At 38.7% G+C, this 144,179-nt stretch overlaps 2 protein-coding genes across 3 annotated transcripts; one reads left to right on the top strand and one right to left on the bottom strand.

The window, feature by feature from the left end:
* Positions 1-32,884: 32,884 nt before the first annotated feature.
* On the top strand, positions 32,885-100,267 carry Clec14a (C-type lectin domain containing 14A). 2 transcript variants are annotated; one of them, XM_037211031.1, is made up of 5 exons: positions 32,885-33,942; positions 70,613-70,730; positions 82,050-82,092; positions 84,409-84,480; positions 99,458-100,267. In XM_037211031.1, exons 1-5 carry the CDS (start codon positions 33,310-33,312, stop codon positions 99,492-99,494), a joined length of 903 nt encoding a protein of 300 aa, XP_037066926.1. In that variant the 5' UTR covers positions 32,885-33,309; the 3' UTR covers positions 99,495-100,267. The 2 variants fall into 2 exon arrangements, with proteins under 2 accessions (XP_037066926.1, XP_028740940.1); XM_028885107.2 differs by lacking the exons at positions 70,613-70,730; positions 82,050-82,092; positions 84,409-84,480; positions 99,458-100,267 and having other exon boundaries at positions 32,907-38,984.
* On the bottom strand, positions 87,071-91,816 carry LOC114704047 (somatostatin receptor type 1). Its single transcript, XM_028885106.2, has 2 exons — positions 91,312-91,816; positions 87,071-90,964 (listed from the first exon to the last, which is right to left on the bottom strand). The coding sequence occupies exon 2, from the start codon at positions 90,614-90,616 to the stop codon at positions 89,441-89,443; it is 1,176 nt and encodes a 391-aa protein (XP_028740939.1). The 5' UTR covers positions 90,617-90,964; positions 91,312-91,816; the 3' UTR covers positions 87,071-89,440.
* Positions 100,268-144,179: the final 43,912 nt, after the last annotated feature.

The raw sequence follows: 144,179 nt of genomic DNA, 5'->3' as shown, positions 1-144,179 counted from the left end.
GCGAGAATTGTTGAAACCAAGGTTGGATAAAGCACAGGGACAAATAACAAATGAATGGAAACACATGAACTATGAACCAAAGGCTGAGGGCCCCAACTGGATCAGGCCCTCTGAATAGTAGACAGTTGATTGGCTTGATCTGTTGGGAGCATCTAGGCAGTGTACCAGGTCCTGGCTCATTGCATGAGTTAAGCTGTTTGAAACCTGGGACTTATGCAGGACGCTTGGCTCAATCTGGGAGGAGAGGACTGGACCTGACTGAGTCTATCAGGTCGATCCCAGTCCTGGGGGAGGCCTTGATCTGGAGGAGTGGGAATGGGGGTGGGCTGGGGGAAGGGAGGGGGCAGGAAGGGAGAGAACAAGGAATCTGTGGCTATTATGTAGAACTGAATAGTGTTGTAAAATAAAATTAAATTAAATTAAAAAAGAAACATATATAAAAAAAGAATATTGCAGTTCTTAACATCTATGCCCCAAACACAAGATCATTCACATATATAGGAGAAACTACTACAGCTTAAATTCCATATTGACCCTCACATACTGATAGCAGAAGACTTCAATACCCTGCACTCGCCAACAGACAAGTTATCTAGGTAAAAACTAAACAGAAAAAACCCTGGATCTAACTGATGTTATAAATCAAATGGACCTAACAGATATTTACATAACATTTCACCCAAACACAAAAGAATATACCTCCTTCTTAGCACTTAATGGAACATTCTCCAAAAATACCACATTCTTGGTCACAAAGTAAATTCAACAGATACAAGAAAATTGAAACCCTACATTGTATCTAACCACCACAGATTAAAGTTGTCTATAAACAATAACAGAAAACTTAGTAACTCATAGAAAGGAACAACTCTTTAGTGAATGAAAAATGGTCAAGACAGATATTAAGAAAGAAACCAGCAGGGCCGTGGTAGTGAATGCTTTTAATACCAGCACTCAGAGGCAAGAAGCAAGTGGATCTCTGAGTTTAAAGGTCAGCCTGTTCTACAGATCAAGTTGTAGGAGTAAATTCCAGACAGCCAGGCTACACAGAGAAACCTTGTTTAAAAAATAAAGGAAAGAAAGAAATCAAAGACTTTCTAGGACTGAATGAAATAATACACACATACCCAAAATTTATGGAGCAAAATGAGGTTGGTTCTAAGAAGCAAGTTCATAGCACTAAGTGCTACATAAAAGAAAAAAATTGGAGCGATCTCATACTGGTAACTTAACAGTCACATCTGAAATCTCTAGAACAAAAAAGAAAATCATACCCCAAAAGAGTGACAAGAAATAATCAAATTGAGGGTTGAAATCAATTAAAATAGAAACAAACAAGCAATACGAACAAAAATACAATACAAAAAGTCAAAGAAAAAAGAGTTGGTTCTTGAAAAATGTAATAAGATTGACAACCTTCTATCTAAATTAACTTAAAGGTGGAAGGAGAAGATCCAAATTAACAATGTTAGAAACAAAAAGGAGGACATAACAGCAGACAAACAGGGAAATACAGAGAATCATAAAGACATACTTTAAAAACCTGTATTCCACCAAATTAGAAAACATAAAAGAAATGGATAATTTTCTTGATGCATATTGCTTACCAAAGTAAATCAAGATCAGATAAGCAATTTAAACAGTCTTTAGTCCTAATGAAATAGAAGCAAATCATTAAAAATCTCCCAACCAAATAAAGCCCAGGCCAGATGGTTTTAGCACAGAATTCTACCAGATGTTCAAAAAAAGTATTAATGCCAACACTCCCCACATTATTTCACAATATAGAACAGAAGGAACACTGCCCAGTTTATTTTATGAGGCAGCAGTTACCCTGGTATCCAATCCACAAAGACCAACAATGAAAGAGAATCACAGACCAATTTCCCTTATGAACATATATGCAAAATATTACCTTACAAGTAGTACACCATTGTAGGTAAAAGGTTTGTGCTGGCTTAGTGTTGATGTTTCTATATTGATAGCTGGATAGCTTTGATTCCTTCTTGTAAAAGAGTGCTGGAATGTAAAGGTGAATGCTCAACATAGAGCCAATTTGACATCTCCATGCCCAATGCATTGTATGCATGTTGTCTTCAGTAAAGAGCCTTGCTGACTGTGTGCTGAGAGAAACCTATAGCTTAGCACAGCCTGTGTTGTTTGGGAATCCTATGAGACTCCTTTGGCCAACAACTCAATTAGAAGTAAACTAACCCCAGTACTGGCATCTTCATTTGGTCACAAGAGATAGCCAGTGGTCTTTGTCTCCTCCATTATTTGTAGATTCCACTTAGGTCACCTTCATATGTGTATATATTTTAGATTTCCATACTGCCTTTCTAATGGCCCTCATTTTAGCTCTTTCTCCCCATATTTCCTCCCACAATGCCCTGTTCTGTTTCCTCCCTTTTATCTATCTACCATTACAGCCCCACCTCCACCCATATCCATCCTATTTCCCTTCCTTATGAGATCTATCTGCCCGACTCTAGTCCCTTAGCTATAACTACTATCTCAGTAACATACTTGCAAATCCAAGAATACCTCACAAAAGATAATTCACCATGATCAAGTAGGCTTCACCAGAGGATGGTTCCGCATACACAAGTCAATAAATGTAATCCACTGTATAAACAAACTGAGAGAAAAAAAAAAACACATAACGATCTCATTGATAGAGAAAATACCTTTTACAAAAATCCAACACCCTTTCATGATAAGAGTCCTGGAGAGATTAGGGACATACCCTGAAAACAATAAAGCAATTTATAGTAAGCCCATAGCCAACATAAATTTAAATGGAAAGAAACTCAAAGTAATTCCACTAAAATCCGAAAAGGCAAGGTTGTCTACTTTCTCCATGCTTATTCAATATAGTGCTTGAAGTCTGAGCTTTAAAGCAATAAGAAAACTGAAGGAGATCAAGTGTATACAAATTGAAAAGGAGAAATAAAAGTATCTCTATTTGCAGATGATATAATCGTTATACATAAGTGATCCTAAAAATTGTGCAGGAAACTCCTACAGATGATAAAAACTTTCAGCAAGTATCTGGATACAAAATTAACTCACAGAAATCAGTGCCTCCTACTTGCAAATGACAAATAGACTGAGAAAGAAATCTGCTCAAGAAGACTGCATATCAATGAAGGTAACTCATTTATACAGAATTCCTGTCCTTGGACTTCTGTCAATATAGTATCAGAATGAAAATACAGAAAATCATTGAAAATTTTATTCCTAGAATTTGCTTTCTTTTCTCCTAATTATGTACCACCACAAATTAGTAATGTGTAAACATTATTAAAATGTGAGATTATACCTTGTTATGTCTTGACATTTTGAAACCAGTCATTTTCAAGGTATCTGGTGTTGGGTTAACTATTAGACAAAACAAAGAATTAGGATTGTTTTATCATGCAAATGCAGTATTATTGCATAATAGAAAAAGATTAGAGATCTTGAAAAGTAGAACCTAGGTTTATTTTCCTCTCCTTAGGGCCTAGCAAATTCAGTTATGATTAATTCACTTATTCAATAAAATTGACCCAAATTATTGTTAATCTGTGAGTCTTCCTGAGTCTATCCTTTCTTATTCCACTCTTCTGCTCAAGTGGGTTTAATTTGTGTTGTTTTCTAGTATATGGCTTACTCACTTTAGATTCATCTTCTCTTTATTATGAACACATTCCATGCACTAAATTTCCCATTCTACACTGCTTTCACTTTGGTCCAAATATTTCGGTAAATTCTGTTCTCATTCTTGTTGAGTTCCAAGTATTTCAATTTCTCTGGAGACTTCTTTGACTCATGCATTGTTTAGAAGTGTTTGCTTTCATGTCCAAATAGTTTACAAGTTCCCTAGCTATCTTCTGTTACTTGTTTATAAACTGAATTTTGTTATAATATTCTTTTAATTGGTTAAGACATATTTTCGACCCAGAATATGATCCATCACTTACTGTGGTGACACTCTTGGAGATCTCAGACACCCTTATCTGGCTCCCAGACAAAAGACAAGTGGTGTAGCATTTAGTTGCTAACTGTGAAATTGCTGTAGGCTTTGATTTAACAGGTTTGTATAGGAAGTTTTCAAGTTCTTCTTTTTTGATTAATCTCAGCCTCGATTAAGTATTAAACTTTATACAAAACCTCTCTGAGTTAAAGTATGTTTGGTAAATTACATCAATAAATTTCTCAAATTTTGAATTCATTCTTGAGTTAACCTTAATAGTAAGTGTTATTTTAATATCTTCTTAATGTTAGCTAGTGTTTAAAAATCCCCCATGTATATTAGCAACTGAAACAGGCTTTAAAGGTTTTGGTTTTTTCCCTCTTATACTTCCATGCTTAATACTTAGCTTGGAGGTCAACCTTACATTGGCCTCATAAATTGTTTTAAATATTCTTTCTCAGAAGATGATTTTAAAAGACACGCAAAACATGGGATTATCTATCCCTTGAATGTTTGGTATAAATCCTATACACAGTGTTCTTGACTTGGCTTATCTTTTTTTCTTTCCTTTCTATACTTCAATAATGTGTTGGCAGAGTTTTTGAATATTATGTAATACCTTATTGATAAACAGTGTGTTTCATGTTTATATTTTTCTCTTGCTTGTTTTGGCATTTTACACTATTGAAACTATTTGCTTTGTCATATTTACTGAATATCACAGTGCATTATGTTTTTCTCCTTTACTTCAATTTTTAGTTTTTTAGTTAATCTTGCCTATAAACATGTTTTATTTAAGCCTAGGTTACTTTCTTTCCGATTACAACATGAACAAAAGTACTTGTGATTGAGTACTTGTTAGTCTCTCTTACTCCATCAGTTGGGTGGTTTTTGATCTAGATACTGTCTCAGAAGGTAGACTGTATTTTTCAAAGACTAGGGAGCACTTTACATCTCATATGCTCTTCAAGAAGCAAGGTCCATCTCATAAGGATTATTTAAGTGCTGCAGAAGGAATATTTTACAACTTTCTCAGCCAGATAAAAATACACAAAGTAACATCAGCCATACTTGCTGGAACAGAGTTAGAGCTGCTCCAGGCGACAATAACAAGGATGTCACTCTGGCTGCTCTTATGCAAGCAATTGCTGCAAACTTGGAATTTTTAAACAATGATTTTTATCGTGGTCACAAGAGAACATGTCTTTCTCCGGCATCTGTTGGGAAAATTCAGTGAGCAGGAAATATCCGGATGTTTCTTCCAAGGATTTCCTTTAATAGAAGATACCCTGAAGTTTGGCAGTTGTCTGCTTTGTATTGAGGGCCCTCGCTCCATGTCCAATCTCTGTGACAATGCAAAATTTCTCTTCCTGCCACTGAAAATCAGATCATAACAACTCTACATACCGTACAATCTCAGTGGCTGTTTACAGCTAGAGTCACAAAGAACTCAAGATGACCCACTGAGAGGTTCCTACACTAATGTCATCTTCAGGGCAGCATGCTCCTGAATTCTTCCTCCTAAACCAGCTTATCTTTTGACTTCCAAGAAAAGATCCTTAATCTAACATTTGTCATAAACATTATTCATATTACTCTTCCTCCACCCCACTTTAACTTCTTATCTATTGAAGAATGTCAAAAGGCAGATAGGCAATTCAGAAGTTACAAAGAGAAACACAAGTTCATTTCAGAGAATTCTGATCTCATATTCCTGTAACAAGAAGTGCAGTCTCTTATGTAGGATGCATTTTAGGATCTTATGTAGGATGCATTTTAGGATAGTTCTTATTTGAGGTTAGGATATATATATATATATATATATATATATATATATATATATATATATATAATACATGCTATGGAAACTCATAAAATTCTACTCTCATAAAGCTGCTTCAACTTCAATTCTCACTTATACCTCTAAGTTTCCCAGGAGTGGATGTTTACAGTACAGCATAATTATTTAAGAAAGAACACACTTACACATTTTTAGGAATAATAAAATTACCTTATGAAGAACATTCTTCCATTCAGAAATTGTAAACTACTTTCATTCACCACTTTATTATGCATTATTCTGATTTCAAAAACATTCAAAAGGAATACTCTAGACATTGCAGGTCTTCATCCAAGAGTCTATTTGGGCTTGGCCTTATAAATAAGCATGTACTTTAATAATGCTGTTACATGGCCATTGAAAAATCCCAGAATATTTATTCAAGAGACAATTGTCTGTTAGAGTTGAAATTCTGCAGTTCACCACAGCCCATGTTTATATCAACAAGTGATGATTCACATATCCATGTAGTGAAAATGTTTATTTTCTTAGAAAATTCTTGATTCTTCTTAATTCATTCAATATATGTATTTTCCTTAATGTTTTATCAGGATCTTTGTCATCACCAACTGTTATATTTATTTAGCCATTGTAAGAAAGGCTTTGATCTGAATGCCCCAAGATAAGCTTCCTGCATGCTTATCCTTTTCTCCTTATGGAAAAAATATTTTTCCAGCACACATTCAAAGTTGTTTTGGAGAACGATGCAACTGCTTTCCTGTCTTTGGTTTAATGACTCATAATGCTGAAATAAGCTGGAACTCAAACAGTTGGGAAAGGTTTGCTGATTTAGAATTGACCACTTGGACATAGCCTAGGTCACACTAGAACAGAAAGTCATTAAAAACTATGCATATGTTCTCTTTTATTATAGTTTTAGAATTGCCTACTTAGAGGTCATATCTAAATTTAAGATCATAGACATTTTACTGTTCTTCCTAATTCCTGCCAATTTTTTCCCTCCAAATAAGAAGAAATATCTATTAATGTGTAATTTCCCCCCTTTTCTCATACATTTGTTCTAGCTAGGTTAACAACAGGGCTACATTTATTAAAATGATGGGTTGAATATTTGCAAGAGCTTCCACTTCTTGTCTAAATGTGAATAAATCAACAATAAGTATTTTAGCTAATGTAACAAGAACAAAAATGTCTAATAATAAAGATTTCTGGAAACTGGAAATCACATGAACTAGAAAGCGAATCCCAAATTGATAGTAAGAATTGTCATAGGACCAAAATGAATGCCACCACTAAGCACTGCAGAATAGGTGGATGGGGACTATGGGTTGAAACTTGAATGAAAGTTTTGTGAGAAAGGAGTTGGGTCCTCTGATTCTCTGTATCTTCCCGTGCTGTTAGAGAACAGTTTCTTCATCACTTCAGCAGTTTTAATCTCTGCAGAATCTAAAACACCCTGTCACTAGACTGAAGGGGCCACAGTGGCTTAGTAGACTGGCTTTTGCCCTTCGGTAGGAGGGTAGATGTAGCTTTTTTGAGTGTCATCAATAGCCCAACTAGTCAGAGGAAAGAGAACTAAAGACTGTGCTCTGTTTTAGAGAGCACGCTACAGGAATGTGCTGAGACAACAATCACACAGAGACTTCAACAGTTGACTACTCTTAGATCCAAGACAGAGGAGACAAGCTTCCTCTAATGTTCATACAATAGGGCAGAAATTTCAAAAATTAAAACTAGGATTTTTTTAAAGAAATAATTAGTAAGTCAGTAGAGATTGGGAGATAGTGACCACTGAACCAAAAAGATAGAAACAGTTTTCATAGAATGGATCAAAAAGACTAGCTTTTAAATGAAGCAGAATAAAAGGTATATGACAAGGACACATGAAATATAGAAAACAGCTCTCAGGTGCCTCATAATTCCAAAGGAAAATTATTTTCTTTCTAAAGTTCCATATATAATAAATGCATGTTAAATTCTAGGCACCTTCAAAAAAATGTGAGTTCTCCCTGGAAGACATGCTCCACAACACTGTAGAATTAAATAAGAGAGAGTGAGGAATGAGGAAGAGAGAAGAGAAGAGAAGAGAAGATGAGAGAGAGAGAGAGAGAGAGAGAGAGAGAGAGAGAGAGAGAGAGAGAGAGAGAGAGAGAATATAACAGAGAGCGAAATCCAAATACAGATCCCAATAATACAAGATCTACCAGTCTCCGAGATGAAATCAGTTACAGGATTCTAAGTGACCCCCTGTCCAAAAAGGACTCCAGTGCAGTTAACTGAGAACAGATTGGACAATATGAAAACTGGGTTTGGAGAACACTTGAGGAACTATTTTTGTGACAGAGTTAAGGTCAGAGCCTCGGCCCTGACAGCCTGAGCAAGCTTGTCCTTCAACAGGCCAACTAAAGAGTCAAGTAGCAGTGAAAAGCAGAGAAAGATTTATTCATGAGGTCACATTGGGAAGAAAAACAAATAAAGATGTTCACTGACATGCTCACTCAATTATATCTTAGGGTCTTGACATGGAGTTTAGGTTTGAGGGTTAGAGGTAAGCAGTTCTGGTCAAGATGTGGTCCTAACATAATTTATTGGTACATCATTGTCTGAGATGCAGTCTCTCCACTGAGGTACTCTGAGACGTTATCTCAATGCTGTGGAATCTTTTCCTGGGAGACCAGTTCCTCTTTGGCTTGTAGTAGGCTTCAGTCTTTTCCTTTTTCAAGGATGGGATTCCTGGGTAATTCTCAGCCTCTGTAGTCAAGGGGAGAATTATGAGTATCTCTCTTTAGAAGATTTTCATTAGTGCCATGATGGTTACATTCTGGAAATGTTTCTGTCACTCTAATATAACCCTAAGTTTATTTAAACTTAAATAAACTCTATAGGTTTATATAAAATTCTTTTGAGAGATGAGACAGGTGCAAATATTAATGAAAGAGTATTGGCTGAAAAACAGCCCAGAATTTTATTTAATAAATTTTGGAGAAATAAAGGGGTTAAAATATAAACATGTCAATTAAAAACATGGGGGTTAATATAAAATCACAAAGATGAGGAAAAGTGGGGAGTAGGGAATGTGTACTAATGTTCAGTAGAATACTGGCTTTGTAACAAGCCTTGTTATCCCTTTTGACTAAATTCTGTATGTGTATAACTCAATGAAATAGACAACTTTAATAGGAGAAGATGGGAGCCCATTCTTCATCCAGCCTTTGATTTTAAAATTGTGGAAAATTTTAATGTCAAACAGTATTTCCTTCTGGCCTTCTTGCACTCCATCTTACCTTGCTAGGACATATCAGTGTTGTTTCAACAAATAATTTGTTCAGACAAATTCAACCACCCTAGAAAGAGCAAACTCTCAGTTTCAGATCTATGTGGCTTGCATATTAGAATTGGCTTGGTATAAATGACAGTTTTTAAATTTTATCTGGAAATATTTTTCTCCATTCATATGTTAAAGAAAATTTTCTTTACAGAATATTTACTTTCATTTTTCTAGAGGAACATGCTTCACTACTTCCCATTTTATAAAAGCAAGGTAAATTGAACCTTCAAGAGTTTTCATATGTAATATTTACTTAAACTGATATTTCCATGTGCAGGACATACTTGTGTTTATGTTTCCCAAAGACTTTTAAATACAAAGATTCTGAAAATTCTTGAAAATAGTTACAGGAAACACTGTGAGAAAGTAAACTGTGTCTCTCTGCTCACCTTTGACTATCACCAAATCATACACATATTGGTGAAAGTGGAGATACATAGCATTTCTTTCATGTAAACAGCAGAACATACAGTTAAATTATTCATGTTAATCACTTAACCTATGATGCAGCTGGGAAAGCATACACTTGTGTATATGAATTGCACTTCAACATTTTGTTAGTTGGCATAGCTTCCTGTATCTTTACCACTTTTCTTCCAGGAAACAATGTCCTTATGGAAGCAGCACCCATCTACATCAATAGGTCCCTTGGCTCATACTCTCTCTCTGCTTTACAATACACTCATTTCTTACATTGATTCAGTGATGTTTCAGTAACTGAACCCCAGGATTCCTTTTATTATCTCAAACATGCCTGTTCTCCTTCAGTTCACACCACACTGTGCCTCCCTCGCTGTCCTGCTGGCTCCTATCCTCTTCACATGATTTCACAAGGACTGAATTACCATGAGTGCATCAAGGCCTGGTGGGAGACTTTGGATATGAATGTTCAATCAAGGTCAGATGTCACCCTGTATTTCCAAAGGAATCAAGGGCTTTATGGCTTTGAGATTTTTGCACATTCTTGCTTTCAGATAAACTTTATATAACATGAATCTGTTATGTTGTCTTTGAATAGTCAACTTTTCTATAAAGAACTATAAGGCCTATTTTGAGGAAATACATAAGAAGTATCAAGTATAGCTAATCTATCCTGAGGCATAGTATGAACAGGATGTCTTATAAACAGTAGAAAGAATTTTTCTTTTACAATCCTAGAGGCTGAGAGTTCCAGATCAAAGTACTGGCAGATTTAGTATCTTATGAGGGTCATGTCTTGGTTTAAATATGATGCCTTCTTGCTGTGTTCACACATAATGGAAGGCTCTAGCTGGTTCTCTGAGACCACGCTTAAAAGGACAGAGTCCTTATGATTTAATCACTTTCCAATGATCTTACCTTCTAATGTTACCATCGCATTGGGTATTGAGTTTCAACACATGAACTTTAGAAGAAAATTCAGACCATTCCAAACACAAAAGCAAAGCACTTGGCAAGTGTTGAATATGTGTAGTGAATTAAACAAGCACTTCCTGAGACATAGGCAGAAGGTAGTGAATAAGCTATAACACATATTAACAATGGATCATTAGCTAAATATGTAGTGTAACAAGTAAGATTACTGCTTAAGACCATGAGGCTATGGACATGTCCCAACTCTAGTGCCCCCAAAGGTGTGTACATCCCTTTGAAGATTTTCAGTATTTTATGTGAATGTCTTATTTGCTTCCCTTTCCAACCTAAGTACAGATCAAATACTTCCATCTACACTGAAAGCTCCCAGGAAATAGATATCCTGAGACCTGCAGTCTTTCTTCCCAGGAGCATTGGACATCCCTAGGTGATAGACATATATTTGAATAGCTGATGGTGTAACTTGGGCATCATAGTTAGAAGTCTATTGCTTCTATTTTATTATTGCTTTCATAAAATTGTTTATCTGTGAAAAAGCTGTCATTAAAATTTAGGCTTTTTTTTTTATCAATTTAATGTCTTCTGATTTTATTTATGCTTAGACATACACAAAGAGAGAGAGACACACACACCACTCAGATGTAACTACTTTTACCTAAAACAAACAAGAAATAAAATGACTTCACACTTGTATACTAATGCATTGTATCCATACATTTGATATACTAATGTGTAGTATGGAGTTAGGACAGTATTACAGTTTAAAATATTGCTTGTTGAGTTCAATACCTGCTTTCAGAATGAGGTTTATAATTTACTAGCTTCATGGCCTTGGGAAAGTTTATTTTATATCAGCCTTCTCCCAGTCCTCATCTATAAATGTTGGGAAAAGAAACATGGGGTTCTTGTGTAGAATAAATGGGTTAAAGCGGGGGAAAGTGCTTATGGCATTGCCTGATGTGCAGGAAGCTGTCAGTGCAGGTTAGCTCTTATTATGATCCTACAAATCTGTTTTAAACAGATTTCTTTCTGTATACTCTGTCAAAATAACATTCCGGATAGGACTGCTTGTTTTTTGAAGACAGACTTCTGCCTCACATCCTCCCTGGATAAGCAAATGCGTACACACTCATTACCAAGGCCAGGGAAAGCTGAGAACGATGTTGCTGATCATTAACTCTAATAATCCTCCTTTATGTTTGTTTGGTCCTATTGAGCCTATGAACCATTTTCACGGTAATTGCATCATTTGATTTTCATACACCTCTGCAAGAGAGGCAGCCAGCTATTTTCCTTATTGCAAGATATAAAGACCAAACCACAGAGGGGTTAAAATTGCCCTAGCCACCTAAGAGACACGTGGGAACTCAGAAGTTTGTAACTCTTGGCCATAGACTTCCGGCTGCCACTGGTAAGGCAAGTTCTATTGACAGATCATTTGAGAATCTTATATAAACTATTTTAATCATATTCACTTTCCCTCTGTTTTTGCCAGATCAGCTCCCCCTTCAATAGCCACCCAAACTTCTATCAATTTTATTTTTAACCCACCAATACATGCTGTCAAATATACTCTCCAATATGTGCCCTTGTATTAGAGCGTGGCCAGGCCACCAGAGGCCACACCTTTAATTAGAGAAAACTGACTCTCTTCCAGCAGCTATCAGTCTTCCATAGCTCTTTGGCTATGGTTGGGACGTTGTATCCATCTTCCCTCTCCATGCTAGGGATTTGTCTCGCTTGAGCTTGTGCAAGTCTTGCCAGGCTGTCTCAACTGCCATGAATTTACATGTGCAAGTTCCCTGTTGGGTCTGGAACACGATTTGCTTGTACTCATTCACCATCTCTGGTTCTAATAATCTCCTTGCCCCCTCTTCCACAACGATCTCTGAGCCTTGGGAGGAGGAGGTATGATATATATGTCCCATTATGGCTGGGCATTCCACAGTTTCTTATTCTCTGCCTCTGGACTAGTTGTGGGTCTCCGTGTTAATCCCCATCTACTGCAAAAGGAAACTCCTCTTTTTGAGGGCTGAGAGAGGCACTTATCTATGGAGATGATGATAAGTCAGTTCAATAATATGTTCATTTAGCAAATAATAGTAGTGCTTTCTCCCCTATAGCTTATGACCCATCTAGCCACAGATTCTTGGCCCTGTTATCAGTGGGTTGCAACTCATGGAATGATCCTTAAAACAGATCATAACATGACTGATTACTCACGTGACATTTATGCCATTATTCCACTAGTGGGACATAGCTTGCCAGGCAGGTCATTGTTGTAGCTGTCAGGATTCACAGCTGGGTAAGATTGGTGATTAATTTTGCCCTCTATTATCATGCATAACACCTTTGACCACTTTGAAAACTGGTCAGTAGGAATGAAGCTCCCATAGCTTGCTTTCTATGTTGTAGGCATGTGGTGTTTTCAGCAATGGAGTCTCACTGTCAAGTTGTGAGTGGTAATCAAGAGCACTATAGCAGCCTATAATGTTGGGGGATGTCTATGGGACTTCACTTGCACAAAAACTCCAAAAGAGGTAACCCATTTCTGGCACTGATCTTTTCATTTGCTAGTCTATATTATCAAGCAGAGTTATTGCCACCCTGTCATTTAACTCTTTTTATGTATGTATGTATGTATGTATGTATATATGTATGTTTGTATGTATGTATGTATGTTTGTATGTATGTATGTATGTATGTATGTATGTATGTATGTATGTATATATTTTAGGAAGCATCAACAGTAGCAGGTCTCCATTTGACTTTTTCCAAAATGTCTTTAATGTTAATTATCCCTCTTGGTACTTCTTCCTCTATCCTGGCCTCTCATTACCCACCTTATTTAACCCTTCCTGTTCCATTATTCCCATTTAAAACGTTATACTACTGCATTCTCTCTGCCCTCCCTTGAAATCCCTTCCCCATAATCCCTTACTAATTTTCTGAACTTACTCACTGCTGGTGGGAATGCAAATGTGTGTAGTATAGGGGGTGGGGATGGGAACAGGAGGAATGAAGTGGGGGAAGGATGGAGGGAGAGAATACTGGGAGAGACAACTGGAATAAGGGGGTGCATCTCTGAGAAGAGCTAGAAACCTAGTACAATGGAAACTCCCAAGAACCTATTAGGGTGACCCTAGCTAAGACTCCAAGCAATGGGGGATATGAAGCCTGAACCAGCCACATCCTATAACCAGGAAAGCCCTCCAGTGGAGGGGTGGGGATACCAACCCAGCTACAAAACCTTGGATCTACAATTTGTCCTTCCTGCAAGATATGCTGGGGTAAAGATTGCACAGAAATTGTAGGAGTGGCCAACCAATGACTGGTCCAGTTTGAGACCCATACCATGAAAGGAAGCTCACCTTCGACATTGCCTGGAGAGCCAGCACCCAGAGGCAGGATAGTTCAGAGAGACCTAGGATATAACCAAATATGACTGGGAAAAAAAAAGTCAGTGAAATGATTCCTAATGATATTCTTCTGTACTCATAGTTTGGTGCCTCACCCAATGGTCATTAGAGAGGCTTCACCAGCAATTGATGGAAAAGATGAAGAGACGTGCAACCAACCTTAGGCAGAGCTTGGAGAATCCTGTGGAAGAGGGGGGAGGAAGGATTGTAGGAGACAGAGGGATCAAGGACACCACAAGAAAACCCACAGAATCAACTTAGGCTCATAGAGACTGAACTGACAACCAGTGAGGCTGTCTTAAAAGCGGAGGTGCCTAGTCTCACTGCAACTTGATATACCATGACTGGTGGATATCCATGGGAGGCCTGCCCTTTTCTGAAGAGAAACAGAGGAGTGGCTGTAGAAGTGGTGGGAAGGGACTGAGAGGAGAGGAAGGAGGAGAAAAACAAACAAATAAGCAAACAAACACAAAAAGGAAGAAAGAAATCAGTGTGGAGGTTCTCTAACAAACTAGAAATAGTTCTACCACATGATTTGGCTCTACCAATCTTGGGCATATACCCAAAGAACTCTAAACCCTACTACAGAGTATCTGCACATCCATGTTCATTGATGCTGTATTCACACTAATCAGGAAATGGAAACAGCCTAGACTTCCAACAACTGGTAAATACATAATGAAAATAGTTTATTTACACAACAGAATATAACTCATCTATTAAACAAAATGAACTATAAAATTTGCAGATAAATGGATGGAGCTATAAAGAACCATTCTGAGTGAGGTAACCTAGACCCAGAAAGACAAGCATCATATATTTCATCTCATGTGAGGATGTTAGCTTTGAATCTTCAGATATATGTATTCCATTTGGAATACCTACTGCACTCAGGAAACTATTGACAGACCTTAAGACATGGTATAACTTTAAACCAGAATTCCCTATCTTGTCTTCCCACATTTTTTTATAATAAAAATTCCCAATACCAATCCCCTTCTGCAAAACAGAGACATGATTACTTATCTCAGATAATTTTCTTACTATTTCAAGAAGTAATTTGTGTAAAATATTAAAAATCATTGTCTAGTGACATAGATGTGAGTTATCATGTTATAATATATATATGAAAATGATCTAATTTTTTTTTTTTACTTTGGGTGGTGGTGTGCAGATGCACCATGCTGATTTATCAAATTTATTGCTGTGTGAAGGAAAATGGCCAAACCTCACTAGGATCAAATGCTTAACCAAAGCACCATGTTGCTATTTCTCACTTGAGCCCTTTGACCTCCTGAAGTAGTTCTTCCTTGAGTGCATTAAGGGAAAATATTCATTATCCCATATTGCCTAAAAATACATCTTGACAAGCTTGTTTTCTGACTTTTACCCTTATCACCATGATCATCCTCCAGTTTTGCCTAAGGAATAGGTTGCTATGGCAACATCCACCACCCACAGTCAACAGTCAAATTTCATTTCCCTGATTCAACTATTAGAAAATAAATGGTCCATGTAACATTCTCTGCATATGCTTCCCTGTTTATTTGCAAAATCTTCTACCTGTTTAAAGTATCCATAAATGTAATAAAAATGTCATTTTAAACAATAATTTGTTAATTCAAACAGAACCACTATTCAGATTCTCAGTTTTTCTGAAGAGGCTTCCTGTCATTAACAGGGCTGGAGAAGCACAATCGTAAGCTACTTCACTGTAGGATGTTGTTCAGACAAACGGCTTCTTGTGTTGTAATAGGAATATGAAATGTATCGCAGCATAGTATGTCAAGAATGACTTAACCATTTGTGAGCCAAGAAGGAAGGTGAATTTACTTCTCTTTACAGCCCTCCCACCAGATCTGTCATTATTTCATGAAGAAAATGGCATGTGCATCCTGGCCATCACCAGAGAGTCATGTTTCCAGGATACTCTTAAAGGTAGATGGCCAAAAAAAAAAAAAAAAAAAAAAAAAAAAAAAAAAACCCTGGTTAAATTGACTGGTGATTGATAGTTACAATCAAGACAGCACTTAATAAGAACTTAAATGGTGGGCGGGCAGTGGTGGCACATGCCTTTAATCCCAGCACTTGGGAGACAGAACCAGGTGGATCTCTATGAATTTGAGGCCAGCCTGGTCTACAGAGTGAGATCCAGGACAGGAACCCAAAAAAAAAAAAAAAAAAGAAAAGAAAAAAAATGTTATGATGGCATTTAATTAATTAATTAAAAAAAAAAAAAACACATCCATGAAAGATTTGGACAGTGCTCTCATAAGAACTTTCCAGAATAAAACTCTTAGGAATTTTGGCCTCATGTTATTTAAAATAGTGGCTTTCAACTCTCAGAATTAATAGGCCTCCTTTCATATTTTGGTTTTGCTAGGGAACCTTAGTTAGTTTGTTGAAACAATGAAGACTTGTTTATATCTGGGCAAAGGAGACATGTAGAGGTTACAGAAGCACTGAAATCGGGAGGCATTTAAAATCTTTGGCCTTATGAGGTTATAAACATAGCAGCCAATAATAATTGTATTGATTTAGCCTTGCTTTGTGTTAAATAACAGCTGTAACCTGAAATTTCAAAGGAATATGCTATTTTTTTAATTCAGAGGAATGACTAGGGATTCTTACAAAATTCTAAATATCAAACAAATCCTTCCTGCCATTCTGACATTTTCTATTAAAAGTGAGTAAATATTACAGCTGAAAATCAATGAGGTAATTGCTTTTGGAGAGGTAATGTGGGCGTGTAGCAGCAGAGTTAAGGCTGGATATTAGGAAGCTGACTCTCCATGAAGAGTCTAGTAATCCAGTCATGGATTTTAGTAAATGGCCTCACTTTAAATGTAAAGAAACATAATGCTTTATCTTACTAAATTTTTTTTCCCAAGTAAATCTTTAAGATAGTAGGTAAATATAATTTCCAGTCTGTACTAGTCATTCCTATTTCTTGGTACCCAAGGCATTACACACCCTGGTAATTGCAAGTTTAAGTAAATTAAGAAATAGCTAAATGAGGCAAAAATTTAAACATAATGCAAAGAAAAAATATTAATTCCTGTGGTAGTCTGAATGTAATTACCCCACATAATCTCATAGGGAATGGCACTATTAGGAAGTGTAGCTTTGTTGGAGAGGGTATGGCTTGTTGGAGGAAGTGTGTCGATGTGGGGGCAGGCTTTGAGTTTCCTGTGCTCAGGATATTCACTCAGTGTCTCACTCGATTTACTGTTGCATGCAAGATGTAGGATTCTCAGCTACTATCTGTGTGCATGCCACCACGTTCCCACCATAATGATAATGGACTGAACTTCTGAAACTGTAAGGGAGCAACCCCAATTAAATGTTTTTCCTTTATATGAGTTGCCGTGGTCATGGTGTTTCTTCAAAGAAATAAAACCCTAACTAAGAAAATTCCTTACCTTCCAGATGGGAGAAATTCATGAAATTTCTTTCTTTCTTTCTTTCTTTCTTTTCTTTTCTTTTCTTTTGGCTTTTTTTTTTTTTTTTTTTTTTTTTTTTTTGGTTTTTCGAGACAGGGTTTTTCTGTGTAGCTTTGCACCTTTCCTGGAACTCGCTTTGGAGACCAGGCTGGCCTCGAACTCATAGAGATCTGCCTGCCTCTGCCTCCCGAGTGCTGGGATTAAAGGCGTGCACCACCACCACCCGGCCACGAAATTTCTTGAGATGAGGTTGAATAACAGCAAGTCAATTGTTAATTTTACATGGTGAAATTATGACTCTCCCAAAACTTTGTCTTGGATGCTATCTTAATGGGTCTCAAGTGGAGTTGATTGATACAAATAATTGGTGCCAATAAATACTAGTATCTATTTATTTAAGGCAATACTATATTTTCAATCAATAAAAGGTATTGTGTCATATACCCCCAGGTTATTATTCAGGATACAACATGAAAATTTGTCATGAACTTTATAGCCATAGTATTATGCCCATTGTGATTACTATAGAAAGAAAATGAATGACTATCTTTCATGAATTAAAGAAGAGTATACTCCAGATTTTTCTTTTGTCTAGAACTAGGAAGAAGTGACTTGATTTGAGTTCCTTTAACAGCATACATGATTTAAATCAGACAGCATGTTTGTTTACTTTACACCCAAAGAACTAAAAGACTTTTCATTGTAAGGCTAATTTGTTGTTGTTGTTGTTGCTCAACTGCTTTGAAAGAAAAATATTCCAGTAGCTGACCGCTGTGAGCTGTATAAATTATAACTTAGTGAATAGTCATTTTGGAGTTAATGCTCACCTTCACAAAAATAACCTCCAGTGTGTAGTGACCTAGGAAAGTTAGCTACCACAAGCTGTGGTTGGTCAAGTAAAGCAGATGTTTAATTACTTTAATCATGAAAAGGCAAATTAGGACTCTAAGGAACTTCTAGCAGTAAAGCAAGACTCTGATGAGCCTAATTTAATAGGTGTTGATATTAATCACACAATATGCTCATTGTTTTCTAGTTGCTCTGGAGAGTACATATATTGCCCCATTGAAAATATTAATGATGTCAAGAAATATAGTTATAGAGTCAAGATGGACACACAGGAAACAATAACAAAAAAGGCAAGGCAATAAGTTCACAGAGCAGAAAACTATAGTTCCATAGAGGGAAACAGAAAGCTATGTAGCATTTTTAAGAAGATGTGGGAGATGGGGCAGGCTGATCTAAGTGTAAGTGTGCTTTATGACAGCTCTGGAGGTAGTGTGGTACACCTGTGCTCTTGGGGTACAAGGAGCAGAAAAGGGCTGCCGGAGTAGACATGAGGAACCTAATGTGGAGGTAATTACAAGTCTAGGTAACTTGAGACTGAGGTTTTGAAAACAAGAAGATCACAATGGGTAGATCTGAGACATGTCAAAGATAGGGTATCAGTATAGGGTGAGGAAAAAACTTTGTAAGAGAGGAGAAAAGACACAGACTAACAGAATGGATATGAAACAGGATCCATCCATGTGATGCATCCAAGAAACTAACTTCAACATAAGGGACAAACATTACCTCAGGGTAAACGGTTGAAAAGAAATATTCCAAGAAAATGGACCTATGAAGCAAACTGATGTAGCCATTTTAATATCTAACAAGACAGACAGAACCAACACTAGTCAAAAGACATGGGAAAGAAACTATATACTCATCAAAAGAAAAATCCTTCAAGCTGACATTTCAGTTCTTAACATCTATGTCCCAAACACAAGGGCACCCAAGTTTATAAAAGAAACACCACTACAGCTTAAATCACATACTGACCCTCACACACCGATAGTGGGAGACTTAAGTACCCCACTCTCACTGGTGGATACACCATACAGACAAAAACTAAACAGAGAAATACTGGAGCTCACAGATGTTATCAACCCACTTGGTCATGCGGCTCTGGCAGGCCTTGCTCTTCTCTCCCATTCCCTCTGACTTTCTAAAAACTGTTAGATACATTCCTAAAGCTAACCGCCAAGGTCTATTCCCTTATTTGGCTACTTCCTCCTCCTAAGGCTGGCCACCAAAGTCCAGCAACCAAAAGCCCCCTTTGGGCAAGGTGACCTGTAGAGGCCAGGGCAGCGTAATGGAGCCAACCCTGTTGGCACAGGTGTGGGTGAGCCATCCACAAAGTAGTGAGCAAGGGAGAGCTGCCTCCATCACCCGCCTGTTTTGTGGTTTCATAGGCAATGGAGAGGTGTCCTCTCCCTCCCCCCTCATCAATGCCCGAGGCAGATGTGAAAACTGGCCCTGAGGTCACAAAAGCAGGAGAGCTGTTTCTGTCCCCCACAAGCTACAACACTTGGGAGAGCAGGGCCTGTCCCTCACCTGGGTAACACAATAGAGCCAACCTTGTTGAGGTGAGGATATAGGTGAGCCAGCCCGGAAGTTGTAAGCATGGGAGAGCTATCCCTACTACTTATCTGTCATGTGGCAATATGGGAAGGTGAGAGATGCCCCCTTTACCCTCATACCTTACCACCTGCAACAGAGGAGAGAGATGACCCTCCCCACTCAGGAAACAGGCCCTGTCCCTTACCTAGGCAGCACAGCAGAGCTACCCCGTGATAGAAAGTGAGGGTGACCTAGCCCCAATGTTATGAACAAAAGGAGCTACTCCCATTGCTCATCTGACACATGGTAGCATGGGCATAGGCAGAGGAGAGATGCCCTCCCCTCAATCTCCCATCAACACCTTAGACAGGTGGGGGAGGTAACCTTGGGGTCACAAGAACAAGAACAAGAGAGCTATTCCTACCCTTCACCAGCTGCAGTACTCAGGAGAGTGGCCCCTGTACCTACCCTGGGCAACATAATAGAGCTGGCCCTAATGGTCAGGTGTGGGAGAGCTGACCCTAAGGGCATGAAATCAGGCAATATGACCCCACCCATCACTCACTCATTGTTGTAAGAGGTGAACTAGGAGGGCCAATGCTGGAGAGCTCATCCTGGCAGTGAGGACAGGGGAGAACTAGGGGGCAGACCAACCCTACAGCTGCCCAGGCCCAGATCCAAGGTTATGACTTGGGCGGCCTCAATATCCACCCCATCAGTGATCTGCTGGAGCACGTGAAGGGACCTGACCCGGAGACCCAAAGCTGCAGGATTTCCACAACACAGGGCAAAAACAGGATATCCAGGAAGGGTCCTGATGAAGGTCCAGCATTGATAGTGTAGAAGAAACCAGAGACCTGGAACCAGAACAATGACTCTTTGCAACACTTTCAAGTAAAGATATGTGGACAAAGGGATTTACAGTGTGATTCACTGTGTTACATTGTAGCTTCCATGACAAGGTTTTTAATTGCCTCCCTGTTTTTTAAATTTTTGTCCTTTTTTTTTTTTTCTCTTAATTTTGTTTTATTGGGGGTGTGTGTACAGGGGCGGAGGGTGGATGTGAAGTAACAGGGAAATGGATGGGATCAAGATACAAGATGTAAAAGACACACAGAATAAATAGAAAGAGAAAAAAGTCCCTTTTAGTTCATCTAATTAACATGCCCAATTAAAATTAAACACCTCTTTCTAACACCAGGCCTCCCCTTTACCTTTATAAATAGCTGTTTGCCTATGTGCCACATCTGCCTCCCTTCTGTCATGAGGCAATCCTTTGTCCCTCTCTCCAGGACCCCTTCCCCATATCCCTTGTCTGCTTCCCCTTATCCCTCATCCCCTATCTCCTTTTCTACCACATCTTATCATCCTAGCCCATTCTAACACAGACCTCCCCTTTTCCTCCTCTTAAAAATTACACCTGCAAGGTCATTTGCTGCTGTTTTCTGCCTGAGTCAGAAAGCAGCTTCTTTAACTTTTCTTCCTCAACTAATAAAGGATCTCTCTGTGAAAACAGGTGTTTGGGTGTGGCTTCTACCTAATCCAGGGTCTGGGAGAAAGCCCCACTGTTTGGGGCTTCAAGAGACACAATGAAAGCAGTGCTCAGAGGACAGTTCATAGCTCTCAGTGCCTACATTAAAACATTGGAGAGATCTCGTACTAACAACTTAACAACACACTTTTAAGTTCAAGAACAAAAAGAAGTAAGCACACCCAAGAGAAGTATAAGGCAAGAAATAATCAAACAGAGGGCTGAAATCAATAAAATAGAAACAAAGAGAACAATACAAAAAAATCAATGAAAGGAAGAGTTGGTTCCTTAAGAAAATCAATAAAATAGACAAACCCTTATCCAAACTAACTAAAAAATGGAGAGAGAATATCCAAATTAACAAAAGCAGAAATGAAAAGAAGTATACAACAACAGACACAGTGGCAATCCAGAGAATCATAAGGACATACTTTAAAAAGTATAATCCACCAAATTGGAAAATCTAAAAGAAATGAATAATTTTCATGATAGGTACCACTTATCAATTTAAATAGACTTATAACCCCTAAGAAAGTAGAAGCAGTCATTAAGTCTCCCAACCAAAAAAAAGCCCAGGGTCAGATGACTTTAGTGCAGAATTCTGTCAGACTTTTAAAGAAGAGTTAATGCCAATACTCTTTAAATTATCCCACAATATAGAAACATGAGGATCCTTGCCAAATTCATTTTATGAGGCCACAATTACCCTGATGTCTTAGTAAGGGTTTTTATTGCTGTGAAGAGACACCATGACTATGGCATCTTCTCATTTTTGAAGAAAGAAACAGAGGAACATATCAGAAGATAGAAAGATCTCCCATGCTCATGGATCAGTAGGACTAACATAGTAAAAATGTCCAGCCTTCCAAAAGCAATTTACAGATTTAATGTAATCCTCATTGAAATTCCAACACAAATCCATATAGACCTTCAAAGGATAATTTTCAGCTTCATATGGAAAAACAAAAAACCAGGCATAGCTAAAACAATCCTCAACAATAAAAGTTGTAGCTGGAGAGTTCCTGGTCCTTCCTGGCCCATGGTCAGGACAAATCTCTCTCACCCACCAGTCCCACAGCTGCTCAAATCCAACCCAGTAAACACACAGAGACTTATATTACTTATAAACTGTGTGGCCGTGGCAAGCTTCTTGCTAACTGTTCTTATATCTTAAATCAACCCATTTCTATTGATCTATAAGTTGCCATGTGGCTCATGGCTTACTGGTATCTTAACATCTGCTTCTCATCATGGCGGCTGGCAGCGTCTCTCTCTGAGCCATCCTCCTCCCAGAATTCTCCTCTCTCCTTGTCCCGCCTATACTTCTTGCCTAGCTGCTGGCCAATCAGTGTTTTATTTATTAACCAATCAGAGCAACACATTTAACATACAGAACATCCCACAGCAAAAAGTACTGCTAGAGGTATCACCATTCCTGACTTCAAGTTACACTACAAAACTATAATAATAAAAACTGCATGGTATTGGCATAAAAATAGACACATTGATCAATGGAATTGAATTGAAGACTCAGACATAAATCCACACTCCTATGGATGGATACCTGACTTTTTTTTATAAAGAGGCCAGAAATAAACACTAGGAATGAAAGACAGCATCTTTAACAAATTCTGCTAGTCAAAATGGATGCCTGCATGTAGAAGAATTCAAATAGATCCATATTTATCACCCTGCACAAAACTCAACTCCAAATGGATCTAAGACTACAACCTAAAATCAGATACACTGACCCTCATGAAACAGAAATTGGAGAATAGCCTTGAACACATTGGCACAGAAGACTTTCTGACTAGAACACTGTTTAATGTAGGCTCTAAGATCAACAATTAATAAATGGAGCCTCGTGAAATTGAAAATCTTCTGTAAGGCAAAGGACACTGTCAATCAAAGTGGCAGACTGTATACAGAGTGGGAAAATTTTTTGCCAAGTCCGAAAAAGAAACGTGAACACCAACCCAGCCACAAAACCTTAGATCTACAATCTGTTCTGCCCGAAAGATATGCTAGGGCAATGTGGCAAAACTTGTGGGAGTAGCCAACCAATGTCTGACTTGACTTGTGGCCCACTCCATAAGAAGGAACCCATACCTGACACTGCTTGAGTAACCAAGAACCAGAGACTAGACAGCCCAGAGACCTAGGGGCAAACAAACAAACAGAAAACAATGAAATGATTCCTAATGATATTCTGCTATCCTCATAGATCAGTGTCTTGTCCAGTCATCATCAGAGAGGCTTCCCCCAGCAGCAGATGAGAACAGATACAGAGAGATCCATAGCCAGAAACTGTGGGGAGGGAGGGAGGGATGGAGGGAGGGAGGGAGGAGAGAGAGAGAGAGAGAGAGAGAGAGAGAGAGAGAGAGAGAGAGAGAGAGAGAGAGAAGAGAGAGAGAGAGAGAGAGTTTAATGGAGGTCTTCATCAAATCCCTCACCTTAGAGCTCAGGGAATCCCATGGAAGAGGAAGCAGAAAGACCGTAAGAGCCAGAGGGGGTGCAAGGCACCAGGTGAGCATGGCCCTCTGAATCAACTAAGGAAGGAACTTATGAGTTCACAAAGACTGAAGCAGCAAGCACAGGGAGTATCATGGGTTTACACCAGGTCCTCTGTGTAATTAGCTTAGCATTTTTTAGCTTAGTATTTTTATGGGACTCCTAACTATAAGAACAAGTGTGCCTCTGACCCTTTTGCCTGATCTTAGGAATCTTTTCCTCTTGTTGGGTTGCCTTGTCCAAATTTGATATAATAGTTTTTGCTTCATCTTATTATATTTTATTTTGTCATGTTTGGTTGTTATCTCTTAGAAGCATGTTCTTTTCTAATGAGAGACAGAAGGGGAATGGATCTAGGGGAAGAAAAGGTGGGGAGGAGCTGGGAGGAATAGAGGGAGGGGACCTTTATTGTATGAGAAAAGAATCTATTTTAAATAAAAGAATAAATTAAAATATGAAGAGGCTGAAGTGCCTTTCAAAAAAACTATTGCTCCAGGATACCACCAAAATGACCCACCCCCACTTCTACCCCCACCCAGTATCTTTATATCAAATGATCAAAGCAGCGAAGGGAGAGTAGGAGAAGAATGAGCTGTCTCCTTTCCTGCTGAGTTCAGAGTCCTGTTCTTCTGCTAAAGTGCAGCAAAATTACACTCTGTCAGCACCCAGCAAGAGGATGCAACAAAGCTCAGAATTTCCTGAATTGCAAAGAGGGAAAAGGATCTCCTGATGCACTGGTGAAGCCTCTGTGCTAACTTCTACATCCTTCACTGCTCTCCTCAGCCACACACCAGAATGAGTGAGAGTTCTTGGTAGACAACCCAAAGCATATAAGAGACCATCAGATACTCTGCCAGTTCTGCCCCCAACCCTGAATGCACATTTGGAAGTCATTCCAAGGATGTTGCAGTCATAGGTCGAATTCCTAAAACCTCTACTTGCTTTCTGCCTTGATCTCCTGTGGCTCAGGGTCACTTTGTTAAATCAGGAAGAGGAAACCTAAGATGCTTGAGACAACTCTTCAGTCAACTCCCCATTAGCACTTGTCAAGTCACATAAAGAATAGTCATAGAATGGCCGCTACCAAATCATAACTTATTCACAATACATTTAATTGTAAAATACTGTGAGGCAATGAAAGAAAATCTGTTAAAAATATTCCAATTTAACAACGATTCAAATCCTCAGTAGAACCACTCACAAACAGTATAATTCCATACAATTATGATAAAAAGACCTTTGGTTTCTATTAAATAGAAGTCTATGTACCATAACTACAATATATTTTAGAGACAGTTTTTTCCCATTTCCTCCGTTGCTATAAATCATATCATTTTATGTGACTTCAGTGCCAAAAAAGGTGGTAGCAAAACAAAAAGATATATGGCCTCCAATTTGATTGGCTACTTTGCCTAAATCACTTCTGTTGGATAAACAAAACTTCTTGAAGTTAAATGTGAAGGTCAAACAGAAATCCCTTGACTGTATCAGATTTGTAATGCTTTATAATCATGAGAATAAATCACACTTCAGGAAGAGAAAGCCAATATAGAATCTGTTGTGCAGGATATGTCGAATTTTTCAGATGCATAAGCCTTAAAAGGAACCACCTATTAAGTCTAGCTAATAGTAATTGCCATGTTCCACTGTCTCTACAAGGCAAATGCTAAGGTAACTGCTGATTATCCCTGGTACTTACAAAGTGATAGCAGATAAGCCTAATAGGATTTCTAATAAGTAGTTGTGATTTTTTTTCTCTCTCCCTTCTCCAGCTCTGTGAAGTGGAAATTGTGCAGGCACCAATAAAAAAAAAAAAAAAAAAAAAAAAAAAAAAAAGCTTGCTTTGGGTCCTAAGGCGTGCTTTGATTATCAAGCATAGTTACCACATAAAGCCTCCTAGAATAAATCATATCAAAGGTACCGCTGGATGGGGAATGGTGAACTGCCCCGAAACCTAAATAAAAAAATCCTGCCGGCTGTGTTATGAAGAAAGTTTGTCATTAAAATCCCAAAGCAGCACTTGCAATCAATTTATTAGGAGAAGTCTTGGCCAAAGGACCTGGAAGACTGCTGCTCCTGTGGAATTGTGACCTGATTCTTGACACAAAACTAAAAAATTTCTGATGTCCAGTTGCCAACATACACCATTTTCCCAAATCACTTACACTTTGCCATATTGTGTGTACTGTGTAGGCGTGTGTCTGCCCTTAGGTATATTCCATGTGTGTCTGCCTATCTGTATGTGAACTGTGTTGTGTGTTGGTTGACATGTGCGCTGTGTGTGTACCTGCCCATGTATGCACTGTATGTGCATCTGCCTGAATGTCCATTCTGTTTGTGTGCTTGCTTACAAAGTCCTCTGCTCACATGTGTATTGACCTGTGCCAGCCTATATGCACACTGTGTATACCTGGCCATATGTACACAGGGCATGCATTTTTTAAACTTATTGCTTGAGTTGTTAACTATGTCCCCACTTCATTGTTTGTGAGCTAAAGTAAGACAACCTCTGCAATTCACAAAAATATTGTCTGGTGTAGCTGTGCTTCACGAACTATTAAAGGGGATACAGACCACATGAGGAAGTGGTCTATATGGGAATTCTGACCTAGTGTGTCAGGGGTGGGGCAAAGCTTCTACTTTTCTAATGTGTGATCTTTACTGTTAATATTGTTAGCACTTGAATAGAAAGATATTGAGGAAAATGTATTGAACCACACCAATAACTATATGCCTATGTGTGTCACAATGTAATGAAGAAAACACCAAGGAATGAACAGGTCAAAGAAACAACAGTCCTAATATCTACCTCGGGGATAAGACAAAGGGTGTTGAAGCAAAAACTTGAAGGATGATTCTACGTGAAGAATAATATTTTATAATTTATTTATTTTATAATTTATTTATAATTTTATTTATTTATTTTATAATTTATCTAATTATTCTTTATCAATAAAAAAATCAGGAGTCAGATATGGGGGCTAGAACCTGAATGATCAGAAAAGAGAAGCCAGCAGTGACCTCCTCTTTCTTCCATTCCTCAATCCAAAAAGACTAAGATCCTCTCTCAGGCCTGCCTTACTGCTTCCTGTCTTCTCCTATCTATCCTTAGGCCTTCAAGACCTCTATGGTTAATTTTGGTCAGCTAGAGGCTACCTCTGCTCTCTAAGGAAACTTTATTGTCAGAATGTGGTCAAAATATCACACAAAATGATGGAAAGTTACAGGATACTTCAAATGTCATTGAAACTTTTCAAAGTGAATGCTACTTACAGTCCTTTGTCCACAGATGTCTTCAGGACCCCTACTCAGGTGTACCCATGCCTACAGATGTCTTCAGGACACCCACTCAGATATACCCATGACCATAGATGTCTTCAGGACACCCACTCAGGTGTACCCAGGCCCACAGATGTCTTTAGGACACCCACTCAGGTATATCCAGGCCTCCAGATGTCTTAAGGATACTCACTCAGCTGTACCCATGCCCACAGATGTCTTCAGAATAACCTCTCAGATGTATTGTGCCCAAAGGTATCTTCAGAATACTTTCTCAGGTCACCTTCACCCACAAATGTTCTATGACACCAATGTTTTCTTGAATTGAACTCAGGGATTGCTGAAAATATTTATGACTCTCAAACCCTTGACTTATCAGTTGAAGCATAGTAAATTGTCAATATCCCAGCTTTCTCCTAGGACATGCTGAGTTGAGTTTCATCTCCCAAAAGGTTCCCAGTGGGGTAAAGCCTATTCACTACAGTTATACTCCTTATATTGACTTGAGCTTTCCTTTTTCTATCTCACATCAAAGTGTAAACATAAATAGGTAAAAGACATATTATGAAAATAAGGTATATATATATATATGTGTGGACATCATTAGCATGGTGATGATATCACACCCATGACACAGCACTACAGGAGGTTGCCTGGGGGAAAAGAATGTCAAGTAAAGTAGAAGAAGACCTAGGATCAGGCCCTGAAGAACACCAAAATTTATGGACCTGAATTTTAAAAGAGCTATAAAAACAGAGAACATCTGCAACCTGTTGAGTGAAAAGGAGCATTTTATTTAGGTCCCATCCAATTCCAAAGGCTATGAGTATATTGGTGGTGGTCTGAATGGGATTGGCCTTCATGGGCTCATATGTTTTGATACTTGGTCCCCAATTGATAGAACTGTTTGAGAAGGGTTAGGAGGTGTGGCCTTGTTAGAAGAGGTTTGTGTCACTGGGGTGGGCTTTGAGGTTTCAAAAGTGCATGCCACACCCAGTTTCTTTCTTCCTCTCCCTCCTCCCCTTCTAGATGTCCCTGAACTGAAGAATGGATAAAGAAAATGTTACACATTTACACAATGAAGTATTACTCAGCTGCTAAAAATGAAATGGCATCATGAAATGTGCAAGCAAATTGATAGAACTAGAAAAAAAAATAAATTCTGAGTGAGGTAGCCCAGACCCAGAAAATGCAAACATGGTATGTTCTCACTGATAAGCAGATATTAGCTGTAAAGTACACAATAACCATGAAATAGAGAAAAGAACCATCCACAGAGCCAGAGAAGCTAAGTAACAAGTAGGGCTCAAGGTGAGGTGGGCCATGAATCTTCCTGGGAAGGGAAATGGAATAGACATCCCCCACCGCAGGGAGGGGTGGGGAAGAGTGGGGAGGAGCAGGAACAGGAGGGATCATGCTGGGGTAGGACAGAGGGAAACAGTACTGGGAGAGACAACTGGAGTTAGGGGGTATCTCTGTGACAAGCTAGAAAACTAGTGCAATGGAAACTCCCAGAAATCTATGAGGGTGACCCTAGCTAAGACTCCTAGTAATGGGGAGATACGGATCCTGAAATGGCCATCTTTTGTAACCAGGCAAGACTTCCAGTCACAAAACCTTCGACCTATAATTTGTCCTGCCTACAAGATGTCCTGGGGTAAAGGTGGAACAGAAATTAGGGAAGAGGCTAAACAATGACTGGCATAGCTTGAGATTCAGGCCATGAGAGGGAGCCCACTCCTGAAACTATCTGAAGGGCCAGCAACCAGAGGTAGGATAGCCCAGAGAACCAAACATGAGCAGAAAAATAAGTTAATGACTCCTAATGATATTCTGCTATACTTTTAGACAAGAGCCTGGCATAATTGTCATCAGAAAGGTTACTTCCAGCAGCTGATGGAAACAGATGCAGAAATCCACAGCCAAATATTAGGCAGAGCTCAGGAATCCTGTGGAAGAGAGGAAGGAACGATTATAGGAACCAGAGGGGTCAAGGATACCACAAGATGGCTCACAATCAACTAAGCAGGGTTCATAGGGGCTCACAGAGACTGAACTGACAACCAGGGAGCCTGTATGGGACTGACCTAGGCCCTCTAATGTGTTACTGTAGCTTGAATTGCTAAATGGTCTTATTAATAAAAAACCCGGTACCAGATATTGGGGTAAATCTTGAAAGACCAGAAAGGGAAAGGAACAAGCCACAGCCACCACCTCTTACCTCACAAACTCCTCAGCCTGAAAAGGCTTTCTAGCTGAAAGTCCTCTAGCCAAAAGGTACGCTTCTGCCGAAAAGCCTTTAGTTCCTGTCTCCTCATGCTTTATATACCTTCTCTGCCCAGCCACCACTTCCTGGGATTAAAGACGTGTGTGCTTCCCAGTACTTGGATTAAAGGTGTGTGCCACCACCACCTGACTCTGTTTGCTGTCCTAGACTGAGTCAATCTCATATCGTTCAGGGTGCCTTTGTTACAGTTGTGTGGCTTGGTCTTCTTGTGGGAGCAGGAGCTGTCTCTGACTCTGTTACCTGTTTTGGGGACCCTTTCCTCCTACTGGGTTGCCTTGTCCAGCCTTAATAAGAGAGGAGGTGCCCAGTCTTACTGCAATTTAATATGCTGTTTGATTGGTATCCATGGGAGGCCTGCCATTTTCTGAAGAGAAAAGGAGTGGATGGGGGAGGAGGGGGAGGAGGGGAAGGAGGGGAAGGAGGGGGGACTTTGAGGGAGGGGGGAGAGGAATCTGCAGTTGAGATGTAATATATGAAAGAATAAATTAAAATCTTAATTTTTTCTTAATAATTAAAGATAATAAATAAATAGAAGAAAGAAAATATTTTAATTATTATGCCTTTCAGATTCAATTTTGAAGAGCTGTAAACTATGGAGTTAAAAGACAGTATGTTGAAAATATTTTTTGAAGACATAGCCAACAATTTTATTTTATCTTTATAATTTGAGACTCTGACACTCTTGATCATGTCCTTCTTCCATAACTTGCTCAAATACAGCCACTTTTGTTTAGTTGGTCATTGCTTAGTTTTAAGAACCAAGTGGTCATCCACAAAGCCACTATCTAAAACAACAATTAAGACTCTAATAATATGGAGCCCCCATAAGACTAGACTAGGCCCTCTGGATATGGGAGATAGTTGGTTAGCTCGAACTGTTTGGGGGGCCCCCAGGCAAGGGGATCAGGATCTGTCCCTGCTATATGGGCGGGCTTTTTGGTGCAGGGGGAAGGGGCTTGGACCTGCCTCAGCTGAGTGTGCTGGGCTCTGCTGATTCCCCATGGGAGACCTTGATTTGGAAAATGTGGGGTTGGGGGGTGGGTTGGTGGGAAGACTAGGGGGTGGGAAGAGGGAAGAGGAGGGATCTGTGGTTGGTATGTAAAGTGAATAGAAAATTTCTTAAGAAAAAAATGAAAAAAAAAAAAATGACTCTAATAATACACCCTGTTAAAACACCAGGTTCTTTGGCTGATCCATCCTCTTACTTCCAACCAATGGATCAATTGCCCAGCATACTATAGTTGCCTCATCTTCTTCCTTTTGTTTTGTTGAACTGTAACTATTTTCCTAAAAAGTTTATGTATATTTAAAACATACACTCCGTACCTTTGAAGCTATAAAAAGTTATCTATGTATAATATTTTGTACTTTTTATCACTTAACATTGTGTTACTAAGATTAAGTCATAACATTCCATAAATTTGAAGATAAAATATACCATATTTATAGAATGAATATACTGCAATCTACTTATCATCTGCTTCTGGGCATTTTGATGGATTCTGATTTTTGTTGATATGAACAATACCACAATAAACATCTTTTCCAAATATTCTGTTATATGTGCAGGAATTCCTCTTGACTACACATATGTGCACACAAACACAGACACACAGACATAGACAGACACACACACACACTATACCTATGTACGCATACACAGAGGAATGCAATTTACTCTTGTCAAGTATTTGAAATTTGGTGGGGGTACAATGATATCTAGTAATCATATGGCTAAAAATAAAAGCCTTCTTTCTATCTATTATTTCAGGTTTATTATATATTTTGAATCATGTTAGTTGTGTGTAAGATAATAAGTAGTTAATTAAAAATTAGACAAGTCTTCCTTTGGGGTGATTTTTCCCTCTAATTCTTTCACATGCTTTCAAGCACGGTCAGAGCTATGATATACAATCATCTTGGCCAGTTTGTTCCTCTCTTTCAATACCCCACTACACAGAATGCCAGAAAGTAAGAGCATGCATTTATAAAGCTCCCAGTTATCCACTCTTGCTTACTCTAGAACAGTTCTCACGCCAAGTGACTTTTGAAATATCTAAGAACTTCCATTGACTACTTAGCTCTGAAAAAGATTTTGTCAAAATACACCACAGTACATGGGCACTGTCATGAGATTCCAAAAACATACAGAACTGATCTAAGAGATTATGCATTGTAGAAATTCACTGAATTCGATTTTCAGATTTTTTTCAAATTTCTTTCTTATAAAACACTGTTACTTAATGTAAATGCAAAGTCGTGTTTGTATGTCTCAGGCATTAGAAAGGAAGAACAAAGGAATGTCCTTTTAATGTGAGAAACAGAAGAGTAGGAGAAAAGCCTGTGTCAAACTTGTCAGGCTAGTTTGGTGAGGATTCCTCCTGTCACTGTCTCCTCTTAGGATATGTGGACTTCTCAGAAGAGTGACAGCAATGACAAAAAATGAGAGGGGAGCACACAGATGCTACCGTGACATCTCCTTGCATCTTGCTAACCTCAACAGCTCCATCCAGCAAAGCCATCTTCAGGATGCATTAGAGATGCATCAAAAAGTGCATCTGGATGCAACAGAGATGGCAACGTTCACTCTGACTACAGACAATGTAGAAGTGTGGTGCACCTTTAAAGGGGTTAAGCTGAAAGTCTATCTGTTTCTAAGTACATGATATTTGCCACTGTGAGTCAAGACAGATAAATGACACACTTTATAAGACTCTATAAAATTCTCTAAGTTGCCACACAAACATTAAAGAGCATCCATAATGCTGACTTTAACCTTCCTTTCAAACCTTTCTCTTCAGCTCTGCCCCACTTCAACTGAACCGGTTGAACACAGGAGAACACAACAGCCATCGGAACCTGGAGCGGCTGATTCCATCATCTCTCAGATTACAGAGTATTATTTTCCAGTGTAGAGTGTGTAATGTAACAGAATAAATAGTTTAATTTTCAAAAAAAAGGTGTTTTGAACTTTTATGTTCCTTTTATACTTTCTGCTATAAATACCGGCAGACAATTATGGGAGCAAAGATATTTACATAGTTCAAGGAGAAAGTCACACACAGTTGTTCTTGGCCTTAATAAGACGTGAACTCATTTGTGTATGACCTATTAGCTTGAAAAATTTTTGCACCCATGTAGTGATGAGGAAGCTTAACAAGCTAACAGTTAGGACCTGTAGCTATGTGTCACCTTGGTGTAGATCTCATCCCACCCCCTTCAAGGAACATAGGTATTTTAAAGATGAACAAGTAGAAGTAAAAAGTAAACTTTTAAGGCAAGTGCTGACTAGAGGAGCGGTTTCCCATGGAAAATCCCAAAGGAATTTTAGATTCTCTGACTGGCAGCTAGCATGACTGGATTTCCTTTGAGAGCCCCTGGAAATCAGTGGTTTAACAGCAAGACTTCAGGCTTAGAAAGACACAAGAACAATTCTCACAAGATTCCTTTCCTTGCTCAGGAAACCTCCCCAAGCCTGGAACAGTCTACAAATCATACTGACGCCAACTCCACAGTCCCGGACACAAACACAATGGGGGGATGTGGGCTTATGGTCACAGGCAAGTTCCTCTCTCTGCTCGGGTCCTTCCTGCCCACGATCATCACTGCATTCTGAGATCCCAAGTCCAGATAAGTCGTGAGCAAGGAAAGAGACTCACTTGATCTCAGTGGCAACTTTCTTTTCTCCTGCTTATCTACGTGGGGCATTGGACTCGGTTGGCCCAGTGTGTTTCCAGCGCTGAGACGCCAGCTGTGTTCCTGACCCCTGAATAAATCAGGGCCACAGGGAGCCTGGCAGAGCTCTGGACACATTTCCTGTCACGGCCTAGGGGAAGCAGTTGGCCAAGTGAGTCTGGTGGGGAGTTTTGGCTGCTGGAGGATGAGGGTTCAGGAGAGGGGAGGGGAGGGCACACATGATGGTAGAAAGGGCTGTAGAGGGCGGTGACTGCACAGGCAGATTGGTTCCCTCGGACAAGCCAGGGACTTGGGAGCAGTTGTGCACCCTGAGTCTCCAGGATGAGGCCAGCTCTTGCCCTGTGCCTCCTCTGTCCTGCGTTCTGGCCCAGGCCAGGGAGTAGTGAGCACCCCACCGCAGATCGCGCTGCCTGTTCAGCCTCGGGGGCTTGCTACAGCTTGCACCACGCTACCATCAAGAGGCGGGCAGCCGAGGAGGCCTGCAGCCTGCGCGGCGGGACTCTCAGCACCGTGCACTCGGGCTCCGAGCTGCCAGCAGTGCTGGCTCTCCTGCGTGCGGGTCCCGGGCCTGGCGGAGGCTCCAAGGACCTTCTGTTCTGGGTGGCTCTGGAGCGTGGCCGTTCCCAGTGTACGCTAGAGAGAGAGCCACTGAGGGGTTTCTCCTGGCTGTCCTCGGACACAGATGACTCGGAGGACGACACACTGCCGTGGGTGGAGGAACCACAACTTTCCTGCACCGTGCGAAAGTGCGCGGGACTCCAGGTCACCGGGGGAGTGGAGCCTGCAGGCTGGAAGGAGATGCGCTGTCACCTGCGCGCCGATGGCTACTTATGCAAGTATCAGTTTGAGGCCCTGTGTCCCATGCCGCGTCCCGGAGCTGCCTCTAACTTGAGTTTCCGAGCGCCTTTCCGGCTGAGCAGCTCCGCGCTGGACTTCAGCCCTCCTGGGACTGAGGTGAGTGTGATATGTCCCGGGGACCTCTCTGTCTCCGCCACCTGCATCCAGGAAGAGACAAGAGCGCGCTGGGACGGGCTTTTCCCTGGGGCCGTGCTCTGCCCTTGCTCTGGGAGGTACCTTCGCGCTGGCAAGTGTGTGGAGCTCCCTGACTGCCTAGACCACTTGGGAGGCTTCGCCTGCGAATGTACTGCAGGCTTTGAGCTGGGGAAGGACAGACGCTCTTGTGAGGCCAAACGGGAAGGACAGCCAACCATTCCTGGAACCGAGCTGCCCACCAGGCACGTATCAGTCACTCCAGCCAGCCCAGTGACAAACAGAACGTTGCCAGGCAAGCTAGGAGAGAAGCCCCAGATCACTGGACAAGACAGTTTTGCCACATCTATTCCTGAGATTCTTCAGTGGGGAACACAGAGTACCTTACCTACTGTTCAAAAATCCCCACAAGCCAAGCCAAAAGTCACCGTCACACCATCAGGAAGCATGATCCCCACATTGAACTACACATCCCCCTCTGTTTCCCCGACTTTTGACTCCTCCACCGTGGTCTTCATACTTGTGAGCATAGCAGTAATAGTGTTGGTGATTTTGACCATGACAGTGCTGGGACTTTTCAAACTCTGTTTCCACAAGAGCCCTTCCTCCAGGACAAGGAAGGAAGCTTTGGACTCACGGGGTGTGGAAAGCAATGCTGAGGCCACTGCTTTGAGCCCCAATTCTACACATTGTACTGACAATGGGGTAAAGGTTGGGGACTGTGGTCTGCGGGGCCCAGCTGAGGGTGCCTCACTGGCTGGGTCCTCTCTTGGCTCAGGGGACACCTAGGTAAACAACCCAATGGGCGCGTCTTGTGCAGACTTTCAATTCCAATAAACGGGGAAAAAGAGATTTCCGCCATGATGGTTCCTACAGAAGTTGCCCTTCCCATAAATTCTCTTTACTCCACCAAGGAGCTAAATCTGAAAAGCACATTCATTCCCTGAAAGTGGAAGAGGTGGTAGTGGGCCTTAGGCTGGTACTGGAAGATGGGGTGGATAATGGAAGGAGGCGTTTTCCTGTGTTCTAGGGAATTTGGAGAAGTTCTTGAATATTTCCAGTATATATACTGGAAGCAAATAAATAACAACGTAATTTTTAGAACATTCATTCCATCAAAATGAGAAAGAAATGTCTATATTATTCAGGCTAGGAATACATTGACTTGAAATATTGAGGGAAATAATAAAACATGGCTTAGACTAGACTAAGCCTAGACTAAAATGTGTTAGACTTTTGCAGAGGGGGTTTATTTAGGAATATAACATGCTGAAGGCAACAACTGGCTGGAGGGGTATGCTGGGAAGAGACAGCAGTACATTCTGTGCTTTGGGGGAAAAATCCTTATACCCCAGCTCTTTCAGAACTAATGAAGTTTCCCTTTATTCTGTTATCCTTTGCTTTCAAAGTCACTGGGACAGTGTGCTCTGCTATAAATCCTAAGTGCAATGTTGCCGGTTTCTGACTCTAGAAGCAAATTACAGTTGACCACCAATCCAAGTGTTTACTGTGTGTCCTTGCCCAAGGAAACAAATGATTTGTATCTTCCTGTTCCAATGTTTGCGCTTGCTGTGTAATAACCTTCTTCTCCAAACCACCTTGTGGACATCAGGATGCTGATCCTCACTTCCAATTACGATGATGTTAATTCTCAATTAAAACGTTAATGCTAAGTATTGATCTGAGATCTTCTGGGTGCATTAAAGCGAAAGAAGGTTGGCTTTTTCCAAAGCTGCTGGATTCTTGTGCCCTATTTGATCTATGGGGGGAAAAAACCCTGAATGTCAAGCCATTTCTGTTTCTTCTCAATAGAGTGTGTCTACAATGACAGTGCGTGTGCATCAGGGGACTGTTAAAACTGAACAAGAATCTTCACAGACAAAGCTATGGGAAATAGCTTTCCACAGAATTAATAGTGTAAGAAAAATGATAAATAAAAATGTAGCATCTTGTTATGACTTGAGGTATTAATAAATAATAAAAACCTCACATTTTGGTGGTAAATAATTAAAGTATAATAACAGTAACAATTTTGTGGAATCCAAAGGCCTTGGAGAATATTTCAGTTAATATGCTAAGATTTTTTTTTTAAGTGTTGAAAAGGTTGGTGTGTGAAAAGATACAGTGAAATAAGCTTACCCACAGGAGGAAATTAAATTAGGATAAAAATTGGGCTATATTTTTCTAGAATCACTTTTTATACTCTTCATTGTACTGTGCATATTAAGGAAAGTTAATTTAAAGTTAACAAATAGACAATTATAAAGTAATCCAGAAAATTAAGAGAGCTCAATATATGAATCTATGTTCTAAATATAATTCTTTGTGTTTAATATTATATCACTGAAGGAATAAATTGATAGATTGTTTCATATGTTGGATTATATTTTAAATAGTTACAGTTAAATAAAATAAAAAATAATGTGAATTATCAACTGTTAAGGCTCTTCAATTCTAAATGGAAGCTAACAATTTCATGGCTAAATGGCTCATCTAAAATTCCTCAACTTGTCAGCTATGTATTTCAGTTTTACTTGCTCTTAGCATTATAGTTGTTCTCTCCACTGTATAATCTCTCAGTAGTGGTGAAACCTATTCTAGTAGAATATATCCTGTTTGATTTTTATAATTCGAAAAATAGCCTCATCTGTAAATGGACTGAACACACACACTCACACACCTTTCTGCATATATATAGATATATGCACTTATATAATACATGCAGAGCTAAGTGCATGTGTATGTGTGTAAATGCATAAACATAAAAATTTTGTATTAAAGAAAGATGCCCTTATATTATTCTTTCAACAAAACAGGGCATGCATAATTAACTTATCACACAACATGCAACAGATGACAGTGTGGATCTATGGCTCTAAATACCCTATGTGAAGAAAAAATCATGACAACCCAATTGCTTGGCCATTGTCCCCTGTTATTCTCCTTTATGGATCAAAGAAAAAATTAAAGAACATTATTTGTTTACATCTTAAATTTCTTGACAGACCAGACAACAAAGACCTTCCTTTGATTTCTGAGTATGGTGATGGCCTCCCAGAAATGTTAATACAATGGGAGAATAAGGCCAGTCAAACACACGATCTCTCGAGTCTATTTGTAGCTAGCAGTAATGTTCTTACTACTATTTCTCTACTATCTCTTACTTTCTCAACATCTTTGAGGTTAATTCCCTTGTCAGTTAAAACCTTCTGCTCTCACATTCATCGTTCAGTTTCTTGCTCACCCATTTTATTACAATTAAATGTGTTATCTCTCCTGCAGTCTTTCTTTCTACTCTAAACCCATCCAAATCTTATATAATAACATCAATTTTTGTATAAAATGTGACTTTCCATGCACTTCAGTTCTTCTATTCTTTATACCCAGAGTGACTTCCTCTTCATTTGAGTCATCCATTCCATAGCCACACAAAAGAAGGTGATTCTAAAGCTCTTCCCCATCCTAGACCTCAAGGTCAGACTTTCATGTGCAAGTCTTAGAAATTGTGCTTTAATGAATTTTACTGGGATTAGAGGCAGTTGGTTGTTGGCTGAACTTTGACAGTCTTTTTTTCTTTCTTTTTTTTAATTAGTGAGCCTTGCAAAGAATAGTAGCCTGAGATGGAAACAATTTTCTATTTTTCTTTCTTTTTAAAATGTTATACATAGTGAGATGGCAAATTCACTAAAAACAGCTGTTTTGCATGAATGTTAAAGGGATAACAAACAACTCACAGGTTCACAATTGACTTAAGGCTTGCTCCACAGGAAGAAACTCATATGACTAAGAATCATGGCTGGGGAGCTCGTAGGCCCTAGGCATGAACCAAGTATCATTATTTTGCTAAACAGATATAGTATCAAACCTCTTTCCAAAAACTTATTGTTATAACCATAGATCTATGCAGCACCCACCACCTCATTAGGGAAGCTTTTTTTTTTTTTCTCAAAGCATTGTAGTTAACAAAGAGACTCACAACTGAGCAAAATACAGAGAATGAGTGCCCAGCTGCCAAGTGGGCATCTGTGAGCTTTAAATCATGGAAGAGGGAACAGAAAGATAGCCAGAACCAAAGGTCATGGGGGATGATGTAAAACTGTCTTTGGGACATGACAGAGCCATTGTGCTCATATACTCACAGCGGTTATGGTTGCCTGCACAACACCTGCACAAAATCAAGCCACACAGCATTCTACATTGGACAAAGGATGGGTCCAGAAGGCCCTACCTGCCACTGAAGAGTTATCGGCAGTTGGTAGTTCTGAGAGAGGGAGAATCAGTCTTCTTCACAGGTATGGCTCATTTTCCCAATGGATAGTCCTACATGCTTCCAATTAGAGTTTGGTGGATTAAAAAGAAAAGAGGATATGAAGTTGGGAGGAAGATGTGGTGGTGTGTGGTATGAGAGGAGATGGAGGGGAATGTGAGCAGTGGAGAGGATTTTAATTCCATGTATACATGCAAGAAATTACCAAAGAATAAGAAAGTTCTGAAAACATAAAAAAATGAATAAAATTATGTCTTTTTCTCTAACATAAGAGACATTGTATGAGAAAAGAATCCGTTTTCAATAAGAGAGAAAAGAAGAAAATAATATATATCCAATAATCATTGAAATACAGTTGTTTTACATAACTGTTAATGAGTAAGTTGCCAGATAATGCTATACTTTACCTCTGAACATGTTTCTGCTTACTTATTATCCAACTTGCTGTCATTAAATTACTAATAGTATTTGTACTTAGTAACATCCCCTTTTCCATTTGTGTGTTATTCCTTTGTTTCTGTTTGTTTGAACCATGAATTAAAAGTTAGTTAATTTAGCTAATGATTAATTAGTTTAGATGTTCTCTTGTTCTTGATGTTTATCTGTCATTTGTTAACAATTTTAATAAAGCATGTTTAGCCTATCATATTATCCTCCTATTGGAAACATAATAAAAATGTAATAGACTTACAAAATTGTTCAGCCATCATTGTAAATAAAAGAACATTTTCATCACCAATATTTCTTCAAGCACAACTGCTATGGGATAATGCTTTTGTACACTGGTTTAATAAAACACTGATTGGCCAATAGCCAGGCAGGAAGTATAGGCAGGATAATCAGAAAAGGAGAATTCTGGGAAGAGGAAGGCTGAGTCAGGAGATGCCAGCCCACTGTGCAGGGAGCAGCATGTAATGGCACACAGGTAAAGCTATGGAAACATGGCGACATATAGATGAACAGAAATGGGCTGAGTTTACGTGTAAAAGCTAGTCAGTAGTAAGCCTGAGCTAATGGCCAAGCAGTTTGAATTAATATAAGCCTCTGTGTGTTTACTTGCCTCTGAGTAGCTGTGGACCATGAGGGACACAGGTAAACTTCCAACTACACACAAGTTTTATTGACATACATTAATTTGTGGAAATTAATAGGGTTCAGAGTTAAATTTTCAAACATGTTGTGTATGGATCACATCTGTTGTCAATCTGCTTCATGAATTATTTATCCATTCATCTGTTCATAGACCCTTAGGTTATATCCTGGCTATTGAGAACAATGCTGCAATAAGCCCAGGATTGTAGGTACCTTTTTTGTATATTGATTTTATTTCCTTTGGATATATATCCAACGGTGAGATAGTTGGATTGTATGACATTTCTATTTTCAGTTATGCAGTTTCCACAGTGGCTGTACTAGTTTACATTTACACCAAAGTGTGCATGGATTTCTTCTTCATGCCTTCAACTCCTTTTGTTATCTTGTTTTACTATTAATATTGTTATTCTTTTTCTTCTTATTATTATTATCAGTATTTTACCAACACTCATAGTTATTCTAACTGGAGTAAGATGGTATCTCACTATAAATTTGACTTCTGATGCTTAATGATATTGAGTAGTTTTTCATAAATTAATAACCATTTCTATTTCTTCTCCAGAAAAGTGTCTATTCAGATCTTCTATGCAGTGTGAATTGGATTCCCTGTTTGCCATTGTTTATATGTTCTGGATGTTTGTCCTTTTTCATATAGATGGCACACATTTTCTCCCATTGGAGAAATCTGCTGCTGAAGTGCAGAAGTTTCATCCTACAAAAAGATTTTTTTTTGTTTGTTATAATAGTCTTTGTAAATATTTAAAAATTTTCCTGTGTTTTTTGCAGACTTACACATAAAATCATCGCATACACCAATATCTTACTGTTTAGATATGCCTTTCTCTAGTAGTTGTAGAATGCAACGTTTTTGATAGATTTAAAATTGATTTTTGTACAAAGTGATAGATAGGTGTCAAGATTTAATCTTTTTCCTAGAGATATACAGTTTCCCTAGGACTATTTATAAAGGAGGCCAACACTTCTTCAGTGTGCAGTTTTGGCATGTTTGCCTAAAATCAGGAGACTGAGAACTCATTGTATGTGTCCTTTGTCTTCTATTCTATTTCATTAGTCTATGTGCCTTGTTCGTGGGCCAATACAATGCTTTATTGTTACTATGGTTTTGTACTGTCTTAAAAGAAAATGCTATGATACATCCAGGTTTGTTCCTTTTACTCAAGATTGCTTTGCTTATTCAGAAACGTTTGGAATTCCTTATGAATTTTAGGATTGTTTTCTTAGTCATGTAAGGAATATCATTGGTATTTCAATGGATGTTGTATTCAATACATAAATCATTTTGAGTAGTATGGATATTTTAACAATATTAATTCTTCTAGTCCATGAACATAGTTGGCCTTTCTACCTTCTAGTGTCTTAAGTTTATTCATTGTTACATAATTTTCATTGTAAAGGTCTTTGACTTCCTTGTTAAGTTTATCTCTACGCTGTTTTGCATGTGTGTATATGTCTCCTTTAAACTGGATTTTCTTTATGATTTATTTCTCAGCAAACTCATTATTGCTGTGTAGCTGTTTACTGAATTCACTTTTCCGTGGTGATGAAATCCTTAGCTTTTACTATGTATACAATCATATCATCTACTAACAGTGGCTTATTGATCTCTTTCCCTACTAAGTCTATGCCTTTTATTTCTTTCTCTTGACTGATCCCTTGTCTAATGCTTGTAGTAATAGATTGGATAAAAGAAGTGGGTGTTGATGCTAATGCTATAGGCCATGCCATCCATTCTTATCTCCAATATGGTGTTGGCTATAGGCTTGCCATGTATAATCTTTATTATGTTCTGACATATGACCTTTCTATGTCTAATTTTTCATGAATTTTTATCACTAGTCGATATCTAATTTTATTAAATTATTTTTCTGTGATAAATTATTTTATCACATATTTTTAATTTTCAGTCTTTTTTATGAAAAATTAGTGTATGATTAACAGTATTTGCATCTCAAGAATGTAACCATCATCATCTTTTCAGTACGCTATTGAATTCTATTTTATAGTACCTTGAAGATCTTTGAATCTATGTTTATTGGTAGCACTGAACTGTAGTTTAATTTTATGTGTGTTATTTTTAGGTGTGGGCAACAAAGCAGTGCTAACCTCTTATAAAGCGTCCCCATCCTTTTATTTTTTTGGGATAGTTTGAGAGATATGTCTGTTGACTCTTCTTTAGAAATCAGGTCAAATTTAACAGTGAAGCCATCTAAGTCATGGGCTTCTATTCATTGGTGAACTATTTGTAGCTGATTAAATCTTATTAGCTATCTTCTAGTTATATTTCATGGTCTTTTGATTCAATAAGATAGATTATTTGTGTCCAAAAGTTCATCCATTTCTTCCAGGTTTTTCAAGTTAATTAGCATGTGGTTTTCCAAAGTAACCCCTAATGATCTGAATTTCTGTAATGTTACTTGCAGCATCTCCCTTTTATCTTTAAGTTTATTAGTAGTTTTTCTCTGAATAAAATTTTGGACAATTTTGCTTTTTTTTCCCAAAAGGCCAACTGTTTATCTCATTGGTCATTGTACTGTATATTCAGACTCTATTTCTTCCACATGCTCTGATTATACTTAATACTTTCCTCTAGTAATTTTAAATATAGTAACCTTGGTTGGCAGTTATTTTTCTTTAGGACTTGAAATATATCGTTCCATACTCACCTACCCTGTACTGCTTTGCTTAGAAATATACTGTTAGTCTTAGGTATTTCCCTTAAGTATGACCTATATCTATCTATTCTCTTTCAGATTTTTAAATTCTTTCTTGCCTTATACCTTTGACAATTTGACAATTTAGCATAATGTTTCATGTCCAAGATTGATTGTCTGCATCTATCTATATTTATATCTAATCTAAATCTATATCTGTATCTATCATCATCTATACATCTCTCTATATATGTGTGTATGTCACTATATTAATACATAAACATATATATATATTTCTTTTTCAATAACTCATTTGAAGTCTTTATCAATCATTTTATCCATTTTTTATCTTTGAATAAATTACAGTAGAAATATGATCTTTATCAAGTATCATATCCCCCCTTTCATATTTATTGTGTTTCTGTTGAGATCAGAACATCTGGTAAAATGGATACCACTATGACTTCTATGTGTTGTATTCTTTATTAACCGGCTCTGGTTTGTAGCTGTGACTCAGTGTATCAGTTTTTAATGAAATGTTGAGTTTATTTCCAGCTGGTGCAGTGGTGCCATCTCCCTGTACTATTTTTGGCTGTAGTGTCTGTCTCTGAGCAAATGTATATCATAGTATGAAAGAAATCTGTGGTCTCTAAAGGTCATGAAAAAGTGGGAACATTCTAGCTATGCAGACAGGTATGATTCAGCAGCATATGTGATGTACTCTGTATAGTTACTCCTATATTGAGAGATATAGCCCCATCTGGTAGTGGGAGTTTCTTAAGCACTGTATACAAACTTCTAACTTTTAAAAATATATTTTCAATGACACAAATTTGGGGGTCAATTGTTTCCCCTATTTTTTTTCTATTCTGTATTTTATTTATTTCTCATTCATCATTGTTATTTCTTCCCTTTTTCTTGTTTGGCCTTTATTTTGTCCTTTTTCTAGTTTCTTATAATAGGAAGTTAGGTTATTGATTTTATTCCTATATAATATATGAATTTACAGAATAAGTCTACCCACAGGTAATTCTTTAGAGAAATCTTAAAATTTGGTCATATTGTGGCATCAGCTTGATTTATCTCCAGGATGGTTTTGAATTTTCTTAGTGACTTTTTCCTTTTAATACAACAGTTATGTAGGATGGTAATGTTTAATTTCTGCATATTTTGAAACTTACTGAAATTCTTTCCTGTGGTATTTTACTATCATTTCCTCGTGCTGGAAAGTGTATTTTATAGTTGCAGTCTTTTACACGAACTGAGTTTTGTATTGTGGTTTATCCTGGAGCCTGAGAAGCCCTTTATGGCTGCTGGGGACAACAGTGTATTCAGCAGTTGTTTGGTAATGTGCTTCAGAAGTCTGTTAGGTCAGTTTGTTCACAGTGTTCAAATTTTTATTCCAGATGACCTCTCTTTTGCTGTGTTAGCTGTTATTTAGATGGTATCTACCATCGCCCATTTTCTCCTTCAGTTCTGCCAGGCTGTTTACTTGGGAGTTCTGTTAGTTACATGTGTATTCATAATGTATTTCTTGATAGATGAGCCCTTTCATTATTAGCAGGTGCTGTCCTTTAACTTTAGTGAGAGTTTTTTGTGTATGTGTGTTTGTTTTAAAGCCCATTTTTTCCTGATATTAACATTGTAATGCTAACTGTCTTATGGCCATTTCTTGACTGATGTATCTTTATATATCCTTTGGTTTCTGACCATCTTGTGCTTTGACATGAATTCATCTCTCTTTAGAAAACATGTGTGACTAGCCTCATGGTACAATGGCAGCATGACTGACTCTAAATTAGAAAGTATGTATTTGGACCATTTCATGCACACATTTTATAATCTTCATCTTCTGAATTGAGTGTTTCATGTAATTAACTATAAAACAGGATTTACACAAACTGTCTTCTTTTGCTTTCTGCCTTGTGTCTTTTTTAACCTTCTAGCTCTCTCTTACTTTATTATTTTATTTTAAATATTTTTTAGAATATCAGTTTAATTCTTTTGTTGTTCTTTACCTTTTGTAAAAATTTTAAAAATGTATGACATGAGAATAATATTTTAACTTAAAAGCTATATAATGAGGATTAATACAATTTTAATAGTATATAAAAATTCCTCTCCCGTATTGCTGTATTCCTTTTCATCTTCATGCTATTATAGTCAGGTTATAAATTTATAAAACATCATAATTTTATAATTACTTCATTATACAGTTTGTTTAAAATTAGGGAGAAGACAAACATGGCAGGGGAAAAGAAATTCACATTTGTATATATGTACTTGTACACCTGAAAATAAATTTTAAATTTATTTATATATTCATTCATTCATTCATTCATTCATTCATTCATTCATTCATTCATTCAACTTATTAGAGTCAGTTATCTGCTTCTGCCATGCAAGTCTAGGCCCTAGACTCTAGGGGATTAAACTCGAGCCATCAGATTTGATGTCAAGCTCCCTTACCCAATGAGCTATCTTGCTATCCCTGCTTCTACTTTTTACAAGTATTCTTTTTCTTTCTAGTACTTATACACACTTCAGTTTTAAAGCATTGTTAGAATAACGTCTTCCCTCCAAAAGAACGTAATGATTAATAAACAATCTTCTTTAGTTCCTACATCTCAAAACATTCTCCTGCATTTCTCTACTGTGGTGTGTGTTTGCGTGTGCATGTGTGTGTGTTTGTACGTACATGAAAGTAGTATAAGATATATTTACACAAAATCAATTCAAATTTCAAAATGTATTACCTCAAGCTTACGTTGATGGCTGAGAATCAGATTTACTGTGACATACCAGCATGGCTTATGAGACACCATGGCAGTCATTTAGTAGAATTGATAGTATTTTCAATATCCTTAGAGATTTCTGTGTTGGACTTTAATATACACAGCTAGGCATCTCATCTTATTTTCATGCATTCTTCTTCATAGAAAACTGATGGCAATGGAGTTTTTTCAAAACCATATAGCTATTTAAAATACCATTGTAAATATTAGAAGCAACACGTGGTGTCATGGATGAAAAGATCTCAGAGTTTGTTTGCTAAAGTTATCTATAGCTTTGCCTTGACACTCATGCTGTTATCAATAAGTGACTTTAGTTACTAGTTAGAAACTATCACGAAGCAAGAGTTTTCAGGTTTAGTAGAAGAAAGATTATGAATACATAATCAAGTTATCAAATTGGAGGGGGGACCAGAAATTACCAACAATTTAATACATGGAATTTGGTCCTTCTGAAAAAAAAATTGGTGCTGAGACTTTTATCTGCTAGAAATAGAGATTTCCAGCCTACTAAGAAAACTTTATAACCACATAGAAAGATCATTTTGTTTCAACATGGGTTTTTTTTATATAAATTTGTCTTAAATGTTTGTGGCAATGTCAACATGGCCTTCTGAAATACTTTCTTCCTGCTTTTAAGTCCAGATAGTGTGACGCTAGTGATGACAATACCCTAGCATTGCAGAACAGGACTGTATGCGTTTGCTTCCGTATTTTGCTGTGCAGCATGTATTTTTATTTTTATTTTTATTTTTGTTTTTTTCTAGACAGAGTTTCTCTGTATAGCTTTGTGCCTTTCCTGGAACTCACTCTGTAGTCCAGGATGGCCTCAAACTCACAGAAATCCACCTGCCTCTGTCTCCTGAGTGCTGGGATTAAAGGCATGTGCCACCACTGCCCGGCCAGCATGTATTCTTAACTGGATTGTCATATGCTCACTGTTGTGGTTTTAGACCCAGTAGATACAAACTATATATAAAACAACTGAATTGCTAAATGAATTTAATTGGCTAATGAATGACTTTAACAAATTATATTGACTGGAATATCATCATCTTGTTTATGTTATTATATATAAATATAAATATTATATATATTTAACTTTACAAAATACAAAGTTTCATCAAAACTTTAGCATAATTATTTTACAATAAGATCTAATCCTAATTATACTTTGGAGCCACTTTTAAGATTATTTTCTCTTGGAGCAAATCTGTAATAGATCATCAATAGTTTTCTCATTACAATATTTAAATTAAGTTAGCATATGCACAATGAGCTTCATAATGACGTTTTCATATACATAGATCATTATAGTTAGTTCATATTCGCTCGTTATCCTGTTTCCTTTGCCTACCACCTACCATGAGGCCTCTTACTGCTTCCATGGAATACCCACATAAGAGACAGAGAGAAAATGGGAGAGAGAGAGAAGGAGGGGGTGGAGAGAGATTAATTCTTCATGAGAGAAAAAACGTACTACTTTTTTCCTACCCCATTACATTCGCTTATTCATCCCTCCCTTTAAATTGTCCTTTCCCCTCAAGCAATCTCCCTTCTTGTCATATCTGTGTGTGATATAGATATATGACAGGCATTTTAAATAACTATATATGACAAGAAAATATTTATGTTTAAATCCAGAGTTCACATATGAGAGAAAACAGTGTGATATCTGCCATTATGAGTCTCAATTATTTCACTAAACATGTTGATCCCCAGTGTTATCCATTTTTCTGTAAATGACACAATTTCGTGCTTCTTTACAGCTCCTTCAGAGTTTGCATCCTGAAGATGTGCTGATTCTGTCAAAGGTCCTTCTGATCTGTGGGGACGATCATGCAACTGCTACCACCAAGTGTTCATGACATACATTGATCTGATTGTATTAAATCAGCCTTCCATCCCTGTAATGAAAACAATTTGATTATGCTACATGATCTTTTAAATACACTGTTGAATTCTATTTGCAAATAATTTATTGTGAAGGTCTGTCATCAGTGTTCTTCAGGGAAACTTTCTCCTTGGTGCTGTGACCATATTTGTCTGGATATCATCAGGGTAATAAGTTTTGGCTTCATAGAATGAGTTTCCTACTGTTTTTTTTTTTTTTTTCTAATGGAAGAGTTTGAGGAGAATTGGTGCTAATTTTTCCTTCCTTTCTTTTTTCCCCTCAATACTGGACAGTTAACCTAAGCCCATTCCCATACAAGTAAGTGTTCTGTCCATGAGCTACATCCACAGCTACTCTTTTTATTTTGAAGCAGGGTAATGTTAGGTTAGCAGGCTGGTCCAATCCTCATGTCTAAGCCTTTTGAATATCTGGGATCATGTGCATACACCATCATGTATACAAAAATCTTTTTTAAAGAGCTCATGAATCTATCTAGTGAATGCCAATAATTCTGAGATTTTCATTGCTGAGAGATCTTTTTCATTACTATCTGAATTGCATTGCTTGTTATGAACATATTTGTTTATATCCTCTTGTTTTAATTTTAGTGGGTCATATGTGTCTAGTAATTTATTTATTTATTCTGTATTTTTTTGAATATAGCTTTTCTATGTTTCCCCTAATCCTCTGTATTTTGTTAAGATCTGTGATAATGCCTCCTTATTTATATACAATTTTATTAATTTGGTTTTCTCTACTTTCTTTCAGTTGATTTGTGTATGGATTTATAACTCTTGATTTTTTTTAAACACCTATCTTTATGGTTGATTGTCCCTAGGTATTACTCTCTTAATTTTCATTCATTATTTTCTGCCCTGATTTTTATTATTTCTTGCATACTATTTTTGGATCGGTTCTTGTCTCTCTAAGACCTTGAAGTATACTGTTATTTGAAGTCTCTTGATTTTTTTAAATACTAGTCCTCTTAGTTATAAATATTCCTTTTATTACTCCTTTTGTTTTATTCCAGATGTTGACAGTGCTTAAAACTTTATTTGATTCTAACAATTAAAAAAAATTTCACCATCTTTTCTTCAATGGCTCAATGTCATTCAGGTGAATTGTTTATTCTCAATGTGGTTCTATATGTCCTGTAGTTTCCTTTGCTACATATTTCTACTTTGTTTGTTTTGTTCTTTTAAAATATTTTTATTAATTCTCTGAGAATTTAGTAGAATATATTTTTAATATATCAACCTCCAATTCCTTTCATACCCATCCTCTCCACCTGTCTATTCCTTCCTGTAGCATGAGTCTTAAAACTTCTTATTAATAAAATCAAACCTGAGGCAAATTATTGCGGTGAACACTGGATGGTCAGATAGACAGAACAAGCCACAACTAACCTCACCTGGCCAACTTTTCAGCTGATCTTGTCTCCTCAGACTGGAAGCCTCTGTGTCCTCATATCCGAATCGCTCTCAGATGAACTGTGCTGCTCAAAACCTAAAAGCTTAACCAGCCAAATGCTTAACCAGCCAAATGCTTCTAGTTTCTGGTCTTCACACCTTATATGTCTTTCCTTTCTATCATCACTCCCTGGGATTAAAGGCTTGCTTTCTGGGATTAAAGGTGTGAGTCACCATGCTTGGCTGTATCCTCGAACACATGGATTTCTGCCTCTGGAATGCTAGGATTAAAGGTGTGAGTGCCACCATTTTCTGGCCTTTGTATCTAGTGGCTGTTCTGTCTCTGACTCCAGATAAGTTTATTAGGGTGCACAATGTTTTGGGGAACACAATACCACCACACCTTCCCACCCAACTTTGAGATTTCTTCTTCTTCTTTTCTTTCCCTATGGAGTCTGTTTGTATTATTCAGCTAGTCTTAAGAGGAGGGTCTCCCTGGCATGGTTTGTAGTTCTAATCCACAACGATCTGATAAGATTAAAATATCATTTTTTTATTTAGTAAGACTAGCTTTATGGACCAAAATATTATCTATTTTTAAGAATATTTCTTGCCCACTGAGAAGAATTTGTTTTCAGCAGCTGTTGGATGGAATTCTCTGCATATATCTGTTAAGACCACTTGACCTAGAATACAACTTAACTCTGAAGTTTCTTTGGTGATCTTTTTTTTCTGTTCTGGGTAACCTGTCTATTGGTGAGAATGAGGTATTGATGTCTCTTACTATCAGGACCTATCTGCCCTTTTACCTATACTATTATTTGTTTTATGATATTGAAGGCCTCAACATTTTTTTTTAAATTAGTATTCTTATTTCTTTGCGTAGAGTTGCCAGTAGTGCAGAAGAATTCCTTTTGGTATTTTTGAATACCATATCTTCTAATTCCAGACTTGGTTTCCTTAAACCTGAAAATGTGTTAATTTCTTCTCTGTCTTAGAAACATGGTTTTGCTAGATACAGAACTCCTGAGCAATAGTCTTAATTTTGATATTGTCTATGTGTACAATTGTCTTCTGATCATCATAGTTTCTAATACTAATAATCTGCTGTTAATTTAATTAGTGATTTTTTTTCTTGCTGTTTTAAGTGAGTTCCCTATGTTTATGTTTTGTTCCTTAAAAGAGTTCAGACCTTTTTGTTGAAAGCTGGATGTTTCAAGTAAAATACACGGTAGCTCTCTAAATCTGTGTCCTGACAGTTGTAGCTCTTGTATGCTGTTCATTTTCTTGCTCAATTATTTTTCTTGGTTTATTATAAAACATTTGAATTTCATGCCATATGTGGTCCCTGGACTCTCTCTTAGCTGTGTCTGGCTAGCTTAGTGGCTATCTATTAATTGAATAGAACTGTCTTAAAACGATTAAAGTCCCCATTTTTTTTTGTAAAATAGTTCAGTATTTATCTGTTTTATATATACAGAGTGGGCCTTTAATTCTCATGAAATCTACAAATGCCCTGGGCTTACCATGGTGCTCTGGCAGGGCCTTGACATCATTCAGGCCAATTTTTCCTGGGCAGTTTACAATCTTGTGTGCATACCCTTCCTAGTTCCAGTAGATTATAGTGGAGATTTTTAAATACCCTGTGGATGTTTATTTAGCTAGACCTTTCTTTTCAGTTTTTGTTCAGTATCTTGCTTGCTAAAATTGACATCACCATTTGTATTAGTATCCTGTGGCAACTTTAACAAATTGTCACAAGCTATTGTCTTAACACTACTTATGACAATGAAAATTAATTCTGTGACACTTTTGGAAGATAGAGGTCCTACATTAAGGTCTTGGGGGCCTATGCTTCTCCTGAAGCCTTTTGGAAACAATTATTGTTTTGTCCTAATATCTCAGGGCTAGTGGTAGTCACTGGCGTTCCTCTGTTTACATAGCTTCCAACCTCTGCTTCTATTGTCATTCAGCCTTCCTACAAAAACAGACATAACAAATTTAAGGTTTTTCCTAATCTAGTACGATCACACTTTAACTTCATTGCATCTGCGAAGATCCCAGTTTCAAATAAACGCACAGTCATTGGTACTGGGTGCTATAATTTCAACATATGGTCGGGATATATGCAATGCAAGTCGCGAAAAGTATTCTATCCTATTTTTCTCACCGTGTTGTGCTTGTCCGACACATTTCACATTTCAGGCTATTTACTATGCCTCTCCTTCCTTTGGTAAGCTGCCATATTAATCAACTGTCATTTAGCTACAGCATCTACGATAGCTTTTCCCAAGCTGGAGCCTGCAGAATTATTGAGAGTTATCAAATGCAGGACTGCAAAGCCTCTCATTTTAACAAAAGATGCTCCCCTCCTTGGAATGGCAAGGGAGTCAGTAGTTTCACAGGCAGTAAAATGTCCATGATCCTGCGGATCAGCCACATCTGATTGAACTTTTCAGGTTTCTGTGAAAGTTAAGTCAGAACTAAGTTTCCCTTCTTATTTATGTTCCCTTTGGTGGGTGATTTGGAAAATGTAGGCTGATGCCAGGAGATTCTTGGTCTCAGGTATTAAGACCTTCATTTGAACTTTGTCACATTACTTTTAAAAAATCTTTATCAATTCATTTTATTCCTGATTGATAAATAATTGTATGTATAATATATAATTTTGTTTCTAAAATGTTCATGTAATGTAGAAATACAGAATTAAACTAGCTCAGTTATTTCTAAGTTTTTGTGTGTTCAGAATATTAAAAATCTACTTTTAAAGAAAATTTCAAATAGAGTTTAAGCTTGTATTTCTCAGAGTGGATATGGGCGAGTTGGCTAACTCTTCCATTTACGGGCTAAATATTTTCCTTGATCATTTGAGACACTTCTATTTTTACCTTTGCTCTTTTCCCCACGTCCCTTTTGATTATCTATCTATGAAGTCTGCCCTGTTCTGAACTACCAGCACAAGGAGAAATCTCATTATTCAGCTTCTTCTATTTATTCTCTGCCTCTCTTCTCCAGCCTGTTATCAGAGCCTTCTTAATGTACTGCTCTAACTTTAAACTGTGGTGCTCAAAGGGGTCCCAGACCTTCACAGGCCATGAAGTCAGACTACTTAGCCCACTGTAAGTCTGCACACTTTGACAGATGGAATGACCAGTGATTTGATTTTGAGATGCATCCAAATTTAACAACATGTATCTCTGCATCTTGGAATGCCAGTCATTACCAGCTGACATGCTAAAATAATTTCACATGAAAACTCCACTTCAAACGTTCCTTCCTTCAAGGACTTTTGCCCAGTTGCCTTAACCCCAAACCAATTTTCTGAAATCCGTATGACTTCTGGGGGGGAGTCTTTCTATAGTACTGCATGCTGTTGAAATCAAGGGCAATACCTTACACAATAGAAGAATAAATTGCTTCCACATCAGAAGTCATTGCTAGAGTTTTCCAACTAAGTTATAATTAGGCAGAGAGGATAAGTGGGTTGAAATTACTGTTGACTTTGATTCTTAAAATAAATTTAAGTCCTTAAAATAATTTAGTAGCTACATTATGCATTATTGCTCAAAGGTCTCTTGGATACCTTAGGTTTTTCTCTTTATGATATTTACATAATAACTCAAGTGTGGAACAAAGGTATTTTTTTTGTCTGTATTCTTCAGTGCTTTTCTATGAACTCAAACATTCTCTCTCAAGTAATTAAAACTTGAAGTACTCTCTTTTCTCAAGCTTTCTTGTCTTCTTGCAAACACACTATAACTAATTCACTCAGATGGATTCTGTTTCTCTAAATATCCTTCCTCCACCTCTCCACTTACACACCCTCCTCTCTGAAGACCACTGTCAGACCCTTACAGCACAAGTATCAGGAGTCTTGGGATTTAAAATTACATTTGCTGAGGTGCCATTGTCTGAGGGAGTAAGAGTGGGTGCAGATATGAATAATTCTGGCAGTTCCAGACCCCAAGATAAGCCCATGGCAAAGGACTCAGTTTTCAATAATAACAGGATGGTCTCAACTATATTTTGAGTACGGGGATCTGTAGGCACTCTAGTCACTTTACTTCAAAGCCTATGGAACTAGAGTTTACAATAACAATCCCAACTCTGCTACCCAATAAATCGTTGAACCAATGAATAAATAAATGGGAAAAAAAAAAACAGAAACGGAGTCAAAACCAATTTATTGTGTGTAGTGCTTTGGCTCTTATCCAAAAATGTCACCACTGTCTTTCCTGTCCCAACATCCATATAACCTTTCTGCCACCCAAACTTGACTATTTCTTAAGCTTAAAGGAAGACTTACAGGCTAAAGTTGGAAGCAAAGGGGGAAAGTGTTGATTAGATGATAGACAGATAGATAGATAAATATTAAATAGATGATAGGTATAGATGAAGGTACAGATAGATAATTCCAGGTCTCCAGAGCTCACCGAACTTGTCTTTTGAACAAAGCGTTTGGATTATGGACAGAAGATGTGGTGGAAATGATTCTAAACATTCATCATTTGTGGTCTGTGCATCAAGCTAGTACTACCCAAATGAGCTATATTCAAAGTCCCAACTGATTAAAGTTGATTTTTGCTCCTGCTGAGGTCTACCTAAACTTTTTTACCTTGAGGAGGGAAAAATCAATAGAAATAAAGCAGTTAGTATAGTGGTTAGCCGTTCCAGCTTTGATCTGGAGTACTACCCCCATTGAGGCTTCGCTAACTGTCACGCCTACAAGGCGCAGCCGAGGGAGGACCCCTGAAGACCTGAGATTCGCATGGGCTGGCTCTCTTGGTTCCTGGACCCTGGATGCTGGAGGTAGTAGACCCAAGCAGAGTTCTCCAGAGAACACCACCAGACTGCACCACGCCTTTCCCAGACTGTGTTACCTATCCCTTCATTTGTAAGTTACCCCACAAAATAAACCTCCGTTTTAACTATGTGGAGTGGCCTTAATAATTTCACCAATAAGTTAGTTTTGTCCTTTACATTAAACTATAGTTTTGTTGAATTAGTTATTGTGTGTCTTCTTTAATTAAAGTATCCCATGAAGCAGGGATCGTGGTCTGCCTGGGTTTTTTCCAGCAGTGCTGGATGCCCCAATGTTGCAGAGGAACCTGTCCAGGCAGCCAGGTTTTTCTGTCATTTCTTTTAGTTTTGGAAATTGCTTGTTCTTCACATCCTGTTTACTAAGGTAATATTATATCCGTCTGGGGTCTTTGATGGAGTTAAAGACTAGATCATTACAGTTATAGTTTTCCTTAATTACGTTAGAAGATAAATTAGGTACAGAACTTTAGACTCAGCAAGATGGGATACATACTGGAGTATTTTCTCCAAAACTACAAAACAAAAATGGATTGGACATTGTGAATGTAATTCTTACCTAATAATTGTTATTATTATATATAGTTTTACTGTGTTCTAGTTGAACCCTTTCCTTTTTATTTAGACAAAAGGGGGAAATGGTGAGGAATAATCTTTTTGTACACTGTGAAGTGCTGTGGGATGGTCTGTATGTCAAATTGCTCTGATTGGTCAATAAATAAAACACTGATTGGCCAGTGGCCAGGCAGGAAGTAGGTGGGACAAGGAGAGAGGAGAATTCTGGGAAGCGGAAGGCTGAGGCAGAGAGACACTGCCAGCCACCGCCATGACCATCAGCATGTGAAGACACTGGTAAGCCACCAGCCACGTGGCAAGGTATAGATTTATGGAAATGGATTAATTTAAGCTATAAGAACAGTTAGCAAGAAGCCTGCCACAGCCATACATTTTGTAAGCAATATAAGTCTCTGTGTTTACTTGGCTGGGTCTGAGCGGCTGTGGGACTGGTGGGTGACAAAGAGTTGTCCTGACTGTGGGCAAGGCAGGAAAACTCTAGCTACAGTGAAGATATATCTTTGACAAGGCACCCTCTTGTTGGTGTAATAAAAAGCTAAACAGCCCTTAGCTAGGCAGGAGGTATAGACTGGACAGCCAGACACAGAGGACACTGGGAAGGAAAAAGGTGGAGTTTCTGGGTAGATGGAAAGGAAGCAGCATGGGGAGTACACAGCAAAGGTAACTGAGCCACATACAACAATGTAGATTAAAAGGTATGGGTTAATTTAAGTTAAAAGAACTACTTAAGAGCAAACCTAAGCTATTGGTTGAGCTTTTATAATTAATAATATGTCCCCACTGGCACAGCCATATCTGAATGGAATGGCAGAAGTCATAAAGCCAGAACAGCTGCTTGACAAAGATCCAGCAGAGCTGAGCTGCATGATGGCTGCCCTGCCACCTTTGGTTTTCATCTCCACCTGTTGCATATTTGGGTCACTTTTAATATTTGTATGCAAAATTGAATCATTTATGCCTTCTCCCAGGAATGCTGCTTCTAAGCTTCCCCAGAACAGTCCTAAACATACTATTCCCTCTGCTTTTAGGGAGATATCCTTATCTACTTGAAGGTCTTCCTTACACCTTGGAGGTTGTGACAATATAAAGAATCCAGAGGTCCCTTCATGAGGCTATGAAGCATTCCTTGTTTGTTTGTTTCTTGTATTTTGAGACAGGGTTTCTCTGTGTAGTTTTGGTGCCTGTCCTGGATCTCGCTCTGTAGACCAGGCTAGTCTTGAACTTACAGAGATCCACCTGGCTCTGCCTCTCAAGTATTGGGATTAAAGGCATACACCACCACCATCACCCAACATGACATTCTTGAAACATCTGTCCCTGTGCTTACTCAGGAACAAGATAATCACAATAAAGTAAACTCAAAAAGATCAACAAGATTTGGTAGGTTAGAAGAGTTGTCCACAGTTCAGATTACAAGCCTCTTTCAACTATACACTCAGACAATTATGTGGCATACAATTCTGCCCTACAGAAAGACATATTGATGAACAAAGTATAGAGTGGAAAGATGATAAAATATGAGGTGTCAGGATCTCCTTCTCTTAGAATAGTTAGCTCATGCAGAGCCACTCTAATGTCGTATGACCGAGGAACAACAGAATGCCAGGATCAGACATACAGACAAATCCTATAAAGATATAAATGTGAACATTGATTTATTATGCCAGAATATGAATAATAACTACATCAGCTTTGGCCTGAGGTTTTTCCTGGGCACTCTGACCACTAAGAGTTAATAATACACTGCTTGGAACATGGCAAAATGCCCAGAGTGGTTGAAGATTTTGTTGTGGTCTAGTGTCCTTGAAGCAACCAAAGCTACCAGCCTGAGAACAGGCTGTCACATGCCTCTAGATTCTCAAAATTTGGGTTATGGGGCTGATGAGTAAGAATGATAACTCTGTTTATTAATGATATCAAAACTTGAGGAGAAATGACTGGAGATGATAATTCTGTTCTGTCATAGTTTATTAATGATGACTAAAAGATGAGCAAAAAGGAAGTGAAACATATGTCCAAAACCAAAAATGATATGATCTATGTTTTGGAGCATCATGAGTGTGTCCCTGCTTACTATATTCTGTATAAATAAACACTCTGGCTGCTAGTCAGTCAGGATGCAAGACTCTCCCAACCACCATGGCCTGGCTCACTTCCTTCCCCTGCCAACTCCTTACATCCTTTGCTGGGACCTGGCCCATTGGGGATGTCTCCTGTATGCTTCCTCTCTGTCCATCTCTCCTAAAAAGAAACTAAAACATGTCCCATATTTGATTCCTTCATCGCCGCTCTTGCATCCACCCATCTTCAGACCCTGCCCTCATCCGGAGCTGGACTCTGGCACTCCATGTCATTACTGGGGAGCTGGTGGTCCCAATGAAAGTTTCGACTGTGTGGTGCCTTGCAGATAAGGGACACTGTAAACCTCTTATTGAATAAATGGAGACACTGGCAAGTGATTTGAACAAGCATCGAGGGGAAGACAGATTTTCTGCCCCTGAGTCCATGTGCTTTGGTTTGTATAGACACTTATACATGTACAATGGTAAATACACAACGTTTATAGCTTTAGTCCTGTAGAAGTTGCCTGTGTATCTCTGTTTAGTGTCTTTTGCCTCTGATATACGCCACCTTCTTTCCTGGAATGTGTTCTTGCCGGTACTCTCCATCTTTCCAGTCTTCACCTCCCCATTTCGTCTCAAGAACCTGACATGAACAGTGTGTGTGTGTGGGGGGGGGGGTTCTCCCAAGAAGGGGAGACTCTGTGCTAAAGAAAGACACTTGGCAATTGTGACAAGGACTCATGTTTAATCTCACACATGCTGGAAGTCATTAGAGTTGAGCAGATGTCTGTATGGCCCTTACATGTCCACAGAATGTGGCTTCCGAGACTACATCCATATTAGTAAAACCTCCTGCTTCCCAGGCCTCGGCTGCCTGCCTTGCATCCCCACGCAGACCTCCTCCTGCCGGGGCAGAGCAGCACATCACGGATTAAACTCTTCACACGTCCTCATGTAAAGTTCATCTGCCTCTTTAGTTGTGCAGCACTGATTCCAGAATTGCAGCCTGCACAGGGAAGTGTTTCTTTGCAGCCCCTCTCCCCATTTAGCCTCTACACTCTGTGCCACCAACCCTATTGACTCTATTTCTAAAACATCTATTTGATTTAAATGTTCTGTGCAGGTCTACTATTACTATCCCTTAGAGGCTTTTGTTAGCAAAGTGTCTGACAAATTATCTGCTTTACTCCAATATCTAAACCTGAATTTATTTGGCAAATCAACTTAGTTTCTCTATGTTAGTAAGTTACTCTAGCTAGTCCATTTTTTAATTTTTTTTAATTTTTATTTTATGTGTATTAGTGTTTTGCCATGGGTGTTGGGTCCCCTGGAACTAGAGTTACAGAAAACTGTGAGCTGCCATGTGGGTGCTGGGATTTGAACCTGGGTCCTCAAGAAAACAGTCAATGCTCTTAACCACTGAGCTATCTCTTCGGGACCTAGTTAGTCCATTTTTTTAAGAATAGCCTATACTTCCCATTTTATCATACATGAAGATCCAAAAATCTGTGACTGACTTCTCAGAATATAGTCTTATTCTGTGTGCTTATTCAAATTTATACCTTAGGATTTTTCAAGGCTAGTGCATCTCACCTCTCTTATGTCCTCCTAACTCAGAGTTCTCCACCCTAGAGGTATCCATCTTTTCTTCACATTCTAACTCCTCCCTTAGGACATCCTGGAGAATATGAACTTCCCATAGTTGAACAACAAATGCAGGGTAGGTGTTACCTGTGCATCCTGTCACCAGCGATCAGCATGGGAGGTAAGGTCAGAAGCAGACATGATTGTTGACCTCATGTAGCCACAATCTACCTTCACGTTTTCTCCCTGTTTGTGTATGCCAACAATGTTCTGTCATTTAGCATTCAGTTGCTTACTGACATATGGTTGACTTATTTGTATGTTCAACCAAGAATTATTTATTGATTATGTAACTTGGGTAGGGCATTGTATCAGGCATGAGGAAGCTGTAAACTCTGAAAATTGATATTATGTTTCAGCTTCAGTATCTAAGAGCACAATACCCAGCTATGGGCAGGTAGTTCATAACCCTTTTGAATGAATTGCACAATAAAAATTTATAAATATTGGACAATCAAAACTTAGGAGACAGAGAAATCAGAGTCAAGGAGTTTTCACAAGGATGTGCTCTGACGGCTAAGTAGGATGCTCACAGACTGAGAAGCAGGGAGGGGCATGCCCAGCAAGCACAACTCTGAGCAAGGAAGCAAAGCAGATGGCTAATTTCCCACTCCACAGTCTGATTTCCTCAGTTTCCTTTGTGATGGGACATAGGCAGGCCAGCTAGCTCTTAAACCATGGGGCTGTCCTCAGGAATAGAATGTGGATGGAAATGTTATGCACAATTTCCTCATCATGTGCAGTAGAGTAGAATGTGTATTGCTGTGAAATAAATGGAGTCTGTTTCTAGAAAAAAAGAAAACAAAACTCTGCTGCAAGTGCAGATGACCCTCTGGGGTAGCTGCTTTATATGTTGCTTGAAATTCCTACAGGTCTCCCATCTGCAGCTCCTCATCAGCGTGTGCTTTGTAGTCACTGTGGCTAAGGAGGTGAGGGCTAGAGAATCATGCACTAGCCACCGAAACTTCAGCACAGAAGGGATTCATGCCATGCTCACTCAAAACTTGCCACATGGCCACCCATGGCTAACCACAGGCACGTAGAAATATAATCAGCTATGTGCTCATGAGCAAAAAATTGATATTTTATTATGTTTATTATTTTCAAACAAAAAGAAATTGCATGCCAGAGAGTTAATCTCTACTTTCCAAAGACCAAAAACATACAAGTGGCCTTGACAAATCTTGAACAGTAAAAGGCTTAGGACATCGTAGGGGACAGTCGGAGCAAAATTTGAAAAGAATTAGAGTCCTTAAATGGGAAGTAGAGCTACTGCTAGATCATTGCATATGGGAGAATAAACGCTTCTTGGGTTTAAGTCCGTGGGTTTTGGAGTCTCTCTCAGTAGCTCAGTCTATATCCACCAACAAAGGAAAACGTGCAAGAGCCAGTGCCTCTCTTGGGTGGAGACAGCGGTACATTGGCATAAGCATTGTCAAGGCAACCCTGTTTGTCTCCCTCCATCCAATGAAAAGCTTTGTGATGGTAGTAAGTAAAAGGAAAATGTAATTTCTTCAAGTGCTAGCACATTTTTACACCCAAAGAGTATTTTATGCATACTGTGGATTTATTGATAATGATAAACAAAGAACTAAGAAATCAAAGCTATACATCTAGCTATTCCAGAAGGTGTGTACCATCTTGACACCAAAAAAAAAAAAAAAAAAAAAAAAAAAAAGCATTTTATATGTCTCCAAGAAGAAAAGGAGATGATACTTGGATAAGGGATCCATTTGTCTGTGTTCTTCCAAGTACACAATGTGGAATCACCTCCTATTTTTCAATGCTACAAGACAAAAAAGCACTACCACTTGGGAGATACTCTTGTTTGTTTTCTTTTTAAAATGGTTTTGTTTATATTTGTTCTCTTTCCCAAGTTATACCCAGAGGGTAAGGTTATGGATAAAGAAATGTGTTTGTTATACATTTTTATTTTAAGTGACATTTTCTTCTTCCTGTTTCTGTAATAATCAAGGAAAGAATTGGTGTCAACACACAAAGTCATGATTTAATTTTTAATATCAATATCCACTTTCAAACAAAGAAAACCCACTTTGTGGTCAGTTGCAGATATATATTCTAAGTATAAGTTACAACATTGACTAACAATTGAAATATGTGTCTACCGTGTAGGAGATGCTTCCTAGGGAGATGTCACACAAGGCTCTTTCTCCCCAGGAAGAAAATCGATGACAGATCAAAGTATTGATTGCACCAAAGTTCAACTTAGTAAATCTTTGTTGGGCTTACTAATAAGAGTATGGGCGAGGGGTTTCTTCCAGGAGTAGCGATGTTACAAACAACCTACCCCCAAATGTGTGAAACTCATGAAAGCTCCATCCTTGGAGCTTCCTGGACAACCTTCAGGCAGCTCAGTTGGAGGCTGATATCTTGCCTGGACAGTCCAGCTGGAAGGCATCTTCTCCTGCTGTAATTGTTCATTCCTTTTATGAATCTGCGGATTCATAAAACTTCAGAAATCTCCTACCTCCATTTTCTCAGATAAGTAATTTTCGTTTACTTCTGGAGTCTCAAGAGCTCTTTTCTCCCTCCAGGAGAAAATGTTTCAGTTTGGAGGAAAATACCAAACAATTTCCTCCAGCAGTTGATATTCTGTCCTGCGCTCAGATTATTATCAAATTAAATTATAGCTTTAAAGAAGTCACATAAATCAGTGTAAAGTAAACCTTTCATGAAATAGAGCCCTGAAGATGGGGTGATAGCTATGCATGGATTCCTAGATTCTCCATGGGATAAACTGGCAATCAGTGGAGTGCAGTCATCCTACAAGATGGGTGATGGTAGGAAAACATTAATTTTATTAGCTAAGACAGAAGGAAAAGTGTAAGACAGTATGTAGAGAGTCCAGGATACATTTTAGAGGGGCTCAGCTCCAATTTCAGAGTGTCTTGCCAGAGCATCAAGTAAGCTGCAGAGTGTCAGCCAAGTCTTACGACACACAGAGATACAGAGACACAGAGACACTCAGAAAATTCCAAGTGTACTTTTTTGTTTGTTTGTTTTTAATGTCTTTCTCAAAGAACATAGGCTGGCTTCAGCCTCCAAAGTGCTAGGATTTTGTTGTTGTTGTTCTCCAATTATATTCCTTTATCTCTTTCTCTTTTTATTCTAACTTTAGTTGAGTTGCCTTATTTCCTCCATCATCTTTATTATCTCCCCCCTTTGTTTACTTTACTTTCTTCTCTTCTTGTGTCTGTTATTTAAATGATATCAGTAGTCTTGCTCTTCTGATTTTTATTCCTACACTCAGTAACTGACAACTTAGTATACAGGGTACTGTCCTTATTCCTTACTCCCTCAAGTTATCACATTGAAGAGGAAATTATTTTTAATAACATATTACCATATTTCTATAGAAACTATTTCAATCAGTTGGAGTTACTTCTTCAGTTGGTCACTTACTTTCAGAATAGAGCTAGATATCAAGCCCAGGGCCTTGGGTATGTGGGCTTGGGAATTAGCTACAAAGCTATATCTCATCCTACCCCTAGTCCAGGGAGGAGAGATAATGTTTCAGCCCTAATACAGCCTAGCCCTACCTGAACATCACAAACACTTATAGGGAAAGGATATGAAGATTATTAAAAATCAACAAGCAATCTAATCTTAGATATACAAGTCCCAGGACAGTAATACAGGAAACATAAAAAATTAATATGGTATGACTCCTCTGAAAATTACTAATCCCATAGAAGTAAACAACAATGAAAATGAAGTGGATGAAACACCAGACAAGAAATTCAAAAGAATATTCAATTATAAAATCAAATAAAATATAAATAAAATCAAAGAGAAGACAAATAACTGAGGGAAATAAGGAAGTAAAGAGAAATATTGAAAACACTGAAACTGAAATTTTAGAAGTGAAAATTTCAATACGTCAAATATAAAGCTTAGTGGAAATCCTGGTCAGTAGAATGGATCAAGTATAAGACAGACTAAAAGGTCTTGAATACAAGACAGATAAATTAGAACACCCAAATAATGACAAGAATAAAATACATAATACCTATAGGAAGCCATTAAAATACCAGCCCTGCAAATAATGGGCATAGAAGGAAAAGAAATTCACACTAAAGGTGTAGAGAACATTGTTTTAGTTTGTGTTCTATTTGTGTTATAAAGATCATAACCAAAACCAACTTGGGGAAGAAAGGTTTATTTGGCTTACATATCCTGGATCACAATCCATTAAAAGAAACCAAGGCAAGAACTGGAGCAGAAGCCATGGAGCAAGGCTGCTTACTGGCTTGTTCTCCATGGCTGGCTCAGTTGGCTTTCACATATACCCCAGGACCACCTGCTCAGGGGTGTCATTGCCAATAGTGTTGGTCCCTCCCATATCATTTATTAAGCAAGAAAATGCCCCACACAGACTTGCCTACAAACAAATATCATGGAGGCATTTTCTCAGTTGAGGTTCCCTCTTCCAAGACGACCCTAGCTTATGTCAAGTTGACCGAAACCAAAACAAAACAAAGCAAAAAAAAAAAAGGTGGAAAGCATTGGGTTCTTGGGATCTGAAGTTGAAGTTCCATAAGACCTTGGGTCCAGGCCATCATTGACCTTGACAAGTATGCACCTGGTTTTAGACAAGGAACTGAGCTCCTCCATACACCAGGAACTCAGGAAAACTCCCAGACTGGCTTGACTCCCAATAGAGCAGCACTATAGAAGATACTTGGATGAATCTTACACATATAAGAGAAAGAGAAACACACACATGAGCCACAGATATATACTAGTACACCAGAGAACAAATTAGAACAGTAAATAAGCAAATGTGTATTAGAAAAATACCAAACATTATAAAATAACAGAGAAACAGGAGTAAATACACACCTTATAATATTAAATATGAATGTTAGTGGTTGACTACACAATCACAATATAAAAACTAGAATATTGGGTTCAAAATCAAGATGCGCTTATTTATTGTCTCTGAGAAATGAACTTCACTGGCAAAGAAAACTGTGACCATAAAGTGAAAAGGTATTCCAAGTAAATAGAACTGGAAAGCAATAGCATAGCATACCAATACCTAAAAGTAAGCATCAGTCACACTAATTAAGGGAATAATGTATCAAGAGGCTATTACAATTTTAACCATATATACATTGAACATTTGTGTACTCAATTTCATACAATAAATAGTACTGGATGTAAGCCGTAGACGGACCTTAACATAATAATAATAGTGGGTGACTTTAATACTATTCTCTTTGTTTGTATAGACATGCCATGCAAATAAAAAAGTCAAGAAAAAACTCAGAGTTATTATCATTTAATATTAAAAAATGGACTTAACAAACACAAAGCATTCTACTAGCAGAAGACTCTCAGCAGTCCATGACACTTTCTCTATAATTAGCCACATTTTAGGACAAAAAAACAAGCCTTAACAAATGTAAAATACTGAAATAATAATTTATTGTATTCTATTTGATCACAATACAATAAAACTAGAATCTAACAGCAAGGGAAAATACACAAACTCATACAGATTGTACAATACACTCAAAGTTGTCATCAAAGAAGTCAGAAGATAAATTTTTAAATTCCTAGATTTAAATGAAAATGGGAATATTGCTCACCAAAACCTGTATGATTCAATGAAGGCAGCTCTAAAAGGAAATTTTATAATTATAAATGCCTGGGCTTAAAAAAAATCAGAGAAAGCACACATAAATAATGGTGCATTCCAAGGTCTTAGAAAAACAAGACCAATGCAAACCTTGCATCAGTAGACAAAAAGAAATAGCAAGGAGGAGGGCAGAAATTAATGAAATAGAAACAAAAATTGTAGTAGAATTAATGAAAAAAAAAGAGCTGGTTTATTGAAAAGGTAAATGTCTTAGTTAGGGATTCTATTGCTATGAAGAGACACCATGACCAAGAAAATCTTATAAAGGAAAAGATTTAATTGGGGCTGGTTTACAGTTTCAGAAGTTTAGTCCATTATCCTCATGGCGGGAAGGATGTGGCATGCAGGCAGACATGATGGTAGAGAAGGAGATGAGAGTTCTACATTTTGAACTGCAGGTAGCAGAAACAGATCATATGCCACACTAGGGTAGCTTGAGCATATGGGGACTTAAAGCCCATCTCCACAGTGACACACTTCCTCCAGTAAGGCCACATTTCCTAATAGTACCACTCCCTATGGGCCAACCATTCAAACACATGAGTCTATGGGGGCCATACCTATTCAAGCCACAGTAAACAAGATTAACAGTCCTTATCCTAACTAACCAAAAGAAAGAAAGAGAAGACCCAGATTAACAAAACTAGAAGTTAGAAGGGAGACATTAAACTAGATGCCAATGGACTTCAAAGGATCATAAGGGTGAACTTTAAAAACCTATATAATAATTCTGAAAATCTATAAGAAAATGATATCTATCTAGACATATATAATCTACTAAAATTAAATCACTAGAATATAAAAAAAATTGTACTAGATATGTAACAAGGAATGAAATTGAAGCAATAATAAACCTTTTCAAATTAAGTTTCCAGATTCGCTTGGATTCACAGATGAATTTCTACAGATCTTTAAAGATGAACTAACATTAATGATCCTCAATCTATACTATAAAATAGAAAGAATGGAACGCCATTGAGCTTATTCTACAGAGCCAGCAATGCACTTAAATCCAAATATAACCATGACACTAAAAGAAAAGTATAGGCTAATCTCTCCGATGAACATGAATGCAAAAATTCTCAGTAAAATATTTCAAACCTGGGATTGGAAAATTGTCTTCATCAGTAAGATGCTTGTTTCACAAACAAAAGGACATAAATCCAGATTCCTGGCACTCACATAAAAAGGCAAGCACAGTGAAGCAATCTGTACCTCCAGTGCTGTGAGGACAGAGAGCAGAGGATCCCTGGAGCCCACTGGTTAGCCAGTCTACCAGACAATGAGCTCCAGTTTTGTTTTGTTTTTTAACAGACCTTTTTCTTCTAAAATGTAAGGAAGAAAGCAGTTGAGAAAAACACCCACTGGCCTACACACACACACACACACACACACACACACACACACACCACAACACACCACAAATATTTCAAACAAAATCCAAGTATATATCAAAAACATCATTTCCCATGAGCAAGTAGGCTTAGCATGCATGACCTACAAAAATTAAGCTAAAGAGGTTAAAAACTAGACTAAATGCAAGGGTAGTTCAGCATAGGCCAATCAATGAATGTAAAATATTATGTTAATCAACTCAAGGAAGGAATCATGCAGTCATCTCAATTGATGCAGCAAGGCTTTGACAAAGCCCAAAACTGTTTCATTATAACCTGAAAAAAAAATAGAAAAAGAAGGAAAACAACTGAATAGAGTAATAGTTATATAATACAAACTGATAGCCAACATTGTACAAAATGGTGGGGGGCACTGAAGACATTGTCACTAAAATGTAAAAGAAGAGAAGGATTCTCATTATTTGCACTCATTCAATATAGGGTTCAATGTCTTTTTTAAAGGTATAAGAAAAGAGAAAGAAATAAAAAGAATACAGATTAGAAATGAAAAAAAGACAGACTATCTTATTTTCAAATGAAATGATTCTATTCTTAAAAGACCTTGATAACTCCACCAGACTCTTAGGACTCACAAACATTTTCAACAAAATATAAGTCAGCATACATATACCAATAATGAAAATGTTGAAAAAAAAATCAGAAAAACAATCCTGTTTACAATAGCTTAAAAGAATCTAAGAATAAACCTAACCAAGGTTGTGAAAAACTTCTACAATGAAAATTTTAAAATATTGAAGGGAAAAATTGAAGAAGACACTAAGAAATAGGAAGAATTCCCATGGTCATGAATTAATATTGTGAAAATGGATACATTACTAAAAATGTACAAATTCAGTGCAAGTGCCTTAAAAGCAAGCCTCAATGGCATTCTTCACAGAAATAGGAAAAAATAAAACTAAACATATATGGAAGCACAAAAGATCTAAATTAGCCAAAGCAAATCTGAGCAAATAGAATAATCCTGGAAGTTATACCACAGGGCCATGCTAACTAAAACAGCACAATACTGGCACAAAACAGACAAATGGGACAGAATAGAACACCCAGAATTAAGTGCACACAGCTACAGCCAGCCACCCTATTTCAACAAAAGTTTCAAAAATATTCATTGAAGAAAAGTCATCTCCTTTAACAAATGGTAGTGTGCAAATAAGATCCATACTCTCACTTTGTATAAAACTCTATCCCTTTGTACATATTTAAGGACCCCTAAGTCCTGTTTATCATTGGGCTGTTCACATACCACAGTTATAGATCAGACTAGGTACCTATTAACATTTGAAGAGACAAAGAAAAAACGTGGTATATACAGACACACAATGGGGTTTTATTCAAACACAAAGAAGAATAAAATTATATTGTTTGTTGACAAGTGTATGCAAATGGAGATCATTGTATTATGTGAAATAAGCCAGACTCAAAAGACCAATGTAAGTTTTCTCTCATTTTTGGATTCTAAGGTTTTCATGAATATGAAGAAATTGAACACACACACACACACACACACACACACACACACACACACGCCATGAAACATGAAAGCATGCAAGAGGCTTGGGAAGGAAAGAAACTAATGAGAGAGGGAAGGTGGAGACAGAAGACAGAAATGAAGAAGCAAAGCGTAGAGGCTAAACATGGCGACGGATATGGTACACTTGAAACGAATTGTCTTTATCAAACTCAGCACTATGTCAGTGAATGTAAACCAAGAAAAAGTAAAAGGAAATACACAGAACTGACGGAAGAATTGGGGAAATAATGATGATAATATATACTTTCATAACCCAACTTATGATAAGGTCTTTGCATTTATCTCATCCGATGGCAACTGCCCAAGTCTCCTATTAAGTTTGCTTATTTATTGCATTAGCCCCAAGACACGTTCACAGTGAAATCATCGTAATTATGCCTTAGCCAAAGTCAGATTGGGGAAGTCAATTCAGGGGATACTGAGAAGGTGTATGGGGTTGCCTGAAGTACATGCATTGCTCATTGACATCATTGTAGGAGCCTGGGGAGACTTGGATTCTAGTCCTCAACAATTCTAGTCGTCAGTTGTGGAGCTTTGGTGTTGGGCCAGTGGGACTAATTTCATCAGGTTCTGAAGCAGCTGAAACAGTTAAAAGAATCGATTTTTTAAAAAAAAAAAAAAATTTATTCTATGTAAATGAAATTTCAGGAAAGAGTTATAATCTAGGTAATTAAATGTTAGAAAGTTACTCAGCTATATGGATACTGTCACTTTATACATTAATGTTAATACCACTTAATGCTTGGTTCACAGAAACACAAGAAGTGAATTTGCATCCAGCCGCCACAAATACAATTACTTCATAGGCTGGCTGTATCAAAATTGAATTCTTTATGTTTATCACCCTTACTGGCCCCAAAAGACTACACCTAGAGTCTGGATTCCTTTTTTTTTTTTTTTATTAAGAAAAATTTTCATTCATTCTACACACCAATCAAAGGTCTCTCTCTCTTCCCTCCTCTCGCCTCCCCAGCCTCTCCTCCCAACCCACCCCCTATTCCCTCCTACAAGAAGGCAAGGCATTTGGAGTCTAGATTCTTAAGCCAAGGTTATCCAGGCAGGTTCATCTCAGTTCTTCCTGAGAATGTTGAAAGGGTTGGTAGACAATTTGCAACCAATTTATGTTCACTGTGGTGCTAAGCTTCCCCTGCCGGCAGGGGTAGTTAGCATAACAGTTACAACACCCATCTCTTTCCTATAAAAGTATTTCATAAGCCAGAATGTTTCTGATCTCTAAAACACTTCCTCTTTTTGCATAACTTTATCTAGACCTCCAAAATGGAATCTGAGAGCACTGGTTTGGAAATGAGTTAGACCAAACTAGCAGTAAGGCGCATTTATCTGTGTAACCTTCAAGTAGTTAAAGTTGAAGTCTTTTTGTCTTAGTAAAAGAAAGGAAAGGAAAGCAGACAGAAAAGGTGATTTATGTCCAGATGGTGTGTTTCACACCTCCAATTATTTCTGTAAGCATCAGCTGGAAGTAGCACCTCCTATCACCTTGCCAGTTGTCCAGAAATGACTACCAACTCACTAATGACAGCAGTACCCATAAAAGAGAAAAATGCAGGAGCAACAGAAAAGGTGGCCTGTTCCAACTCGCCCAGTGTCTTCACTGAAGTAAATCACTGTTAGGCAGAGCAGACTGAAGATAACTTGGAGAATGGGCTGCGGAGAGAGGGACAAAAGGGGAGCAACCTCCACCATCCATATTCCTGAGAACTCAGAAGCAGAGCAACCACTTGCTCCAGTTGCTCAACTTGCTTTGATGTTCGCCCAGTGCCTCCTGCAGTCCAAGACTCATTGATGAGGAAATTAATGTTTACTTGCAGAGAAACAAAAAATATCTCAACCTGGCTTCAGCAAAAAAAGGAATTTGCCAGTGCACAAAATTTAACAGTGCAGTTTTTGTTATTGTTAAGACTCGGGTAGAGGGAGATTTTTCTTGAAGCTCTTGCTCTCTCTCTCTCTCTCTCTCTCTCTCTCTCTCTCTCTCTCTCTCTCTCTCTGTGTGTGTGTGTGTGTGTGTGTGTGTGTGTGTGTGTGTGTAGCTGTTTGCATATGTGTGGGTATATTTGCATTTGTACACATGTATGCATTTATGTGGGGCCAGAGATTAATGATCTAAGGTCTCTTGAATCACTCTCCACTGTTGTGGGATATTTGATTATACTGTGAACCCTGAAATTGCATTATTTAAATAAAATCAATCATAGGTCAAGAGGCAGAGCAAGTAACCAGTTGACTGGAAGTATCCATAAAGAGTGAGGGGAAGTCAGGAGATCAGAGAGAGAGATACACAGGAAGCAGCAGTGAGGGACATACGGTTAGAGGAGTTTTTGTTTCAGATGGTGTAGGAGAGGGCTCTCTTTTGGGGATGACAGTGGAGAAGGAAGGCCAGCCGGCTGCTTTCTCTGCCTCTCTGAGCCAACAGGTTTTCACCCCAGCATCTGGCTCCCGAGTTTTCACTGGTAAAATAAAAAGATAGAAACTTAGTTAAAAACACCGTTTGCCTCCCTAAGGCGAGGCAGCTGAGGCAGTGGCAGAGGCAGAGTCAAGACCCCCTCCATCCCCAGCTGTGGCCTCAGCAGCAAGATGGTGGCGGTTTCAGAGGCATCGTCAGCAGCTGAGACAGCGGTGGGTTCTGGTGCAGCTGCTGTGCCACAGATAAAAACAACACTCCACCTTAGATATTAAAGCAGGAATCTCTCACTTGAACTCAGAGCTTGCCCACCATTTCAACTAATCAACTGTAGCTATCCAGTTTGTCCAGTGAGTCCCCTCTCCACATTTTGAATGCTGGACCACCATACCGACAGAGCCTTTATTCATTCTAGAGATGGGGTGGGTGGGTCTAAAGTCCTGCCCACATGCAAGCACTTTACTTGATGAGCCATTTTCACAGCACGTAAATCCACACCTTGACCCTGGTTAGTTTTTTTGTTCTCATTTTTGATTTTGTTATTTTAACATTGGCTGCATTTTCCTAGATATCACTCCTCCGAGGTAAGTGGTTCCCCTAGAAGTTCCAACCTCACAATAAGCCCAAGTGTAAATGGGGTCTTTCTTCTCCATTGTGAGAATGAAATCCACAAGATTTGTTTTAACTCTACCAATGTATGCAACTGCCCAGGAGCTAGGTAGCAACTTGTGCTTTAAACAGTTAAATGTGGGTGGGTGGTGTGCCTGTCAGATGAGGGAAAGTGAGTGGGGTTAGCTCTGTCTAAACCACAGGGGCAGTGATCAGAAATAAACAAAGTAGAGGTCCCTAAAGAAACCTCTACCAGTGTGAGACCAAAAGCTCCTCCATTTTTACAGAATAACAAGTCAGTCATGTGATGGTGACTGTGTGACCATGGAATGTCCCAATCCTGGTCTCCATGGTGATTGTTTAACCACAGAATGCCCCCACCTGAGGGCAGCCAATGAGAAACGGTGATGGGCAACCACCCACCTACCAGTAAGATAAAGATAAGGTTTCTGGAAAGTCCCTAGAAGTGAGCCAATCAGAATTGTACCCATACTGTAACCTTGTGGGTTTTGCCTTTAAAAACTGAGCTTGGGGGGGGGGCACTTCCTCCAGCCTCCATGGCATTGGATGTGTTGGACAAAGTCCCTTCCTAGGCTTGTATTGCTCTTGGATATCCCTAATTAAAGCCTTGCTTTTGCATTCTGGTATGTTTGTCTTCGGTGGTCTCTCCAGGGGGTTCGATCTGGGCACAACACCAGATGAGAGAGAGAGGGGGAGGGGGTTATTCTTAACCATCACTGACCAACTCAAGAGGTTGAACAACTGAGTCTTGTCCTTTCATCTTGATGGCAGAAGGATGGTTCTGCAGTTAGTGCTGTGCCTACAGTGATTTCACACTTTGGCTAAACAAAGAGAATCACTGTTTATGAGTAATGCCCTAGAATAATTATTAACACTACACCTCCTTGCTTTTAAAGGAGCCATGGTTTGGACAATATGTTCCAAGGTCCACTTTACCTAACATTAATTGTTATACATTCAAGTAAACAGAAAAGGAGGGAAGGAAAAGGAAAGTTTATTAGTTATTTTCCATTACTGTGACAAAACACCATGACCAAGGCAATTTATAGAGGAGTTCCTTTGGGCTTATGGATCTAGGGGGTCTCCATGATGGTAGAATAGAAGGGCAGCTGTCATTACCAGATGTGAAGGCTAGAGTTGCAGATGAGAGCTCACATCTTAAACTAAAAATACAAATCAGAGAGAGTGTACACTGGGAATGGTACAAGTCTTTTAAAATCTCCAGACCTCTGGTGACATACTTCTTCCAACAAGGTCACACCCCTTAAGACTCCCAGACATTATAACCAACTGGGGACCAAGTATTCTAACATCTGAGCTTCTGGAGGACATTCTCATTCGAACCATCACAGAAAGAAAAGGAAAGGGGAATGGATACCTGTGGGAGAGAATAAGAGTACAAAGGTAATACTTTGCTCTGTCTTGAAGGAGGCATTGAAAGGGTCCAGATGGGTGAAGTCAACTGTGTTTCAATAAGCAGGAATATTATGGAAATACAAGTAATAGGTGCAAAGTAATTACTCCCATACTGCTGGGATCTAACAGAGTCAAAGGTGTGCAAAGAAAGCAGATAGAAGCAAGGATGAGAGCTAAATGCTGTGGGACTCAGCTCTGTTGAAAAGAAGCACCACATTAAAATGTTGTAACCAAACTTTGAAAGTCTAAGAGAAAACTAAATGCATGTGATCTAGAGACATTTTACAAAATAGAAAAGTGAAACTGCCCTCTTCATTTCTGTTCATAGCAAACACAGAGCCGCCTGAGCAGTGACCTCGGGAACTTGTTTCTCTTTGTGGAGATTGACAGCACCTGCTGCTGGAGCTGTAACACAGACTTACCAAATGAAAAACGCCCTCCATCAGGTAGGACACACATTACTGGTTTAGACCATATGTCTTTTGTGACTCAAGTAATCAAGAATTGGAAATGAAAAAAAAAGATAATTGTACTGTAGAATGTGTTTTGTTTATCATCCTTATCAGATACATTGTAAAAAACAAAGCAGATGGAAATGGATTTGTCATGGGATATCAACAGAACCAACACATTTGTCAAAAGAACTAGAATAAGTATGTCTTAGGAGTTGTTCCTGCAGAATGTACTTCTGATATGCTGGTTATTTTGCATTACTGTTTTATCTTGGCCAAAAGAAAAGATCTGTCCTTTCACATTAAATTGTTATGATGTAGCTTGAGAAGGAGAAGGAGATGTGTGAGCATGCATTCTTATTACCTGTGAGAATATACTGTGGTTTCCTCCTAGTCTTATCTTATATCTTATATCACAATTCTCTATCCTCAGTGCAATGCTCCAAGACATCAAAGTTTGCTCCATACAAGCAAATATTAAAATGGATAATGGAACAGCCAGGCTATGGTGGTTCACGCCTTTAATCCCAGCACTCAGGAGGCAGAGGCAGGTGGATCTCTGTGAGTCTGAGGCCAGCCTGCTCTACAGAGTGAAATCCAGGACAGGTACCAAAACAACACAGAAAAACCTTGTCTCTAAAAAAATGGATAATGGAGTTGAATATATAATAATTTCAAATATTTTATGTATAAGATCTAAATTTTTGTCCAGATCACCTCTGTGAGTGAGGTTAAATATCTTTATGTAATTGAATAAAAATGAGAAGGAATAAAACTCATAAGTATACATCCCTTTTCTAGCTATGACAGTTGGATTAAATTGTGGGTGTCCACATGACACTGATTATTTAGATGTAAAGAAAATAATTTGATCACTAATGCAGATGATTCTTAGAGATTGGTAGCAAAGTTGGAGTCTTTTTTTTTCAATCTCTATTACATTCTCCTCCTCCATCCATGAAATGTTCAGGTTTCTTGGAATTTCATACCAGATGATACACTGCTTTTCTTGGAGCTGACCTCCATTAATCTAATGGTTCTTTTTTTGCAATTCATAAAAGATTTCACTATGAAAAGCCCGGCATAGCACTTGTACATCATTATCTCTCACTGGTGATTCCAATATTCTTATGAGAAACTCCTCCAACATCCTTAGGGTCCTTAACCTCCATATCTTTCATACTCATCTCCCCATCACACAACAACAATATACTCTAATAGATAGATCTTGACTTGGTTATTGACAACTGTGCTGCATCCCACAGCTATTTGTATTTGATTCTCCACCCTCACTGACCAAATTTCTCTCTCATCCCCACAGCATCTCTGCCTTGACCCCATCCATTACTACAAATCATCAGTCTTTATTCAAGTTCGTAACTCACGGTCTCTCACTTTTTCTTTTATCTCTGGTTACTTGGTACAGAATATTTTTATCTGCTCCATATTGCCCCCCCCCAAAAAAAACCCCTCAATTGTTCCACTATCTCCTGTTCTACATAGGCTACTGAAGTAGCTTTGGAGAAAAGCATAAACATCTCCTGGACAAGCTATAGTGAAACACAAGATCACAAATCCTGATTATTCAATATTTACCATTATTTTTAGTTTATCACTTTTCTTTAGTAAAGGGTTATTCACTATTTCCCAAAGAGTCACATTTTTCATATCTCTTCAAAGTGCCAAGGTCGAAGTTGCTCACATTTTCCCATTCTTTCATCACAGAAAACAAGGCACTAGCACCTAGGTGTGTACCTGCTAGGATCAGACACTAATCCTGGAATAATCCTTCAATGTGTCCCTTTTATCCTGTGTACTGAGTCATTTCCACCAATATAGATAGATCACCTTCATTCCTTTTCCAAATTCCTGCTGTTTTGTTAGTTCCTCTTTGGAGAAAAAAAAAAAATTTCAGAAGTGTTGCCTCTGTGATATCTCCATTTCCTTTCTAAGATCATTGTTTCTTTAGATCACACTGACTGGCCTTTACCCTCTATTCTTCTGAAATATTGAGGTTAGGCCAATAGTAGCCTATATTCTATCAAATTTATTAATCATGTCCATCACTATCCTTCTTACCAAAGTTCTTATGGACCTTCACCACTGTGGACCACGCTTCTTAGAAATACTGCTTTTCCTTGGTGGGCATTTCTGTTTTCCTGGCCTCTCTTCCTCTGTTCAACCTATGGTTGTTTCTGGAATCTATCATATCACCTTAATTTCTCATCCAGACAATCCCTTTTCCTCTGATCTTCTCAGGGCAGTCTCCTACACCATTCAGGTATTACCCATTTCATATTACCTTGTTTTATCTCCATTATAGTTCACAATATATCTAATTATTTGTTCATTGTCTGTCTCAACACACTAGAAAATAAATTCAGTAGAATTAAGAATTTCTCTGTCTTCTTCTGGACTACAGACATATTGAAATATTTATATGAATGAGAATATTAGTGTTGAGTTATACATTGACAAGCACTATTTGTTCACTTAAAATGTATCTTCATATGTATATGATATATGTGTGTATTTTATATTATATATATATATATATATATATATATATATATATATATATATACACATTTGTACAAATAGGCTTTAAATGGAGTTATCCTATTACTCCATAATGGGGAAGACAATGCCTCCTCCAGACACCACTGACTATCAAATAAACTGCCCAGTACTGGGTATGGATTGCCTTCTCATGTTGTTTGGTCACTGGGGTCCTATAGAAAAACTTTAACAGCTATTGTTGTTTCTCCTGGTTACTTTCCTAAACTTGATGGTAAGCCCCTATTGCTGAAAACACTACCTAAGTCATAGAACTTAGGGAAATCAAGCTGGTACCAATCTGTATGCTTCATCCCTACTGGCTAGCTTTCATAGTGCTAGAAGATACTATGCATGCTACTGGGGGTAGGAAGTAATCAACAGTTTTATTTAGCTGTGAATCTTTCATGTTTGATACAATAGCTACTGACCTGGCAAAATGTGCCCCCTATCCCTGGTACAATACTGGCACTCGTGTTATAGAAATAACCAACCACTTTCTGAGTGAATTGAAAGCTCATTCCATAAGATGTGTGGGTATCCTTAACCAGGCCAAATGCTCATGGCGAATCAGGCCATAGGGCCTATGGCAGACCTAGTACTATTATTCTGCTAGACAGCCTAGTGATAAACTGACCCCATGTTCTTATCTTTATACACATAGATTAGTGCTATGGATGATTGATTGATAAATAAAGTGCTGATTGGCCAGTAGCCAGGCAGGAAGTATAGGCGGGACAAGGAGAGAGGAGAATTCTGGGAAGTGGAAGGCTCAGGCAGAAGGAGACACTGCCAACCACCACCATGAGAGCAGGATGTAAAGTACTGGTAAGCCATGAGCCACATGGCAAGGTATAGATTTATAGAAATGGGTTAATTTAAGATATAAGAACTAGATAGCAAGAAGCCTGAGCCACACAGCCATACAGTTTATAAATAATATAAGCATCTGTGTGTTTATTTGAGTCTGAGTGGCTGCCAGCCCAGGTGGGACTGGAGATAACTCCAGCTACAGATTAGTGTTTCTCTCAACCCTCATTAGAGAAGCTTATTTTTGCAGTAGACGATGATTAATACAGAGATCAACAACCAAGCTGTATACAAAGATTAAGAGACTGTAACATGCTTACCTCTACATGGGACATCTAGATCACCCTTCCCAAAAGGCTCAGAGATCACTGTGAAAAAAGGAGCAGAAAGATTGTAGGACCCACAGGGAGGGCTTGTCTGTGATGAAACAGTATTTGCTGAACCCGACAGTACACTTGTACACAGGAGCTCTGGATAGCTGAGATTACAGGCTTAAGAATTATACATGGCCTAACACTTCTCAGCATGGGTGGAGGAGGCCCTCATGACACCCCCACAGCTGTCTGAGGAGCTACTAGGAGGAGAATCTTTTTGTTCTATGGGACGTGAGCCCTGAGAGCTTTCCCATGCTCCAATAGATGGTCCCATACCCATGTGTACACATGCAGTGCTAAATGGACTCAGCGGGTATTAAATCTAAAATAAGAGAAGGAGAGCACATGAGGTTGAGAGCAAAAGGTATGTGAGTTGGGGAGGAACAGAGGAGGATTTGGAGAAGTGGGAATGGGGTCATTAAATCCAAAGTGATTTTATCCAAATATAAATATTAAATAAAATGTTTAATAAATACAACCTCTATCTTCATTGTCTTTCCATGTTTATCAAAACAGTCAATGTTATATGGTTACATTTTCTATGGCCATTCGCAAAATAAGCTTGCCTTTCTTTTAAACATTAGCTCAAAGAATATCTAGAATTTCATAAAGTTCTAGAAATTACTGCATTTATTTCAATAATTTTAAATACTGACCTTGGAACTATAGGTCTTAACTTTCATAGGTCAAGCTCAATTATTGAACAAAGTAGTCCTTGCTCAAAACTAATTTTAAATGGGAGAGGAAGTAATATCTGATTAAATGGTGTACAAATATCCCCACAAGAATGGCTTTTCCTACCTCTGGTTTAAACTTATATTTAAAATTTATATGTAAGTAGTTGAAATGTAAATGCAGCTCAAGGTTGCTTTTTATGACATTGCCAGTCACAGCCAGAACTGCTGCATTTTCCATAAATTATGCCAGAAACAGGAGCCTTCACCTCTACAATCTAGTATAAATAAATTATAAGAAAAGCTTTGATTAATTTTTCCCTTAGCTCTGAATAGTGATACCAAAAATGAATTCCACAAATTGGTATCTAGGAAACTAAGATGTATATATAAAAGTAGAAGTTAAATTGTCTGTGGGAACAAAGAATGCCAATGAGTAGGGGAGGCAGGAGAAAGAGGATGGTGATATACTTAAAGGACGTGAGGTACAGATGAAAATGTGCTTGTGGGAACTAGTACTCTGTACACTGACTATATTCTACCAAAGGTAAAAGAACAGACACAAAACATAAACATCTTAAAAATTATAAACTGCAAGTGATTTGTTTAAGAATTATAACACTGCTCAGGGCTGCCAAATATCTCTCCACATGTAGAAAAAATATTGTTTCTTAATGTCATCTTATTTTCATGAGAAAATTTACCATGAGGTTATTTATATAGCTAAATAAATAGGATTTATAACTAAAATAGGAACATATGATCAGCTACTGAGAGCAGAGGGTGACATTTCCTGAGTGATTGACGTGATGACTCTTGCTAGACTCCCTAAAGGACAAGTCTTCAGGTCTAAGGGGAGATCCATTTCTAAGAATCATTTCCTGACAGCACTCCAATGTGAAAACCTTCTTGGTCCACCATTTCTTGTCTAAAGCTAATCCACAAATGTGGAGCATCCCCATGATGAAAGAACACATATTTAGTCATTTCAAGCAAAAATATTAAAAATTTGCTGTTGCAAACTTGCAACCTTACATTTAGGAGTTTTGTAAAATAAAGTGTTGCTAGAGGGAAGTAAGTGACACATGTAGGGAGAACCAAGATGAGCCTCAATGTTAAGAATATTATTATGACTGGATGAAGTCCTGGGATGGTGTAAAACTTGGAAGTAATGAACAACCGTGATTAAAAAATGATAGCAAGGAACAGTACAAAATTATGTATAAAGTAATGAGGAGGAGGGAAAGAAGGAGGTGGTAGTGATATAGATCTCATAAGCTTTTTCTAGCACATTTGATAAAAAGGAGTTTTCTTATTCCCAAAGAATTCTTTGCAAGCTGTCCGGTGTCTCACATTATTGGTACATGTTTATTTTTCTAGTTTTATGGATCTTATGGGAAACAAATGAAACATTACAGCTATTTGAGCTAATCTTTGCTATTGTGCTAATATGCTTTTATACCTAGGCTAAATATTCTCCTGATAGATTAAACACAGGACCCACAATCTCCCTTTATAGGAATATCTGCCATTTGATTTTTTTTCCAAGTCATTAGTCCTCCAATTCATTCTTTTTATCTTAGTCTCAAATATCCAGAGAGACTCTATGGTTTTTCATCTGGATGCTAATGAACCACTCCTGAAGGTGCTTCAGCTGCAGCTGTGCAGCCGAGAGGTCATAATAAGGATGATGGAGGTAATAATAGTCCCTGTCATTGCCACCACCCGAGTCCCACCGGTCACAACCACAGCATGTCTCGGGTCTCAAAATGGTTATGAAATAATATGGCCAAGAAACAAAGCTTCTTATTGCTGGGGAATATCAAATCACTTTGCAAATTTAACTTTTAAATTGCTGATCCTGATCACATGAGATTACTCGGAAAAAAAAAGGAAACAGAAGGATGATTAAGGATAAGTACATTATATTGTCTTTGTCTGGAGTAATGGATTGTGCTTATGCATCAAGGCAAAGTACCGAACATGCTGGAAAGAAAGCTGCAAGGTTTTGTCCATTTTCCTGATTCCTCTGAAGAGCAGTATCTGCGGGAAGAATATGAAAGAAGAAGCAGCTCAGGATGAATGCCACATTTGAAAATTGTACTGCTAAGGGGCTTGGAAACAATATTCCTGTCCTAAAGAACAATCGCTGGTGAAGACTGTATGATATAAACTGCAGGGCCGAGGGAGAGCTAATTAAAATGGATCCACTAATGCTTTATGAAACAGGCAGCCAAATTCCTTTATAAAGCATGGAAACTTTCTTTATGAAGCCCAAGTCAGCTATGGTCGAGATTCACTAAGCACTCAGAAGAGGAAATGCAGTTCGGAATCTTGCAAAAACTTTTTGAGATATGGATGCTTGGGCCTCATTTTCAAGAGTTTCTGAAATATGTGTTAAGCACCTATGTTTTTAGAAAGACTCTCCAAGCAATTGTGGTATGAATCAGGTTATCTCATGTTGGGGGAACCTTGCTGGCTGGTCAGAGGTTTCACTCTATCATGGCCTTGAAGCTTTCCCCAAAGCTTGGCAACATGAGGACTCCCCCACTCCCACCCCCACCTCTGCCCCAACAAGACTTCCTGCTCTCCACCTGCCCTTAACTAGAGATTGTCTCTGGGCCTGGAGGACTGACCTTATCTGAAAGCTATCTCTAAGCCTGGATGCTTGATTATTCTCTAGGGTGATCTTTGGCACAGTCCCCTGGTAGAAGCCTTTCTCCTGCTACACATATGGTAACTAAGTCTTGTACTAAGAGCTTTGCTGTAGGACCCTACTGCCACATACAAAGCCTTTATGTGGAGAGTGCCACTTAATGCAAATTAGGGTTTGTCCATAGGCTCCTAATCCTGTATTTCCTGTACTCTGGAGTAAAGCTGAGTTGATTCACCAAAGTCATCTCCTGGACGGCTGTCTCCGTTCTGTTCATGGGGTCATCCAGAGTTCTCTGTCATCACATCTGTCCCTTTGTTCTCATGGACTGGTGGCCACACAGACCTCAAAAATAAAGGGGACTTCACAATCTCACATTTTAAAAGTCAACTCACTGACCTAGTGGTTCAGTGCTTAAGAGCACTCGCTCTTCTATAGGACCCAGGTTCTGTTCCCAGCACCTACACCCAGCAGCTCAAACCATTTGTAACTCCACCTTCATGAGTCCTGATGCCCTCTTCTGGTCTCTTTGGACACCTACACACACTTGTATGTACACACACACATATATAAATAAGAGTAAAAAGAAATATTTTTAAATATCAACTCACTGAGGATTATCAAATCAATAATTTAATTTTACAATAACTTGATAACTTGAACTTTAGAAAAATCAATGTAAGATTATAAACCATGGGGAGGGGGAAAACTCCAGAGGGCCCAAATCTGACTTAGAGGCACTTGAGAGTTCCCAAGACCAACATCAGTGACTACAAGGCCTTGTTTGTACTAATAAATCCATACGATTTGTGTATGTACACCTGGATGAGGAGCTAGAACATTTACCATGTGCCAAACATGGCTTTGGAACTTTACAAGTGTTGACATGTTTAATCGGAACAGCTCCGTTGGATAAGCACAGCTGCTTCCCTGGTTCAAAGATGAGAAAACTGAACATAAGGTGTTAAAATAGGGTCACATAGCAATTAGAGGGCACTGTTTTACAGTCCCTGCTCCTGAATACAGCCTATTACTCTTCAGAGACTTTAGAAGAGTGTCTAGACACTGAGGCAATAGCGCTTGGAAAAGTTACAAATTGGAAAGCAATTGGAAAATCAGCATCTTGAATCTGTGCTTTAGGTAGAAAACTGAGTCCTGCCCACGTAAACCCTGGTTGACTTGTCATCATCCTGTGGCTACCCATCTTAGCAAAAGCCTAGCCCTTGGTTTGCCTTGATGTCTTCTATGGGTGTCTGAGGGAAAAGGAAAGGAAGGTTTGGGTATGTGTTCAGTTTGGAGCCGAGTGGTTTAATTTCATTTTGAATGGAGCAGAGCAGGATGTTGGTTGTGATGATTTTAGACGCTTTCATTTTGAGGAACATCATGGTATAGGAGAAGGATTAAAACTTTTAGAGGAATCAATGCAGTCATCAATTTTATTCTCATAGATACATCCTCGTATTGCAAACGAGATGAGCGATGCAGCTGCAGGTGAGACAACACTCGTTTAAGTGAAGTGCTTGGCAAACTCGACGTCTTGAAAGAATCCACAGCTGTTTGAAATTTGCTCTTCATTTTACATTCTCCTCCTTCTGCTTGCATATTCAATATGATAATTTGCAAGAGACATTTACAAGAAGATACGGTTTCTCCCAATTTGCAATATCAGTTTTCAAACTTGGAGTATTTTTTTTTCCCTGAGATTCTTCTCTTTCCCTCAGCAGACTCTATTTGCTTGAATAATTCAGTGGGTGCTATTTAATTGGCATCTGATAAATGGTGTGACCTCTTAATTGGAAAGAGAGCCAGATAAAAAGATTGAGTTTAATGCTTTTCAATTACTCTACGCTATTGTTAGGACCGAATGAACAATTTACTGGTTTAAATACAGGAAGAAAAAGTTCTAATCTGTTACTCATATTCTAACATCTTTCTAGTTTATAGGATTGACTTAACTGTGCTCATATAGGATTATGGTATTTTAACTCTACAGTTTCATGTTTTCCAAATGTCCACCATAGTTTTAATATCTGGTAATCCTTTTAATGTTTTAATCATTTAATTACTGATAAATAGAACGTAGCTACTGTTTTAAGTGAAAAGTGAACTATTTTTCTAGATTTCAGTGTTTCTGAACTCTCTCTGCAAATGGAAATGGAAAGGACTATTGAGTACATAAAAGTTCTAAAAAGACTTGTGTTCTATTGCTAATATTATGAGATTAAATTTTATGTTTGTTCTCATGTCTTTCAGTTAAAAGTTATGATATGTAAATGGAAAAATAACCTGCCTACAGTAATCTACCTGGTGATTTCCAAGTCTAGGATTCTAAAGTACACATTCTGATTCCTGAAACCATCTGTCAATCATTGCACTATGACATCACTCATACTGGAAGATGCTGCCACTTGGATGGAACCTATATAGTTCTTTAGAAAATGACACATTAGACCTAATGGTATTCTCAATAGAAACTGATTTTCTCATAGACAATCTTATTCGTCTCTATTGGAGATTTTACAGTTTTGTGATTATTTACCAATTATTCTCTTCTAGATAGAGACCAAAGTAAGGTGGTTTGTTTTGGTTTTGTAAGCCTTCAAATAGTGGTACATACAAATCTTTCCGTTTTTATGTACTTATACAATGAAGTAAGTGCCCTTTAAAGGCTTAAGTGATGAAAGGGAAGGATTGTGCTTCTTGGGTCAAGCTGCTGCTGTTCTTTCCAGTTATTCGTTCTCTACCTCTCTCTTTCTCTCTTCCTTCCTTCCTCTCTCTCTCCTCACTCTCCTTTCTTGAAAGACAAATTAGGATTTGGTAGTTTGTAGGAATCTTAGGGGAAACTGAATGGGATGGTTTATAAAGCACCTAGCAACTGTGTTACTTACAAAGTTGATGCTGATAAATATTAATTCTCTGGCCTTCCCTTTCTTCCCTGTTGCTGTATTTGAACCTGGTTTTTGACAGTTTTGTGTAACTGCTATGAAGTCTGAAGGGAACTGAAACTGTCAGTCTAATTAATGGGTCTGGGTTATCGCCACAATGCTATCACAAGCTCCAAATATATAACACAGATAATCATGCACATGTATACATATATTACTGAATAAATATCAGCAAAACATAACTAATATTATTATTTAAATACATTAATAATTAGTACTTATCTCTAGTATAGTAGGCTACATTATTTCGGTTATTTAGAATGCACTTAAGTAAAGTTTCCCCTTAATTACTGATGGTCAGACCTGACCAAAACTTTGCATATAACTTCCTGCTTTTCTTCAATGTGTTTCTGATTTCAGTGTCATCTTCTATATGCTTTACAATTTGTACCACACTGTGTAACATTAAAAAGCCTTTATTGCCTTATTTTAAATGTACTTAAATGATGACATTCTTATAGGCATGCAATGAATTGTTACTAATCTAGATAGATGTTTAATTATTCTATGTTTATTTTAACACAGAGACACTCATCTATGGTGTGATTGATTTTCTTAAGTTCAGATGGCATTTTCAATCTCTGGATCAAATAGTGTAATACACTTTTAAAATATATGTATTGTTGTTGAGGGCAGGTGTATGTTCATGGTGTGAGTGTGTCAGGATGTGTGCCAAGGCATGTATATGGAGATGGCTGAACAACTTTATGGAATTGGTTCTCTCCTTCAACCTTTACATGAGTTCCAGGAATGAAAACTCCGTTCATCAGGATTGTACAGTAAGAGTCTTTGCCTCTGAACCATCTCATCTCACTAGCCCGTTTGTGATACATTTTATGTTTCTGAAATAATTAACATCCTAGAATATTTTATTATACAAAATATATTACGCAAATATATTTGTTCAATAGTCAGATAAGCTTCACATAAAGAAATAAAGTTCATTTTTGTTTAAAGTGACCCAAGTTGATTATATGACCGGGTTAAGGAGAACCACTTCAAAATCCGAAGTCTCAACTCTGTACTTCCTTTTATATACTACAAATAATTACTGACAAACAACAACAACCATTTTAACCATTTCAATTTTTTATCACATAATAGGAACTTTTTGCTAAATGTATCTCACTTTTCCTTTAGGAACCGACCCTGCCCCCTTCCCACTTCTGGTGAATTGACACTCCCCACAGGTGGATTAAATAGTCCAGACCTAACTCACTGCTTTCTGCAAGTCCTGTTAATCAGTTCAGTGGTGGATAATGTGAGAGTCTTTAATATGATTTATTCTTCTTTCCAACCAGAGAATTGCTGCTTCACATATGGTGGAAGACCCAGGATTCCCAGGTCAGTGATCCAGGAATTCGCTGCTAATGATATAACAATAGAGCAAACTAATGGGGTAGTCTTTGTCTTCACTCCTCATATTGATGATACGTATTAGCCTGAGTGGCTGCTATGTCCCAGTGGGTTTGTGTCATATCTGAGTCAGGCTGACTTTGGGGACATCACTATTTCATGACAAAGAGTGGCCAAGGTTTATCTTTGTCATTGAAGGAGACATAATTGTTTGGAATTGCTTGCAAACAAAAACAAACAAAAAACCTTGAAAAATAATCCAGGGAAATAACAGCAGTTAGCCAGAACTTCATATTCTTAGCATATTCAGTAAAAATGAATAGAGGGTCAGAGGCTCACGAAGCTGATTCTGTCAGAAAATGAAATCAGTCAGTATAGCTAGAGAGAATTACATTTGAATCTCTGTGGGGGGGGGGATTATGCTACCCACTCATATAAAAGGACAAACGAATGCTGAGTCTGAAAATGAATCAATATAGCAGGTCAGAGATCAAAGTGGAGCCCGGAAAAAAAAAATTAGTGTATTGGGAATCAAGTCACCCTGAGGCCAGATCTTCTCAAGAATGTTTGCTCTTGTGAGCTAATTGCGTTTTCACTCATTAACAACCCAAAGACCTTTGACAGATTTGTCATTTGACGTGCATTGTCTCCTCACAGCAGCCTACAGAAGAGGATGTCATCATGTTGACCTTATAGAGGAGGCTAATAAGCATCATGCAGATTAGCTTGCCTGTATTATACAACCAAGCAGAGTCTCCTATGCTGATGGCAAGCTCCATGCCCTCGGAATCTCAGCTACTTGCCCTCACACTGTAGTGTGCTTTTAGAAAACAGCCAGATTCACCCCGGGTCTCCAGCACCAACATTTTTATGATGGAGCATAGAAACTATCTTTTTAAAAGTCTTTAAGTGATCCTTATATGTGGGGATTATGAGTCACTTGTGAGGAAATAGTCGTATTGGAAGATAGGGTTTCAGAGAGACTGATGCCTAACATTTTGATAGAATGTGCTTATTGAAAAGCCTTGTTTCTGACAGACTAACACTTAAACTTTTCCCGTTATGTAAACTGTGAACCAGGCGAAAGAGCTTTCTGAGAAGAGTTTCTTTGAAGGACTGGGGAAGGGGAGAACAGAGCTAAGGGGGAGGATGTAGAAATGGAACAACTGTGAAGGAGAAAGACAGAAGACAAGCTTTGAAATACTATTTTACCAATGATTTCTTACGATGTTACTCTTTTAATGATTATGTGCGTGTGTGTGTGTGCGCGCACACACACACACGCATGTGGTGTGCAGGTGCACAAGCATACATGCATAATTTAATTTAAACTTCAGGTACTATAGTTTATTTACAAGGCAATTTGAGATTCTGTTGTAAAAGACATGCATACCTCTGCCTGGCTCAGTAGTAACAGTGGCTCGTTAGACGTAAAGAGAAATGTTTGATTTTATTATTGACATTGAATAGACACATTGTGACTGCTAATACTATTAGCTCAGTAGATTAGTGGATTGTTCAAGGATTATAGAAACATAAAGAATGCAGTTCAAACTATTACCCATCCTTTCCCAGAACAGCCCTGTGAGCCACAGATGATATCTAATTTACAATAGGATTCTGTTTACCTATCATGCCCTGGACTGCCTGCCCCCCACCTCAAGTAACTAAGTGGATTAGAAATTGTTTTTGGGAATATACATTATTTTTGTAAAAGTCAGGCCAGTGTTTATATATTACCCTGCAGCTTCCTCCTCTGCACAACCTGTGGTCTCTAAGTGGAATTATAACACACAGTCTTTCTTAAATTTCCTAATGCTGGGAGGACCCGAGTCTTCCTCAATAATAGTTCCAGCCATGCGATCACAGTTCTAAAGAGGTAATATGCTAGGTGGATACTACTTCCAACTTGTCATTTCTTTTTTATACTGTGTCTGCTCACAATTGATTTGGATTGATCTGGGTTAAAGAGATTTATTTTTAAAGTGCTAAGTTTATCATTACTCAGCAAGAATATGGGTAACATCTTGAGGTTTCACTATTACATAGATATAAAATTTCCAGCTTTGGGATAAGACTGAGTTTTATATAGTATTTGACAATCACTCAGTTTCTTATGAAAGTGAACATTTAACAGAAGATTTTGACCTAAAACCCTATCTCCCTTTTAGACAATGCTTCCCTCACCCTAGCAGCAGTTTGGCCATCAGGGATTTTGCTATATTAGTTTGAGCTACCTGCTTCAGTTCACAGGGCTCCTCCACCTTGTCATTATCGTAGAGATATCTTCATTTTTCTTTATAGCTGTCATCATGAGCTGAAACCACCGATAACACAGTCCTTTCTCAGGTGCTTACTACTGTATGCAGTCTCCAGGTAGGTCATAAAATAATAAACTATCATTCATGACTTTATCTCTGCACCTGTTTTCCCCTAGGGAAACCATGTCACAGTGTTGAACCTGTTGACATCTTCTAAAGCCAACAAACGGAGATCTATCAGATGAGAAGCAAAGTACCCATCTGTGTATGAGGAAGGGGGTGTCATTAGCTCCAGGTGCACAGTGCTGGAAGAGAATGCCAGCTTAGCAATGTCCTGTGCTGTGAGCACTCACCACCATAATAGCAAATTCTGAGCATCTGTCTTTAGCATCGTTGGAGTTCCTCACCTCTGATGCACTCACTACCTTGGAACAAAGAAGGGACTGGGCCTGATTTACAAAACATACTATACCACCAACTAGTTTTTCCTAGAAGATTGCATTAGTGTCTTTATTATTTGCCTAATAATACTGTTAGAAATATATTTAAAATGATACATCTCTATGCTAAGAGAACCACTTTTTCCTCATATGTAAACTGCATGTTTAACATGGGGTACAGTGGTTGTGATAAAAATAGATTAGGCATCGAAACTTTTTAATATGACAATTTTACATGGTTGATGTGTGAGAAGATAGCCTGGGAAATGCCACTCTGGGAGTTTAGAGGTCACTTGGAAGTGAGATAATCATTGTCAGACATTAAACCTACATGTTTTAACTTCCTCTATAAATGACCAGTCTTTTCTCTCTCTCTCTCTCTCTCTCTCTCTCTCTCTCTCTCTCTCTCTCTCTCTCTCTCTCTCTCTTTCAGGGAAGTCTCATAACTTGAGGATTTTTCAGTATCACTCTTTGAGGGGAGGTTCATCACCTGAGGATAGGAGACTGATTTCTTGGAAATCAAGTGTGAATATGATTGGGTTGGGAGTGGGAATTGGTTTAACACGTTCATGCTCTACGAGACACAGGGCTATGATGGAGGACTCCACTTCTATGGTTTTCCTCTAAGTACAAGCCAGATATAGAGAGCATGAAATGTTTTAGTAGTAAGGTGGACAAAAGCAAAGACGAATGCAAGAGATCTGGGACAGCCATCAGCAGAGGGAGATGAGGACAGACCAAGGTGAGCCTGGGGATATAACGTGCCAGCTCCCTAGGTCTCCTATAGCCTTTGACCCAGGGACCACAGTGGCAGAGTGACAGACTCTGAAGCACACATGAGGCATCCACCCGACAGGTGATGAGTGTGAGGGCCGCGGGTTCTCAGGGAGCTTCAGCTCACAGGAGATGCCGCTCCTGATGATGAGATGTAGGATCCCAGGCTCTAGAGCTACAAATGTTGCCTATCTGCAGCCAGGAATCGTCCCCAGTAACACAGGATCCCAGGCAGAAGGTGAAAGGCCCAGAAGGCTGCTTTCCCAAGGGCTCACCCAGTCACACTCCCCACTAGGAGGTGTAAAGTCTCCCTGCAGACTTTAGAGCCAGTTTAGCAATAATAAGAGAGAAAGGGCGGTCTAGCTGTGAAACTGTACAAACTTAAACAAACGGTTGCAATAAAAAAAAATATAGCAAATTAAATTATTAGCTCAATTGGCTCGTTTCTCTCAGCTAACCAGTTTGAAGGAGTTTGGAGCAATGTTTACAGTAGTTAAAACTGAAATAAGAAATTGTGTATGCTGTGGCTGAGCCCAAAGATCCCAGCTCCGAGAAAACGATATTCCAAATCTAAGTTGTAAACCCAACTTCACGTTTGCTACCTTGCTGTGACTTTGAAAAATAATCGACATCTGTAAGTGTCGCTATCCTTAGTCGTTTTGTGATAATGTTATAACTACATGAAGCTGGAGTTACAGGGCATTTGAACTACTATCATACTCAATTACTGCTCTGGAATGTTCGAAGAATACTGCTTTCAACCATTTTGCTGTGGAAACAAAGCCGCTGTAAAACATAGAACCTGTTTTGCTTTTCTTTTCTTTCTTTCTTCTTCTTTTTTTTTTTTTTTTTAAATCCCCACCAAGCCTTGTTAAAGCCTCCAGCAGGGAAATAGCCCAGACTGAGCAAGGCATACAATAGGTCCTCCTTCAAACCTGGCTTTTCTATTATTTCTTTTCTACACCACCTTTCCAATACTTTTAAGAGATGCTTCTTCCCCTCTCCCCCATTATCATTCCCTGATGTTAAGCAGCAATTATTTACTTTACAACAAAACCTGGGGTCCAATGAGGGCAGGCTGTAATTTAATCTGTGAAAACCAGGGGCATTGTCCTTGAGTGTGGTGACAGCAGAGTGTAGCCCAGGTCATTGTTTCCTGTTCACACTCACTGGACAAACGTTATTGCTTCCTTCTTTTGCTCTTCCTCCCCTCCTACTCCTCCTCCCCCTCCTCAGTCTCCTCCTTATACACCTCCCTTTTCTGTCTAGGCCACACACACACACACACACACACACACACAAAACCACCACCACAACCACAACAACAACCATACCAGGATCCCCATTTTAAAGAAAATAATTCAAAGGATAAATACAATCTTGAAAATTTTCAAAGTTAATCTGAAATTTTCCTAAAAGCTAAGTGTGTCAATTAGACTTGGGTGTTCAAATAACCCCTGGAAACAGTAAGGTTCAAATGGAAGCAACTACTTGTGACAGCATAATACATCTGTTTATTCGGTTTACTATTACAATGGTGACAGGTTAAGAGCACTACATTTCTATCCTGCTGAGATGATAACAATGGAGATTTCAGTTTGTAAAGTTCACTGTTGTTAATGATTAAAAATTTTTATTTTAACAGAAGAGTAATTGTATATATATACCGTTCTTAGGAAAAGATCTAAACTTTCTGGCTTATGATCAAAAGCATATTTGTTCATTTGTTTAAACATAAGAGACAGTTTAACTCTTGGTTACTGCTTTTAGAAATGCATGGTATCCTCGAAGCAAATGTGAACAAAACATCTTTTTCAATAGTGCATTCAATTGTTGTATGTCATGTCAGTGGGAATCTGAGAATCCCAGGTTCAGTATTCCAGGACCACTGATACACACTGGCTTACTTAAACAACCAGTCATGACAGGCTTTCAGTGCCTCCTATGTACAGACCAGGAAATCAAAGAATACAGGAAACACGAATGAGTGAAATGCAATCATTTTTGCTTTGATTTTGCTTTTGTCTTTGCTCAGATTTCCGATGAAGTTAGTAAATGCAGACATAACTGTTGTTCCACTCCATTCCTCAACAGAAGTGACTATGTTAACTGGGTGTATGTAAGAATCACCTCTGCTGGGACCTCGAAAAAGGAAGCAATATCTTCTGCAGTGATTCAAGTCTCTGACTGACATTTCTCAGTTCCAAGTTTGAGTGCTACTTGAACCTGAAACTGAAAAGGTCCCAGCTGGAGTCACACTTGTCACTTTGTGGCTGTCCTTTTAATTGCTTCATGGACTTGAGACAGTCGGTCAAGATAGACAAATCTAGCTTTCTCTATATATGTATATACATGTGATTTGTACATAGCAGCACATATACATACATACATACACACATCAAGACAGTGTCGCTTCCCCTGTGTTACCTGGAACACCAGGAAATCAAGTCTTTCACTCTGCACCAACAGATGTTAACCCCAAATTACCATTCATTTATTTTAATAAGACAAAAGCTACAATAAAAAAGTATAAAAAATTTCAAACTTCACTGGGCACAAGCAAAAATAGGAAGGGTTGAGAAAAGGCTAAGAGAATCCAAGAGAGGGAAACTTTTGAGGGGTCCTTAGGGTGAGGAGGGAGCTTTTCTCCACTCCTGCTCAGTGTTTTCACACCCTCAAACCCCCAGAATTCCCAAGAACAGCCTCGTTAGGCGAATAGAGAAAAAGAAAGCAGACACACACGACTTCCAACACCACAAATAAATAAATAAATATGTTAAAACAAGACATAACTCATTAGGCACCGCTTGAAAGGCAGGACCGCTCAGGGACCAGACAGGCTGCAGCAACGACCCAGCTTAGGCAATGGCAGCTGTCACAGGAGGAGCCGGAGCTGAGCCTACAACTTACACCAGAGCAGAAACCGAATCTTTTGTTATTCCAGGGAGGAAACCAAGCGGAGCTGCCCTGCGATTCAGGTGCACCCTCCAGGGTGCCTACGTCATTCACCAGCTGGAAGCGCCCCTCACTGGGACTTTGGAACCCAGTGCTCAAGTTCTGAGCTCGAAGGGGGGCGGGGGAGGACGGGTTTCCTATGGTACCCATATCCACAACCCAGGAATATTACAAAGTTGTCCTTCGGCTTGCTCTCAGCGCCTCCCCCCCCCCCCCTTTTGTGTCCTCCAAAGGAGGACATGGGTGGAGCTATACCGAGTCTGGGGTTCTGCGTGCACGATCTTTTCTTAAGCACCTAGCTCTGCTCTAGGTGGGGTGGAGCGGAGGGAGGGAGGACCCAGGGAAAGGTGAGCCTTCTTTGAAAAGTTGCCTGGTCATCCTCAAGCTGGCCTTCCTTAACAGTAAGGCTGTGCAAAGGGAGAGCAGTGTTTGGGGACAGTCTGATACTTATTCTGAGCAGAGTCCGGCCCGCTGACCTGCGCAGCGATCAGGGTTGAGCGCCAGCTGGGAACTCAGCCCCAAGGAAACACATGGCGGTAACCGCGGCTCAGCTTAAAGAAACAGAAATATCGACTTGCGAGGGTAAGGGTCAAACTGAGTTGACGACATTAAGTTTGTGGTTTGAACTAGCAGAACTGGGGGGGAGCATCGAAGTTACTGGGCTTGGCGAATGGAGTTGTTCAAAGTAGCAAGCGCTGTGTGGGAAAAAGGAAGGGCTGAGAAGATGGCCCGAAAGCCTTCCCAATTGACCCAAAAATCTCTCCATTTTACCTTGGTCACATGGCTTTCCTAGGTCCGGCTAACCAGGCGCTCTACTACAGCGCTTGGTGTCCTGTTATCATTCGCTCACGACTGCTCCCCCCTCCCCCTTTCCGGCCACTCTCCCCCTCCCGGCAGTGCCCGGCCTCAAAGCGTGCTGATCCTGGAAGCGCAGGTGCCATTACGGAAAACGCCTCCGGATTCCAGGTTCTCCGGCTGGAAGTCCTCCACACTGTAAGCGCGACTCTTCAAGGCGGTGGCGTAGTAGTCGACTGGTTCTTCCGCAGCGTTGTCCATCCAGCTGAGGCACAGGATGCGCTGGAAAGAGCGCTTGAAGTTGTCCGACAGGAAGCCGTAGAGGATGGGGTTGGCACAGCTGTTGGCGTAGCCGAGGATGACAGACAACTGGCTCACGGTGGCGTCGTCTTGCTCAGCGAACACATTGACCAGCTGTACCACGTAGAAAGGCATCCAGCAGATGACAAACACCATCACCACCATCATCACCATTAAAGTGATCTTGCGCTCCGAGCGCTTGCGCTGCTGCCAGCCGGCCTTGAGGGCCACCATGCGCATCTTGGCAATGATGAGCACGTAGCACAGGCAGATGGCCCCGACAGGCAGCAGGAAGCCCATGAGAAATGTGTATAAGACGAAGCCCACCAGCCAGCGCTGGGCGGGCTCGGGCATGAGCATGTTGCAGGCCACGGTGCCGTCGCTGTTGGCGGCTGTGCGTGAGAAGACCACGATGGGCAAGATAACCAGTAGAGACAGCACCCACACGCCCAGGTTCACCACCTTGGCTACTGTGGGCCGACGGTAGCGCGCTGCCTTGATCGGGTGCACCACAGCGACATAGCGATCCACACTAAGCACAGTCAGACAGTAAATGCTGGTGAACATGTTGACCGCGTCCACGCTGAGCACAAGGCGGCAAAGTAGCGCGCCAAAGGGCCAGTGGCGCAACAGCGTGGAAGTGACCAGAAAGGGCACGCTGAGCATGAGCAGCTCATCAGCAATGGCCAGGTTTAGAATGTAGATGTTGGTGGCGGTCTTCATTTTGGCATAACGCAGGATCACGTAGATGACCATGGAGTTCCCACACAGTCCCACCAAGCATACCACGGAGTAGATGAAAGAGATGAGAATGGCGCTACCCTGGCCCTCGCTTAAGGTCCCGTTCTGGGAAGCGTTTCGTCCCGGTTCCTCCATGCCGTCCGCAGCGCCGGCCCCGGGGCCCCTGCTGCAGGCGCCTTCCCCGCAGCTGCCTGGACTGGGGCTAGGAGAAGAGGAGGGAGAGGAGGCGGTGCCATTGGGGAACATCCCGGCTGAAAGGGGCCGGTGCGGCTGCGGGCTAGGGCGCTCACCTTGCGCCCTTGCTGTCTGCGCCCTCCCCGAGCTCAAGGCTCCCAGCTCGCAGCTCACCGCCTCCTGGCGCCGCCTGGCAGAGCGCAGCAGCTGCGGCGAGCGCGGCTCCTACCGAGGCCGGCGGGGCGCATCGCCCAGCGGCTGCTTGCGCGCTGTCTCTTGCAGCAGCTCTGTCGGTCCCGGGCACTCCCGAGCGTGGAGAGGAGAGGCCAAGAGGCTAGAGCCGCCGCGCGCGGTACAGCCATTAAGTGGAGTGGCTCTGGACTGGTGAATGATTAATAAGCAGCACCATCGCGTCAGCAGCTACGAAAGGAGGGGGGGGGCACATAGGTGGTTTATTTCCCCCCTCCCAGCTCCCCCTCCCATTTCCAGTCCCCTCTAGGCTCAACTCAAAGATTGCTTCAGATTTCTCTCACAGCATCTTCAGGCACTCCTAGGATGGACCTGAGGAGTTTCTCTACCTTTCTAAAGGGTAGGTACCCGCCAAGAATGTAGATTCTGTCCCATTCCACCCCATAGTAAAAACTAAAGCAAAACCCCAGACATATATGTCTGGAGTTCATCTTCGTTTCTCTCAGTTGCTGCTCTCTTCTGGTGATGGGAGGGACCCCACGTTTCCCTAGCTGCTCTCCGGGACCCTAAACACCCACCTCCTTTCCGGCTTGGCCAGTCCTTCAAACCTGAAGCTGAAGATTTCAGGCCTTCGGATCCCAAAGTCGATGTCTCCAGATGGCCCTTGCAAAGTGCTTGTGAGGTCTGGCGGTGCGCTGACGTTCTTTGCGAGGTCCAACTCCCTTTGGGGCTGGCCACTGCACAAGTGCCCACGCAAACACTGAGTGGTGGAAACCAGACCTAAGCCAATGGCATTATGAACACGAAGGACCACAAAGATGTGTTAGGGGTGCTGATTTAACACATCCATCGCCCTCTTCTCTACAGCAGGGAGTGTTCAGGGAAACTGAATGAACCACTGAATCTCTAACGAAGCTTTTAAGAAGCTTCTAGTGCCTAAAGCCCCCCCCCCCCCCTTTATCTCCCCCAGGAACATCGACTGCAGAAACCAGGACGAGGGGCAGAGAGCTCAAGAGGAGGCTGGCACTCCCTCCGGAACCTGCCAGACTCGGTATTGGAAATCCATGTAGGTGTTCACAAGGGAAAGATTAGGCTGCGCTTTGTAGCTGCTGCGCCCGCGCGAGCGCGCGCGTCCCTGCTGTACTTTGTACCCTGGAGAGTTGGCGGGGAGGAGGATGGAGGTGGAGAGCACCAAGACCTGAACAGGCAGGCATGCCAGCTTTAAATCTACCATGACTGGCTGCGCAGATAATCGAACTGTCATCAAGCCCGGGATCAGTGACGAGGCATTTAGACTTTCCCCGGTGGAATACTAAGAGATACAAGGGCCTTGAGGTATGACCCCTCTCTGGTCCAAGTGCCAAAACCATTAAGACGTGGATATCAAGGCCGGCGGGCAGGCCCAAAGCTCACTGACTTCTAGGAACTGTAGGCTTCTGCTTGGGAAAGGATGTTGATATTTTTTATTTTTATTTTTTTAGGGACCCTGATATTTCCCAGAATTCTGAACCTAGTGTCTCTTTGGCCTTGCAGTCTCTCCCTGTCAAAAGATTCAGTCTCCTCTTCCTTTTTCATGGATGCTGCTATATTCCACAAAATCCCTCTGAAGCGTGCCAAGCTTCCCCGCCCCCCTTCACTCCCGGAAATACTGGCCTGCCTTAGTCCAAGGCTCACTCTGAGCTTTGCTGCCTGCAATTTTTGCTCCATAGTTATCTTCTTCTCCCTCACTCCTCTCACATCTACTTCAAGAGGTGGAAAATTTGGAATTAAACTCATGGAAGCTGTTTCTACCAGACAGCCTAGAATGCAAAACTGGACACCGCATTAAAAGTAAAACATTTATACTCCATGTCCAGTTGTTTGTTCCCAGCAATCACTTTTACATAGGTGCTTCGGTTTCCAAAACTAAGTGTGCCGCCGGAAGGGAAAGAATCACGTGTTGTGTCCAGGATGGCAGTCAGATTAAAATCAATGACCACAGACTCCCTAGGAGTATGTGCGACAGACGATGAATTATTCATGAGAAAAGTGTTGGAATGGAATTCAAAATTTGGGAGGATTGGGGCTGTTTAAGACATTGCTTTACCTAAACAAACCACCTTGCCTGAATGTGACTCGGAAGTTAGTTATGTTTCTAAAACAGAACATACAAAACAACATGTATGGGGGGGAGGGTGATGTCCATTGGGTTTAAAAAACAAAACTGAGATTTGTCCTAGAGGAGTATTTTCCTTGCCAACCCCGGACATAGTTCCGATGTCTTTGCCAGCCACTGACCAAAGTGCCCGGCTGTATTTCTGGGATGCTTTTTCAAAGGTCACCATTTAGAGGCATTGGCTTTGATCATAGTGACTGAGGCAGGGGTGGGAGTTTATGAAAGGCAGTTTTGTCATCAGAGTTTCATTAAATCCACTTTGCAACTCATCATAGAAAAAGAAGCTCCATTCAATTAAGTTATGGCTTCACATACAAATGAAGAAAACTGGACAAGTACATCTCTTTCTGGTTGTGGAGGGTTTTTGATGATGTACTACTTATTCATAAAGGGGTTTGACAATAGGTTGGCTATAATTTTTAAAAGAAAAAAATAAATGTGAACAAAGAGATGGAAAAATTTGATCACTCATATATGCTAGTAGAAATAAAATCAGGAGGCACATCTTTGCAAACAAGTTTAATGATCTTTCAAAAACATTATGAACCAGCATTTCAGCCTCTGTCCTTTATCCCTCAAAATTGAAGCTAAGTATTGGAGCAATAACAAAAAAAGATAAAGAAAAGAAACAACCCAAATATCACCAACTGATGTATGTGTGAACAAAAATATGGTACATTAATCGGTAAAATATTACTCTTCCTTTAAATGGAATAAAGTGCTGATTAGATACTGTACTGATGAACTTCAAAGACACTTTAATAATAAAAGAAACCAGTCTCAAAAGGCAATAATTACTTGTTTCAGTTCATACAAACTAGTCTAGACTACAGAGACAGGAAGTAGATTAATGATTGTCAAGGGCTGGAGGAAGAAGTAACTGGCTCAGGTATAAAGTTTCTTTGGGGGCAAGGAAAGTATTTTAGAATTTAACAATGGTAGTGGCTTCGGAACAGTGTGCCTATACCAAACCCCCTTGAATGACACACTTTAATGGCCAAAATTATGGATTTTATGTGAATTTTATTTCATTAAAAAGCATTTGAGATGGATATAGGTCATGCTTCTTTTATTAAACCTCTTCAGTCATGTATGTCTCATCATTGTGTCTGTGACTCTCTGCCCCAGGAGCAGATAAAGCAAAAGGCACTTCTAGACTAAGCAATGTGTAGTTGGGACCCAAGAGCCCTGTCTACTGTTTGAACTGATATCTCTAAGGCCTTGAAAAGTTGCCCATCCTCAAGCTCTCATGTCTTCGGTGACCATCTTTTCCTGTGCCTCTTCCAAGCTACAAACATCTGTAGAGAGGAAAAAGTTGTTGTTGTTGTTTTTCTTAAAAAGACAAGAATGAAAAGGCCCACATAAGAATTGTAGGTCCTCAAGCAGACTCTTCCTTCCATCATTATAAAACTAAACTCCCCTGTGCAGTCTTGAACCTGGTGTACAGTTGTTTATTAAATCCATCACACTGTACTGTTGGTGCATATCTGTTTGTGTATACCCTGATGTAGAAGCTTTTTGAGAAGAAAAACTGTTTTATTGAGGTTTCTGTTCCCAGAAGCTAGCAAAATACTCGAGAAACTACCCTAAATCGCCTTGTTCTTTATTTTAAAGATACTTCCTTTTTCTGTACTAGCCCATGAATTGTAGATATAAAGATGTAAATATGGGTCTTTAGAAGAACTTGGATGTCTGGGTGATATCATCATAATTAATAATTCCTCATACATCTAAATCATTCTGAAAATTTTCCATTTGCATGTCCTGTATCAACAATTATAGTGCTGACCATTCATTGATCATTCTTGGTCTTAAATTTCTTGGCAGGGAAAGGGATCTGGGAAAGGAGTAGTACATGCTTTAGTAGCTAATGATGGCTATTTAATAGTATCATGCAGTGTGAAAGCCATTATACATGGAAGATCATTTCTTTTTAATTGTAGTCCCGAGTCTCAGTTGGTTTGGTGAAATAGTAATTATCACAAGCTCAAACTCTTTGTCTGTCAAAAAAAATTGCTAATGTGGTTTTTCCAGTTGGAACCTATGTTCTAATGCATTTCAGGGGCAAAAGCACTTCCTGGAACATACTCTGTACTCAGCAGCCTCAGTCATGTTTGAAAACACCTGTCTGGGCAGATGGGAGCAAGCTGAGTGTAAGGGGTGAGCACCACTCAGCAATATGGCCCAAAGTAGAGTATGTGGTACTTGGGGACCATCTGGCATGAAGCAGTTAATGAGATGACAGTCTAATAAGAAAGTTACTAGGGTACAAAGTGGCTATCTGGCTAAACAGCAGCCTTAGACTCCATCTCCCAGGGATGCCCAATCACTTCACAGCAGCCCAGGCAGCCTGTGGTGAAGTTCATCACCAATCTTAGCAAACCCACTGGCCTGCTGATTTTCCTATTGCCTCTTCTGTGAAACAGCGTGGTAGAGTCTCTTTTGTGCTTTCAGAAAAGACACATACGGTGTAACAGCTCATTCTTCCCTATGGATTCTCTGCTGCTGAATAATGCTTCTAAGAACACACACATTCAACACATATACAAAAGTATTCATTATTATTAATGGATAAATAATGGAATAGAAATGGCCACCTGCCACCTGTATTACTTTGAATAGTTCTTAGCAAGAATACATTTTTTTTCTGTAATAAAGCTTTTGTTATTTAAGGACTTTAAGATGGGTAGCATTAGTTTCAACAATTTTATTCAAACCTTTCTTTTACTATTATTTGTCCCCCCCACCCACCCAGTGGCAATCACAAAAGAAAAATGCTTTCAAAGTAACAAAGCCACATTTTTATTTCTTTTGATACCTCAAATGATGTTTGGTTCTGCTCAGAGCACTTAAATACTTACAGCAACTTACCCATTCCTTAAGAAATGGCTGCTCTTTCAGAGCAGGCCACAGGTGTCAGTCAGATTCACCAGCCATAGAAAAGAACACAAAGTCAGGCAAAGGGCTGAGTGTAGTAGAGAAGACAGTTTTGCAGAAGGAAGCTTAAACTGGCAGTACTCTTTTGGTACTGCCACTTTAACATATCTTAAATATGTTAAAACAGGAGTCTGGGCCAGGTTATCCCAGCCAAATTACTGTTATATTCAGGTGTCCTAAAGCACTGAGGTGCCTCTGCCCTCCTTTCCCATGCAGCATAGGAAGACAGGCGGAAGCAGTTCCCGTGACAGTCTGCTTTTGCCCCTATCCAGAGGGAGGTCAGAACACATGAAAGCCCAGTGGAGTCACCTGACTAGTTAGGAAAACAGCTTTTGGGTACTGTCTAGATCAGTCAAGTTTTCATGGCTTCTGCCCTTGGTCTAGGACCTTGTTTCTTATATTAACTTACTTTTATGTTTTGATATTATTATTGGTACAAAAAAGACACTAGAGCAGAATAGACTTAATTTCATAGTTGCATGGGGGTATGTTCATATTTTTGTCCTTATTTCTTTATTAGAAGTAACTGGAAATTAATTTCTAAATTCCATTATGTATGAATAATGCAGTTGTAAATATAACTTGGCAATTAATTCATTAACGCAATAAAAAAAATTCATTGAATGCCCTCTTAGGTGACAGGCACTGTTTTGAGTTACTTTTTGAGTGGCAAAAAGGTTAACCAAATTCTTATTCCCGTGAAGAAGAAAGAGGAAACAGGTAGAAAACCAGGTATTGTAGCTGTGTTTAGTAATATATCTAAGAAGGAAAAGGATATGAGTGCTGCAGAGTGGTGTAGGTGTGGGCATATTTGACAGGGTTAGACCAAAAGGAAAAAAAAGTTAGTGCTCGACTGCCCCTCAAAGATGTGAAGATAAAGGAACACACATTTGGGGTCAGGGTTGCTCCAGCTGGAAGTACAGCACATGTGTAGCTACTGTGTAGATACCTGCAGGTAGAGTGTGGTTTTTGTCAAGTTGGCACACCTGGAAAGAAAGTCCCTCTGTTAAGGAATTGCCTGCATCATACTGACCTGTGGGTATGTCTGTGGGGGTATTTTCTTGATTGCTAATTGATGTAGAAGGGCTCACTTCACTTTGGACCTTAGGCAGGTGGACCTGGGCTGTATGAGAAAAGGAGCTGAATGTCACCCTAACAGTCAGTAAGCAGCACCCCTCAACAGTCTCTGTTTCAGTTCCTGCTCCAAGTTCCTGCCTTGGTTTCCCTGAATTGTAGAGTCTAACCTCTAAGCCAAATGACTTCCTTCCTCCCCAAGCTGTTTTTGGTCAGTGTTTATCACAGCAACAGAAAGCAACGGAGACATGTAGGTCCAGGCACACTGAGGTGATGCCCCATTGCCCCTCTTGCATCTGTGTTTATTTTGTCTCACTACAATCAGAAGTTAGAACACATCTGGGAGTCTGGAGAGGTAGCTTAGCAGTGAAGAGTATCTGTTGCTCTTGTAGAAGGCTAGTATTTAATTCTCAGCACTCACATTGTGCTCATAACCATCAGGAACTCCAGGAGATCTGCCCTCTTCTAGCCTCCATGGGCACCAGGCACACACATGGTACGCAGACATACAGGAAGGAAACACTCATACAATGAAATAATAATATATATTTTTAAACATTCTGGGTACAAATTGTGGCTGGTTCCTTTTAATCGTTGTCTCCTACAGAGGGTTCATGAAGCTCGTGATCTATCTGCTCAGAACAACAGAAGTTCCCAGGTACAACTACCAATTTCCAGTAGGAACCTGGAAGCCCCCATCTGAACTAGATTCAAAATGGCATTCTTAATGATCCCAGGATTCCTTACCTGGAGAACTCAAGCTCTTTTCCAAGGCCAGAGTGGGCTGGCCACATGGTAGGTCCAGAACTTCTATGCCTAAATCAAGTGGTAACTGTTCAGGAAAGGATGATGCATTGGAGATGTGAGTGTGACAATGAGGCCAAGATATCTATGTTAGTGTACATGGTGTTGCTTACTGTGAAGGGCGGAGTCTAGGGTGGAAATCCAAGTCAAAAGGTTACAGGTGGTAACCTGAAGAGGCTACTTTGGACTTTGTCCTCCTAGGTCTTAATGAATATGATTGACATATATGTTTTATTTAACAGATTATAAAGTTGATTTTATAACTTGAAGGGGAATCAAACAGACAAAAACAAACAAAAGAACTTTAATCACCGATGCTTACCCAGACCAGTGAGGAGCTGGAGAGAGGAAGCCACATCAGTCACTTTGGCTTTTCCTGATCATCTTGATGCTTCTTATTCCAAAACAGGATATTGCACTTCATTCAGATAGGAGTAATAGACACATAACAATGGGTGCAAACAGCCCCCACCACGGTATATAGAGGCCTGGAAGGACAGTGACAAAGATATCCATAGTAGTTCCCATCAGGTAGTTGGATCATGAGTCCTTTTTTTCCTTTCTGTAGAGATTTTCTATTTGTTCAGATATGACTATGTATTGCCTTTTAAGATAAAGGTAATGAAATATTTTTAAAAATAGTTTTAAAAAAGCAACTCTGGGCCATAAGTCTCTTCCCTATTTAACAAAACATTTGCTCACTCATTTCCTCCTTAATTATTTTGACTGTCAGTAAAAATAACACTAATAATTATAAGTGTTATTCTAATTCTAAAAATTAACATATTACGATGCAAATTGATTAACCAACAAAATGTACGGAGCTGAAAGTGTAGACAGAACAGAAGCAAGGACTGAAGGGTTCACTCAGCTCGATGACCAACTGACTCCTTGTCAGTCTGTAGCTCCCACCTCACAAGACAGCTGTGGTGATGTGCATCACATGAAGGGATTTAAGAAAGCAATCACTGTGTTACAGTACTGGGCTACTTGTCTTATCTATTCATCCTGTGCAGGCGGTTGATCTCTTTGTGCTCCAGCTTCTTCATTCATAAACTAGAGATAGTTGTGCAACTGCTTGGTAGAGTACTTAAGCAGAATAAACATATGGCCTGTTTAGAATATTGATACATACTGGGCATCATAAAAGCATTTAGATATCACAAACTAATGTCTATAAAGTATAGATTGCAGTGTAACATTATTGTTGAGCTACCAAAAATATTTAAGATGTCGATTTTCCCCTAAGGCTCAAAAATTTAATAACAGGAAATCTGGCATTTGATATTTTTAATTCTTGAGCAATTTTTAAAAATTATTGAGCAATTACTGCAGATAAGTAACTTATCCTTTAATTTCCCTCCTTCTTATGCAGCCAGTTCTATAATTCAATACAGTGAACTACGTTCCATTCTGGGGTGTTTGGACATGCCATATCTTCAGCTAAAAGTAACTAGTGTTAATCACCCTTATCAAAATCAAACCAAAGTCAGTTTAGTCTACCCACATCATAAGGGTTTTTGTCTAACCACCATGCTCACCAGTTCAACCTAACTGTGTGAAAGTTACAAAGACACAATCTACCTTAGTTTCCAGTGAAGCCTTCAAGATGATCATTATGGAAAATACATTTACATTTCATAGTTGTTATTCCACTTCTCTCCAACCTTTACTCACTTGGAAGAGTAGAAAGGAAGATTAAAAGACAAGCTGTTTGTTAGAGATAGTTTAAAAGCATTGTTTTTTTCTCCTAGGAAGGAAGATAGAAGTCATTGCTTATACCACCAATGAAGTATGAGGACTTTCAGAAAATCACCCCCAGAGCATGACGGTGCCTCCTGAGATGGGAGAAGACCTGGAAAATGCTGTCTCACTCTCACCTAGATAATTTAAAGATAAGGAAGAAGCTCATTATTAGAGTGATGGACTTGATCCCCACAGAGAGCAGGCAGAGGCCGTGTTCTCCTCCCTCACCTTAGGTAGAGGAAAATGAAACTCCAGTATTCCAGGCAGACAGGTGGCATCAGGAAGTGACTTGGACAGGCAGGAAGTTTGTGAATCACAGCAGGAGCTGAGTGCGTATAGAGGCTGATGGAAGGGGACTTTGGGAAAGGGATGGAGAGCAAAATGTTTCCCAACTCATAGCACAATTGAGGAGAGAACATGTCAAAGCCAGAGGGTGCCAATGCAGACAGGATAATGACTGCTTGGCTCAAAGAGGAATTGTCCCATCCACCAATGTTCTTCTCACACCTCTGCAGGAGTTGAAGACAGTTATCGTGGTGAAGAAGATGTGATATTTTTTAAAAAGTACAAAGAAATGAAGAATTAACCTCTGCCTTCTTCCCTACTGGACAGAGACAAAGACCAGTTGAATGAGAAATCAGTTCAATTTAGTAAGAAATTTTAAAATGTCTGAAAATGATACTGTTAAGCATATGAGAAAAAGAAGCTATGGTCTATGTGAACAGTTTTAGCTTCTATCCTGGCTAGACTTTTGTCAACTTGATACAAGTTAGAGTTATCTGGGAAGAGGAACCTCAAATGAAAAAACAAACAACAACAACAACAACAAAAAGCCTCCATTAGCTTGCCTGTAGGCAAGTCTGTAGGGTATTTTCTTGGTTAATGATGGATGTGGGAGAGGCCAGCCCACTGTAGGTGGTGCCACCCCTAGACCCAAGGTCCTGGATGATATAAGAAAGCAGGCTGGCAAGCCATGGAGAGCAAGTCAGCAAGCAGCATTCCTCAATGGCTTCTTCTTCAATTCTTGCCTCCAGATTCTTGTTTTGAGTTCCTGCCCTGACTTCTCCTTTAGTGACAGATTGTGACCTCAGAGTTAAAAGATGAAATAAATCCTTTTCTCCACAAGTTGCTTTTGGTCATGGTGTTTTATCACAGCTACAGAAACTCTAAGACCCTGTCCTTAATCCTTTCAGCTACACTGTGTGGATGCTTTGATGGGCTGCTTCCATTTTGTAGATGAGAAACTGCAACCCAGAGAGGCTAAGTAACTGGTCCAAGTTAAACAGCTAGAGGACATGGGGCTTGGGGTTGACTTTAGCTGTCTACCGCAGGGCGTGCAATCAGAACGACCATGCCACACTGCCGAGTTCTCATCTCTCACACCATCAAAAGATAGGTCTTATGCCAAGAAATCACGTAAACAGCAAATTTCAGTTACTCCCATGTTTCTTGCATTTCTCAATGAATCTAACAGTCGCCTCTATTTATCTGAAACATGAAAGGTACCACATAATCCTATAATTATATGTATTGAATAAATTTTGGGAAAAAAAATCAACCATAGCAGTATTTTAAGAAATGCGAGACCAATGAAACATGGGAATGTATTTGCCAAAGAAACTTCATTATCCATAGACTGCTGACCTGTTCCTCACCTCTGCATTGGGTGTGTGGTCAGTGCAAGGAGACAGCTTTGCATCATCTGTGTTCAAGTCCCTGGCCTTGCTGCCTGCTTCCTCTCATAAGAGAATTTCTGCATAGCTTTTTCTAACTGATTCTTGTGCTCCTTTCCTATCTCACCTTTGCCCCTTCTCCAGCAAATGTGTATTTCATAATGGGTGAGCTGAGACACCAGAGAGAAGGCAAAATGCCGAGAATGGCCTGGAAACGGTTCGTCTGCACTCCAAGAAATCATAGCCAAGATGTATGCCCAGTAATAAAGAAGTATCACTCCTGGAAAAAAAAATCAGTTAACACAATGAATCCCCTAGAGCAGAGATTCTCAACCTTCCTGCTGCTGCAATCCTTCAATATGGTTCCTCAGGTTGTAGTGACCCCCAACCATAAAATTATTTTGTTTCTACTTCATCACTGTAATTTTGCTACTGTTATGAATCATAATGTAAATATCTGTGCTTTCTGATGCTCTTAGGTGACCCCGATGAAAGGATGCTTTGACTTCCAAAGGGTTCATGACCCACAGATTGAGAACCACTGCCCTAGCTCAAGTACATGCACATTGTAAGTGGCCTAGGGACTTTCTACTTGGACTTTCATTGATTTGACTGACAGCTATAACCATGATGATGATAGGCAGATGGCAGAGTCACTGGAGAAGGAACACACTTCTCCCTGATTGAAACATTATGCCTCTGTTCTCTAAAGTGGGAAATTAGCATGTTTAGTCCATTATGCCTCAAATTCGCTAAAGAGTAGTAACTTAAATGGGAATGATTAGAAATTCTGTATTCACACATGCATACAACACTAATGTAAACTCAAATTACCATATTTTCCTTTTACAATTCTTTTGATGAGAAGCTTTTAAATAACTACAATATCTTAGAATCGATAGAACCAATTTCACACCTGTAATGTTTCAGCATTTATTTTCTTGGAAAGGTCTCCTCTACTTATGAAAACACATACTCTTAAAATCCACCAGGGGAGATTTCAACACTGGGAACTTGAATAAGGAAAGTTTCAGATTTTATTCAGCTGTGTTTCAGGTGACAGTTTCTTCAACTACACCTAGATTTGAAGTTATGTCTTTTCAAACAATTCTTGATGCACTGAGCTCTGGACTGAGTGGCTAGGGGAACTGATGATATTACTGGGTCTTGTTAGAGATTTCAAGTGATAACTGTATGTCTCAGGGAGAAGGGGTATTTGGTTGTGGATGAGGTGAGGTCTTGTGTCTCCAGGGCATGGATCAGAGGAAAGAATAATTTGAGGTTATTTCTACTACATATAATGTCAACAATTTCTATTTTGAGTGAGTCATAAAGCTTTGATCTTCCTTGGGAAGCTCTAAGACTTAGGATACAACTGAAATGCTTTGTAAGGGTGATAAAAGAAGAAACAATATATATACAAGGGATATTTTTATGGCAAATTGTTTTCTTTGTAAAGGAATGACATCATTACAGGAATTCTTATATAACCAACGCCACCATGTTTTAATCACCGGTATGTACAAATTTTGTAAAGAGATAATCTCTATAAGGGTATTGCAAAAAGAAAGGAAAAAGAAAGAAAGAAAGATTGATTGATTTGAAGTCCAAGGACATTTTCAAGATTCAGTTAACCCCTGTTACCATGCAGACATTTTCCTGACACAGAGCAAAGCAGCTGCAGTATCATGCATTTCTCACCCTAGAAAATGGAGACAAGGTAAAGAGGTCACTGGTGCAGACTCCCTCCTAGCCACTTCCCTACCTGCCACGAGAGCTGATTTTCTTAAATACAAATGACACAGTTCTTTCTACCAATAAATCAAACCTTTGTTCTCGTGAGTCTCTCTCTCTTTCTCTCTCTCTCTTTCTCTCTCTCTCTTTCTCTCTCTCTCTCTCTCTCTCTCTCTCTCTCTCTCTCTCTCTCTCTCTCTCTCTCTCTCTCTCTCTCTCTCTCTCTCTCTCTCTCTCTCTCTCTCTCTCTCTCTCTCTCTCTCTCTCTCACACACACACACACACACACCTCCGCTCCAGTGTAGTCTAGCATACAAACTAAGCACACCCTGTAAGACACCTTGTGAGAGAGCTCTGCCTCCTTCCCTTTCTCTTTTTCTTCCATAGCCCATGCATGTAGCAGGTTGAGTCCTTGCTTCCAGGAGATGTGCGACTCACTCCCTACCCGCCTCCTTTGTGGGACTTCAGTGCCCAGAGACAGTGCAGTTTGAGAAGCAATAGTCAAGCCAGAATGAACACCTATCTTTGGAACGGGACAAAGCTGGGGTTAGGGGTCCCAACAGTAGCAGGGGTGTGTGCCATGCTCCCTTCTGGAATTCTGAGGACATAGCAGAGCATCCAAAATGACTTTACCATGGGTGCCCAGTTTCATTGATGAGCTCTGTGCCTGGACTAGACTGTGGAACCCAGCAGGAAGGTGGATCGTGAAGGCATAGGGATGTTCTAGCACCGACAGTGTAGACAAGTGGCCAACATTCAGAAGAACCTTCAGGGGGATTGGCATTGGGTAGGAAGCACTGCTGTAGCTTGATGTGACCTGGGAGAAAAGGGGGCCTCGGGAATGGCAAGAAAGAAATGTCTCACTAATGAAAAAGAATTTGATGTCTTGCACACAAGCACTGGTTCTTTCAAATCATCCTTTTGCTCTTCTCCTACCAGACACGCTCCTCAGGAATCAGATGGAGAAATGAACACTCTCTAACTCCGTTGGTCCCTTCTGACTATATTTGGGGTTTCAGATTTCAGAGACACTTCTGCCTGTGCTCTTAGCTGTTTTATTTTATTTTTGTCTATTTTCTACAATCGGCAAAAAAAAAAAAAAAAAAAAAAAAAAAAAAAAAAAAAACAAACCTCAACATTGACCAATTTGCGGCACTCTTTCTCCATTCGAAACGGGAGATGCTGAGTGGAAACTTAAGATATTCCATAATAGCTTAAGGTCGTTTCTACCACAATCACTGTAGCTCATCTTAAACCAGGCCCAGGCCCAGGCCCTGCTGACCAGTCTTGGATACACTCCTTACAGTCTTCCCTACAACTGATAATTGTTATAATCACATCACACCACTCTTCAAGTACACTATGTCATTGGGACATTTTTTCTAACAGTAATTGAACCCTTTATCTAATTTTAGAAAAAGTAAAGTTGCCTATGAAGCAGACACTCCCCCACCTTGCTTTTTGTACTCCAGAAGCTTGTCTTATCCAGATTCCCTCTCCCATTTCTCTCCTTGAAGAAAAAACATTCCTTCTCAGGTACCCCCCACCACGCTACACACATTCACTGTGCTTTGGATTTCTGAGAACTACAGCTTCCTTAGGGGAATTTCCATAACTAGTGTGCTACCTTTTCTCACCTGCAGTCACCTTGCCTTTCTGAGGAGCAGCAGGGTTCCAACGCTATCTTTATGAATCCCATAATAATTTCATATACAATTGTATTCGTATATCATCATATGTGTTCTCACAAAAATACACGAATTGCTACCATTTCGTTTTTAATAGCTGAAAAACTGGAGCATAGAAATACTTTCCTTTTGAATTTGTCTAAGATCTCACAGCTAATAAATGACCAATTTCAATTTAGCTGTCTAGGTTGTATTAGATATACACCAACCACAAATGTGTATTTGATTTTGATTTTATGTGTGCGTGAACATGTGTGTGCATGTATTTCTGCTTGTGTGTGTTTTAGTGAACTTACACAGGTGTGAAAAACATGTGTGTGTGTGTGTGTGTGTGTGTGTGTGTGTGTGTATGTGTGTGTGTGTGTGTGGAGAGAGAGAGAGAGAGAGAGAGACTTTCACTTACCTGGAGCTTACCAAGTAGACTAGGCTGGCTAGTCAATGAGCATTTAGGATCTACCATCTCCATCTCTGGAGTGCTGGAAGTATAAGCATGCACCTCCATGGCTGGTCTTACCGTGTCCATTCTGGGGACTGAATTCAGGTCTTCGTGCTTCCACTGCAAGAACTTTGACCAACTTCATTATCTCCCCAACCGTTCGTACATGGCCAGCATACTAGCTACTTTTCTCATTGCTGTAGAAAAAAGTAATAAAGACTGACCAAAAAAGCACCCTAAGAAGGGAAAAGTTTATTTTGGGTCAGAATTTGGAGCTGTAATCATTCATGGCAGGGAAGCCATGGCTGCAGAAGGTGCAGTTGCTGGTCACAATGTGTCAACAGTCATGAAGCAGAGGGATGAATGTTAGTGCTCCACTCACTTTCTCTTTTTTATTCAGTCCCAGGACCCAAGCCCAAGGAACCATGCCATCAATATTCAGGGGCTGGGGGAGGGTCTTCCCTTCTCAGTTATATTAGGCTGGAGTCTTCCTAAAAGACGTCTCAGAGGTTTGTGTTCAAGGTGATACTAAACTTCCTCAAGGTATGAAGATTAGCCATTGCAGTCAGTAGACACTTGCTATCTCAGTTTATCGCAGAATTTTCCTTACTGAAGCCATCCAGGTCTCCTGGTTGCTGCTTTGGTTTAAATATGCTTTACTCTCTGTAAAACTCATGCTGAAATCTGATAGTCATTGTGACATTATTAGAATGTGTTGACTTAAAAGACCATTGTTTAAAAACGACCAATGCTTTTCTAGAGGGAGTGGGCTTGTTTGTTGTAGAGCAGGTTTTTATAAATGAGGCTGCCTACGTGTTCCTTCTCTCTTGCAAGTGCTACTTGTCTGCCCACTTCCTGCCAGGACTTAGGTAGCACAAGTCCTTGGCCAATGCCATGTACTTCTGAGCCTCTAGACCCATGAGCTAATATAAGCTCTTTTCCTCATAAATTATCCTGCCTTAGGAATTTTTGTTACAGCAACCAAAACTGAAATAACAAAGCTAGGAATGTAGGCTGGCACCTTTAACTCCAAAACTTGGAAGCCTCAAATCAAACAAAGTGGTTACATGTTTGAGATCATCCCATTGTTTAAAAAACATGGGGTGTGGGGGCAGAGACAGAGAGACAGACAAAGACAGAGACACACCAAGAGAGAAACAGAGACAGATGCAGACACAGAGACAGACAGACAGACAGACACACACACACACACACACACACACACACAGGGAGAGAGAGAGAGAGAGAGAGAGAGAGAGAGAGAGAGAGAGAGAGAGAGAGAGAGAGAGAGAGAACTGACAGTTGCCAAATATCGCAAACATATTTTAGATTTTATATTCTCTATGTTTAATTAGCCTTTGACCATATTGGTATTCTCTCCTACCTAATGATCTTCCCTATGTTGTTTCCTTGACATTTTCTTACCTGAGGTTTTCTTTGTCTCTGAGCATTACTTTGGTTAATAGTACCAGTATCAAGCCCTCGTTTTATCTACTATCCAGCAGAATCTCATGCATTATTGCAGTCACAGCTCTATTTTTATACTCACATATCTGGCATACTTACCCTAGGTCTCCTCTGAGTGCCTGCTGCCTCAAAGACATACTTACATTGTTTAAATGGATCTAAGTTCAGCATTTGCAAAACTGCATCACTCCCCAAATCTGCTTTATATTATGTATTCATTTAGGCTGTATGTATTTGTCACCTAGTATATGCTGCATATCACTGGTAATTGTTCTAGGATCATAGTAGCGTATTAAAAGATTGTTAGGATATTCTTTATAGAATTTACATTCTCATGGAAACTGCTGTATCAGTTTTTATATGTATCAGCCAAGGTTTGATAAACAGAACCTTTGTAAGCATAATGTGCCAAGGAATGTATTAAAGAAATAATATATTATATAATCATAGCAGAAGTTGGGAAAATCAAGGCCTGAAAAAAAAGAAGCTGGAGGACCACAGAAAAGTTATTTTGCAGGCTTCTGAAACAGAGCATGGGACTGTGGACATAGACACCTGGGGGGAACTGGTAGAGATGTCCAGGGACAGCTCTCCCCCATTGCCCCCTGCATCTAAGCCCTATAGAGACCAATAGCCGCTGTTTGCATCTAGCTCAAGAACTCACAGAAACAGGCCTAGGATGTAGCTCCAAACCACCACAGCCACATAAAGAACTGGTGATAAATTCTGTCTTTGATACTTCAAATCTACTTTGGAACTCTTTGTCTTTGAATAGATGAGCCAGGAGAGAGGGTAAGATAATAATAATAATATAATAGACATTCATCTTATAGGTGCATTGAAGGATGTTGTCTGGCAACGGGAGCCCTGAAACCATCAGGTGTGTTTAACAGAGAGATTTGGGGTCCTCAAGATAAAACCATGTTTCAGCTGTGACAAGAGGACTGAAGTGAATAAAATCTCCCCAATTTTATGTCTACCAGAACCCCAGAATATGATCTTATCTGGGAACGGGTTTTATTAGATGTAATTTTAATCAAAAATCTGAAAATCAAATCTTTAAGGATTTTTAGGGGCCTTGTGTCTAATAATTGGTATTCTTACGAGACAAAGAGAAGCCAAACAGACTCCCAGGGCAGGAGGCCACATGTAGCCAGAGGCAGAGAATATAAAATGGATCCTTGGAGCCACTAGGTACTAGAAAGGGCAAGAAAGTTTTCTTTCCTCTACAGCTTTTAAAGTGATCATGACTCAAGGACACCTTGAGCTTGAACTTATGGTGTCTAGAATTGTGAGACCCAATCTCCAATGCTTAGCTGCTATATTTGTACTAATTAATGACAGCAGTTGTGACACACAAAACAGACTATCTGCAAATATATTACAGCTTGGAAACAAGACTGATTTTTAACCTCCCCCCCATTCTATCTAGATGTCTACTTGCACTGTTGTTAAGACATGTGTTTTCTATTTAGACTAGGGGGAGGAGATTCTGTTGCAAGCACTCAAAACTGTCAACACAGAAGAGGTGTCAATGAACAGGAGAGAGAGATAAGGCAGCTAGAAGAAACTGTCTCATTCTTTAAATCCCTCCTGTGGTAATTAAGTAATATCTAACTAGGCACTACCAACTTTACCTTCTGATACTGACATTTTTTACACTGTACTAAAATTACTCCACATTTGAAATTTGCCAGTTGCACATGCTTTTTGTAGACTGGGGAACAGAAGCCAGAGTGGACACAAAAGAGAAGTCCTGGCACACCAATTCTGGGACCTCTGGAAAAACAGCATTGCTAACCTCATTTATTTTGGGGGCTGTGTCAGATGACAGGTAAGGCATAAACATAAAGAACAAGTAACTATCCACAACCCTCTCCTGCCCTGCCACCTGCCCTGGGACCTTGCTCCAGAAACCACGAGTAAGATCCCCCATCACAGCCTGATGTGTACCCCAAGACTTTGCCACAGCTATCACACACAAGGCTGTAGCAATCGGTGAAAATACCCATTGCTCAGTCACACCCCACTGCATAGCTTCTCAGAGACCTTGACCAAACAGCCATACATGTCGCAGTCAGTGGGAAGAATCTGGGGCTCAGGACTTTGCTCAAACAGCCTTGTAAGTTTGAGCACCAGTGGTAAGTCCCCCTCAGCCTCACCTTGTCATGTTACCCTCTCTGTGACCTTGTTAAGACACCAATGACCTCCAGGTCGCCAACAGTTAGGATTGTCACAGCATTTATACTCAGGAGTCAATACTAAGTGTCTGAAAACCTGAGGTTTGAGTACCTCCTAGTTAGTTGGTTCAAAACCAGCCAAGTTAGGGTAGCAACAAAAACAGAACCAAACTCTCACTCAACACAAATGATCTACAAACATGTATTAAAAGATACAAACAACAACTTAACTCCAGATGCTCAGGTCCCAAGGCAAAAACAAAAGATATATTTTTTAAAAAGACAATATACTATGCCCAAGACCATTAAGCCTATAGTAATGGTTCACAAAAGTACAGCTTAGATGGGATTTAAAATAACAGTCACAAATGTGTTCAAAGAGTTCAAAAGGGACTTGAATGATCTTGAACAGGAAAGAAATAAAGCCCTGACTGAAGTCCAAGAAAACACAAATGGTTGAATGAAATGAAGAAGAATAAAGTAAATTCAATAAAGAAGCAGAAATACTGAAGAAGACCCACAGTGAATTGAAGCTGAAAATTAAAAATTCAAACACTCATTGGAAAACCTTACCAACTGAATGGAAAGTAGGAGACAGACTATCAATGCCTGAAGGAAAGAGAGAGGAATTGGATCAGCCAATGATAGAAAAAAGTTAAAAAAAAAACTTTATGAATGGAATATGGAAGAAATTAGGCACACTGTGATTAGATTAACCCCATGGATTATGGGCATAGAAGGAGAATAAGTTTACCTCAAATGCACAGGACACATCATCAATAAAATTGTAAAAAAAAAAAAATTCCTCAAACTATGAAAGAGATACTTGTAGCAGGAATCTTAAAAGTTCTTATTAATAAAGTCAAACCCGAGGCCAGTTATCGGCGTCAATGCTGGTAGATCAGAGAGACAGAACAAGCCACAGCTATCTCACCTTGCCAATTCCTCAGCTGGCCCTGTTTCCTCAGACTGGAAGCTTCTGTGTCCTCATCCAGAATGAATCTCAGCTGTGCTGCTCGAAAGCCTGAAGCTTAACCAGCCACATGCTTAACCAGCCAAATGCTGCTTGTTTCTGGTCCTCACGCCTTATATATCTTTCTGCTTTCTACCACCACTCCCTGGGATTAAAGGCTGGTTTTCTGGGATTAAAGGTGTGTGTCACCATGCTTGGCTATTTCCAATGTGGCCTTGAACTCACAGAGATCCAGAGGGATTTCTATCTCTGGAATGCTAGGATTAAAGGTGTGAGTGCCACCATTTTATAGCCTTTGTATTTAGTGGCTGTCTGTTCTCTGACCCCAGATAAATTTATTAGAGTACACAATATTTTGGGGAACACAATACCACCACAGATACTTGCATGAGAAGAAGCATGGAGAACCCTAAACAGACAGGACCAGAAAAGAACTCTTCACGTCACTCTATAGTTAAAACACAAAATATACAGAAAAAGAAAATATATTATTGAAAACAGGGGGAGAGAAGCCTAAATCAAATATAGAGACAATGTGTTAAAACAACAGCTGACTTTCTAATGGAAACTTTTAGCCAGAAGACCTTGAAGTGATGTATTTGAAGTCTTAGAAGACCACTGACACTAATCCAGATGATTATTCCTGGCAAAATTATCTGCAATAGTTGAAAAAGAAAGAAAAAAATTCCCATGATATAAGTAAGCCAAAGGAATTCAGATCAATCAAACCAGGCTTACAGAGAACACTGGAAGGAACACTTTAGATTGAAAGGAAGGATGAGCATATCCATGACGTTGCGGGAAGAAAACAAATGACTCTAAGATAACTGGTACGTAAAGTAAGATTAAGGAAACTAACAACACAAAAGAAACAGATTGACAACAACTAACAAGCACCTCTCAATGATAACTTTAAATATTAATGGCCTCAACTTCTTTATTAAAAGATAGGTGAACAGATTGAATTAAGAAATAATATATATCTTTTGTTGTACAGACACACATCACCTTAAGTGGAAGTAACAATCTTAGAGTGGAGTGATGGGGGAAAGTACTCTAAGTAAATGGGACTTGGAAGCAATAAGGCATCACTATCATAATATCTGACAAAATAGACTTCTAAAACAGAAACTAATCAGAAAGACAAAGAAAGTCACTTCATCATGATCAGTAGAACAATCAACCACAACAATGTTACAGTCTTAAAAACATATACACCAAGCAGGTGTAGCTAATATTGTAAAACAGCAACTTTTAGGCATGGAGCCAGAGATAATACCAACACAATAATGGTAGGTGACTTCAATGCCCCGTTTTCAGCAATTGAGAGGACATCCAAACAAAAATAGAGATACAAACATTGGCGTTAAAAGGCATCATAGGTCAAATGTGCCTTACAGACATCTACATAATAGTTATTTTCAACAGCCCATGAAAGTTTCTCTAAAAGATAACACATTAGGACATAAAGAAAATCTTAACAAATACTGGAAAATAAAAATAAATCCTTGTATTCAATCTGTCAACAATGGAATAAAACTTGAAACCAGTAGCAAAGGAATCATTAGAAAATACACACATTCATGGGGATAAAATAAAACACCACCGAATGTTAATAGGTCATTGAAGAAATCAATACAGAAACCAGGAAATTCCTGGAATGAATGAAAATTGAAAGCATAGCACACTTTAACCTCCAGGATACATTGAAAAAGTTCTAAGAGAGAAATGTATACATCTAAGTGCCTACATTTTTGACAAAAAAGAAAGAGTTCAAATAAATAACTTAATGATTCACTTCAAGAACTTAGAACAGCAAGAACAAACCAAACCCTCAAAATAAAGGAAGAAATCATCAAAAAAATCAGAAATTAATGAAATGGAAATAAAAAAAATACATGGAATCAATTAAGTGAAGGACTGGTTCTTTGGAAAGATAAACAAGACTGACAAACTGTTTAGCTAAACTAAGTAAAAATGAGAGCAGACAAAAGTTAATTAAATTGGAAATGAACAGGGAGACACCATAACATATACCAAAGCAATTCAGAAAACCATTATGAAATACTTTAAAACCTATGTTTGACTACAACAGAAAATCTAAAAGAAATGAATGAATTTCTAGATCCCAATCACCAACATTAGATTAAGATGGGATCAATAATTTAAACAGAGCTATAATAGGCAAGGGGATTAAAACAGTAATAAGTCGCCTGACCTAAAAGGCCCTGGTACAGATGGGTTCACAGCAGAATTCTACCAGATCATTAAAGAAGAATTACAAACAATGCTTTTCAGATTATTCCACAAAATATAAATAGGAAGAACACTTCCAAAAATCTTTGGGCAAAGCCACTATTACTCTAATACTAAATACATGTAAAGATACAACAAAAAGAGAGAATTTTAGGCCAATATACTTGATGAACATAGACACAAAAGTTCTCAATAAAATACAACCTAAATGCAGGACCTCTAGAACTACACTGAAGAACAGTAGAGAAAGTAGAAAGTTCTGTCTTAGCCCTGATTTTAATGAGATTGCTTTAAGCTGACATTCACTTAGGATGATGTTAGTGATGAGTTAGTCACACATATTATCTTGAGTTATGTTCCTTCTAGTCCTGTTCTTGCTTGGACTTTTATCAAGAAGCTGTGTTGGATTTTGTCAAAGGCTTGCACTTGCACCTATTGAATGATCATGTGGTTTTTTTCTTTAATTTCTATTGTATGATTTACTACATATATCATCTTGTATCTGTTGAAACATCCCTGTGTCTCTCTCTGCCATAAATCCAACTTGATCATTTTCTACAACATCATAGTTCATCTCAAGTTATAATACAGAACCATAGTAATAAACAAAGCATGGCATTTGGTACATGTATGTAGACCAATGGAAAAGAATAAATGACCCAGACTTAAGTCCACAAAACTACAGCCCATGTTTCAACAAAGACACCAAAAATAAACGTGGAAAGAAAGAATATCATCAATAAATACTACTGGGATAACTGGATGTCCACAGGTAGCAGAATAAATTTAGATCCTTGTCTATCATATAGTATGGTAATCAATAACAAATGGATCAAAGATTTGACTGTGAGAAATGAAACACTGGAACTGGTAGAAGAAAAGGTAAGAGAATATGCAATAATATAAGCACAGATAAGAACTTTCTAACGAGGGCTCCAGTAGCCCAGGAAAACAGACCAATAATTGATAAATGGAACCTCATGAAACTAAAAGCATCTGTACATCAAAAAGAAACAATGAAGAGGAAGCCTACAAATGGAAGAAAATCTTCAATAATCCATCTGATAGAGGATTAACATTTAGAATATTCAAAGAACATAAAAACAAAGTATCAAAAATACAGTACAATCAAACATTTTAGATATGAATAGAAAGTTCTTAAAATAGCAAAAATGGCTAATAAACATTTTAAAATTAGTTCAACATCACTAGCCATGAGGAATTGGAAATTAAAGCCAATTTGAGATTCTATCTCATCCAATCATAATGGCTAACATCAAGAAATTTAAAACAAAAACACAACAGAAACAAGAAAAATGCTGATGAGGATGCTGGCAAAGAGGAATATTTATTAGCCGTTGGTAGTATAAATAGCTACAGTCATTATAGGTATCAATATGGAGATTCCTCCAAAAGCTAGATATAAAACTACCCTATGCTATTGCGAGACATACAGACACTTGCTCTCCTGAGCTTATTGCTGCTCTATTTACAGTAGCTAGGAAATGGGATCAGCCTTGATGTCCATCAACTGATGAATAAATCACAAAAATATGATACCCATTCATAATGAAATTTTATAAGCTGTCAAAAGACATGAAGTGATCAAAATTTCAGGCAAATGGATGACAGTGGGAAGAACTGTCCTGAGGTAACCCAGAAAGACAAGGACTTCATATTCTCCCTCATATGTGGAACCTAGCCTTAAACTTCTAATTTAATATGGTTGACATGGAGTACCTACAGAAGTAAGGGAACTAGAAGAGGGCATGAGAAGGTGACCCCTAAGAGAGAGGGGTCCTAGAATGTAGCAAATATGAAAATGGAGAGAGTGAATAATAGGGGTGGAAAGGTTTCAGAATGGTGGCAACTGGGAAGTCTGGGCAGGAAAAAAGGAAAGGGGTAGGGCTAAGTAAATTAAATGATATATGAAAAAATTATATTGAAATCTACTACCTTGTAAGCCAATTTTAAAATCACACACACACACACACACACACACACACACACACGATATAATGGCCTAAAGAGAAATGCTCTCAAATCCGAATAAGGTTGCTTCTTTTAGAAATCATGGGTAATTAAACAAAAATCCCAGTACCCAGTGTGGGATACTTCCTTTTTCATTGCCTCCTAAACAATACAGGCTTTTGTCATCCCTCTTGGTAGCCCATCAAAACTAGATGACAGGACCCTATTGCGGAAGACACCTGACATCTTGATTGCAGGGTCCATAGAAACCAAACTGAACCCAAGATGGAAGCTTCCCCCTGCTAACTAGCTTTCATGGTGCTATAAGCTGCTATGCAGGCTGCTTGGGGAGAAAAGGCACCAAAAGTCTTACACAACTGTAAACTCTGTGAACTACAATGCAGACTGGGCATACCTGATTATGCTTTGGTGGTATGACTATTAATAGGGGTAACTAGCAACTCTCCGATTTGGGGCTTGCTTACAAGGGCAAATCCATTTCTGGTACTGTAAATTCCCATAAAAAAAATCCATGCCTAGAGGAAAAAAATAGGCCCTAGGATAAAACCAACTATTTAAGTAGACAGAGTGTCAAACTACCTTCTAAATATTTAAGTTTTTGACTGTATACAAGTATTACTCTCAGCTTTAATTAGAGAAGCCTCATTTTGCAGTGAGGTGATGAATGCAGGGGCACATAACAGCTCAAGATGCTGAGAGTAGCTCAAGTTTGAATGCTTAAACAGGGTATTTGCACCACCTCCTCTAAGTCTCAGAGAACACTGTGGGAGAAGGGGTAGAAAGAATGCAAGAACCCAAAGGTAAGAGGAGGGGGTACAGGACATGATCTTCTGAATATGAGAGAGCCGTTCCAATCATGAACTCCCTGCAACTGCACTTGCCTGCACAGGAATGGACCTGTCAACAACCCACTATGGATGGGGAAGAGGTTCAAGAACCCCCTTCCTACCGAACTGACAGCTACTGATAGATTCTGGAAATTGGGAGATCACTGTCATCAGGTGAGTCATTGCTGGTGAGCCCACCTGTAGCTGGAGTTATCTACGGTTCTACCAGGGCCTGCAGCCACTCAGACCCAAATAAACACACAGACACATATATTATTTAAATTGCTTGGCCTAATGGCTCAGGCGTCCTGCTATCTAGTTCTTATATCTTTTTTTTTTTCTTTTTCTTTTTCTTTTTGGTTTTTCGAGACAGGGTTTCTCTGTGTAGCTTTGCGCCTTTCCTGGAGCTCACTTGGTAGCCCAGGCTGGCCTCAAACTCACAGAGATCCGCCTGGCTCTGCCTCCCGAGTGCTGGGATTAAAGGCGTGCGCCACCAATGCCCGGCTAGTTCTTATTTCTTAAATTAACCCATTTCTGTCTTTCTTTCTTTTTCTTTTTCTTTTCTTTTTTTTGGGTTTTTTTTTTTTTTTTTTTTTTTTTTTTTTTTTTTTTTTTTTTGGTTTTTTGAGACAGGGTTTCTCTGTGTAGCTTTGCACCTTTCCTGGAACTCACTTGTTAGCCCAGGCTGGCCTCGAACTCACAGAGATCCACCTGGCTCTGCCTCCTGAGTGCTGGGATTAAAGGGATGTGCCACCACCACCCAGCACAAATTAACCCATTTCTATGTGGCTCCTGGCTTACCAGTACTCTACATCTTGCTTCTCATGGTGGCAGCTGGCAGCATCTCCTGACCCAGCCTTCCACTTCCCAGAATTCTCTTCTCTGCTTGTCCTGCCTATATTATACTTCCTGCCTGGCTACTGGCCAATCAGCATCTTATTTAACAATCAATCAGAGCAACACATTCACAGCATACAGAAAGACATTCTCAGCACCCACCAGGCTCCAATAGAGAATTCTAAACCCAAGAACATATAGTTGTTCCTGATTCTTTGGATCTTTAAACAAAACGAAATCACATACATAAATATGGGCAAAAGGGACATGTAGGGATGAAAGGAGATTAGTGGTGATGGGAGGGAAACAGGAGAATAGATGGTGAGAGTAATCAGAATGCACTATATACGTGAATAAAAATGTCAAAGAACAAATTTTTAAAGTATATAACCATAGGAAAAGGAGATTTGGAAACCACATTGTCTGACCCCTAGTGATTGCTTGACTTGATTGATATAAGGTCCTCTGAATGATGTGCCCAAACTCTCTTCATGCCTCTCAACTGACTGAAGATTTATTGCCTCTCCAAAGCAGCCAATGAAATTTCAGGACATTCTAATTGAAAGTTTCCTTTGATGGTTGAAAATCTGGTGGTTTTGATAGTTTTAGAATTCTGAAGTCTGGAGGTACTAAGAATCAAATATATCTTCCTGAATAATGGAATAATTTCCTCCTCAGGTTTATGGCTTCCCTTTCTCTGCTGACATAATTCTGTTTCATTACCCATACCTTCCTGGTTCTTGGCTCTTTTCCTCTGGCTATGCTCCAACTGTTGGACTAATTTTGTCTGAAGGTAGAAAGTCTTACCTGTACCCTTTCTGTGATTCCATGCAAGACTTTGTTGGCCCTGATGCCAAAGGCTAAAGCAGCTTCCTTCTCATGTTTCTGAAGCTTTAGCCTAGTGTGCCTGGTACTTTAGTACAATGCAGTCTTCCCATAGATCTACTGAGGACTGGACTCATGATTCCCATCAATATTAAAGGCTTAAAACATCTCTAGGTAACACATTGACATCTAACATAATGAAAATACAGTTTATGTAACTGTTCTACTGTATGTTTATGGGATAAATAAAAAGAAAAGGTCTGTCTATGTTCAGTGTTGGGTCAATTCATTGTTTTTAATCAAAAATGTTCAAACCACCGTGTAGCTAGAGTTTCCTGCCTTGCCCACAGTCAGGACAAATCTTTCTCACCTGCCAGTCCCATAGCCCCTCAGACCCAACCAGGTAAACACAGAGACTTATATTGCTTCAAACTGTATGGCCGTGGCAGGCTTCTTACTAACTGTTCTTATATCTTAAATTAATCCATTTCTACAAATCTATACCCTGCCACGTGGCTCGTGGCTTACCGGCATCTTTTCATGCTACTTGTCAGGGTGGTGGCTGGCAGTGACTCCTTCTGCCTTCCTGTTCTTTTATTTCTCCTCTCTGTTAGTCCCGCCTACACTTCCTGCCTAGCCACGGCCAATCAGGTTTTATTTATTGACCAATCAGAGCAACTTGCCATACAGGCCATCCCCCAGCACAGCCAAGTGCAGACCATCTCAGATACCTGCACTCAGGCCCCTGGTCCTAATCATCCGGTATGTGGACCTGCTGGGTAAAGCCACTAGGAACCCAAGAACGGGCTCCCACAGCACATACAGAACATCCCACAGCACCACCATTTTTGTTTGACTGCTCAGATGTGGAACCTGCAGAAATGGAAGATTCACTGGATGTTTAAGTTTTGCCACAGTCCCTGGTGGAAACTGACCTTACTAAAGATAGGGATAGTACCCAACACAGGTACTGGAAATCGAACTCAGGTCCCCTGCCAGATGGGTATGAGCTCCTGACCCTTGAACCATCTCTCAGATCCTAAAGATTTTCTAAAAGCTGCTAGGAGAATAGTTTCGAATGACAGTGAGAAAGAACAGTTATCCCACCCAGAAGTCCAGAGGCTTCAGGAATGCGGAAGAAAAAAATTCTTTCATTTGACAGGGCACTCAAGAAAGAACCACTCCCAGGAGAAAGCCAGGGTTAAGTTTGAGCCAGGTGACACCCCAAGGAAACATTGAAGATATATCAAGGATGCAGTGTTAGAGGGAGCATCCCCAAACAGTCCTCCCACCTAAGATCAATGGCAAGCTTGGGGAGCTTTAATAATTCCCTAAGAGTACTTGCAGAAAGACATTACAGTTGCGGTTATGATTTATTATTGGAAAAGGATAACAAAGATTAAAAGCAGCCAAGGAAAGAAGGGAATAAGATAACATCCGTGAAAGGCCCTAACTTAGAGTTTTATTTGTCTCAATCCCATTGGTTCATAGACAGTGTTACATTCCCAGCACTGATATCTTGGTGTGCATGCAGTTTTTGGCAGGGAGATCACTGCAGTCCTTATGTCTAGCCTTTTAACTAAGGCTTCATCATATAAGCCTCCTGGACTGTACACACTGGATCAGCCTGCAGTTCCTGGGAAAGAAGCAGATGTTGTGTGGCCCAAAGCCACCTTCCTAAATCACATTGTTATTTATTGGCTTACCCAAGGTGAGCAGTCAAATCAATACCCTTAGCTTGATTCGAGCTTAGAGATTATACCAGAAGCCAAGAGCAAGGGACAGATCTCTTTCTCTAGACTAGGTTAAGTTCTTCAGTACATGGGGGATTTATAAGACAATTGAGTTTTCACTTTGGATTGAAAATATCTGTTCATGTGTGCATGCATTTTTCTATACTGGAGGTGAGATTCTTAAGGTTAGAGTTCATGCAACATGTAGTGCATATGTGTTATATGAACAAAAAAGTATTTGAATTATTCTGCATTTGTTGAAGATCTGCCAAATTTAGCAGTCTCAAAAGCATTGGTCTGAGAAATGTGATTTTATGTATTCTTTTAGAGGGGAATTGTTATACTTCTCAACTTCATTTGTTCTTGCAATGCACAAACGTTTTCAGATTGTCTATCAGAAAGTCCCTGGAAAAATACTACTTTGAGGAATTTCTGCTATTTAACTAGGTGACAAATGCATTAAAGGATTTATTGGGACCCAGAAGGGTATGGCTCTCCAGAGTGATGGAGAAATATGGAACCACTGTGTATTTTACATGTGTGTGGGGGGAGGGTAAGAGAAAATGAATGAAGTGGCTCAGAGAAAATAAAATTTCGTGGCCCAACAGGTACTGATTTACCTCAACACAAAAGAAGGGTTTCCAGTTCCCAAAGACTAATGTTGTGTATTTGTTTGAGTAGCAGGCTTATTCCTATTACTCATCTTTCTCATTATGCATGGAAAAATAAGAGCTAGAAATGAAAACAAAAAAGTGTGTTGCCAAATGACTAGAATTAAATTGATGGATCAGGACTTCCTTGAATGTCACAAGTCCCCAGGCTTGAGCTGAATTATGTCAACAAGTACAGTATTTTATAAGGTGAATACTGATGTTCGAAAAACTATTAAGGGATATAAATAATGTTAGGTAACCAAAGAATATTTAAAAGTATTGAACAAAATACCACTGCAAAGGAAATGAACAACTGTCTATATATCCCTCCTCTAATAAGCTATAATGCATCATTTAGTCTACTGCACAGAGTCTATGAAGAGCCATCTGCCCTCAGAACATGAAGAGAAGAAAAGGTCCATTCTATTCTTATTTTACTTTTTTTTTTTTAATCTTCAGGAAGTAAGATGAAAAGTTTGTAGAAATCATTACAAAAATGACTTCCTGGCTGCAATGGAAACTGGCTGGAGAGATGGCTCAGCAGTTAAGTGCTCTACTGCTCTTCCAGAGGACCAGGGTGAGATTCTCGGTGCTCACAGGGCAGCTCGTAATCTTTTGTCATTCTAGTTCCAGGGGAACCTGATGCCCTCTTTACGCCTCCATGGGCACTGCACATACATGGTGCACAGATAAACAAACAGGCACAATATCAATACAACATAAAATACATAAAACATATGTACATGTGTATGTATGTAGGTATGCATGACAGCTCTTTGTGCTAAGAAGCCATGGACCAGTTCATGAAAAGTTCTGCCTTAAGCACCTGTTTTAAGCACTTGAAGTACTTGATACTTGGCTGGGGTCCTCTCACCTGATCTGCCAGGGGGTACCCATCACACAATCCTAAGGCAGCTGTCAGAATAAGACACTCAGTGACCCTCTTTGGACTGTTGATCTTCAGTCCCTCCCTAAAGACTATGTATTCCTGATTTGTTAACATGGTAGAACTGTCGTCCTACTTCATAACGTGCGAGACTCATACCAGTAGACAACTTCCTTTACTCCACAGTTTCTAAAGCAGTTTTGACCCTATTTCTCAGTAGGTCATGCATTATAAATTTGATTTCAGCTTCTAGTAATTTTTTTTTTTTTTTTTTTTTTTTTTTTGGTTTTTCGAGACAGGGTTTCTCTGTGTAGCTTTGCACCTTTCCTGGGACTCACTTGGTAGTCCAGGCTGGCCTCGAACTCACAGAGATCCGCCTGGCTCTGCCTCCCGAGTGCTGGGATTAAAGGCATGCGCCACCACCGCCCGGCAACTTCTAGTAAACTTTTAAACAGATTTTTTAAGAGGAAGACAGATAGCCACCTACACCTTCCGATTTGCCATGTTGGGTGCTCTCTGTTCCTTCCTGCGGAGTCGTCATTTCACTCTGGACTCACGCTTGCATGCGGTATTCTTTCACTTAGCTCAGCATTTTCTATAGTGCTGAAAATTTACTGTGAGTGCATTTATCTGTAAATGTCATCTTTGGCCTTTATTGTAAAGGAAATTTTACTCTATGTATAAAAATTTGGTTAGTTTTTTTTTTTTTAATTCATTCTTTACCTATTTTTTTTGGCTAGAAATTTCTATACTGGGACCTATAAAATATACTTTCTGGCTACATACAGGTGCAATTTATTTATTTGTATTTAATCCATGACTTTTCTGTCTGTTTTTTGTATCTTTTTTCTATGCTTGGCTATTATCAAGTTATTTTGATCTAGGTTTCCTAAGCCTTTGGGGCCTGCAAATTGCTATTTCCGTCAAATTTCTTAGAACTTATAATCATTTCTTACTTTTTCTTCTGTACTTACTTTCTCTCTTCCTCACAGAATTCCAATTACACATTTTTCAAATATCTTGTTACTATTCCTACAAGTCTCCAAGACTCTGTCTTCATTCTTTTAAGTCTCTTTCTCTATATTTTTCAGACTGCATAATTTCTATTGCTTTGTCTTTAAGCCCACTATGCTGCTAATATTGATAATCTCCGGCATGCAATTCAGTCAATTCCATAATATTTTATTTAACATATGATTATAAATTTTAAAAATTGAATTCTTTGGTTTCCATTTTCCTGCTGATATTCCTCATCTATTTATTTTTATATCCATCTTTCCCTTTTTGTCTTTGAATATTATTATAACTTTTAAAGGGTCTTTTCTATTAAATCAAACCTCTTGTTTGTTTGCTTGTTTGGTTTTATTGATTTCATTTTCCTTGATTTTGGATCTTATATATTATTTCCTGAAACAACTTTATTTTATGCTGGATGTTGTGAGAATTATTTGTGTTTATTTTCCTGTCTTCTTTGAAAGTTAGGGTTTGTTTGGACACAAGTTGTTATTGGAATGTCCTTTACTTTCCTGCAGTTATTTCCTGTGTTATTGTTTTTAGTGATCATCTTCTGCTTTCTTTTATCCTTCCGCACATCCCTTATTCTTTAAACCCAGTATTTCTGGAGTCCTACCAAGTGACCAAGTCAAACAGGGAGATTGGAACAATATTCAGACATGTTCCAGTAAAAAGAGAGCTTCTGTGCCTTTATACATCTCTGAGACATACTGCAGCCACCCCATGCTAGATTTCACAGAGTCTCTCCTGTAGTCAAGAACCTCTACCTTCCACAAAGCTCCTTCATCTCCTATCCCAGGAATTCTAGCCGCTCTTGTAGTTTCAAACTTTCCTATCTCCCCCCTATGCTAAGTGAGACCACTGGACTCTACATTGGCTCTACTCCACTGAGCTGTGATTGGGTAAATATCTCAGAAACAGGAAGCTATCCAACTGTGGTAGGCATCCTGTGTTGTTTTCTCAATAATTATAGTCACAAGCTATCTGTATTCAATGCCTGAAAACATTTGTCTCATGTTTTAATTTTAGTTTTATAGTTTCTTTAGGCCAGAGTACAAGTCTGGTATCAGGATCTAAGCAAAATTCTCACTTTCTTTTATGCATATAGATATTGGTAAAGAAAGACTTTAAGTTTCAAAACATTGGGTGCTATGCCATGCATTTCTAGTAATAGTTAGCATATAACTATTACCCAGTGAATATACATAAAATACATTGTATGACATCAAACTGCAGTTCTTTGTTGGGATGGATTTTTTGTTGTTGTTGTTAAGACCATCCTGTTCTTCCTTGCTAAATATACAGAGAATAACATATTGATATTAGGAGAAAAGATATTGTGTAGGATTCAATTAAAGTGAAAATCCATGATCTGAAGAGTTCTTAGTATGAATTTATATATCATAAATATTTGTATATAAAACAAAAATATTTAGTCATTTAAGCTCAGACTGCCCTTTGACCCAAATACTCAACATGCTTTGTATGTTATTTTTAATGCAGGAGCTGTAAGATTGCTAAAGTTAGAATATTCCCATCAATAGATCATTCTTTTTTGAAATCACTTCTTCTATGTTTTGCTATTACAACATAATTACACCATTTCTCTCTCCCCCTTTCTTCTTCTTAGACCTCTAATATACCCCTCCTTACTCTTCGGTATGAAATTTGTTTCCTTGGGTTTGTTGTGTTTGAAATAAAGTTTTTATGCTTTTCCTATCTTGGTAAGTTTCTTCTTCAATTATGGCACATAGTGTTGCTGGGTATGTTAGTGTAGGCTAGCCTTCATAGTCTTAGGACTTGGATGCATTGCTCCAGGCTCTTTTGACTTTCAAAATTTCCATTTAGAAATAAGCTCTTATCCTGATTTTTTAAAAAATATGCATATTGTGTTTTTTCTCTTGAAGTTTTAAATACACTCTTTGTTGTATATAATTATCGTTTTAACCATTTGTGTTATTTGTTGTGGGGATTTTCTTTTCTAGTCTTGTCTATTTGGTGCTCTGTGTGGTTCTTAAATGGCTGTCTTTACTGAGTTTGTGGAAGTTTTCTTCTATGAACTTGTTGAAGATCTGATCTATGCCGCTGACTTGGGATTCTTCTCCCACATCTATACCTATAATTCAAAGGTTTGGTTTTTCCAAAGTGCTCACATTTCTTGTATGTTCCTTTTCTGCACTAGTGTGTGCATGTGTGTGTGTGTGTGTGTGTGTGTGTGTGTGTGTGTGTGTGTGTATGTGTATATGTGTGTGTTTAATTTTTCACATACTTTCCTTACTTGGTTTGTATCCTCTACTTTATCTTTGATTCCTGATATTCTACCTTCTGCTTGGTTTGGTCTGCTCATAAGGCTTTTCTTTGAGTTTTCTAGTTGGGAAATTGGGTTTTCCAGTGCCATCTTCATTTTAACTTGAGTCTTCTTCAGTGTTTCTACCTCCTTGTTGAATTATTTTTCCATGTCCTGAATCATCTTTGTCATTTCTGTCAACCTTATGTTTGTGTCTTTTTGTGGGGGAAGGCGCCACTCACATGTTTATTCTCCTTAAACTCTTTTTCCTTAATTTAATTGAGCTATTTCTTTGCATCTTCTTTAAATTCTTTCTTTGATGAAATTTACCTTTTGTTTTATTTTATTTTTTGTTTTTAAATTCTGTGTTCTGAGGTTCGTCTAAGTAATTTCAATTGATAAACCTTTCTACAGAACTGATAGGTTTGGGAAAGGAAATACTGGCTTGGTCTTTCATCAATTTGGTATTTTGCTATGAGATCTGCATGTGCTAACTTCTTTTACTAGTTCTAAATCTGACATGGACAGAACAGGTTGGGGTAGAAGAGAGGCTGTCCAAGTGTATTGGGCCTAGAGGCTGAAAATAGATTGAGTGAAATGAAGTCATGTGGACAGAGGGGATTTGGATGGTATATGGGATGTGCCTCCTCGTCTAACCTTGAGTGTGGGGGTATATTTGGCTGGCTGGAAAAGTTGAATATGGTGTGACAGTGGCATGTGGGTTGGGGTAGGTAGGGTGGGTCCTGGCAGAGGCCTAGACGTCGGTTTTGGTGGCCAGAGTAGACTAAGACACATAATGTGGGATCTGGCTGGGCTTTATCTGGCAAGTTGAAGAGGGTACATGGGGATTTACAAAGCTATACCTTGAAGTAGGATATGGGTAGTATGGCTGTGTACAGAGGTTGGATGCAGAACAGAAGAGACCAGTGGATGGTGACAGATGGGATGGGTCCTGGCACAATCCCTATGGTCACTTTTATCATACCTTTATACACACTGAACTTTGAAATATAAATTCAATAAAGGGAAGCTATCTCTTTTAAAGTCCTAGAGTAACAGTATAGGGAAGAAATCATTCACCATATCTTGGTATTTATGACTATGCTTTATTTGTTAAGCTTTTTAATTAAAAATTATAAGCAGAATTATACTTAGAGAGCTGCCAGATTCTTACGCATTTTATATTTTAGCCATTTATTATATCACTACCAGAGTCCAGGAATTGATACCAAATTAACCCTTAACTCATTATTCATCAACTTAGTTCACTCTATAGATACTTAATTGAACACCTAAAAATTGGCTACATATTATTCACGGTACCTTCATTAAGCTAGTTATGAAGCGTGGAGAAAAGGTGAGGATCTGGCCCTAGCTCTGGCACTGGCCTTGTAATTCACTCTACTTGCAGAAGCTTGCCCACTGAGAGACAAAACTTAGTAACAAGTAGGTATTTTCCAAACAAAAGGATCTTCTACTACCTCTGATCAGTTCTCTGCCATGAGATTTTGCCTTGCCATTCTTTCCCTTTGTTTTGAGTGTTTAAATGGTCAGATAGTTGCTGGATAGACCAAGCAGAGTTCTCCAGAGAACACCGCAGGACTGCGCTGTGTCCTTCCCAGACCCTGCAATCTACCTATCCCTTAATTTGTGAGTTATGCCACTAAATAATTCTCCCTTTTAACTTAAAAAAAAATAGTCAGATAGTTCTTGACATTATTGTTACTGTCTACCATCCTCTTCATTTTTTTTCTTGCTACCATTTATTATGCACCTACATTTTAAGAGAAAACAGACAAAAATAAGTGAGATTTTCATAAGCTAAATAATATATAAGAAAGAGCTATAGGAAATACATAAATTGTGATTCATATAAGGAAAGAATCTCACTACACCCTCATGAGATTACCTGGGGGGAAATTAAGGGAGAGGCCATATAGAGCTATGTAGAGATGAAGCCTGGTAGCAGTATAAACTCTACAAGTAAAAAATTATGAGATATAGGTCTACTATACTCAAGCAAAGCAAAAAGGCCACAGGAAGTGGACATAAAAGAAGGTAGCGAATAGCACAGAAGTCCAGTCATGGGTCAGAACTGGCACACCTGTGCAGACCCTTGTAGGCTAGAGTACAAGCTTCAACTTTCACTCTGAGGTATGGGAAGCCATTGGAAGCCTTTTAAAGAGACAATTGGTTTGTCAGGTGAAAAAGATGATGTCGGCTGCTGTGTTGAAAACTGTTTAAAGAGGGGCAAGACTCAGAGAGGAAAGACCAGATAGGAAGCAACTTCGATAATCTGTGCACTTTATCATGGGACTAAGATGGATAGGAGAGGAAACGGCATTAGTTGGAGACATTTGGAATGGGTTGTGAAGATATAGCTGGCAGAATTTGCTGACAAATAGGTAGCATTGTATGAGAAGAAGAGTTCGGGTGGTTTTGATGTTTTTGTGCCCAAGAAATGAGAATGTGCCTCAAATAACCGAGGAGAAAAAGACTGTGGTTTGAGCATCACTGGGGAGAAGATCAAATGTTGTGTTTTGATGCATTATTCTTGTGATGTTTATTAGGCAAACTGAAATGTTAACAGGCATTGGGCATAAGAGTTTAGTGTTGGGAGTAGAGGCAGGGGGTAGAGATAAAATCTGGGTATCATCAGTATAGACGGTATTTAAAGCCATGAGACAGAATGTACTCATCAAGAAAATGACTAACATTCAGAATTAGGGATCAAGAGGAAAGGAGACATAAATGAACAGCGAGAGACAGAGTTAGAGGGGAAACCCAAGAAAGAATGAGGTCTTGGAAGCTGCATGGAAACTTTATGTCAATCAAATGCTCCTGACAGTTTTTTGTACTGGGCAATTAAGAACTCAGTTTTGATTTACCACTGTGAAGGTCAACTGTGGTCTTGGCAAGTTTATTTTCGGTGAGGTGGTAAACACCACAAACATGATTGATGTGATCTAAACCAGTAGAAAAGGAGTTAAACTGGAGGCATCAAGTTTGCATTAATACTCCACGGATTTTCTTTCCTTCCTTCCTTTCTTCCTTTCTTTCTTTTAAAAAATGGAAGAGAGAGACGAGAGAGGTTCTTTTTCAAATGGAAAAAATAAGGTTTTTCATGCTGATAAAAATGATCCTTGCCAAAAAAAGAGAATGGAAAATTAACAAAACACATTTCATGGATAAATGCTATGAGAATACACAAAATTTAGACTTTAACAAGGAGAATAAACAGCTCATCCATAGTAATAAGAGGAGGGATAAATGGTTACAGATGTTGGGTGAGTGGGAGTTTGTGGAAATTCTTTCCTAAATGCTTCAATTTCCTCTGGCTGTTACTGTGGCCTTCAGCTGACAGTAAGGATGAGATGTACTTTTAGAAGTTTCAGGAGAGAGGGGAAATAGTGAGATAATCATCTCAGCAACTCCTTTCTAAAGAAATAGGAAAGAAAAAGCCAGGAGCTAGAAAAGTATAAGTTCCCAAGAGTGTGAAGGGTCCCATTGCATAACATGATTATAAATCTAACAAATTGATTTGTCTAATCAAGTGTTTTATTTTTAACACAATTAGAGAAATGGAGTGGACAATGAGATGAATTTAACCAGGATTGTGGTTTAGTCAAGAAAGTAAAGCCAAGAGATGGCAATGGAATTAAGGACATTGGGTGGTGGTTATTAATGACAGTGGAAATAAGGACAAAGATCATGAGAAGAGGAAAGACAATGAATAGAATCAACGTTTGATAAGCAGGCCCTAATGATGTTAGAGGATAGTCTACACTTTGGTATTTTACTAGATATTTTTAGTTGATTGTACATGTCTATATATGCATAAGTTCACACTGTTATAGCTGTGGCAATACGAACAATATAAGATGTCATATAAATGCTTAGGCATACAGAAAATTTACACAACCAAAGGTCATACAAGTAAAAAGTCTTCCAGACAGACTTTAGGATTAAGTGCCTAGTATGCACATGCAAAGACTTAGTAATTACTTAGAAGGAAGTTATCCAGAGAAGTGATTCTCAACCTGTGGGTCACGACCCCTGAGGCTGACCAACCCTTTCACAGTGGTTGCCTAAGATCATAGGAAGACAGACATTTACATCACAATGCACAACAATGGCAAAATGACAGTTATGAAGTAGCAACAGAAATAATTTTGTGTTTGGGGTCATCACAACATGAGGCACTGCGTTAAAGGGTCGCAGCACTGGGAAGGCTGAAAACCACCGATCTAGGAGAAATATAGGTATTTAGGCGGGCAAGTATATGAATGTGAAACAGTTCTTGGAGCCTCACAGATGTGTTTTACTACACACATTTTGAACTGTAGTGTTGGTCCTTCTTACAGCTGTTTGTATGCTGAAGAGGTTGACCCTGTCTGTTCATCCTTGTTTACAGGAGCTTTTTGAAATTCTGTTTCTATTCTAACTACCTCTTTGCTCTGGCACTGACTTCTTCATGGCTGTGTTGGGTTGTTTTTCCATATTCACTTCCTCAACCCCTTTTCGCCCAACTGGAAGAGATGGCCCAGTTTCTGCCTACAGTCTAAAAGAGGTTGGCCCTTAACCAACTAACTATCATAAGAGAAGACAGTATATCAATCTAAGAGCCAAATAATATGAGTACAGAATTGAGAGTAGGCACTACACCAGAGATAATCATAAATTTAAAGAGGCAGCTTTTATTACAGTACAATTTAGAGGTTATTGTGATAAATACTTATGGCCACTACTCATGTACAATCATGTAGAGTAAATCAATAAGATTTTGTATTACTAATAAAATAATAAATCATTTTATTTAGAGAATTATGACCTTATAATAAATTATAATATCTTTTGTTTTATAATTTGACTTCATTAAGAGCTTAGTTTACTTCAAATAAATAATACTGAAGAAGAATGTGTCTAAGGATAGAAAGTTTATGAAGTGAATATTATATACTTGAAAATTGATAAAAAAAAATGTACAATGTCATTCAGATAAAGAATCATGTGCTATTAATGGTGGGAGTTAGGAATGGCATTTGCTCCAGGCTGGAATGGTGCAGCCACTGATAAATTCTTTGCCTTCAGCCTTATCTCTAAATCCTGCTTTTCAATCTGAATTCTTGAAAATTTTCCTTTTTGTGCTTTAAGGAATGATTCGGTGCAGGCTAAAGAGTAATGGTTAAGAATAAAATCAACACCCCCCAAAAAAAATCAGTGCAAGGAAAACACAAATGGCTTCTCATGAAGAACAGACTATTTTGAAGCAATATAAAAACTAAAGAAGATTTTATCCCAACTAAAAGAAACAAGAGAGATTAGCAAATTCCCTATAATATAGGTTAGAGTTTATCCCCAAATTCAATGAACAGGCAAATTTAAACATGTTTAACATCCTTCCTGTGCCCATCTCAACTTGGGCAAATTGAAAATATTTGCTTCTTAAATGCTTCTCTGCAGGTTATGCCCTTTTGGCACCATATCCTCAAAATATTTTATTATCAAGCTGTTTGGTAGTATCAACAAGAAAGATGAATGTGAGGAATAGTTCTCCTCTGCACGCAGTGGGGAGGACAGCCGCTGCATGTGATGTGTGTTAAATCTTTAGTGTGGGTGAGTAAGATATTAATCTTCTCCCTCTGTCCCTTGTCATCTCTTACATACTGCATGGTGTGCTACCATGTAGATTGCAACAAATAACAGTGCCCTTTGTGACTTGGTTTTATAATATCATGGGGGAAAAAATATGTGACCAGAAGAAAGAAGCTGAAATGGTCAGGAGAGCAAAAGAGAAACTTTGGTAAGCCAAAGCCTTTGGTGCGTCAGCTGTTGAATTTCTAAGTCACCTGCTTGTGAAGCTCTGAGGTTTTGTTTTAATGAACAAAGAATTTGCAAGTGACTATGGAGTTTCTGCTTGTATAATAAGACATAACGCTATAATGGCAGAGCCTAGGACCCGGAGAAGGTTTAATTACAATTTCTACAAACTTACTGTTTGTTGACTCCAAATGATTACCACATTATTTTATTTTATTTTATTTTTTGGTTTTTTCGAGACAGGGTTTCTCTGTGTAGCTTTGCGCCTTTCCTGAAACTCACTTGGTAGACCAGGCTGGCCTCGAACTCACAGAGATCCACCTGCCTCTGCCTCCCGAGTGCTGGGATTAAAGGCTTGCACCACCACCGCCCGGCATGATTACCACATTATTTTATAACCTATAAAACATTTCAGGAAGTAGAACAGGGCAGTAAGTGATCAAATTTGGAGTTGAATGGGAGTTGGGAGTCACTGTGAATGAGGAATTTTGCATCAATCACAGAAAGAACTGAGAGGTCATAAAAGAGTAGGGTCTCTAGTGCCTCGAAACAAAAGGTAAGAAGCACAATTTTCTTAAGTCCTTCTATTAATTAACAACTCAACTACTTAGAGAAGTGTGCTGGCCAGTTTTATGTCAACTTGACTCATGCTAGAGTCATCTGAAAGCAGGGAGCCTCAATTGAGATAATGCCTCTATAAGATTAGGCTGTAGGCAAGGCTGTAGGGTATTTTCTTGGTTAGTAATTAGTGTAAGAGGGCCCAGCCCATTGTGGGTGGAATCACCCCTGAGCTTCTGGTCCTGAGTGTTATAAGAAAGGAGGCTGAGCAAGCCACGAGGAACAAGCCAGTAAGCAGCACTCTTCCATGGCCTCTGTATCAGCTCCTGCCTCCAGGTTCCTGCCCTGTTTGAGTTCCTGTCCCGACTTCTCTCAGCAGAGGAATATGATCTGAGAGGTGTAAGCTGAAATAAACCTTTCCTCCCCAAATTGTTGGTGGTAATGGGGTTTTATCACAGCAATAAAAATACTAAGACAAGAAGATAGTCAAACAGTCAATTTAAAGAGTAGAGTATAGTCTTCGTTTTGTATAAGGAACATTATCAAAGAGCTGTGGAGCTGTGTACCAGTTGGATCAATACATAAATCTGCAGCTAAGAAGAAAGAAGATATATGCAGTTGCCCTTGATATCCAAAGGCTATCAGTTCCAGGAATCTCTTTCCACACCAAAATATACAGATATTCAAGGCCTCTGGACACAGTGCCTGAGTATTTCCACATATTCTCCTATACACTTCAAATCATTATAGCTTATTCACAATAGCTAATACAATGTAGATACTATGCAGATAACATATATGTAGTACTGTGTAGGGAATGATGCAAAAAGAAATGTCTGCATATTAGTATCAATGGACTCCCATAGGCCTGATTGTGGTAGACTGGTTTTATCCTGGGTATATCCAGAGAAATTAGAAAATAGCTGTATTTGTTAGTGGATTACTGGTGAATAATATTTGGCCTGTGAAATTGGAAATAATAGAAACTGTTAAATCCCCATTTAACCAAATTAAAAGAAAAGTTTTGATATAAAATTGTCAGGAGAAAGTAAAAAATTTAACACAAACCTTCTAAGCTGAATCAGGCACAAAGCATATGCACCACTCTGAAACTGGTGGCTGTCAGCCTGTCATGGCAGCTACCTCCTCAAATGACTTGTTTCCTAGGGTTGTTCTGTCTAGGTATAAGGGTAGAAGCATGGGATGAACTAAGGTTATAATATAACTGGATGCAATAGCAGAGAATAATAGACTGGAATGTGCTACCAAGTCAGATTTTGAAGCCGTGAGTGATGAAATCTTCACTTTATTTCACATCAAGAAGTGAAAGTGGTTTTAAAAAAAAACCAATTAACTCTCATAAAAAGAAGTTTTCAAAAGACAGGATGTGTCAATGAGGCTCCAGAACGGATGCTGTATTAATAAGAACATGAAAGAAACATAAAGATGCGGGGTTATTGACAGAACACAGGCATTTAAGGCTTCAAAGGTAAATGAAACTTAAGAGAGTGATATTGTTACATGGTTTGGGACAAATTGAGTGAAAGTAAGTAATTGGCAAAGATTTAGTGAGGTTCATCCTTATGGTCACCAAATGTGTTGTAAATGGGGCAAAGGTTGAAGGCACCGAAATGCCCATGTCTTTAATGGTCACCAACGAGTGCTTATGTGAACCACTAAGTTGGGCCTTGAAGGTAAAATCCTGTCTATGAGTATCTTCTGGCAAGTCAGGAAAATAGGGGCAAATCATCCAAGAATGGGGAGTCTAGAGATCCCCAGCAGTTTCACTGAGGAAACACAACCATGGAGAATAAAACTAGTATCACCTTTCTTCCCCTGACTAGTTGTACTGATCTATTTTGAAGGGAAGAGCTAGTAATCTTGATGGAAACTAAAACGTCTACATCATTTGCCTATTTCATGTCTGACTCTTTTATTTCTCAAGCTACAAAATTAAGTCCATGTCACATCAGATCTGGTCAGACTTGGCATTAAATTGACTTCAGTCTTACTCAATGTGAAAAATTTGTAAGTTAGAATTAATGAAATGTGGTAGGATTCTGTTTTTATTTCATTCAGCCACATAGCATATTTTATTCTCTACAAATTATGTATGTCATAACTATACATAAAAATTTTCATTTAGCATTTTTATGTGAATAAGTAGACACATGCTTTTAATTTTTATTCAAAGAAATTATAATCCAGTTCCTTTCTGGGCCATGTGGTCAAAAGTAGACACATTGTGTTATAGACACATTGTGTTCTTACTTGGTCATTCATTCATGTTGCAGAACCTTATCTACATAGCCTTTCTTCCTTTTCTTGCTTCAAGTCAGCATTTCAAATGAGAAAAACATTATTATTCGCCTACTAAGTTATAGTCAATTTAACAATTTGGAAACACTATTAGCAAATTTTAAAACCCATTTTTCAAAGTGACAGAAATATGCACAGCATCTTATACGCAGTGAAAAATGCTGACTTATTTTCCATGTTCTCTGTTTATCTCAATTTGTTTCTGACTCACTAAACAAACATTCCTTTTTGTCCTTATGCACAATTCTTCCATCTCTTTTTTATTCTATATAATAAAACTTTCAGTTTCACTGGAAGGATGTTTCTAAGTAAGAGAAACACAATTTTGTGAGATTTTAAAATGTGATAAAATAAGGAAAAATACCATGGGGAGGGCAGGGAGAATGCACGCACATCAAACCAATTTAAATCTGCTGTGACTCTTTATTAACAAGTTCTTTGTGGGACAAGCTAAACATAGCTGGTACTTTGGTCACCTTCAATCAGTAAATGTAAAATATGTGAGATAATGAAATCACAAATCAACTAGAGAGAAGGAATGCACAGACAAAGGACCGGGACCCAGACATTGTTGGCAGGGATTGTAGGTACTTCTAAAACGTGTGTTGCATGTCCACCAAAAAGAATACGAGCAGCCCATTTGGCTATCTAAGGTCTGTACACACAGTATGTAGCTTTCCATAATTGAGCAACCCACTCCTAGGATAGCTGACCAGCTCCCAGGATAATTTCTAATTCATTCCAGGGCGTAGAACCTCAAAACTTAACCATATTCTAGAAGTCCTGCCTCTCAAGAGTATTGCAACAGACAATTAGGATTTAGATACATGAACTTCAGGAAATACATCCAAACATCAGTGAGTCTAAAACTGTTGGTTCATTCAAAAATCTCGTTGTTCAACACTAGCATATTCTGTGAACATTACTGGCTAATGTGTCCATTGGTTGCTTCTACCATGTGTGTGAGAATGACTTATTGACAAATGATTTTCATATTTGTTTGTCTAAAGTGGATGCCTCTCAGAGAGCCAGAGTACCATATTTGCTGAAAAGAGTGAACAGCATTGAATGAGCTTCTAAGATTATACTCAATACCTACTCTGAAGCAAACTCAACTAAAAGGAGTTTCATTTTTCAAACCAATAATTAAAGAAGATATCAAACTGACAATTATATCTATGATGTGACAAGCAACAAAAAAGGCATTTGAATGTTACTTCACATTCATATTCTTCCCCTAGTATCCTAGGACCTCAGGAACATCCCCGAGACTGTCCTGTCTACTGGACAGTTCAGGTCTTGTTGCCTCCTTTGGTGGTAGCAAAAAAATATGGGACTCAAATTTTCAAGCAGAAGATTTAGAATATGATGGAGGGAAACAAAAAGGTGTTAGTGACAGAAACTGGCATTCCCCCCCCCCAGGGTTTCATCTGATACCCAGTGAAGAGAAAGGAATTTCTCAAAGTGGATTCTTTAAAATGCCAAGTTCCAAAAGATACTCCAAGAGAAAAAGACTTCTGTAGGCAATTTGGAAACTGGCCATTCTGTGTGCCATCACAGATACAATTACCATACTGAATGCAAATTAGTACAGTGGAGGCTCTGAATATCATCAGAGGGGACAAACTGATTACGCTTAAGTTCAATAGTCCCTAAATGCCTAGCTTTTGTAAGCAACACATCTTATGCAGACAAAACACACAATCCTACAATAAAATATTTCAAAGAAAACCAGATTGGCAAATTGTACTTGATCATGCACATGCACACACAGAGGGTTTGTATTGGTTACCTATTGGCCAGAGTCTTATCAACTGGAATTAGTGAAAACACCCCAGTAACTTAAGGTAGATTTTTGCTAAATGTCTATCACTAAAAATGAGCAAATGGGTGAAAAAACCGGAGACAAGTTCTTTAGTTATTAACCTACTGGAAGCAAAACCTTGTAGAGATTTACTTTTCTAAGTGTTGTAATAAAAGCTAAGTTCTAGTGTTCAGTATAATGAGAAAGATTTTGGTTTTTCAGGTGAAGGGGTGGGCAGAGGCACAGATGTCTCAGTATAAATCATGGTAACATCTTTGGCTAATATGTTATAACTCAGTCAGTTGCCACACACTTAATGTAAACACAACTAAGGGCTGATTGTACAGTCTCAGACAGATGTGCCCTGCGACTTTTGAACTCTACTGCCTAGATTGTTCAAGTGGCCTCAAACCTTCTCACCAAAATTCTCTCACTTAGCCAAATCAACAGAACAGAGGAGCATATTCAGCACAGCATAAAGTTTTATTACCTTTGCTTCTAAGGATAATGGCACATATAATTTTCTGTCTGCTCCTATAGATGTCACAGCTTACTGATAAAAGCTTCAGGGGAAATATCTGGCTTCTGTATGATGTTTTCTTTAACAGAAGGAATTTATCATCTGCTACAAAGTCAGCCAACTTAACATCTTAGAGTACGTTTACCAATCCTTCACTATAAACAAGTCCAGTGCTTCTCATAGTCTTGCTTTTTTTTTAATGTGGAAAGCAGGAAATGTAATTGAGCATATATTCATTATTTTTTGAGTAAAAGAATCATTTTAAATAAATATTATATCTTTCTTCCTATTCTAGTGATTTGCCAAGTTAGATACCAATTAAAGGCATTGAGGGATACATGGAATGCAGGAAACTTTACAATAATCATACAGCCAAAAGTTGGCTTGTTTTTACCATTACAAAGCAATGATGACTATTAGGAAAATAAATGCACCAAAACATGCTTTTTTAAGTTTGTGTCAAAACAATTATGGTCATAGTTGAGTTTACTAATATATCTATAAATTCCAAGCAAACGTATTATCACTCCTTACCACTTTCTAAAACTATGTTCCATATGGAAGTCATAATTTGGAATAATTCTGGCTGATCCAGTAGATTATCCTCTGACCTACACTCCTGCACCAAAGCAACCACATGTGTTTCCCTCCCCCATCCTGCAACCCAAATAGCAAATAAATAAGACGTAGTCAGAAGATTTCCTGTGTCCTGGCTTGCCAGTGGTCATGACAAATCTTTCCCACTCGCGTCCCCCAAGTAAGCACACAGAGGTTTATATTAATTGTAACTGCTCGGCCATTAGCTCAGGCTAACTGTTGACTAGCTCTTAGATTTAAACTCAGCCTATTTCTGTTAATTTATGTCACGATGTGTTCTGTGGCTTTACAAGTATGCTATTACTTGCTGCTCCCTGAATGGCAGGGTGGTGTCTCCTGACTCAGCCTTCCTCTTCCCAGAATTCTCCTTGTCTGCTTATCCTGCCTATACTTCCTGCCTGGCTACTGGCCAATCAGTGTTTTATTAAACCAGTGTACAAAAGCATTATCCCACAGAAATAAGAGTTTTTTTTTTTTTTTTTCCAAATGAGAAAGTTTGACAGTCTCAGAATTATTCAGATTTGCTTCAGACTCTGTTTCCATCTCCTACTTTGGGGACAACATCTTGTCCCATTTTTACAACTGCTGAAAACTAGGCAGTGATAGCACAGTGATGACAGAGTTGAGCATATAAACATGTGCATCTTTGTTCATTTCTGTCATTCCACTTTGAAGGCACTCATGGGGTCTGCAGATTTATAAAAGATATTTGCTTGTCTTACCTCACATTTATTGTCTTTATAAAAGACTCTACTGTAATTAAATATTATTGACTCATCACTTTTCTCTCTTTTTTTTCTTTTGGACTTATTTAGTTAATTATTTTTGCTCTTCTGTATGTGGTTTTTTTTTTCCTTCTGGCCACTATTGTTAATATTTGTTTAATTTTATAACTATTGTTGTAAATTATTTTGCCAAAGAGAAAAATGATTTAAAAATGATTTTTAGCTGTCAAATAAGCTAAGTATACTACTCCTCTACTCCCTGCTTTCGGGAGATCTTTGTAGAAAATAGAGTGGGATGACCTGACCCATACTTTTACACAAGTCCCTCTTTCCAAGCTCTGGTTTATTGTTTGATGTGAGGTGTGCCCACAAGTAAATAGTAATACAAACTTAGTCAACATTTTAAACATGTGGGACTAATCCATGTGCCACCAATTATCCACTGTTGTCAATGTCCTTACATTTGTATTTATCTTGTCAAAATATTTTGTTCCTAAAATGTAAGGATTGGCCATCTCTGATCCACACTGTTCATTTACTAATCAGGGCAATGTCTTCCTCTTGGGAGGCTTAGTTTAGAAAAAATAGCAAGTAGATTCTCAGTACATTAACTGCTATTATAATCTTATGTTGTTATAATTATGAAGTTCAGGGGAAATCTTGTTAACCTAATCTTTCTAGAATCAAGAAAATTGAGAATAGAGCCATGTTTTCTTCATACCTCTGCATGGAATTCATAACCACTTGCTGACAAAAGAGGCTAACACAACACACAGGCACTCAGTCTCATCCTCTTCTGAAAACTCTGTCCCACTTCACATGTTTTCTCTGTCCGTGGACTTAATACTGTGAGTTTTTCTTTTAATTGTTTTACTGCACCTAGCCCACCCTGGTGTGTGTGTGTGTGTGTGTGTGTGTGTGTGTGTGTGTGTGTGTGTATGTGTGTATGTGTGTGTGTGTGTGTGTGTTCCTACTTATTTATCTGCATTTCTTCATCACTTGTCACCAAATAATCTGAAGGAATTAATTGCAAATGTCTAGATCAAACTTGCCCTGCTATAGGACATTGTCTTGAGGAAACAAGATTGATTAGTTCTTTTTCAGCCTTCCCAAAAGAAAAAGAAACAAATCAAAACAATAAAACAAATGCAGTCAAGCTGTTACTCAGTTAGTATGCTGTGTGGACCTTATGTCTTCTCCGTTTTACTGGGAATGGATAGATTTACAAATCTCTATGCAAGAAAGGCACTGTTTTCTTCCTAACCTACTGATATTTTCATGAAAGTAAATAAGGCTAACAACAGTCTGAAGAATGGCCTGGAAGTTTGGCTCAACTGTGTTTGAAAACAGAGCAGGCTGATGTAAAGAGGATAAAAATGACCAAGAGAATACCAGAAGATGATTAGCAATTTTCAGTCTACCTTTGCAGCAATGGGAGACCTGACTCCTTTCTCCTCTGCTGCATCACAGCCTAAGAATCTTCTTGCTAAATGATCTACAATTACTGAGCAGGGACTGTGAGTCCACACAGACACAAACACCCCCAGAGGTAGTCTCTGTGGTTAATGCCTTGTAAGAAGCAAGAGTGTAGCCAATTCTTTCTCGTCAGTTAGAAAATGCCTTTTTTACCAAGTCCATCTATATTTCCCCTTCTAGAAACGTTGCAGGTAGGTTTTCCTTGAACTGTTCTTTCTTTGACATAATCTCAAGCCATGGTAGGGAAGTCTTTGGAACTCTATGCCACTCTCTCCAAGTAAAAAGTAAATGTCAGCTGTGCTTTCGAGTTTTGATTCTGTCACAGATGGTCTAAGGTTGTTTTCTGCTCTGGTAACACTCAAGTACAAGTTCCTAGATACCGATTCATCCAAGTCCAACAATGTTAAAAAAAAAAAATACAAAAACCAAAAAACCAAAAACCAAAAACCTAAGTTTCCTATGTGTGCCTGATATGTATTAAGTCCTCAATATACTTAATACATGAGTGAATGAATGAATGAATGAATGAATGAATGATATTATGCACCAAAATTTAAAACTAATAATGAAAGTCTGATTTTCTATTGGATTTCTCAAGCTATCTTTTCCTTTAGAGTGATTAAAACAGAATGGGCAATCCATATGCTTACACATATGGAAAAATGTTTTAAAAATGAAACTGGATTCTTCAAGTATTTTCGACATAGAAGAATTAGAATAAGAAATTTAAAAATTATCTCTTGGAGTTGAATAAAATGAAACCCTAGTTCTTTTTATAGTTATGGTTATATATATTACAGTCCACAAAATTATATTCTTGTAAACACAGTGCAGAGAAATTGATTTTTTTCTCTTACCTGATTCAGCCAAGCAAGTGTCTTCCTGTGCATGTGTAATAGCATGACTTAGCATTCAGATATACCTTCCTGGCAGGCAGCGATTGTGTGTGTGTCTAACTCTTGTTACACAATTATTTGACATATTTAAAATATTCAAATATTTTAAAGATATTTAAAGTCATACAACTGGATGAAGTTATTTGACTGCATATACAATTTGATATATAAAACTCTTACCACTTGTTATTGTCAAATAGTTGATTCAAAGGGCTTCTGGGTATGAGACAATACTTGACTTGAATAATTCTTCCTGATAATGATGATATAGCCAATTAATTATTTTTCTTGTTTAAAAAACCTCCACCAAGGATCCAGACTTCTAATTATCACTAGACAACTAGTTGACACAAAATGGTAATATAATTTGCCATTTATTAATTTTATTCACAACCAAAACTTCATTTGAAAGTACCAAATTAAAAAGATGAAGAAAGTTAAAGCCAGAAAGAATTTGAAAGTGGTAATACTGCCAATTTCCTCTGGGCTGCATTAGAAAGCTAACTACTGTTTCTGAGACTTCATTAAATCAAACTGAAAGGAAAAGTATAATAGTTGGTGAAAATAAAAAGGAAGCCCAAAGAAAGGATACCAAATAATTGAACAGCTCATGGGCAAATATTCAGTGAGAAATGAATAGGATTCATACATTCAATTCAAATCTTGCCCACTGCTTCTTGGTTCCTTTTCTAATATGGCAAGTAATTGCATTTGTGCTTTTTTTAATTGGCACTACAAAATGTAGTTTCATTTTAGGAAATTTAATATTAAATGAATTATTTAAAAAGAGGTTGATAAAATTCAATTTTTAATGAAAATATTTACCACTTAAATTTTTTATTGACTTTGAGATAAGGAATTGGTATTCTACACCTTAGGCAACTAACCTGGAATTACATCAGTACCTTAGTATGTGTGGATACCTATGAAAAGACAAATTTCATCTTCTCATTCAATTAGACTTAGAGAATCAGATTATTGGTCCCTAAGAGGTCAGGTACTTTTTGAAGTTACATTAACATTTAAGGTCACTTAGGCATGATTAGAAATCTAGAACAGCATTTCATGTAGACAGATGGCTGGTGAATGTGTCTTTACTTAAGTCCATGCCTTCAATGATCTCCATTTTGGTTGTGTAGACACAGTCATCCATCTGTTTTCTGTGTTCATGAGAACTTGAATAATAAAACCTAGGGCTCAAACCAATGATGGGATTTATTCTTCCTCGAGAGAGTTTATATTTGCCCTTATTTTAAGTTATACTGGCCTTGTTTCTACGTGCATAGAATAAATTGTCTCAGAGAGATCTAGGACCACTTTTAGGTCAACAATATAACATTTCAAAACTTAGAGTGACCATCATTTATTTAATGATACCCTAGGTGCACACACACACATACACACACACACACACACACACACACACACACACACACTTTCACAGAATTCAGCCTAAGTTTGGTTCGGTTTAGTTTATTTCATTCCAAAAGAGAGAAGAAGCTGCCAATTCATTACTGTTAACAAGGAAATGCTACAATTAGTATGGAAATAGCTTATTAGAATAAATTCAAGAAATCAGAAGAAGAAGAAAATCTATTTCTGAAATCCTAAACTGTGATGCCCTGTCCTTATACATGTGACTCTGTCTTCTGGCAGTGTCCAATAACACCATTCATAGTCATATGAGCTTTGCCCTAATTATCAAGTAAGTGCTAAAATAATGATATTGGTCATCAGAAGAGAGGCAAAATCTTAACAACATACAAAAGAAAGTTCTTACCTCAAATTTTAAAAATTAATCAGCAAATGCAAGATAACTAATAAGGGGAGAAAATAGCAAGTCAGTGGGAGGTAGTAACCAGACCCCTCCATGGCTGTTCCTTCCACACTCCACTTCTCTCTCTCATTTGGGTCAGCTTGGCTGGGCTTTATCTTGACAAACAGAATAAGTCCAACTCCCATAATAAACCCCAAGTAGGGGTTGGTTTCATAAGATGTCTACGGTTTACTTTGGCCACCAAATTAGATAATAATTTTAGTAGTCACATCAATATAAAGTTCTATAAATAAAATCCTACAGATGAATTTCTCACTGTGAAACTTCTATTATCAGAAGTAATTTCTTGTAATCTCTCTCTATATATATACGTGTGTGTATATATGAAATGCTATAAATCTTATTCATTATTGAGCTCATAAAGGCTGGAGCAGTGTACTATATAAGCTAGAAGGAAGGGGAAGGACATACCAAGGAGAGAAGAGCCACCTCATCTTAATAGGAACATAACTAAGTTTTTGATAATGATGACTTTCAAGGTAGATAACATTTATCAAGTTATATGTGTATGTGTTGTGTTGTGTGTGTGTATGTGTGTTTATTGGAGGTGTAGTCTAAGATAATAGTGTCATTTTCCATAGGAAACAGAAGGAAATAATGTTATCTACACATAAGCAAAAAATCAGTCTCTTTATGTCCTGAATTGCACCTCTCAAAAAAGCAGAAATGAAAACAATTTTGAAATTCAAGACATAAAAATAAGAATGAGTAACACATTAACCAAATATCACATAGACATAGACTAAAGAATTGTTAAGAGAAACAGAAAGATAGTTTTTTAGATATGGCGAATAGAATGAAAAAGCCCGAAATATATTTAATTAAAGTTTCTTGCTGAGAAGGGAGCAAGAGCAAAGCTAATATTTGAAAATAGCTGCAATTTTTCCAGAAGGAATAAAAAAATATCAATCTAGGACATTAGATTTCTATTGCTGTAGAAACAATTTCCAAAAATTTAATAACTAAAATAACACATTTTTTTAACCTTACAGTTGTAGTTTCCAATAGTGTAGCCAAAGGGGAAAAAGTGTGTGTGTGTGTGTGTGTGTGTGTGTGTGTGTGTGTGTGTAACATAACTTTAGCTTTTGAATGTATAAACTGGAATATCTTTTCATATATGCATATATCTACATTCATGTGCTGCATGATGATAGTTTGATCAATGGCCATATGATTCTGGTCCTATAACATTATAATTGAACTGAAAATTTCCCACTGTCTAGCAAGACATTCAGCTGAAAATCGCTAATGTCTAAGGTTGGGTGGGAGAAGGCTCTATTAGGAGTTTAGATTAGATGTATGGCTTTTATGTTCTCTCAAGACAGCATTGGAAAATCCACATAAATAGTTAATTTCATTAATTTTGCAAATTTTTCCATATGAATAACATACATGTTCTTGGTCATGCAATTAACTAAACTGAGTGTTGCCAAACAGTCAGAGAAATCATAGATTGTTAAACTTAGGAGAATATTGAAGGGCTAGGACCATAATTCAGTTTTCTTGAAAAAAATTTTATCATGTGCTTTAAATATATGACACATGTTTCCTAGGAATAATTTACAACTTCATCAGAAAGAGAGGGAAAGAGCAAATGTACATTCAGAATCATTCACCATTATCTATTTGAGTGCAAAGGCAATGCTTTTCTCACATGTTCATAACTCTAGCAGAGGTTCCGATAGTACAAAATAAATATGACTTCTGAATGAGTACAAATAAAAAATATGTTTCTCACTGAAGTATGTCTATGTGTATATATATATATATACAGATACAATTGTGTTATATACATAGAAATGAAAATCTCTGTGAATATATAGAATATATATAATATAACGTATATATATAATATACGTTCATAATATATTATATAATTATAAATATATATAATTATATTATAAATTATATTATAATTATATATATAATATATATAATATAACATATATAATATATATAATGTAACGTATATATATATATACGTTCATAAGGAGACAAATAATTTTAAGTGCTTACTCTGTAGCACAGACTATGCTAAATACTCTATGGGTATCGACTTCTCTGGACAAAGCACCAGAAAGAGCAGATATTATTGTCATTCCAGTCTATAAATAAGGAAACTGAAGTGGAGCCAAGATGTCAGTTGCCTCCAAATGAATAGTTTGGTAGCTACACTGCCCTAAATGATCTTCATATCACAAAGGTGAAAATGTAGTTGAATTCAATTTAATTTAGTTTTCGAAATATTTATTGCCTATGGCTATTGGTCAAGCACTGTTTTGTGCTCGAAGACATGTCTTCTCCTAACCCCTTTGCAACACATATTTGTTTTAGTACTTTGACAATCCATTTTAGCCAAAGGATAGATATTTTATAAAGGCCCTTCCAACCACGATAGCCTTTGTCATACCAGCAGCTGGTAGAGGAATGAGCATGTAGACCAGTGGGAGCAGTCAGGACTCTTTGTTCTAGCATAGAGATGCTGGTAAAAAGACATTTTCCTTCCTTAGACTGCTATGAACAGAAATGGGAGCTTGGAGGTGGGATGACTTGTGAATTACAGACTGTCAGCAACTTTAGTGTCCAGAGGATGCTCAACTGCAGGACAGATGCTAAGGCTGGCACACTGCAGAAGGAGCTAGAGAGGCAGGGAGAAAGCAGTTCAAGAGTGTAGTGGGATTTGGTCAAGTGTAAAAATCCCAGGATGTTCCAGGTTAGTTAATAAATTGCATTTTCTCTTGAGCTTGGAATCCTCTTTTTCCTACAGGAAAAATAAACCTCAAAGGGCATCTGCCGCTCCTTACATGCAGCAAAGTCAGAAGGCACCTGCCACTCTACATGCAGCCAGGTCAGAGGGCATCTGCTTCCCTGTAGATGCAGCCAGGTCAGAGGGTACCTGCGACTCATTACATGCAGCCAGGTTAGAAGACAAAATTATATATTTTTTTTTATATAGATAAATCACTCATTAAGGTAATCATTCATTCTGTCTTGAAAACGATACAAACTATCAATCATAGTCTAGAAAAATTGTATAGAATTCCACGCAGTCTTTCTTGATCTAACATAAACACAAAACAAGACTATAACTTAGAACAGTAAAGAAAAGTGTGTGATTACCATTTTCATGAAAGAAAAGGGAGCTAGGCGGTGGTGGCACACACATTTAACCCCAGCACTCGGGAGGTAGAGCCAGGAGGATCTCTGTGAGTTCGAGGCCAGCCTGGGCTACCAAGTGAGTTTCAGGAAAGGCGCAAAGCTACACAGAGAAACCCTGTCTCGAAAAACAACAACAACAAAAAAAAAAAAAAAGAAAAGAAAAAAGAAATATCAGTGTGAGGTTGGAAGGTATGTGTGGAGTAAGCAAAAGGAATACAGATTGTTTATAAGTAGGAAGATACAGCTAGGCTAAGCTCAAGCCATCTGGTATAATAACTTTGCATTTGTTAAAGAAACAGGTTCAAAATGTAAAACACCTAGCTTAAATATAAGTAATTTGTAGTCAAGTAACTGACCTAGAAAATTCATGGAAATAAATGAGTCCAGGCCTTTGTCGGTGGAAAAATGCTTATAAAACCTTCTAAAGGGTTAGAGCTACTAAACAGACTTGAGTTTTTCAGTACTAATTTTATACTCATGGTTATTCTTGCTATTGCTTTTGTCTGGTTGATAATAGTAAACCAATACATTTGAGGAAGCAAAGCTCATTTTATTTAAGACAGCATGGTTATTTTCCACAAAATGCATGGGATGATGATTGACTTCCATTCTCTGACCTGTTCACTGGGAGAGGTGTCATAATGATAAGCATCCCCCTCCATTTTCTGATTGTTCTTACTTCTTTTTTCTCTTTTCTTTTATTGAAAATAGCTTTTTTTCACACACTATACTCTGATTATAGTCTCTCTTCCTCACAACTCCTCCAAGGTTCTCTGCACCTCCCTCCCCATTTGATTTCATACCCTTCCTGTCTCTCATTAGAAAATAGCCAGGCATCTAAAGAATAATAACAACATAAAATACGATATGATAAAACATAAGCAAACTGGAGCAGGGCAAAACAAACAGAAGAAAAAGCACCAGAAAATAGACACATATGTCGGCACACACAGGAGTCCCATAAAAACACAAATCTGGAAGTCATAATATATATATATATATAAAGGACCTGTATGATCTAAAAAAAAAATGGACTATAAGGCAAAGAACCTCCAAGATGCCATTGAGTTCATTTTGTATAATTGTTCTTATTTCTTATCACATCTCCACAAAATAAATTGCTGGCAGTGCATGGGGGAACACACCTTTCTTTAATCATAGCACTCAGGAGGGAGAGGCAGACAGAACTCTATGAGTTCAAAGCCAGCTTAGTCTACATAGTTCCAGAACAGCCATGACTACATAATAAGACCTTATCTCAAGACAAAACAAAACAAAATAAAACCCTGGAAAGACTGAGACTTGAGACAGCCCAGAAGACAGGTTCAGAGATTGGGACCAAAATGAAGACTGGTGTTTGACCACGCTCCAGTGACTGTGTAGGCAGCACAAACTGGATGTGCTTTATTTATTTTTATTTTTTTTTTTTTTTGGTGGTAGGGCACAAGTGTGGGGGTGGTGGACCTGGGAGGACTGGGAAGTAAGGGTGATCAGATTGCATTATGTGAAGTTCCCAAATAATCACAGTAAAAATATTACGTTACAAATAAATAAATAA

The sequence above is a fragment of the Peromyscus leucopus genome, chromosome 15, assembly GCF_004664715.2.
Source record: "Peromyscus leucopus breed LL Stock chromosome 15, UCI_PerLeu_2.1, whole genome shotgun sequence".
NCBI lineage: Eukaryota > Metazoa > Chordata > Mammalia > Rodentia > Cricetidae > Peromyscus > Peromyscus leucopus.
The sequence above is the reverse complement of the archived record's forward strand: the minus strand, read 5'-3'. Positions and strand labels throughout refer to the sequence as shown.

Coding starts and splice junctions, on each gene's coding strand:
- Clec14a (XM_028885107.2), top strand. CDS start 33,310: ATGAGGCCAGCTCTTGCCCTGTGCCTCCTCTGTCCTGCGTTCTGGCCC.
- LOC114704047 (XM_028885106.2), bottom strand. CDS start 90,616: ATGTTCCCCAATGGCACCGCCTCCTCTCCCTCCTCTTCTCCTAGCCCC.